This window comes from Dermacentor variabilis, chromosome 3, assembly GCF_050947875.1.
Source record: "Dermacentor variabilis isolate Ectoservices chromosome 3, ASM5094787v1, whole genome shotgun sequence".
Classification (NCBI taxonomy): domain Eukaryota; kingdom Metazoa; phylum Arthropoda; class Arachnida; order Ixodida; family Ixodidae; genus Dermacentor; species Dermacentor variabilis.
The window spans coordinates 125,774,965-125,893,897 of record NC_134570.1 but is presented as its reverse complement, the minus strand read 5'-3'; the positions used below and the strand labels follow the sequence as shown (position 1 = coordinate 125,893,897).

General features: G+C 45.1%; 1 protein-coding gene and 1 non-coding gene across 4 annotated transcripts; both read right to left on the bottom strand.

Moving 5' to 3' along the window:
* Positions 1-50,861: 50,861 nt before the first annotated feature.
* LOC142574160 (evasin-1-like) lies at positions 50,862-107,137 on the bottom strand. 3 transcript variants are annotated; one of them, XM_075683315.1, is made up of 6 exons: positions 106,892-107,137; positions 99,407-99,475; positions 90,776-90,802; positions 79,213-79,277; positions 69,725-69,793; positions 50,862-51,013 (listed from the first exon to the last, which is right to left on the bottom strand). In XM_075683315.1, exons 2-6 carry the CDS (start codon positions 99,459-99,461, stop codon positions 50,984-50,986), a joined length of 246 nt encoding a protein of 81 aa, XP_075539430.1. In that variant the 5' UTR covers positions 99,462-99,475; positions 106,892-107,137; the 3' UTR covers positions 50,862-50,983. The 3 variants fall into 3 exon arrangements, with proteins under 3 accessions (XP_075539430.1, XP_075539428.1, XP_075539429.1); XM_075683313.1 differs by lacking the exon at positions 50,862-51,013 and adding an exon at positions 58,627-58,781 and having other exon boundaries at positions 106,892-107,057; XM_075683314.1 differs by lacking the exons at positions 50,862-51,013; positions 90,776-90,802 and adding an exon at positions 58,627-58,781 and having other exon boundaries at positions 106,892-107,133.
* On the bottom strand, positions 66,981-67,053 carry TRNAL-CAA (transfer RNA leucine (anticodon CAA)). Its single transcript has one exon. It is a non-coding gene; the product is annotated as a tRNA-Leu (tRNA).
* Positions 107,138-118,933: the final 11,796 nt, after the last annotated feature.

The window sequence follows — 118,933 nt, the reverse complement described above, 5'->3', positions numbered from 1 at the left end:
CGTGGCCGCGCTCACCCGCGCCGTACGCAGCCACCGCCACAGTTGAAGCCCCTCCTCCCGGTGTATTGCGGTGAATAGCAGACAGTGGGCGCTTCCAACTTGCCTGCTTCGCTTGCACGCGCGAGATCATGCCACCAACCTCGCCGCACCATCGTAAGGTTTCACTCGCACACACTGGATACGGGGTACGGCCACGATATCATCGCCATTTTACTTTATAAGGAACATCAAGGTGACGCCGGCGGTGACAACGACAGTAGAAATGCGCGTGGAGTGTCCATATAGTTGCTGTCGCCAAAAAACTGGCCCTCCCTGTAGTATTCTACACTGTAGTTGTTTTTTAGTGGTCTTGCTTGTAATACCGAAGGACTAGTGCAACAGAAAAGTGGAAGTCTATTTTCTTTTCTTTTTTATATGCATAGACTGCAGTCCGAAACATAATAAACAAAAAAATATAAACAGGGTCAGGACTTCCGCAAGATTGGTAGTAGATATTCAACTTCGTTGGTATCGCGGAGATGCAGCCGAGTGGTAATCGAAATGAAGGAGAAGGAGCCGATGCCGCGCGACCATCAAACGATGCATACGGTCGCTAGTGGGCCACATGACGTTCCGAGCTTCACCAAGCAAATGTGTCCTAGTCTTCATGAAACATCATCAAGAAAGACCAGTTGGTAGACTGGTCTTTGGTGGACTAAAGTTGTTCGGCGAGCACATAGGGGGGATTACAGCGACAGTTGAACATTGTAAAGTATTGCTAGTAATTTCTTCTTGTGCTGCAGTTCAATATGTTTTGTAGGGAGCGCATCAAATATTATTTTGTTGATGCCAATGACTCGATTGGCTGTCTCTTCTTGCTGAGGGCTACCTCGAGCCCTGCAATGAAGCCAAGTCACCTCAACTTCTACAGCGTGCTATGGGCAAATCATAATCCAAAGCAGAATTACAATAATCCCTGTGGCACTTTCTCGTAGTTGTGTCATGGTTTGTACGCTATTCGCAGCGCGCTTTTGCAAATTTCTTAGTTATATCGAACCCTACAAACATACTCCCTTCTGCCACACCTCATTATAACGCAGCCACAAATGCGTTAGCTAGTGAATATTGGATAACGCTTGATTTCCCCTTATGCTCCCTTGTCACGAAGCTTATGCTCCCTATAGGAGCATAAGCTTCGTGACAACATATATACCAGGATCTTTTGAAACCGATAGTTTTATTTTCACTTTCGCCAGATTTCATGGTTGGCTACTGTCACTGGTTGATGGTCCGACTGCTATGCTAAGACTCCGAATAAAAGAAGGCCTGTTTTCGTGCAACTGACTTTCAGGAAGCGGCGCGGGTAGTGGGCACTGTTGCGTGGGAGATTTTGTGCATTCGTTTAATTGTATATTTGTTTTAATTGCGATATCAATTACATGGACGCTCGACGCGCGTTTTTGCGGTCTTATTCGTCATAATGTTTCGTATAAAGTCCAAGGGTGATACCACCGTCGCCGCACGCCGTACACTGTATGTGTTTGTGAAAGCGTACGAGGGGAGCCGACGATCACTGCTCAATCTCGCCTGCGCGAGAAGGAAGCACGTCTTCCATCGTGTGCGAAACACTAAACGTTCGAGGCTGCGGTGGAAGGGGACGGAGGGGGGCGGCGTTCTACTCTGGCAGCAACCGCGTAGACGCGGGCTGTGCGCGGCCGCACGGCCGCATCTTTAGAGCGATCTTCGTTGGGGCCAGAGTCTATGTGCATCAGAGGCTCCTAGCGATGTGCACCCTGTGTGTTCTCGGCGCTCAGCTTGCGTTGAAAAGATATACAACAAGAAGGCCAATTGCAGAACACGGGCGCAAGCTAGGGGAAGCAAGTAAAGAAAACTAAGCCAATACGAAGTCACAGCCGAGCCAAACATTGGTTACGCATTTAGTAGACAATTCTCAAAACTTTCTGTGGCTTTTTCTGAGATGATTCAAATCACCTAGGCACCATGATATAACCAGAAGGCTGGTTAACCGTTCTGAAATCAATATTTCTAGCTGCATTTGCACTTTGAACAATATCCGTCCGAACAGCCTAATTTTGTTTATTTTCCATATGCAGATTTTTTTATTTTAACACATTTGATTTTATTAACGGAACACATGATGTTTTCAGCAAGGCCAATACGACCGCATGTGATAAATTATTTCTGTACATCAAATGGCCAAAACACGAGAGCCGGAAAAGGTATGAAACTAGGCATAGAAACCAAGCCGAGCAACAAAGCAACACAAATTTTGAGAATTATCTAATAATGGATAAACATCGTTTGCATAAGCATAAAAATAACCTCCGCCTTTCCTTTTTTCGACGCTCCGTCCATGTATATGCATGCTCTGAGCCCTCCTCCGACACGGCGTGCAAGACGGCACCAGCACCAGTGGAAAGTCCAAGGAAGAAGCAAACAAATGTGCCATTTAACAAAGGTGTCTTTATTTGTTGTCGTACAGTGACCTGTCGTCGTGGCGTCAACGCGTCCTTTGTGGTATTTCTAAGCGGTGAGAGCCAACTGGCCGTCTTGCCCACTAGACTTTCTGCCATCAGGAGCAACCTTATCCTGTTGGCAAGGCGCGAATGGTCTATCCAGTTTACTTCCGACCTACAATATTCTTTTAGCCTGTGCAATATTTGCGCCCTCCACAGCTATACCGTGGAGGTACTTTTTTCTACACTGCAACAATAAGTGAACTTGTTTTCGTAGTATATTCTCTAATAATGTTGTATTCTTCCTGTCGTTGTCGTACGTAATCTGCACTCAGTCCTCGTGCACCCTCTCGTGAAATGCTTTCAGTTTTTGCCTGATTACGCCCGCCATTGTGAGGCAAATAAAAGCAACTGGAACTCATTTTCTCAAAAAGCGCTGAATCATACGCTGACATTATCCTGAACAAGATCAACAATTAAGCACCGTAGTACACAATCTTATGATGTCCCTATTCACAAGCTTACTTTCGACTTTTTTTTTCTTGGGGGGGGGGGGGGCGGGCGATGTGCTCTTGTACTGCAGAAACGTCCCTCGGACGTCTCTGATGTGCCTTTCTTCTCAAGCACCCAACGCAAACGGTGATGACTTGCCGCGTAATTGCGGCCACGTCGATTCATTTGGGTTCGCATATACTATTTTGTGCATCAGACTTCGCCACATTCATTTTTAGAACTATGCCAAAGCTCGAAAACGCCGCGCAACTGACTGGGCCCCTTTCCTCTGTTTATTTGGGCGAATTGTGTTCATCGCTGTGGTTACCAAATAGGCCCAACGGTATGCTACCACTCAAGCCTTTTTTGCGACCCGAGCAACTGAACTTGCAGGCTTTCTTCAACACGGCGTCGACGTGGTTGCTCAGTGGCTATGGCGTTGTGCGGCGGAACCCGAGGTCGCGATATTAAATCCCGGCCGCGGGGGCCGCATTTCGATGGGGTCGAAATGCGAAAACACCCGTGTACTTAGAATTAGGTGCAGGTTAAAGAATCTCAGGTAGTCAACATTTCCGGAGTCCTTCACTACGACCTGCCTCATAACCAGAAAGTGGTTTTCGCGCGTAAAACCTAATAATTATTTTTTTATCAAGGCTACCACCTAGCTTCAATACGCCTATCCTCAAGTACATTTCGCGAACTTCGCTCACCGCTTTCTCTCGAGTTTCATCTCTTACAGTACTCGCTCGTGCTAGACACAACACAAACACGCAAAAACCTAATGAAGTATCATTTACACTCTTGTTGACATGATGTCGATGTACATTTCCGCTGATCACCGGGATAGGAGCATGGTCCTGTCTTTAGTGACATTATCGATCTACAGCCTCGCTCAACAACACCTTCGTTATTCATTACTTTTTGGTCGACAGGAGCATAATGTATTTCCTCTGAATATAATTTCGGCTTTAGTTGTGACCTTGCAGGCCCGCTTATTCTGTTGCGCTGAGGGCGACCGTTGTCGTCAGGCTGCCGCCTCATTCTGAGCTTCGCCGTCACCAGAGAGCACAGAAAGCTGTCTTCACAAACAAACTGTAATGATTCGAACCCTTGTATTCGCAGCATTCTGCATTTGAGATCTGGGCACGCTAACCATTACGCTACAGGCTCCCCCCCCTCACCCCCCCACTTTCTGTCTGCCTTCCCACTTCTCCTTTTCCTTGCAGACGCAGACAGAATGGACGCAGAAACAAAAGAAATAAAGATTACTTGAGCCGCGAGCTGGCACATGGCCGTAACTTTGGCAGTCTACTCTCATTGGAACACATGTCGGCTTGCGGCTGCGTTTAGATCGCCGCCTTAGCTTTGTTGTAAATATGCTTCCACCAACTCTTTCGGTTAAAACTGCAACGCCGGGCAAAAATGACACCTACCGTTATATTTTTTTCTTCTTTTCTAAGTTTAAACCATAAACGCTTATTGCTAAACTTAAACCGGCAACAGCTTCATCGTCAGCGACTTGGACGCTAATTTACACGAAAAGTGATTTTTATAAGAAATAGCATAAGGATGCTTTATTTCGAGGTCATGTCGCTGCCAATACAGGCCGATACCAGATATAGAGGTAAGGGCATCACACCGTGGATACAGCCGACAGGTTACTGAATAATGAAAGCAGAAAATACGACTATATTTAGGTTCTCGCCATCTATTATACACAGAACACAAGGCACCCACCTCTATGACATATTTCTTTTCGACAACAGCGACACATACCGGTGGTGTGATATACTATTTAAATTGGCTTTAATTTTATTTTTCGTAGCAGAACCGCAAGCGCAGGAAGCGCTGCGCGTATACCGCACCCATGCACTGTAGCCGCTCTCCTTTCCGTCAAGCAACATGGCCGCTGCCGCGCTCGAGTAGGCGGCTGCTAGGATTGGCATTCGAGAAGTGTAAGTGTATAACCTCCTTTAACAAAAACAACATGGTTGCTAATATAGTGTTGGCTTGGATATGTTCGGCACGAGGCCCAAGACAGGCCCAGCCCAGTCTTCTAACAGGTTCTTCTGTTTGCGTTCGCGTCTCAGTCTTGGTAGGACGCGCGCCGTAACATGCGGCAAAGGGGCTTGCCTTGAGCTTATGTAAGACGAAAAACACTGTTATTAGCTGTCTGTTCTCTAACTTGTGCAGTAAACCCATGTTTATAGTTGTCCCGCAATAGCAAGAGTCACGAGTACGGCAACCGTAACCGAAGCGTCACGGTATGGTGGAAATTTGTCGTGACAGCGCAGTTGTAAACCACAGACCCTGCCACTAAAGAATACGGGACGAGGTATGGCCAATGAATAAGTAACTGGCAAGATTGGTTTTCAATAAGCGTTTATTACCATGAATGCAGGTGATTATACTACCGCAAAGGAGGGATGCTGGGTGGTGACTCCAATCATTTACTCGCCGCACCACACATCTACAGTAAAATTCAACCGGTTTCACCAATTCTCGCTTATATTCTCTCGACCTTAAACTGCGACTTCCTCCTTTCCCAATGTGCTAAGACGTGCTTCCACCGACCTTTGCTCCTCCTTTTTCTCAATAAATGAAGGCATTCATTCATACATTCGGAAATTGCTGCAGAAAATTGCTGCAGTAGCAACTTGAAGCGCTTTTCTTTCTGTGATGATGAACGAACTAGCCCGTCACACAATCCTTGCACGCATATAAAGTCTTCCTGACCGCAGCTAGCCTTTTGTCATGCTGTCATTAATAGTGTGGCCTCATGAGCATGTTTCTTTTGGCCAGTCCGCTTTCGATTTTTATTCGCGCTGTTTTTTCCGAATGCAAGCAGTCTAAAATTTAATTGTAAATATATAAGTGAACGTGTCAGGCTGTAAGCTTGCATGCTCGCAGAAGCGATGCATGACGCAATCATGGTGCAAAATTTGTGTGTCGCTGGTATCAAGACAATGCGCTGCCGCCGAGGGAACGAAGATGACGATAGTGAACAGCTTGGTATGTGCTCACAGAGCAGTGCCGATGGTAACGGTGTCATCGTCACGAAATCTGCGGTGACGATATTGACGGCTGAGACATTTTTCTTTTTTTTTTCTAGCGAAGCCGTTAAGGGGAAGCTTTAGCTAGAGCCCAACTCCAACTCTTCCCATTCAAATACATGTAAAACGCAGAAACGCGAGATAACGTGAGATAACTCCAGCACCAATTTTGATGTAATTTGTTGCATTTGAGAGAGAAAAGTAAATTGTAGTGACGGTTGGAAGCGGAAATTCTATGTAGGGCCTGAATTTCGGTAAAAGAATTTTCAAAAATACAAAAGTGCAAAATAATGCAGAAAAAGTGCCAAAAAGCACAAAGTTTACAAATTAATACCTCTGCATAAGAACAGATATTACGTTTCTGTAAACGGCATCCATTAGATCATCCAGAGCAAATCCGATATGGTAATTTATCTTACGTAAATTGATACTAGTGTACAATCGTTCTGCAATAGCTGTGTTTCCATATTAAAAAATTTTTTAGAGTCATGTGTAATTGTCAATTTTGGCCGCTTTAATTGTACTGTTACATGTATGCACCGAATAGTCATACAATTTTTCATTGCCAAATTTACAGAGTTGTAAACTTGATAGTTTCGATTTCTGAAAATTCGCGAACTTGGTCAATGTTTATGAAGAATGAAGACCTAACTCAAAAATTCTAACCTAACAGTCCCTAGACTTTGAGTTTTTCTTTTAGATGCAACAAACCTCGTCAAATTTCGTGCAGTAGTGGACGAGAAAATCGAATTCTCCTTTTACATGTATTTAGATAGTGGCACTCTAAAGCTTCCTCATAAGGGCTATATTCCGCACTATCGTGTCCGCGTGTAGAACAAAACCCCGGAGAAAGTGCAATGCCGGGGCGACCCGTGGCAAAAGTTACGCAGGCGTTAAGCACTACACGTACATCAGCCTCGCTGATGTACGTGTAGTGCTATCACTATCACTACACTATCACTAGTGTAGTGCTACCACTATCTTCGCTATCAGCCGATAACGAAGATAGTGGCATGGCGGGCCGACCAGCAGCAGAGGTGCAGTTCGCCGTTTAAGGACTCACATACACAGCATCACCGGTCATACTTCTTCACAGTGTGGAAGGGAACTTCGTTTTCATTTATTTTGCATTGATTTCGCTTTTAGAAAGAGATAATGCTATAAATGGAATGCCATTCGCTATTGTCTAATAAATTTAAATACGGGTTTAAATAAACTCTGTATCTCATTCACTTTCAATTGTAGTTGTATGCTGGGAAATGCTCGCTCGCTCGCTCGCTCACACACACACATACACACGTACCCACGCGTGCACGTTCGTACACACTAACGGTTATATTTTGCGCTTCTTCAATGTGCCCTCTGCTTAGAGAGAGTGAAACCATTTGCTCCTGTGGTATGACATAACCGCCCATCCCCGATCAAAACACTGCTTTAACGCGCCAGAAATGTTCCGTCTAAATGCCATAAATGCATATGTTGTTACAGAGGACTACCCTCTTGATCCAGACAGTTGAAACTTCTTGATACTCGGCCATTATACAAAATGAAATAGTTTAAAATCCTCCTCATTTATTTACGCATTTGCATTGGCCTGAAGTTCCACAGGATGGCAAAGGTGCAATGTCAGGAATTTCTGAGTATGTCCGTGCTACAATGCACGGTATTATTCTTTTTCGAACGATACAGAAGGACGTGCAAACGCTTGTTGTTATGTTGTCTAATGAACAAAATATGATAATAAAAGCGATGTCTTAACGGATGAGCGATCCATTGCTACGTTTTAGGAAGTACAAATATAGAATGTATATTTGAAGAGCCCTCCTGAAAAAACGAAAACCGAAACGAAATCTTCAGTTTTGTGCTTCGGCCATCCTGTGGGAGACTGTCGAACTCATTCCTACATAGCGGTAAAAAAAAAGGAGTCATGCAGCACGGGATCGAACCGCTGTCAGGATGAGGAGGAACGATAGGTGCAAACGATTAAGTGACTCGACCACGGCATACAACTTTTCCGTATGTGACGTGCTCGGGTTTATTATAGATACCACGTGAACATGCACGACTGTCTTTCAAAAATAGCTTTGTGTAAATAGGCATCAATCGAAAGCCGAGCCTCCGGACTACATACGCTGCAGCGGCTAATACGATATACGCCGTAGTTTTACTACAGCTACCACTGTCTCGAAAATCGAGTACAAAGTTTCGTCATTTCCATAGGCTTCCATTGCTTATTCTTTAACCTCTCTGGGAACAATGTTTTTCCTTGCCACAGTGTGATGACTGCGTTTGGCTCATGTGGATTGTCTTCCAGAACATGTCTGTCACCTGCCTTTTTCAATAATCGGCCTGCAGATCTTGTTATTCGCAAATAACCAGCTGGTTCCTCTGAAAACGCACTCGCTTCGTGCCGGGGCCACTTGGGGTGCTAGTTGGTACGTGTCCAGAAAAAACTGGGTATGTCCACTTTCACAAGATGGAATGGAGGCGGATTTTTCATTATTAAACTGCCAATGTTGCTTAAACCGGGTCCTAATTTCTTGATCGACATATTTCTCTTAATTTTTGACAATGGGAACGTACAAACAAACGTCGCAATAAATAAAATTACCAGGGCATCATTTATTTCTTCTGCACCAGTTAAAAAGACCATGACAATGTCAATGCTTACACTTTGAAAGTGACGAAATTTTACTTGCACCTCTCTTTACGGGCAGTGGGGTGCCACTGCATAGTCGCCACGCGTTTAGGAGGCCACAAATTGAAGGGCATCAGCACATGTCGCACCCGCGAATAGTAGTACCCACGCCTACACCCATTTATAGGCGACAAGAAACGTAGCCTCAAGCCAGCGCGCCGCGTAGTGGTATATGCCTATTGTCGTTTGTCCCAATGCAGTGCTGTCGACTGTACGAAAATTTCCTTTCATCTAGAGATATCACGCATTGTTTAGGGATGTGGGCAGATGTGTCGTAATGTAGAGAAATTCTGCGCCAAGATATTGAAACGTTAGAACTGCTGGCACAGTGGTGCATTTTGACTTTTGTCACTTCCAAGTTACATTCGCACTAGCATGCGAACTATTATTTTAGATTGCACCGCAGTTCAGTGGATGCATGTCGCCCAGTAAACAACAGTGCGTGGTTACCGTAAGTCATTTGACAAAGTACTGCCACTGCGATGTTGCCAGTCGTACCGCTATAAAGGGGTTATCGAAGTCCGTGCACTCGGACTAACATTTATTTGTAACCTTCAAAACAATGTAAGGTGGGACACCAAACAATGCAACAAGGGCGAATCTGGGCGTAACCGGCCTCATATAGCCATCGCCGAGCACGACACTGCAGTCCTGCATGCCGCTAAGCGGCAAACTATGCACGAATATGCTAGGACTAACAGGGAACTGCCCTTATGCAGAACAACCGTGGACCCAGTCCCGGTTGCCATGTGCTTGAGCTGTGGAGGAACGATAGCAACTGGCCGCGTAACTTCCTGCTTCGCTCCTAGTGACGCGTAAGTGCGTAAGTATGGTGGTGCTATGTCCATACATGGCACTACAAAAGATTGCACACCTTTGACACGTGTGTCGTGTAGTGGCACATCGTTGTGGTACTCTCACCCGCTCTAAGGGGGTCCGCTGTCGATGTTCTTTACAATTCGAGTAAGGTTCGGTGTATTCTTGGCACTTCAGTCTTGCTGCAAAGCAACTATGCAGAAGAACAAAGCACATGCGTGCTGACGTCTTCTTCTGAGAGTATAGCTTCAAGTAAAAAGGTGTGTTGTCAGCATAAAAACTTGCACTGCGGCATCATTTCAGCTTGAGTCCCATGACTTCGTTATTTGAGTATTTCAATATGCGCTTAAAATTATTGTAATTGACCTTTAAAAATTAAAATAAATTTGTACAAGAAAATTTGCAGTCAATTTCCGTGGCTGATAGGAAATATTATATCGGCAAACTTCAACGACCACATTATGAAAATGTCTAAAGAAATCTAGGAAATGTTTATATGGGAATCAAGGAAAAGCTCATTTTCGGGGTTAGAACCTTGGAACGGTAGCGGTGTGATTGTGAAATGATGGGATTCCAACGTGCTATTGTTATTCCCAAATTGCCAGATTACTCAATGTCAGCAAGCTACCACCTGTACCGTATTCAGATATGAAAATAACTTTCAACGCCAATGTGAGGCACTCTTCAACCGCGGCGACACCGTCAACTCCGCCACCGCGGTTGAGAACAACGTGTCGTTAGTTTGCCAGCATAAATGGATAGAAGTTAACGCCATCAGCTTCCTCGCATGTATCGAACAAAGGTTTTGTTTCCAGATAGCACACGGCGAAGAAATGAGCACCCGTGGTAAAATTGCGATAGGAACGAAAGGCGCGTATTCGAGTCGGTCAACTATTAAGAATGGTCTTAGTCCATTATTTCTTCGTGCACGCACATCGGTGTCATAAGGTTCAAATGCGTTCTCAGATATCATGCTTACAAACCAACACTGTGGTGGAAGCAAACAAAGGACCTATTATAGAAATACTACGTGCAGATGAAGAAAACGAAAGCGCATTCTTTTTCCTACTCTAACCAAATCCGTCGCCACCATGTGCCGGCCGCAACTAATTCGCATGGGCTCTCCCGTTCTTCCAAAACCCGCCGGCAAGTACTGCGACAGACACCGCGCATAACGCATAGCACGCTGTATTACTTCAGAAAATATGGTTGCTGTTGCAGAGGGTGGTTAATTTTTTATCTCTCCAGTCGGCGATGTGCCCTTGCACAGGCATCACTCGACAAGTGTCCAGTTCTTTCAAGGCATCCAAGTGCGTCTTGTTGGTCGTGGTATCTTCGGGGTGACTGTTACCAGGTCATGTTATCGGGAATTCCATGCTAAAGACCCTTCCGGGTGAGGTACGTCACAGTTCCTTATTTTCTCAAGCTTCATGAACCGTGTCCAGGAAAGCAATGCTTAAAAATCGCAGACCAAAAGCTTTAAAAGCATGAAAGCTACCAAAGCAATTTTTTTCAGAGCTCAACTAGCCACTTGCGTTGGGATGTACGCTGCTTAGGCCCACATCATGGCACACGGAGACAGCTTTGAATGTTATATCCTGAATGATGCATTTTTAGCGTCCAAGGCTAGACATACTACAATATCGCGGTGCTCCTCGGTTGCTCATCGACAGTGTTAAGACTTAACTCACCTAATTTTTCGATCGCGGAGAGAGCTTGGGCAGTTCCTCTATCCACACCGACATTCGATATTGCGGCTCTATTGAAGATGAAATCTTGGTAACCACACGCTAAAAAGCTTCTCAATTAAAAAAAAAAAACTTGCTGAGACCTTTAAAGAAAACGTGAAAACTTGCTGCTCGTCATGAGTAGTGCGTTCGCTTTGCGCCCTTCAGCGCAGCTCGGAGTGCCACGTTGGCGTCGGACGATAGATGGCAATGTTATGGCAAAATGTGCAGCGCTGTCGGTAAAACGGTCTGTAGCTACAACATCGCCCGTCCAGTTCAAGCACAAAGCCAAATCTTGCTATCGCTGTCACGGCGGCCTCTTTCCTTTAAAATTCCCAGAGATAAACTGTACGACGCCCGCCTATTCATACGTAACATTTACAATAAATAATTTTAGCTAAAAATTTCTCACGCAATACTCGCATAAGGTGGATTAGGGCTCCTCTTAACTGGCCAACCACGTGTAGCCGGTGAAATGCGACGCGATACAATAAAATCCTGATTTAAGGTAATATAAACCACGCGAAGAGGTTGTCTGTTGAAGTAAGACATACGCAAAGCAACTTTTACTCTGGAACTGTCGACAATTATGCTTCAAAAAAATTCGCGGCTAGGATGGTGGGTTAGTTTCTGGCTGTTCTTGGAGATATGATACAGAACAGGCTGCCGCACTCTCGCCGCGTTCATTACCACCACACTAAATTCGTCTGCAAATCCCACTTACACGTTTACTGTAAAACTGCCTAATATTCTACGCGCCCCTGAGAACCTGAGCAGAATTATAGGAATGCGCTTGACAGACGAAGTTTGTTGAGGCCACGTACATCATGGCTGCCATTCTCGTACTTCGCGGGGTACATATGATGGCATGAGCAGAAATTGAAGTTACTTACCGAGTACTCAAGTTCACTTGTCGCCAAACTATAGCCTCGCTGTGGCCTTTTATACCCTAAGGTACTACCTGTGTCTGTCGCCTAAAAGGTTACTTTTATATTTCATAGGATAGCATCTTATTGTTTTTTTCTCGGAAGACACAAATGACGAAAGTACTCTACGTAAGCCACGGTACTGCCTTGTGCCGAGAAACGACACTAATTAATCAAATATCAAACTTTCTTGTCGGGTTCACTACCACTACCAGCGTATCATCTGTGCTTGTGTGTGGCCTGAAAAGCTCCTATGGGCCTTGTGCTGCTACGACTTAGCGCTTCACTGGTAGCCTATCCGAGCAGCCTATGGAAGCTTCACACTGCGCACTATGGTTGCGATTTCGGATCCAGCGAAGGTGCCGTTGGTTATCAACATGAACATGCGACGCATGAGCAGCTTCCACAAAATAAAATACGAGGGAAGGCGAACAACCAACATTCTTAGAATATGCACAAATATCTAGTCGGACACAGCTTAAGTCTGCCGAGACGCCTCGCCCATGCCCTCACAATCGCCAGTCACTGTTGCTCCGCGACGCTGCAAATAGGTCGTACATCAAACTTTCCCTGTTTCCTTAATGCCCGGTAACCACAAAATGGAGAACGAGCAGTAGGCACTGCTCTGAGGAAGATGACGATCACTAATTTGGCCAAACCGGTGGGCCTTGATCGCCTGAGCTGTGACCTTTCACTGCAAACCTGTGACCTTTCACTGTGTGACTCTCTCGGAGCTTCATTAATTACTCCAGAACACCTCGCGACAAAGTTCTATTCGCGCAATTTTACACGTTTTCACCAGCATGTTATAGTGAATTAGTGAAATCCTAATCCTTTATGGAACAGTAATAAAACGCTTGCAACGCAAATACCCAATGTGCGCCACACAGCTTCTCAAAAAGCAAAATCCACAATTTGTCACAGTATTTTGAAATATTGCACATACTGTTACATTTTACAATGAACGTTTATCTGCATGAATCTGCCGTTCCTGCTTCGTCAAGCTCTCCTTCATCCACTACGCCTTCATCAGGTACGACCGAGGCATGTCAGGCTACTACGTCGACGCCGAGAAAGTTCAGAAGAAACAGCAGTGGCAATGCCCCCAGAAGTGGCGCTCAGAAAATCTTGCTGAAAGGGAAGCTACGAAAACAAAGGCAAACGAATATTGTGATCACGAACATCTGTGAGCGGGTAAGGGAACTAACCGGTAGAGGTCACGCAAATTTTTTGATGTAAGGCGCACTGTTAAAACAAATCGTCGGAGGACTACGGACGTTTTCACGGAAGCAGCTTGGAGGTGAACGCTATAAGAGGCGCCTACATACTTACAACAGCTTCACACTGACTGCACTAAGAATGTGCGTCCACCAGTTCTTCCGCCACAGCGAGATCGGAAACCTTGTATATGATCGCCGCGGAATTAGCATCCGCGAACCCTGATGATCTGCCTACGCTTCAGCCGTGGATCATTCGCCGCCTCCTCCTGTACCTCAGCTTCAAGAACGAAAAACGTAGGAGGAACTCCTGGCTCATCAAGCGCGAGTTCTTGTGGCGGTCGGAGCACAAGTATCCTTACAAGACTTTTCGGTACAGGGAAAAAGGCCTCAAGATATTCTATATTCATGAAAAGTGGGTCGCTGCTGTACGCACAGCGCGCATAGTCGGGGCCACGGAGTGGTCGGGGCTGATAAGGCAGTGAAGTCGCCACGCGACAGGTACTTGCGCGGGTTAGCAACGAAGCTCAACCAGCCATCAGGAAAAGGACAGTGGCTGATCGTGACCATTGTAGGCAGTAAAGGTGAATTTGTTTGTGGTTGCCTGGATGTGTTCCTTGGAAAAAAACAGGTGACTACCACGAGGAAATGGCCGGCAACGGTTTCGAGACGTGGTTCAGCTAGGTCGTCTATAGGCGACCGCCGCGAAGCGTCATTGTCATGACAATACGTCCTACCACTCCAGGCGCGTAGAAGGCATTCCGATGCTGTCACTCCAGAAGGCAGAGATGCAAGACTGGGTGGCCTCGAAAGGGATTCAGTGCAATGCCGCCATGATCAAGAAGCAACTGCTTGACAGTGTCGCCACTAAATTTCTCAAGTACTGGGTTGATGCGTCTGCTGAAGGTGCTGGCTTTGTTGTCATCCGGCTCCCTGCATATCACTGTGATAACCCTATATAACTCATTTGGGTACATGATAAGAATGGAAGGAACAGGAGCGATTAACACCATATTCAAGACCAAGGATGTGCACAGCCTCCTCCTTGGGGTAGTGGCGAAAGTCTCACCAGAGAACCGGGCCTAGGGTGTGTAGCTTTCAAGGTATTTACATAAATACCTTGAAAAATATTTACCGATATTCCACAGCTACTTTAAGACTACACAAGCAAATTAGAAAGATACCTATAAAGAAATGAGTAAGACAGGGAGACACAATAACAGCGTGGAGACCCAGCAATAACGTGGGCCGATCTCGTATATCGTGAAACAAAGAAAGCGAAAATCACTGATACAATGTGATGCGTAGTTACTGCAGTGACATGGCGCGGGTCCGTCAGTCTCGCCGTCTTGCCGAAAAGCCACACGGTTGCTGCGCTTCCAAACGCGGCGCAGAATTTCAGCATTGCCATCAGTGGAAGGGTGACGCCAAAGGACACAAAACTAATCCGATGGGGGAAGTATATTGTCACGTAGTGGTGACGTTGAAGAACACAGTAGCGCCACTGTGAACGACAAAACTAAATTTTATTGGGCGAACCTGTGCCCACAAAACAGGCTACACTTATAGCACAACGATAGCGGCGAACACAGTCGGCGATCGTCGAAAATCTGATCTGCGGGTCAAGCGCGTCGGCTTTTATACAGCAGTCGTCGAATGTTCCAGTCTAATCGTTCGGACCCGCGTGCCTTCCACAAAGTTCTACACCATTCGCGTCACGCGATGAAATCAGATAATACAAGGTTCGGCGACAACAGACAGCGGATAGAAGCATCGATAACTTTCCAGAAACTTCGGATACATGCAGGCGCGCCGCGCGCTGTGCGATAACATTTGTTCGGCGGCGAAACGTGGTCGCCCGATAGAGATAAGTACACGTGTCAATATGAACAGTTGCTTGCGCGTGCGGGGACATGACATTGTGCGCATCATGTGTCGCTCTGCGCAGCAATAAAGGGGAGCGTTTCGGAAACGTGCCGTCTGATGTTTATTCCAACAGGCAGGTTCGATCTCGGGCCAATTTGAATGCGCATATTGCTAAAGTCAGACTGTGTTCGTTGCTGCATGATTTATATATTGCGCCTGAGATCATAGCATAGGCTGCCTCAAACTATACAACCCTTGCTGTGATCGTAGATCCCAACGATCATTTATTGTTTCAGAGACATTGAAATAAACCACTCTTATATCACGCACGTTTACGATGACAGAAGATGCTCTACGCGTTTTCCACAAGGACGCTACGTACGGTATATAGAACAAGAATTTACAAAACATATATAAGACTGCCCAAAGCAAACATGTGTACGAGTGTTACCCGGGAGAGAATTCGATTTTATTCCGGAGATATAACGAAAACAATTTTAAATGAGGTGACTGCCTCATCAAATGTCATTACCCTAAGCAGCTCTCAGCTCGCTTCGCTGCCCTCCGCACGGGCGCTTTCCGTCGCTGTATGTGTGCTTTTCTAGGAGCCATTGTCCATTTTCCGGGCCAGGTAATTAGAGTTCAGGATCACCACTCGGCCTCCAGAGTCTGTAGTGGAGTACGTTCACTTATGTCAATTACTGATAGGGGATCCTGGTCATGAGAAAGAAATATACAGATAAATAAAATGGGTTGGAGCGCATTCGGCAGACATTGTCAGATGCTCATTGGAAGCTGACTATCACTATTGAAAAAAAAGGTGTACAACCAATGCATTCTACAGGTGCTGACATGCGGCCACAAATTCGGAGACTGACAAAGAAGCTCGAAAACAAGCCAAGGAACGCGCAAATAGCGATGAAACGAAGAATGTTAGGCATAACCTCCGGAGACAGGAAGAGAGTCGTGTGAATCAGAGGGCAAACAACGCTAGCTGATATTCTAAATGACACTAAGAGAAAGAAATGGAGGTGGGCGGGTGATGTAAGGCGTAGGCTAGATAACCGGTGGTCCATTGGGGTTAGCTAATGGTTGCCAAGGCTAGGGAAGCGCAGTCGGGGATGGCAGGAGACTATGTATGCTGATGAAACAAAGACATTCACAGGCGCTAGTTTGAATCGGTTGGCGCAGGGCAGGGGTAATTGGAGTTCGAACAACCTTCGTCCTGCAGCGGACATAAAATAGGCTGATGACAGTTAAGATGAATGTCTTTGTAACCTTTTAGGTTAAAAATAAAGGTCGCAGGTGGAGAAAGGTTCATGACAAGTTTTCTTAAATATTAAAGAATTGTGCGATACTTCTTCAAATGTTAACGAGGCAACGAATGAAGTCTCTTGATTGCTTAAAGCAAACATTTTTCTACGAAGCATACTGTACTTTTGTGCCGCTGGTTAGTGGTACAAGGTCTTGTCGAATACTCATGCTCACAGCGCGGTACTGCACGCAGGTAACAAGTTGGCTTATGAATATCCCTCTGTACAACCCCCGCAGACACGCCGGCTCTATTTTGTGCGCTATTCGACCATGAAATAACAAACATTCCACTATTCCCTCATAGCAACTACTATGCCTTTATCCACCCACATGTTACGCCGCATTTCTTCTTTCCTTTCTTTAGTTAAATCGGCGTATTCCGGAGACAGCTAAGTAACAAAGGGGGCTGATCTGGGATCTGGTGAAAAGAAGAAACTGCGAATCACTGATACATTGTGATGCGTGGTTATGGCAGTGCCAGGGCGCGGGTCCGTCAGTCTCGCCGCCTTGCCGAAAAGCCACCTGGTTGCTATGCTGCCAAACGCGGTGCAGACATTGAGCACTGCCATCTGTGGCAGGGCGACGCCAAAGGACATAAAACTAATCCGATGGAAGTACATGAACAGTTGCTTGCACGTAGCCTGGACATGAAATTATGTGCATCATGTGTCTCTCTACGCAGCAATAAAGAGAAACATTTCGCGAACAATTCGTGCGGTGTTTATTCCAACATGCAGGTTCGTTCTCGGGCGAATTTGTATGTCGAGATTGCAATAGTCAGACTGTTGTCATAGCTGTATTGCTGAACATTGCGCCTGAGATCATAGCATAGCCTGCCTCATACTATTCACCCCTTGCTATGACCATTGAAGCGAACGATCATTTAACGTTTCAGAGACATCCAAATAAACCACTCTCATATGACGCACGTTCACGATGACAGAAAATGCTGTACGCGTTTTGCACAACGACGCTACGCATGGTATACAGAGCAAAATAAAACAAAACATATATAACACTGCCGAAAGCAAACATAGATACGATTGTTACCCGGGAGCGAATTCGATTTTATTCGGGAGATACAAAGAAAACAATTTTAAATGAAATGACTTCCTCATCAAATGCCATTAGCCTTAACTGCTCTCAGCTCGCTTCCCTGACCTGACCGCGGGCGTTTTCCGTTGTTGGATCTGTGCTTTTCTTGGAGCCATTGTCACGTATGTCACTTTCAAAGGTCACTTCGGCGCTCTCTTGTTTCAAAACACCATCTGCTTCTGGTTGATATAGCGTGTGCGTGTTGACAATGCGTGTGCGGCGCTCTTTGCGCCGCACACGCATTGAAAACCACACTATACCAGGTGTCTTTTAATTCACTGTGTACTACAAACAAGCCACACTATGTGGAAGCCACACGCCCACTGCATGTAAAAGGCGTGCTAGCATTAGGATTGCTACTGACCTCATCCGCAGATGGACATGTCCACGGTTTTTAGTCTGTTGACGTCATGAGCGAGAAGGCGTTGGCGTCAACCGTACGTGTGACGCAGGCACAGAAAATTCTTAGAAAATCGCACGCGATTTTTTTCCACAATTTGTTTTTCCGCTTTGTAGAGCGCTGCCGTGTTCGTAAAAGGTGACCGCCACGACATTTATTACCATGCGCAGGCACTTCATGACCCTGACACATGGGTAAAACTAAACGACTGCTTTTACGATTATTTCGTAGTATATCGTCCATAATGAACAGAATAAACGCAGATTAAAGCTCCGTGTCTAGCATTCCAGCATCCACACGTTTCTCAGCAGCAAGGAGGAATTAAGGCTTTTTTTACGCTTATGGGAATAGCAACACCAACGGAAATACGATAGCATTTCTTCGGCTACACGAGGACAAAATCTCGTCGACCGTCACCGACAAAGCATATGGGTGCCAGGAGGCATTTGATCGTGACGTCGGAAGTTGGAAAGAGGCATCGGCGTCATTGCAAGGCTAAGCAAGCTAGGAAAAAAGGAGGAGGGAAAGATGGAAGAGATGTTCTGGAATTAGAAAAGGTGGGGTACAAAGGAAACGCTGCAGTGCGTACAGGAGCAAAAAGTTTGTTTGTTTGCTTGTTTGTTGTCTGCCAAAGTGAAGGTAGAAGCAAGTTTTACTAGGACTTCTCTCACGGTTTTCGTACTAAGTACTTGAGATCTTAGCTGATTAGCAGTTAACCTTCCACGGAACCCCAGGCGCAGACGCCACGCAAGAGGTTGGCCGAGGTTCCATCTGTGGACAAGTGCAACGGCAGCAATCGATGTAGAGTTTGCGAGCAGGCTGACAGGGATTTTGCGGGCCATCAATCTCCCTGGTCAGTTCTGGGTGCTAGAAGAACGCAGCTGTGTCAGTACGCCATCAGCCTCTCATGATTCGCCTTTGCAGTATAAGCAGTGCAGCCTTCCGTCTTTCGTTGCTGGGCTCAGCATTCTGTCCAAACTACTAGCGTTTGCGCTGTGCAGCTGCGTAAATACAGTCGCGTGAACTGAACGCACAGTAAACACTCATCCGAGAAGCTTCAGCGCTATACTATATCGTTCTAGCGAATTCAACGTGGCTTCTTTCTGCTCGAAGTGCATACTTCACGGCGAAGTTGTTAATCTCTAGTTGGCCCGAATTTTTCGTTTCCATGTGCGCAGTTTACCTACACGAAAGAAAAGGCAGCCGAGAAGCTTTGTGTTTGAGTTTCCGCGTAACAGAAATTTGCTATCCTTAGCTTCGAATTACAATCTGAAGCTATTGTGCCTGCAGGTTTCGAGTAAGTGGTATTTCAGGACTTCATGAAGCATTTGACTTTGAGGAATTCCATTAGTTTCATGGTGCACTCGCGCTAGGCGGAGGTCCTGCAAAACTGAGGATTTATGATGTGCTAACGGCTCCACCAGCCATTCGGATAATCCGAAGCTATCAAATCTGCAACTTCTGTGCAAGTGGCACTTTACGTACTTTATAGCGCAGCTCTTAGGCACCAGTTTTTGCGGCGAGCATTGACGTTTCTCTGCTCAACCAACCGAACGCGCACAGCGGAGAACTACCGAGTAAACGCGGAACGCTGCGGTGAATGAAAGACGGCGAGGGCGAAGGGTGCGCGAGGAGGAAGACGGAGTAGGAGGGTGTAGCGAAAGCGGAAGAATAAAAGCGTAGTGCCACGCGAGACAGGCTGTGCAGGTACGATGGGTGCGACATGGCGCCAGAGTAGCACGCATATGTTCTTCCTTCAACGATGATGACACCGGTACCATACTTGGAAACAGAGCACTGCATGAGCGGAGGTCTGCCTGCGGCTGCTGCTGTGAATGGCGCCCACGCGTCCTCCACGCGCTGCCTCTCGCGATCTCCCGATAAGAGAGGCAGACGTACCGTACTTCGCTTCATTTACAACTTGCCGCACCAGACAGATTGTCCGCGCCAGGCAACGTATCGTGCGATAAAAGGAAGTATACAGCTGCGCCTAAGTTTTGCATTAGGGAGTATCGCTGTCATCCGTGAATTGTTTCTGACGCATATTAGTTTTAAACATTCATTTAGTTCAATAGCGCACAACTGTTTAGCGGAGGGCCTAAAAGAAGGATGCATGTTGCATTTCCGCACACCTGGGTGCATGTACCACATACGCCACTAGTGGGGGTGATGTGCTTAAGGTAGGCAACAGCTTCTCTGGGCATCCACTTTGATGGGCCTCTTAAAAAAGAAACTTGCCGTATTGCCGCAGCATGTTAACACATGCTACGGCAATAGTGTCCTGAATATAGCTTTTTTTGTAAGCAATGCAGGGAAATCTTCGGCGTTGCTCGTTTAAATAGATGGTAATAAAGTTCTGAAACAATTGTTGATCTTGCTCATGGGGTACGAAAAAAAGGGGTACAATATATTCTTAAGAATTGGTATTGCATTAGAGTTTCCAGGTGAGTATCGCTTACGGTCTGCACTGCTCCATTTCATGCTCTGACGTATTAGAGAGAATTGCGTCGATATCACATCTGACAGTGATCGAGCTCAAGAAATTCCGCAATAGTTTTTGTGTGGCTGCGAAGGTTGGCGTACAGTGGCGGATAAAGTATCAAAAGGTAATCAAAGGAGCACGCGCCACGCTACCGTAGCGGGAGTCCCAAATTTTAGATCTCGACCGTAATAACGAATAAATTATAGGCAATTATCGGAAGTACACTATATTATTAGATAATCTAATGGTTTTTTTTTCGGTACAAATAAATATACGCAAATATATGCCAGTCCACCCAAGCGACTAGTGCGCGCGGCTGGGAAGTCGTGGTTCATGAACGCATAGTCTTTCACGCACTACGTGTATCTGTAAGCCATCTAACCGCCTTACACCCTTACACGGGGGCAGCGCGCGCACGTCCAATAACGGGTGAACACGAAGGCCACGACGCCGACAGCGTGAACGTGCCTCTGCCGTCTGTATAATTAGCATCAAAAAGAAATGTGGCCCCACGTATGACCCTGCTTTCCGTAGACTCGGTCCACTGTGCTTAATCCTTGGGTAGATCTTAGTAATTGGGCACTTGCTCGAGTCACCTCCGCCCATTTTGTTTGGCAATCTCTTCCAACTTCGGTGCTTCATTGCACTCGGTACACTTATCGTCTTCGTCTCAATTTGCGACGTGTCGCTTTCACATTCGTTTTCGGGTGTGCACTGATCGTGGTTGTTAAACAAACTGAAGCTGATCACGTGTTGAGCCCACTTTTTTCAGGCTTCACTTTCTGCCAGTGCTGCTCCATCCTCTTTAGTTTCTTCCTACATGACATGGATGAAGAAAAAACGCGGGAGAGGTCCTAACATCACTTGTTGCGAAGCCTCCTCAGAGCGGTGCCCGCACAGCCCCATACTTATGGCGCTGCTCTTATGCATTGGAGTAAGGGACAAAGCTATAGCACCAATCCACGAAGTAACAATGGTGCCAAAGGACAGTATAATTAGCGACGGGGGCGATCGTATGTTGTGCCAATAGCTATGGCGGTTTGAGTGTATTGCTACGATAAGATCTCACTGCCACACAGGTTGCGTGACTACTTAGCAGAATATCCTTTTGGAGACCACTCACATATTACAAAAGCACAAATGTTTTTTCACTAGTCTTGAGTTGTTGGAAGTGCTGCGGCCGAGTTCACCTTTTTAGGTTCATAAACGAGATGAATTATCTCTCCTTGCACAAGATAACGTTACAAGACAAAGATATGTCTTAGTTGTGTGTCACACCACGTAAGCAGGTTTCCATTGTTTGTCCTCTAGTTTTAGAACATTTCAAGTGTTGCGTACATTAGGGCCCGATATTAAGTATCCTATAAGGACACCTCTATGATTTGGCCGATTTCAGGGCATATGCGGCGTCGTCATCACGGTATAGGTTTTTCTCACAATCACAAAGCCAGTAATTTCTGAAACTTTGAGCTGTGCTAATGCGCCAGTGCGTTAAGGCTGCTAAGGCTGTGGTAAAATAACGGCGACAGTTATAGGGTGTCTACCTCGGCGAAGACTACAGAAACATCGAGCGATTTTCTTGCGTAGAGCCTCACTGTGCGCATTTGAGTGCACAGAACAGTTGGACGCTGATGTTCTTACTCGCTGCAATGACCTTCAGATCGTCTGCAGAAAAATGAGAAATAATACTTAGCACTTTAGGTTACATTATTGAAGCTTTAATCTAGAAAAAAATGATGGTATACAAGTTAATCAATTTTGTTAAGAGTTCTCCTGCACGATACCACCGTGTCCCACATTTCTTCTGCCAAAACTGAAAAACGTACAAATTCCACGTAGCTGGACAGCATGGAGGAAACGCTGTTTGCAGTTGCTTGGAGCAAGTCCGTTGCCGCAGTTTCTTTGTCACTCTTCCGCTGCAACATTTGTAGCTTTTAATATAAATATTACGAGCCTACAGTTATTTCTACCCGAACGAAAGTTTCATTATGGAATAATCGCTAAGACACAAGCTTGCCTTGAGCCTCACGAATATGGTAACATCCACGCTTATAATGTGGCACCAATTCATAGCAAAGCGGACCAATGCCAGGATGCGCTCTGCTTTTTATCGAAATGAAACATGAACTTAACCCCTGTTATAATTTGACTACACAGGGATGACTGTAATATGAGGTATTATTTATTGAAGAGTTCTTTGGAATCACAATAGGCTCAGTTTATCGATCACAAAGTTCTAATGTCCCTTGTTTCCTTCACGCATTAGAAATTATGTTAAAAGACATATGCAACAAAAATAAGGAGATCACTGCATGAAGCGACGTCAATCGAAACCTACTCGATCACTATAATATTGCATATCGGAAGCTATGTGAATCATACGGGTTTGTAAACTGTATAATGCTGCTACACGTGTAACAAACAGTTCTGCAACGCTTACTGATCTTGATCTGTGCAATTTCAAATCTACAGATATTTCCTCCGGTGTAGTACATACGGATTAATCGGATCATTTTCCAGTGTTTTTACTCGTAAGTACAAAGCGCCAACCGCCTGAACCGTACCGTCAAACAGCTACACTTGTGGATAACAGTTTACTTCGAGAAAAGTTACCTGAGATACGTGAACACGTCACGAAAAGCGTACATGCATACAAAATGTACAAGAGCTTGAATAATGTGACATCACGCTGTATAACTCTATATCACGACTAGGTAGAAAAAATACAACAAGCAGCCAATAAACCCTTGGATGACGCAAAGTACCTTAGGGCTATCCCATATCAACGCATATTGGTGGAAATAGAAAAAGCTAATAAAGAAAACGTTTGCTACAGAACTCAATACAAGTACTTCAAGAACAAATTATTACCACACCACGTTGCAAGAAGGCTTATTATATACGAACTATAATTTCAGCCCGAACGTGGTCTTTAAAAATATGTAAAATAATTTGGTCAACAAAGTTAGCACTCAGCAATTCAGGCTTCCTGAAATTAATCTGTATGGTGAAATAAGACGACAATTCGTCAATAATTTAATGATTTAACGTGTCATTGCTATGAACCCGATTCCACAACGGCCCCTGCACTGGAGTACAGCAAACTCGTTCAAAGTTTTAGATGTTGTTGCATAACATGTAGCATCTGCAATTCTTTGAATGCCGATCTATGCAGCCTCAGAATCTGACAGTATATGATTAGGCACAGAAAAACCTAATCTATATCTGATGGGCCCTTGCTTAACGTAAGTGGTTACACTTGATTTTTAGGCTGGGACATGTCCCAATCTACAGGCGTGAGCTAGGGTCTCTTCCATTTTACCAGGGGCAACCACAATCTGTTAAAATCTACCGTCCCATCTCAAGACACTATATCATCAACACAGTATTAGAGAAGCTAATAATCAAGCAAATAACTATGTTCTTGGTAAAAAACAATATATGCACACCGCATCAACACCTATGTGGCGCAAACAAGTCGACCAGACACGCAATTACTTATGTAACAAACTAGTTTACCACTGTCATAATAGCAATGAAATAGTAATTAGCCTATTCCTGGACATTAAAAAGTTTTCGGTACTATCCATCATCAAATTCTGTTAAAAAAAAACTTGCACTGTTTTGGATCTTGAGCTGGCAGTCTAGATTTCAGAATTATCTAGAGGATACCAGAGGGTGCCATTATACAGTGTCTAGTATGACTTCCTACTTATTGCACAGAGCGTTCAGTTTTGGGTACGATACTATTTTTCTTGTAGAACAACGACCTTCCCCAAGGATATATAAGGATGACTCAATAACGTATGATGATACCATAGCTTGAGTATCAGGAAAGGATATCAGTCACTTCGAAAATTCGGCTCCATAGAGAACAAGAAAAAAATAATCTTGTTTATAAGAGCGAATTAACACTAACTAATCGAAACTAAATTACGTCAGGTTTTCATCGTGTAAATTTGAAATAGAAGCAATACCTTTGAAGATAGCGACGACAACAACTGCAGTACCTCAAGAATATAAATATATCCGTATAACGCTACGTGCACCCCTTCATTAAACCGCACACATAGAAAATGTCTGCAGCTGGCTCATTCATGCATGCATGCATCATGCATTATGCATGCATGCATGTATCGGGCGCCTCATCATTTTCCCCATGTGCAATGTGACCGATATAACTTAGTATTTTTCATAGTCATTTAACCTAATGCATAGATACATGGGGCTTACTTGTTCGTGCTAGCTAGATCTGGTAATCAAGCTACAGAAAAGAGCGCTCCGAAATATGTCATTGTCTGGTCATACGAAACACGCAGAGCCGGTATTAAAAACAATAAAAATGCGTCATTTCTCATTGTTAGGGAATTCAAGATGGCGTGGTCAGTTGATGGATACTTTCGGACACAATCCCATTTCCAAGTACCTTTCATAATGCCACGCCGACACACGAGGACACGTTTGAGCCGAAATGTCAACGTACCCCCTGTAAGCAACTTTGTACGGAAGGCGAAGGTTAGCCCCATTGGAACGAAAATATGGAATAACCTTCCGAAAACAATCCAAGAGAGTCCAAGATTTTCCCTTGTATTAAACTAGCAGTTCAAAACGAGTATGTTTCAATAATGTAATACCTGATTTGCCTGTTTAGGGTATTAGACTTGATATAGCAAGTCTATTAATACCATGCTAAGAATGTTGCTACAATTTGTATTCAGAACTTGCGTTATCCGTTAACCTGAGTTGCAATGGTGTTTTGTATGTAATTACATGGGCCCAGGACGAGCAGTATTGCTGAAGGCCCAGGCAATTTTCCGCAACTGTTGCACCGAAGCATCAAAACAAACTGCTGGTGAAAATCAGATAATTTTTTTGTATTACGTCTTATTACAGAGTTAATAATAATAGATATTCGACTGCTGATTCATTTTATTCGGATCGAATATGCTAATGCGAAAATTTTATACCACGGTTAAAAATATACTACCCAGCTTCTTGTTGCTGAATACGTGGTCCAAGAAATATTTTTTCCGTGCCTGAAAAACAATCGAGCGAAATAAGACGAAATATTGCAGCGCAACTGGTCGCGCTGCACATTTTTTTACTATTTTGTACTTTTTTGAATCAGCTAGCCCAAAGCTTCCAACTTAGCTTATGCTGTCTTATTCTAATGCTGTGGATTTATGCAGGAGCAATACTTCACCACGATACCCAGAAAAAGTTAATTAGGAGCATTTACAAGTGCTTCCACGACTACTGATTTACATACTTTTACATTTACATATTTACATTGAGTGGTCCTTGTGGGCCTTGCCGAGGCATGTCACTCACCAAGCCGTTCTTCTGCTAGGTGCAGGGCTTGCTTCTCTGGGTCGCCGGAACGTCTGTTGATCGCCTACCCTATGGTGAAATACCGGCACCGATTCATCAACCTGACGAACATTTCGAGGCACCAACATGGCACGAAGTCAAGCTAATGGAAAATACCACCCCTCTCCAGCATGCTCCAACGCCCCCTGGTTTCATGACGTCATCTAGCGTTGCCCGTATAAAACAATCTGCGCACCAATTTACCTTATGTGGGCCTTGCCGAGGCATGTCACTCACCAAGCCGTTCTTCTGCTTTGTGCAGGTTAGTCCTTGCTATTGTACGTTTCGTAGTGACTGTCCTTTCTTGCTTATACTGCCGTGCCCACAACAGTGTTCTAAAATATGTCGCGAGTGTTTTCATGTTTTAAAGCTTTTGTTGTGTGGGGATGTTGAAACTAATCCTGGACCCACTAACGCCGATTTATTGCATAAAGTTCTTGAGTTTTGCTGCGAGAAGAATTAGCCAACTTGAAAACAAAGACAGAAAACATGATAGTTGAAACAAGAGAACTGTTTCAGCGGCTTCAAGTTCAAATATCGGAACTTAAATCTGATGCGGCAAGCTTCGGCTGCCTTGAAAACACAGTAAAACCGTTTCAAGAGTCTGTGAATACTCACGGTAGCAAGCTCATCGATATTGAAGATAGAAGCAGGCGTTCGAACATAGTTATTCGTGGTATCGCTGAAGAGGCAAATGAGACTGAATCTGATCTAAAGCGCAAAGTAATTACAGAAACGCTCGAGCATAAGCTAGGTGTTAAGTGTGTTTCCATTGGCCGTATTCACAGACTTGGTAAGGCTGGCCCTAAAAGACTGGTCATAATGTTTCTTCAGGATTATAATGAGAAAGTAAGAATATTTAAAATGTTTCTAAACTGAAGGGAACCAACATTTTTGTTCAAAACGACTATTCACAGGTCACTTTGAAGAAGCGCAAGCTATTATGGGAAAGTGCCAAACATGACAAATCGCTCGGAAAGAAGGTTTGACTTCAGCATGATAAGCTACGCATTAACAATGATATGTTCATCTGGAATGACAAAACAAACCAACGCGAGATAGCCTCTAATTCCCGTACTGGTCAACATTCTGATTGACTAGTCAAAGATAAACTTATCAGATTAGTGAACATTAACGCACGTAGCATCGTGAATAAGACAATTCAACAGAAATCAATTCTTTTGTCGCACTCGCCACACGTTGCAGTTATCACGGAAACCTGGCTTCATAGCGAAATCAGCGACAAGGACGTAATCCCGCCTGTCTACAAATTAATTCGTAGAGACAGGACAACTAGGGGTGGTGGGGTAGCTGTTATTGTAAAGTCGTCCGTGGAGGCCATTCTGTTATCAGAGTCAAGCAACACCGAAAGTCTGTTCAAAAACTGAATATTTATGGTCACGTTTTTATTTTATGTGCGGTGTACAGACCACCTGACTCTTCCCCCGAATATTTATTTACTATAAGTGAACAGATGGCACAGTTCAATAGAAATAAGCTTTTAGTGGTTGGGGATTTTAACTTGCCGGGCATTGACTGCGATCGTATTATGCCAAGTGCCGGTTCTGTTACCGACGCAAATGTGCTTTTTGATATGATGCTTGACCACAACCTTGTACAAGTAGTTCGTGAACCTACCAGATTTGGTAATGGTCCTGGTTCACTCCTTGACCTCGTCTTTCTTGAACGCTCCTTTTCCGATTATTCTGTATCTATCGAACCTGGGTTGTCTGACCATGCTCTTATTGTTGTATCATTCCCCTTGAATGTTACCCACGCGCATAGTACGCATGCGCTTACAATTGTGAAAAATTTTGCGCAGGCTGATGATGTGCGGATAAGATTATCTGGATTCTTGCCTTTCTGAATTTTGCCAGAATGACATTCTGCTGCTTTGGGAAAAGTTTAAAGCAATGTGTTTATTCTGCATTGATCAATTTATACCTAACAAACTTAAAAAGCCAGCTAAACATACACCATGGATAAATAGACGCACCATTCAATTGAAACGTAAAGCCAAACGCCTAAGAAAGAAAGGCCAGCTACTGACAATTTAACCAGTGTTCGTGTCGCCCTTTCAGAGGCCATTGCAGAAGCAAAAAATTTTTCTTTCAGCAACACTTTACCAAATTTTATTAAGGACGATCCCCAGAAGTTCTGGAACTTTATTAAGGAACGGAATAAATCCATAACGAACATTATCCATGATAGCATTCCAATAACTGATCCCAAGGCTGTTGCTGACCTTTTAAATGACCACTTCCACAGTGTCTTCTCACCACCAACTGAACCCTCTTTCGAAACTTCACCGTCCTGCTCTTCTGACGTTAACATTTCTCATGAAGGTGTACTTAACATGCTCCTCCGGTTAAAAGTAAAATCATCTGTTGGTCCAGACGGCATTCCCAACGCCTTCCTTCGGCGCTATGCGGAACATTTAAGTAAATTTCTTGTAGTAATCTTTCAGGCCTCTCTACATTCCGCGGTACTTCCGCACGATTGGAAAGTAGCACGTGTTGTCCCTATATTAAAGAAGGGTGACCCAAGCTCAGTCCTAAATTACCGTCCGATTTCCATATTATCCTCTTCTTGTAAATGAATTCAACACATTGTTGCTGACTACAGTAATGATTTCTTAAACAAGCGTAACATCTTATCTCCTTTCCAACATGGCTTCAGGAAGGGGCTCTCGAGAGTCACCCAATTAAAGGGAAGCTGAAACACTTTTCGAAAAAAATGAGTTCTCTGCGGCATTCTACAGTTTTGAGTCCCCTGAACACGAATAACTCGTTTAAAAAGGGCGGAAACAAGCGCAAGCGGCTGTTTTTTCATGAAAACGCGCACCAGCGCCTCAGGGTATCGCGCCAACGCCGCTGTTGCCCGTGATTGGTCGGAGCCGCTGCGACGTCAATGGCGGCGGTCGCCGGTCGGCGGCGCCGTTAGCACGCTGTTCTGTTCTGGCGTCATAGCTGAGTTGTAAGCATTATGGAACGTTCTCGCTGTCTCGGACAGCTTGTATTTTCGCCGTACATGTTCGAACCGACAGCCGATACGGAAAACGATGGCGGCAACGGTGGCAACGACGATGTTGAGTGTGCCAAAAGCGAGAGTGATGTGTGCACCTTCTCGCGCGTTGGAAATCTTAGCTGTTACGTATGCTTTTTTTTTCGTGTAGCTGCACGTTCCAACGACGGGAGAAAAAATGCGCTAAAGTGTCACTGGGAACTTGCTGCTGGAAGAATGCCGAAGCACTAACTTCTCATTAGATTGTAAACACGGGTGCAATTCCGCGATGTCAAGCACCTTGCCGCTGCTTGTCTAAAGTCCCGTGGTTTTCTGAGCGTTGATACACGATCGCGAACATAAGTGCCGCGTTTCAAAGCGCGCACATGCAGTGCTGCGAGGTACAGTCATGGAAGTTGCTTATCATACACATCCAGATCGAGATGGTCAGGGGGATTATATGTGCAATATTCAGAATATGGTTCGACGACTTTGCGATTGTGGCTCGATCAAGAATCGGTATGTGCGCTCCATGCTAGTGTTGACATAAAGATGTTAGGCAGTTTTAGCACCGCCGTGTGGTAAACATGATAACTGCAACCGTACGTCGAATGTCACTAGGCAAGCCTATACTCCATTTCATACCTCACGTGCAACGCTGTGGAAGCTACGCACGAAGTCCGGTTACCAAAATTTATTAGTGCGCGCGTTTCCGTCTATGGTTCGCAGCGTGCCAGCGGCATTTGCTCGCGTGAGCATGCACGTGAAGCTGCCGCGACGGACTGCAATTAAACAATGCCGAAAAGAAAATTGATTTAAAAGAACGTGTTAGCAGCCGTATAAGTACACGGATTGTTTCTATGGGTAAATTCTTTTTTTTTTCATTCAGAACTGAGCTTATATATGAAAAGTTTTCTCAAAAATCGGGTCAAGAAACACCGAACTTTTTCTAAGTGCAAACGCAGCCACTGCAAGAAGTATCTCAAGCCTCCACAGCATTGCACTTGATGTATGAAGCGGAGTATAGCAACGCTAGCAACAACGCGTTTCCGCATTTGTCGTAAGGCTATCCGGCTATCGCGGAAATGGTCCGAGCACAGCACAGTTGATTTCGTCGGCACGAACTTATCTCTCCTCACCGCACTGCGCTGCAAGCTTCTTGTCCTTCGGGAACCTGTGAAACACCACATCGTCTCACCCGCGTGTGTTCGCGCAGCCGAATGCTGCACAGAACGAGGGCATGTTGGGCGCCCTTGGCTGTAGGCACTCACGCAGCACAGAAGGAAAGAACAGTTAACGAAAATCTCAAAACAAACGTGAGCGGCGGCGGCGGCGGCAAATATCTGGTAGCGTCGTTGAGTAAAGCGCAGGACGGAAAGAGGCACGCCAGCGCATGCCAGCACGCCGGTCCGGCAGCTCGGTCCCCGCCAGTGACGTCACTCTCGCCGGTTCTCTCCTCTGGCAACCACCTCACCCGGCGCTCCGGGAAGCGATGGGGGCGTGTCCGCGGGGGTGATTTAGAAAGCGATTTCCGCCCCTTATATTAACAAAACGAAGAAAAAAATTTCGGAACCATAAATTATTGGGTCTGTTCTTCCCAATCCCAGCAATTCATGGAAATTGAAAACCGTTTCAGCTTCCCTTTAAGCACAGTCATTCACTCGTTTGCTTCTGTCCTTGACAAGGCTGGCCAAGTGGATGTGATATTTTTGCATTTTCAAAAAGCATTTGATGCAGTTCCTCACGACAAATTAATTTGTAAATTAGAATTCCTTGGTCTTCCTGCCTTTATCCTGTCCTGGCTTTCAGCTTACTTGACGCGTCGCAAACAGTACGTAGTGATTGATGGGCAGCAGTCTGATTCTCTTTCGGTAATCTCTGGCGTGCCTCAAGGCAGCGTCCTTGGCCCACTACTATTTCTTATTTATTGTAACGACATAGTTGATGTAATAGAGGCCCCTGTCAATGTTCGTCTGTTCGCAGATGACTGTATCATTTTTAACGATATTAATGCAGTTCATGACCAACTATCTCTTCATTTAGCCTTAAACAACATTCTTGAGTGGAGCAACAAGTGGGGAATGAAACTTAACTCAGATAAATCTGTGCTTCTGCGTATAACAAACAAAAAACTACCCCTAAAATATTCTTATTCTTTTGGCCAAGATCCCTTGGCCGAAGTGAGCGAGTACAAGTATCTTGTAATTACAATTACTAACAACCTAAATTGGAATAGCCATATTGCTGCTACCACCTCCGCTGCTTTCAGAAAGCTATGTCTACTTCGCCATCAGCTTAAACATGCATCCCATGAAGTAAAATCCTTAGCCTACACCACATTTATTCGACCCAAATTGGAATACTCGTGCGTTATTTGGGACCCGTTTACCAAAATCAACATTTACGCCCTTGAAAGGATAGAGAGAAGAGCCATACGTTTTATTTTTTCCAAATACGGCCGAGAAGAGTCTGTTTATGAATTACTGTGGACAAGTGGCTTTCACACCCTTCAAACGAGGCGAAAAATAATACGCCTGCAGTTCCTCTACTCCTTGATAAACCGTAAATTTTCTCGTCATTCCAACCCCCGCGCTATCTCCCCTTACGTTGCCAGGACAAACCTCTTTAAATTTTCATTCTTTCCTCGAACCATAGAAGAATGGAACCTCATCCCATTCCGTCATCTGAACTCACCTGAATAAATTCGAACTCATATTATTAGTATTTCCTAACTAACATTGCGGTTTCGTGTTATATTGTTTCATTTCTTGAATTTCATATGTTTGCAATTCTGCCTTTTATAGATGTACTTTTATTTGTTACCATGCCCGTCCTGCTTGGGCCACACGGCCTGCAGTATGCTGTAAATAATAATAAATAATATTGCGGAGGAAGGAAATTGAGAATTTAGCTATTCACTGCTTCAGCTTATTCTGCGAGAAAACCTATAAGCGCGTCCACGAATCACTTCATCTCAGTTTCCTTATCTTTGTTAATCAGGATGCCGACGGAAAGCCGCAATTAATTACCGTAGGGTATAGATGACGCTCTATAGTGAAGTGGTCGCACGCCATATCATCACCTATGTACCCGCCGCGCTAGCTTGACGGCTATGGTATTGCTCGAGGTCGCGGGTTCGATCCCCGCCGCGGGAGCATAATTTCGACGGGAGCGAAATACAAAAACTGCCGTGCACTTTGATTTCGGAGCACGTTAAGGAACACCAGGGTGTCAAAGTTAATCCCGAGTATGCCCCTACGTCGTGCCTGACAATCCAATTCTTTTGGCACGTGGAGCACTATAATTCTGCCAACAAATCTGCCTCGATGCGATGCGCCATCTGAAGCGATGACAATGGTCAGCCATCTTACTGGTTACAAGCAATGTCGCACAACTACGCCTCAAGCAAACAAGGCTCTCTGTATCTTGTGTACTACGCAGAGAAAGAGCAGTATTGCACGCAAGGCAACATTTCCTATCAGCTCACAACTCTCGTATTGCACTACAGGCTGAAGAACTCACACATTCGCGGTCACCATTACCGCAATTTAACGTTAATTGAAACAAGCAACATCGAAAGCTTAGCCTACATCGATTCGCACAATGCGTGGGATCCGCATAATCTTTTAGAGAATTATTTTATATATTCAAAAATGGCCCTCATTAATGCAATATTTCTATTAGCAGCGAGCGAAAGTAGCGGTCGTGTCCACGGTAGAAATGATTTAAACGGTTTCAATTGCATCACCATTACATCACTGCCAACTTTCGTGGGTTCGTAGTCGTAAAAATGGGATGAAGGCGACCGGGAAATCAGGAGGTTGATGAAAGGCAAGAAGGCAGAAGTTTTAACCAGACCTGAGGTAAATAAAATGGTTTTTCAGCAGTGTAGTCAGGAGGGCATGCTATGGTTTCAACGTGTAATAAATGTGCTCCAAAATATAAACAGAGGCCGACAAAAATGCGGGCATTTGGCGAAAGCTGAAAGCGCTGGAGATCTCAGGACCAGCATTAGCCTAAATATAAATTATGACCTAAAAATAAGAACCGATATCGTTGACAGGTTGGACAAATTTTAACACAAATAAATTGGCTGTTAGCAGTTCAGCTGATACTTGTTGGTGTGAAATAAGGCGGGAATGTCGAAAAGTGTTGAAGAGAGGTCAAGTACGTAGGTGCTGTGGCCTACGCCAATGCCCGGCAGCTGTCAGATGACTGCACGTATAAGCGAGATGCGTGGTCGTCAGTAGTGGCCGTGTTATTCGGGTCTGACATATTGGACGAGGACTCCATGACGTAAAATAGAGTGCACTCTACAGTGTCATTCTTCGACGGCTGCTGCCAATCCTCGGGCAACGATATTGGGAACAAATTGTCTCACGTACCAACAGCCACCTTCCACGAGCTGTCAACATTAGTTCCCCTGCATAATTTTTGTTTTTATTAAGTTAGGCTGCTAACAATTAGGTCGAGGAATGAAATCCCAGCTAAGGCAGTGGTATTTCGATGGGGGAGAAATGCGAAAACACCAGTGTACTTAGGTATAGGTGCACGATATGGAAGTCCAAGTGGTTCAAATAATTCCGGAATCCTCCACTCGGCGTTACTCATAATGACGTAAAACCACATAATTTATTATGGAACATTGGTTAAGGATGTCCTTGGCAGTCGCACAACTCTTAAATACAAGTAAGTGTCAGTAGTTGTGCTCGAGATCTATGAGTATGTGCGTAGCCTTTATGCCTTCAATACCTGCTATTGCGGTGATAATATGAAGGCGGAACGGCACCATAGCAGACAATATGGAGAACAGACAAATCCCGCGTATATTACTGCACAATAATTTTAAATAGAGGTCATCCTTCATGCACGAGGATAACCCGGACAGGAGACTGTATCTTCTTTGGGAACTAAGTGCAAGTACTATGTAAGTCCTACCCGAGAGTGTACCTGGTGGAGTGGCTAGTAAATGTGACGTAATATTGCGAGCAGCTTCCCTGCAAGAAATTGCCGAAGCCAAGCAACGCGCCCAGCTTGCTAGGCTTTCGACGACGCCTCCGGGGCGCACGATCCTAGAGAAGCTAGGCTTTGCTCAAGGAGACATAGAAAAAGACTTTGCGGACATCCCACGGGACATCCGCGCTAAGATCACGGTCCGCCCTATACCCCGAAACGTACACCCCGAAAACAACAGGGGCAGACGACACGCGAGAGGACAATTCCTTCTTAACCAAGCCTTGGCGAACCGTGAACGCTCAGCTTTTGTGCACGCGGCGGCATACACGGGAAACAAAGCTTTTGCAGTGGAGGTTGTGGACGGCCGCGGATCCGCAAGATATGCAGCCACAGTAATTGCAAGGAAGCATGAACAGGCCGAACAGGTTGCGATCGCTGTTGCGCTCACCGACGACAATCTTTCCCATATCTACAGCGACTCCATAGGCGCTATCAGAGCTTTCCAAAAGGTCACGGTCTGCGCACAGGCTTTCAGAATTGTTGCAAAGAAAGAGATTAGGAACCACTTCATATACTGGTTCCCGGCACACTTAGGACCAAAGATCGGCGACGTGCCCAACCTTAACGAGGCGGCACACGAGGCTGCGCGCACGCTTACAGACCGCGCGGCTTCACCCAACCACTCGGAGAATAAGGACGCGCTCACTACATACAATGAAATCACTAAACACTACTAACTACAACGCAGACAGTATAGCACGCCACACCACACGCTTACTCGAGCTCAAGCGGTTACACTCAGAATGCTACAAACAGACACATACCTCCACGCAAAACAGATTACACCATTACATGCCTGAGCTCTACGAGAAGTCTTATTGCACCAATTGCAATACATCGCTTAACGTATATCATTTACTCTGGCCGTGCTCGCAAGCTCACATAAACTCCGAACCGGACAAGCGCAAGTTTGAAAAAGCAATCCGGAGCGAAGAACTCTATCCCCAACTCTGGGCTGTCCAGCAGGTCCACGACGCCGCCAAGAAACTCAACCTCCCGGTTCTGTCGTGGGAGACGCCCGCTCCATGAGAGCCCAAAGCTCTCGTGGCCTGCAGGACATGAATAAAGTTGAATTCCCTCCTTCCTTCCTTCCGCCATAACATCCTAATGGAAGACGATACATATACAGTTTGCCTATTCTTGTGTCGTTACTTTTGCGTCAAGGTGCAAAACCAACATATCTAGCACATGTATTAATACTTAAGCACATCTCGATTTGGAGCTGCTGCTGTAGCCCATGATAGCGGATAGCAAAGGCGCAAGGAAAATAGAGGGGGCACTTTAACGAAATCGATTGGCCAAAATCAAAAGCCTTCAATGACGGCGTCTCTCGTACACCATGTGTGATGTCCGGACGTTAAGGATATCCGCCGACTGAAGAAAGGCTACCACGGAGTGCTTTCTGATGGTTACCCAGCTTGTTTGCTCCGCAGCATTAAAAAAAGAAGGAAAAGTAAAAAATAACCGCATCAATAGCCCAGGCTCAATCATCGCACGTAGCGACTAAACACGCTCAGGATATTAATTCATTTCCCGGCGACAAGCGGCTATGCTTTATCAAGAACAGACATAACGCCGGCGGGATAAGCATTGTGGTAAAGTTCAATGCGCAGGAATAACTTTTAATTATTTTTTTCTTTTCTTTACGTCATCACGCGTCACCGCGGGAAGTTTAAAAAGTTAAAGGTCAGTACGCCACGTGGTGGCACTCAAGCGAACTAAACCCTCGTGTCCAGAAAAGCTCGACACGCGTTATGTTAAACAACTTTGATTGCTGGAACGGACTGTAACACAGCCAATGCAGACCCCGCTCGCTTGCGGCATCGCTTTCCCATGTGCATTATCAAGGTATATCTGGTAAAAAAACTCCCACGTAACCCTATGGGAGCGCCTGCTATGGAGTGAGCAATGAATACACCACGCCACTGGGGCAAGTAAATGGGGTTCATAACCGGCCCCGAACGGATGCCTCGGCTTGTTTGTGCGCACGCCGACTTTCACACAAAGTTTGACGGCAATTGCCGGTATGTAAACACTGTCGTCACAAGGTACGATTTCCTGCTTTCTTCATTTTTTTTCTACCGATGGTAACGTATATGCCTTGCGAGTACGCCTTCTTTATGTGGTGAGAGGAGGTGGTGCTTGTGAAAGCGACAATGGAGAGTTTGAGAAAAGCGTTTGGAACCAAACGTAAGCGCAATTTCGCAGGTATAAGTATAGCGTTGTCATCACTACGAAATAATGTAGCATCCGTATGTGATTAGATTCCTGCGGTTTAGTTACATTAAGTTACCGTAGGTTATATGGTGAGCTTAACCTACATAGCCTTTATGTTCACTAAGGAATGGCTTTGTCGCACATGGTGACACCCATGGCTCTAACTTGACTGTCAATTCTCGTGACGCTTACGGTCTCACTCGCGTTGATTATCAGTGAATCTTAAGGTGAGCTATCGCTTCCTTTAAGATGTCCTCGAGAGCTACTTATGAGGGCATAGGGCCAAGTTCTGATATTGTTTGGTCATTGCGTTGTCCGTAGGCATAATGAGACGCGTGCGCACATAAACAACAGGATGGTTGGTGATTTGTTGTCTTGATTTCAACATATTTGGCTTCTTCAACATGTTTGGTTTTTCAACATCATCTTAACGCTTGCGTTCATGTATATTAGACTAAATGTTTTGAAGGGTCGCGCACCGCAAAATACCGCTAACACACTCGCGTTCAAAGCGTTAAAACGCGTGAGCTCACAAGAGCTATTCTAAACATCTGTAATGCCTTCCTCAAATCAAATCATATCAAAAAGGGCTCACTGTAAAGAAAACAAAGAACAAATATTTATAAAGATATTTGGAGCGCTAGCCAATATGGCTATAGCTCTCGGCACCATGTCTACCTAAGCCACGTTTATGAACAGACCTGTAATGCATAGGTTATACGTAGCCCGAATGAACATTCCAGAAATGTCACTTTACAATCCCATTGAAAATAGAAATTACCAGTCAATACTAATACCAATCAAAGCCGCTACAAATGCAGTATTCCGAGATGTAAGTGATAGAGAGAATACAAATGTCTAACATTTAGAAAAAAAGGTCAGACACAGAAAGGAAACTATCTGACGGGTAAAGTATTAGTGACATGTTCTAAATACGACACGGAGGACATACCTGGCATTCACATTACTAGTTTAATTGCTACACGACTGATTTTTTTAAAAATCTGATGTGCGCGTTTATAGTTGCGCGCAACCTTTATTTCGAGTGGAATGGGCTACAAAATTTTAGGACCATATTCAATTAACCTTTCCCCGTGTGTTTCCGCAGGCAAGGAGATTAAAACTGCAATTCACTGTGTGTCAACCGTTACGAGTTCTTAAACAGAACAAACTTAACGGCAACAGATTAGTACTATTGAGGATAGCACATACCAACAGCGCACTTTTGTAGGTCCACTCAGAAATGAACGGTATTATCGGAAGATTTACAAATGGTTTTATGCTTGGACAATCAGCAGGCGACAACGGTACAATTGTCAATGCGTGTTTCTGCAATCGTACAAACAATGCTATATACGTTATGTATCTGAAGCCACATGTTTCGTCCCAATAACTTGACTGTGAGAGCAATTAAGAAAACATAAAGAACGAAGTACGTTATACTTGCAGTAACCCCTGGCTTTATTACTCTTCAACATGCAACACCTAGGTTTTCTGATACAACGTTAACATTTTCTTTTAAATACAACTTTATCTAATGCGACACCGACGTATTTAAACGTGAAAACGCGCGCAGTGGGGTCGTTATGAACCGGCAAGTTCACAGAACTGTAATCTACAACCATGTGGTAAACGCCGGTTACTCGGTCGTAATTTGCGCTCTGAGGTATCTTGATGTAGTTAGTTTGAAGTAGTAATGCGGTGTCGTCTGCATACAATATAGTTTAGGGAAACAAACATCTCATGGGAAGTCACTCATGTACAATGATATTATTATACTTCCTTGAAGCCTCCCTCAAGTCTTCTTTTTTCTAATCAGACGTCATCAATTGCCAATCAGACAATCAACAATTACGACACATTGCTTCCGGTCGGTAAAATACCTTTAGAAAAGCTGAGGTGCCTTGTTAGGAAAACCATAGCATTTAAACTTTGCTAGTAATACATAATTCGAGACCTCTTAAAATGCCTTTTCTGTGTCCGCGAAAATGCCAATGGCAGTTTCGTTGTCATGAACGACTGAGCTAAGTGGGCCAGTGTAATGGCAGTTATGGATGCTGACCTTCTGATAGCATTACCGTGCTGTTTAGGACATGTGATTTGCTTACCATTAAGAAATTGGCTCACACGATACGTAAGTTTTTTTTCAGAAGTAAATTGAGAATGGGGGGGGGGGGGACAAGTACTATGATTAGTCGATAACTACTTCAGTTGTATTGGTTCCCACAAATGTACACAGAGACTACTCTCGCCAATTTAGGCACGTGAGGTTAAAAAGCATTGCATGGGGCGTTATTTCTCACCCGGCGCAATGGCCATTGAAGCAGATTGTTGTGGTTGTTCAGTATCTTTGATGTCATGCCCGAGCGCTTCATTATTTATTTATTCAAAATACTTTACCGGGCCACAGAATGGGCATTTGGTAAAGGAAGCTTGAAAGAAATTTAGATAGTATAATGATCGCACAATTATACAGAATACAAAGCGCTTTGTTTATAATAATGCAAGGACGAGTCAAGATTTACAAAAACTCTAAAATCATCAGATCAAAAACAGAAAAAAAGGCAGAAAGGAAGCAACGAAGTTATTTGAAGTGAGATATGAATGTGTAGGTCGGTACTGAATTTTTCTTTGTTAGCTTCAGTTACCAGGATATTGGGAAGGTCGATCAGCAAGCGGATGACACGTGGAAGCGCAGATGAGTCAAAAGCGTCTCTTTTGCAATAGATAGGCGTGAAGGAAAGATGATTACGCGATCTTCGTAAGGTGAATGGAGAAACTTGCAGAGCTCTTTGAGATGGCCTTGGTCCGTGAACGTACTTGTTAAACAGCAATAAAAGTGCTAGATCAGGACGAGTGTTCAAAGAAGGAATTTAATAAATAGTTTTTAATTTGCGTTATACTTTCCTTGAAGTTGTAATTTTGTGAGATGAATCGAGCGGCTCTATTCTGAACTGATTCTAGCATAGCAGTTAAATAAATGTTATGAGGGGACCATATTGAAGAAACAAATAAAATTTAGGGGGAACAAATGTAAGATACGCTAGTTTGCGGACGTTAGTCGGCGTCTACTGGAGGTTTCGGCGTAAATATCCGAAGTATCGGGAGGCATTTCCGCAGATGTTGTTATGTGTAGTCCAGGAAAGGTTTGGTGTCAGGGTTACGCCTACATATTTCAATCAAGTAACTACGAAAAGAAGTAAGTAATTAAGAAAAGAAGTCAGTGAGAACAGCGAGTGTGAAGATTTCTCAAATAATTTCCTGATATTCGACGCTTGTAAACTGGAAGTTAATGTCTGTATTGTAGGCCTAGGACAGAAAGAATCCGATGGAAATTGAATAGAAGGATCGTAACCGATATTAGAATAAAAGATATTGAGAAAATTAACCGAGCTTTCTGTTTGGCTTTGAGAGTTAATGTTTTAATTTGTCACCTATACCTGTAACTACCCGTACCAGCTTCCATACTTGCTTGACATCAGAGCCTTCTTGGACAATCCCAATACTTTTCGTTGCCTTTCCTTATAACCTAACCTAGCATTTTTGTAATACCGCCATTGCAAGGGCAAATTAAAGTGCCCTTTAAGAAAATGGACTTGAGGACGCTGAGTGTCACTTAGGCGGTACCCTGCTACACGAGAAGGAAAAGCGTTTTTCAAGTTGGAGGCGGTGGCGATCTCGAGTCTGAAGGCGATACATGCATTTGTTAACATAAAATGCGTGCGCAAAAACATTCTTTTTATTTTTAGAAAGAACTTTTATAATCAACTCAAGTGCAAGTGATGTAGGCTACCGTAAATTCAATAACAAGATTAATTATCACGACCTAAGACAAGTCAACGCTTGAACAGTAGCAGTCTGAACGACGCGTTTCGTCATACAGCCTGGCCATTACCCGGCGTGGCCATAAACATCCCGAGAGCGAGTTTTGATGTTTTGTCTCTTTTTTCAGTGTGGCACATTTTATTACCTTGTCACATTACTAATTTAAAGAGAAAGTTACTCCTGACTATGTTTTCAATATTACAATACTTACTTTTTATTCGTAGCCAACGAGGCTACACACTTCATCACCGCGAAGTATGTTCGCCGAACACACACGCTGATCAGTGCGCTCTGCAGTAAGTGTCACTAAGCGTTCCCGTATGGAAGCCTACGAATGACACTAGTATAGAACTCGCTCAGATTGCACTCAATTTTCTTGTGTGACCGAGCTATAAAGTACTTTAACAAGATTTTATATTAAGGGTTGGTTTTAGTTTGTTTTGTCTTCATAATAGGTAATCTTTTTCCTGTAAAATTTCCAGAATAACACGCGCTATCAATGGACGCATAGCTACCTAATCATTGCGAAATGGATTAACTGGCGTTGCTTGGGCAACTAGTTCCATGGTACGCCTAATACAGTTTACACATGAATGTAGATATTACCGCAGTATAAACCTTCAGAATCTCTACATTGCAGTATCTTGCGCATGGTATCTATTTCTTCCCCAAATTTCACTCGAATGATCATGACAAGAAGGTCGTGGATAAGTAGGTGATCGAAACAAAGCAGTTTATTCGTGGTCCCTAATGAGAATAACCAACACTCCGGCGGAGGTTGCTTGAGAGCATTTAAAAAACAACGAATAACGATCCATTCGTTGAGAAGTTTGGAAAGCGCGGAAGCGTACGAAAGAACTGGCTTATGGCTACAAGGTTACCTTGTAGCCATAGGTCAACGAAAAACTAGGTCAACGGAAGATGTTGAAGTAGAGCAGTTTCAGGGGCCCCTGTCTGGCCGTGGTAATAGTTCCTCTGCCGTCCCACAGGACTATCGGTATGTACTACTGACTTTGCCATCAGGCGACGGTATGAAGGAGTGTTTGTTCTTACGCTGTGACGTAGCCGGGACACTATACTGCCTCGAAAATTTCCGTGACCCGCTGCAAGAACTCGGTACTCCGAAAGACGTGACTTGTATAAGGCCCATCAGAATGACGCATGTGTGGCTCATCAAGCTACGAACTCCAGAGGTGAAGGAAGTGCTGGTTAAAGCGCGTGGTCTTGAGGTAAAAGGGCGGTTTTCCGCCGTCATTGACCCTGTACAGCAAGACATCACGCTCAATGTGCCCTGGGTTCCATTCCACGTTACCAGGAAAGCAGTGAAAAGACCTTTCAACAGCTATGGCGAAGTGAAAGAAGTAAGATAAAAGGATGGGAACGTGGTGTGTTGCTAAGTATATTGCGACGTTAGATGTTCTTCAATTAGTTTCTTTAGGGTGCTGAGGGTGCCTCTGCACAAAACGTTCAGTGATTATCCGTATACGAACTCCGAGAGCAAAATTGTACGTTTTGAGTAAGAGGGTGTTGATTTTGTTCTCATCCCTTTTGAGGAGTTAGAGGTAAGGGATGGCATAGGTAATCTTATTGAGGACAAAGACGTGGACTAAGCGGAGGAGTTCCACCTCTCTTAATGCGCCGTGCTTATTGGATATTCTGCCTGTGAATCATATAATATGGTTCACTGTTATATGAAGTGTTTTGATTGTATATGTTGAGTTAATTTCATTGTATGTGCAGTCCTAGCACCCTGAGCCTGTAGACTTTAGGTATGGGTGCCGCGTTCATTGTTATTTGCATATCGAAGATACGTTTTTCGTAACCGCGATAGTCGTACAGGAATAGTCCGGACTTGGCACGGAAGCATACACGATTCATGAGTTCCGCACAGGCTACCATCTTATCGGTGACAGTCTGCAGGGTCTCCTGAATGTGACCGTCGGAGCTTCCCGTCATCCAAAAGGTGAAGTGGTCGGCCCAGAGCGAAAACTTCAGATCTGGGATGGATTTCAGGGCTCTAGCCAGGGGCATCATGGCGATATTGAAAAGGCGAGTGGATAACACTGATTCTTGAGGTGTTCCAAAACTCCCCAAGGAGTGAGAGGGAGAATGTTCAGAACCAATGGTAATAGTGGCCGTGAGGTCGGAAAGGAAGGTGGCGATGTAATTATGGATTTTTTCGCCAGCTCCTATAACGCTGAGTTCCCTCAGGATGGCCAGGGGACTGATGTTATATAAAGTTACATGAAGGTTGATGCCTATAACTGCCTCAGTGTCTACGTCAGCGTTAAGTGTAACGCTCTAATGCTTCAGGTGAAGCATGACACCTTGGGTGAACAAGAATTCGTGGAAGCCTACCATATTTTAGAGGTATACGTTGTGATCATAGATGTATATCGTGAGGCGGTTAAGGGTTACGTGTTGGAGTGCTTTGCCTGAGCATGAACTCAGGAATCTCGAGCATAAATTGGCTGTGTTATTAACTTGCCAGGTTTAGGTTTGAAGACTACCTTGGCATCCTTCTAAGTGGCAGGTAGGCTACTGGTGTTAAGGCACTAGTTAACGTACTTATTGAAGGCGGTTTTATGATTCTTAATGTTTCGGACAAACCTGTTATTCATGAGGTCCGGGCCCGGTACGGATGTGGTGCGAGATCGACAAGCGCGTGTATAACTTCAGTCTCCATTATGGGAGTCTTCATGGCGTCGTTTTGTGTGCTGGTATATTTAGGCGCTTTGTTTCTATGCATGTGGGGTAGTTGTTTGTCGCGAAGATTCTGAAATAGGCGGCTTAAGTTATCCTTGTTTGAGTGTAGGAGTTTGTTGATATGATGATGATGAGTGGTGTGCGATGGGGTGGGATCCAATTAGTGCCGAAGTAGTCGCCACGTTCTGCTACTGCCGGTCATGCTTTCGCATTTCTGGCCCCGCTGTTGACAGGCGAGCTATATGGCACACTCATGAATTTGGAATGTGGTCCGGCAATTCCAAGTCTAATTCTGCCATTGTGTCGCCTGTTTTTCCACCATTGGAATAGACTGCTTACTCCCAAATCTGAAGAAGTTTGGCGTCAACGGTGATGAGGGCAGGTTCAAGGGTAAATTGGCGGCATGTATTTGTGTGTCATTTTTAAGTTGTTATGCCCATTCCGAAATGCCCTTAATCTCGGCGGGCGACGAGGATTGACAGGCCTCTCGTAACGTGTCCCACTTAGTAAGGCTCAAGGGCTTGAGAGCGAGGAATTTGTGCCAAATGTGGATGTGGGTTTGAAGAAGACAGGTGTCACTGCCTAGGTTAATTTCCAGATTAGTCCAAGTGACCTATCGTATGCGATGGGTGATGGTGAGGTCAGGGGATGTGTCTTTGGATACGTAATCATCATCATCAGCAGCAGCAGCAGCCTATTTTATGCCCACTGCAGGAAGAAGGCCTCTTCCTGTGACCTCTAATTACCCTTGTCCTGCGCCAATCGATTTCAGCTAGCACCCGCAAATTTTGTTTCATCGTAGTCTTCTGCCATCGCTTCCCTTCTGTTAGTACCCATTCTGTCACCCTAATGGTCCATCGGTTATCTAATCTGCCCATTACATGACCTGCCCAGCGCCATTTTTATGTACACAATTACCTAATCTGGTGGGCATATTTATAGTGTTGTGGAGTGCGAGGCGATCGTCTTGAATGTGGAACTATAAGGCCCTATCCTGGGGTGTGGATACAAAGTGGCCCCATACCTGATTTGGTGCATCGAAGGCGCCAAGTACTAGAAGAGGCTCATGTTTTGCAGCGTCAATGGAACGTGCAACGAGAGCATTGAAGCAATGATGTCTCATCTGGCGCCGTCTGTAGATGTTCAGTAAGTATGAAGCTGACTCTCGAATTTCGGAAGGAAGAATTTCTTAAAAGCTGTGTTCGACGTCGATGCCGTCGAACCGGTAATGAGTCGCAGTCAGTGTTTTTGTATGAGCATAGCAGCGTCTGGTTAACTTGCGGATTTACTTTCGTGTGGTTATACCCTGGGAAGCGTACGGGTCCATGGGTCTCCTGTAAGGCAATGACCACAAGGTGATTAGGGTAGGAGGTCAGATATTATTGAAGATTCGTTTTTTTTTGGAACTCCCTGCAGTTCTATTGCCACACCACAAAGTTGGAGCGATTAGGGCTGGCAGCAATCATGGCGGTGGGGCGTCTAGAGTTGTGCAAAGGTTGAGTACGCCTATGTTTGGGTTTATCACGGTGACGGCAGCCATTCATCGTGTGGAATGTGGGCTTGGACAAAACCAAGAAATTTATCAAGTTCTTCATTATTTGCTCTCTGGCCGTTCTCGAGAGCAGCGATTCTGCTCTCTGAGTGAGTAATCGTGTTCTCCTTGACAGTGAGACTGGTATACATTTCATTTCCGAGAGCATTGATCCTGTCGTTATGAGTTACTATCGAGGGATTATCCAGGGATTATTCCTGGCGTGGTGTGGCAGGGCTTTTCATTTGCTTGCGGGTGAGAGAGGGGGGTCTCGATAGATTGTGTTCTATTGGCCATGACAGGAGGTGGGGGTGACGTGCGCCGAGTGTTCGGAGGAGTTAGGAGGTGGGTTAGCGAAATAGTAGGTCTGGGTAAGGGATGTTGTGGATCTGTGGCAGGCGATATGCTGCATTGAAGCTCGAGCTTTAGCCTGTTAATTTCCGCCGTTAGAGTGGAATTTTGAGCTAGAAGGAGGTTTTCTTAGCTACTGTTCTCAAATGAGGAAGCTGCCTCTGCCCAGCATACCTAGGCTAGGTTGTGCGCTGTACTGGTGGTAGTTAGGTTCGTGCGCAGGACGGGCCAAGCATCTTTCCTGTGAAACGAGCTTGGTCCCCGCTTCTTGCTTTTGCTCCAACTCCGTTGCTGGCTAGGGTGTTGTGTTCGATAGAGGCTGGGTGTCTAAGATGAGGAGCGTTGCATAGGCTTGGGAGGTGTCCGGCATTTAGGACGAGTCTTGGTTTGAAACGTCCATTGAAGGGTCCTTGATGCCACACTTGTCGCAGATGGTGATGGTAGTCTAGGTACAGATGTCCGCTTTGGCGGCATTTGGGGCAAGCCTTCACCTTCTGACGGAAGGGAAGGAAGCGAAGCATACAGCCTTCGTAGGTAATGTAAAAATGGACGCTGGTGTCCAAGAAAATCTCCAAGGTGGTTTTGGTGGTGCCCATTCAACGCGCAGCTCCGACGGTGATGGTTGGATTGTATCTTTTGAGGGTGATAATGATTTCGTCTTTGGGGCAGATTTCGTCTTTGGGAGGCGAAAGGTACCACGCCAGTAGTTAGTAGGGTTGACGACATGGGTGACCATGTCGTAGAGGGTTCCGTCTAATTTTAGGGTCCTAATGTCGTAGTTCCCTTCGAACCATGCTTGATGCACTCACGAGCGCTATGTGATTTGTACGGTTGACCCTGATCTGGTCGAGGCTACTGATGGGCAGTCCAGCTGCCTTGAGAAAGATTTGTCATGGGACACAAGGCTGTAGCGAGACGCAGTTGAGACCCCCACGTGTCCGTAAATTACCTAGTAGTGCGAACAGGGCAGTCGTAGCGGCCGCCTCTCCCACATAGATGCTTTCTTTAAAACTGGCGCGCAGTTGTAAGCCGCTGAGACGTGGCGGGAGGCAAAAAGGCCAGCGTTCACTCCACGGCATGGGCGCGCCGCTTACCACATCGCGGTGGAATCCTCGCTCATGCTAGGCCGGCAATGAAGCCTCGCGTGGAAGCTATTCAGCTGGGGGGACGAAACGGTAGCGCCCTCGCCAATGGGGGTGGTTATGCCCAGAAATGGTGTCGCACAGATGCTTGCTCTACTCACAGATGGTGTGACGTGATCAAGCTTTCAAGAGGCCCGGGGGCGGCCATTAGATGGAAGGCCCGTGAAGCCAATGGAACCCACGTCGGCTCGGGCGCTCCTCTCGAGCGTCTCCTCGGGTCATTGGATTATTTTGCATAGTACGTGGAGCCCTTGTGCCGAACATTCTCAAGGGCATTGACATAATAGGTTTCAGTGTCACAGATGCCACTCTGAATGTTCCCGCCTACGGCGGTGACTTTACGCGTGTGTGTGTCTCTAAAGAAGTCGGCCAAGCAGTGAAAGATGTCGTAGAGTTCTGTAAAATGTCTGGTGCTAAATTCAATTTGGAAAGTACGCAGGTGCACAGTAAGGCGTTTGGAACTGAAAACCAACCACCTTTCTAGATGTGAAGTAGACGTCTGAAACCACCAGCTACCTCGGTGTGTGTTTCGATACGGCCAACATAGGGTGTACAAAATCCTATTTAGAGTTGTGGTCTCACGACAGAACTACCACACTGCCACGGTAGCACTGGCCCCTTTACTGAAAGAGCAGATTTGTGAAATTGTGATGAATTTTCAGCTGTATGGTATGCAGTGCATGTGATGCCGCATTTGCCGGCAATCGTGAATCGAGTAGATAGATTTTTCGCAAGATTTATCATGGACAGCTGTTCGAGCACACTAGGTGCAGCAATTTATTTTTAAACAAGCGAAGGCAAGCGAACGTAGAAGTAAAACGTGAAGTTCATAGGCGCCTTCTTTACGAACCAACTCAATCATATTATACTTCATTCTGTAAAACAATTAGGCGCGAGTTGTAGGGTGAGCCGAGTGATAGTGTCCAAGGTGTACTATGGGGGGGGGGGGGGGGGCGGGTGCGCACCCTAAAATTCTACAGGGAGGTCAAGCAGCGGTTTTCTCAAGAGTACTCCAAATATTTTAAAGCGGAACTATCGTTACTGAAGCACTATAGATATGCTATTCCTGCAACTACTATAGTGGTCTCGACCTGGAGTCCAGCAGGCATCTGACATATTCAAGCGTCTTCGAAAATATCCTGTAATAACAGCGGTTAAGGAATTTTCTTAAGTTACATGCATAAAGTTTACCCATCAAGATATGGCTAAGTATAATGAGGATATTTTAGTGCCATCGTCAACGGGCAGTGCGCTATGCGCCTATCGAGAATCATAGCATCATATCTTTCAGTTTTGTGCAAATGCAGCACACTTTTGACACTACATACGAATTATGTTTGACGTAGAGGTATACCCAAACTGGGAATAAGTCAACTTTCTGACAATAGAACACCTCAAAAATTATAGCAGTGTTGCAACCCTGTGAATAATGGATTTGCGTGCAATTTGGAGATCACCAACTGGCTACATCCTAGCTCTCGAAAATGCTAAACTGGCTTGGACCCACTTGTATGATCCTTCTACATATGCAAGTTCGCTGCTTGACGGCGAATCTGAGTCCAGAAACCGATGGCAGGCGTGGCAGGAGAGCCTGCAGCAAAAAATTGTCTCTGTGTCAATATGAGATTCCCTGTCTCTCTGTGTTAGGGAACCTGGGAAAAATGTTTCAGTGCGTGGTACTCAAAATATGTGGGAAAAAAGATAAGGATACGCAGAATTCATAAAATAGAAGTTGCTGTCTCTAAAGAAAGCGCAGTGGGTAAGATAATCGCGTCCTGAGCATGGGGTCATAGGTTTAAAACTCACGAACGCCAAATTTTTTCCTTTCAAATTATTTCTGTTTCAGCAACCACCGCAAGGGGGCCAACACAGGGGACCGGTTCCACATGAGCTCCCGATTCAACATGAACTTCCTGCGGACTGCCACCTGGAAGCGCTAGAACAGAACGTCTGCATCATTCGACGCAGCTCGACAAGCGGCATTCAAAGGGACCATCCGCAACGCTGTGAGTTCATTTTTCACAGATTTATCCATTTCGACAGCAGCAAGGCCGCGGCAGGCCAGATAAGCCTACGGAGGATTGCCAAGCTTTGCTCCCCAAGGCCACCCGCCTCGCGCCTCGACCACGAGCCTCCTGCTCGTGCCCGAGCTTCGAGACGGAGCTTTTGGCCTCGTGAACCACCTGACCGCCTCGTACCGGCTCTTACAAGGCGAGGTACACTTAATTTCTTACTCCAGATGGAGTATCAAGTGGAGGGGGAGAATATCTCCCCAGAAGAGGATGCTGAAGATAAAGGCTGGCAGTCTGCGGCGGCCAGAAGAGTTGGCGCCAAAACGCGCACGGCTAACACTAATGCGCCATCGCCCTAGTTGGGAGCGCGTCGTCGCAAATCAGGCGGTCCTGCGCTAAAATCCAAAGTGATACGAGTAGGACGAATGCCCTCGCTTCCTCGAGACATCAAGATTGTGGTCACGCCGCGAGGTGGACTCAATATCTCCAAGATTGGCGTTGTTACGGTGGCTGACGCAATACTCGCCACCACTGGCATGAGTCAGGAAGATCTATGAAAATATACTCTATGCCCAAATGTGCAGCAAAATATTATAGTGGCCAGTACTCCCAAAAGCGAGAACGCTAACTGCTATGTCCGGATGAAGCAGATGCTCATCTCAGGCAAGGTATGGGCTGAGTGCCTACATTAAGGCCCTACATGAAGGGGGTGATCCGCAACATCCCTCTTCGAGACAGCCCTGAGGTCATCGATGCCAATAATCCACTCGCCTTAGCAGCGAAGAGAATAGCCGGAACCGGCACGGTTCGACGGGCATCGTGTACCGAACTTTGTAAGGTATGGACCGTCACTCATGCAGTGCTCGCTCTTGCGCAAGCAAATCGACATGTGCTATATGTGCCGCCACCTCAGTCATCGCGCCGACGTGTGTCTCAATCCCGGTGACACTATTTGCCGTGGCTGTGGTGCCCCTAGTCCCAATGAGCAGCATCAGTGTGTACCCCCAAGTGTAAACTCTGTGGTCGCTACCATCTCACGGTTAATAAGGACTGTACTCAAAGGTTTCCTTTTCTCAAACGGAAGAGAAAGTATGCTGTCTTCGAGAGAAACGGCATAATCTTGTGGCGGCAGCAATACCTCCGTGCCATCCGGAAACTTCGCACCTAAAAGGGGTATGTACGATGATCGACCCTTTTTGCAAGATTTATATTGTATGGGCAAATACCTTATTTTTATCACCGCGCAACCTGCACCTTTAATTGATCCGTAAAAAAATATCTGAGAGGCAAAAGAGGCGAATTACGTTTCGCTGTAATTGTTAGCATAAAGAAATCTAAGCACCATTCCACTCTAAGAAGAAGGATAACAAGCGAAACTGTTTATGTGGGCCCCTTAATGGCGAACTGCACTGCCACCGCGGGTCGGCCCGGCATTGCACTACCATCGGAGTCGGCCCACGTATGGGAAGCGCTTAACGCCAGGTTCACCTCGGCCGCGGGTCTGGGGGTCTGGCCGGTATTGCCCTCTCTTCGGGATTGGCCCACGTATGGTGAGTGCTTAACGCCTGCTTCGCCTCCCCCGCGGGGGGAGTTTTTTGCTTACAACGACGGGAAAATTTGCTAGGATGGTAGACGTATGCAGCTTCGTTCTAAAAGTGGTAGCGCCCAAACTTTCGCTGCTCACAGCAAAGCTGTGTGCACAAACGCCGAACGTTGTTGCTTGATATTTCAGTGCGTTAGCGTTGAAAGTGGCAGCGCTTTTTTTGTGGTCGCATTTTGTTAGCACCACATTTTGGTGCCCGCTGTGCAGTTCACGCCAATCGCCTGGCCAGCGCTTGTACATTTTGCTGAATAATTTGTTTCGCTTATAGCGTATCACGAATATGCAGTACCCTGCATGTTGCTTAAGCGTAATAACTGAGCAGTCCCAATTCATCAGTCGTTTGCCCATCTTGCGATATTGCAATCTGTGTATTCCTGTCGACATGCTTCAATTCTTTTTGTTGTCAGTTTCTTTTGTGCAGCCACATATACCACCTCGACGAAACTTGGGTTAACGTCGGACATACCAAGAAAAAGGTCTGGGTGGATGTGAAGGTCATAACCCGCGAGGATGCTTTTCGGGAACGTCTGAAAACAAGCCTTTGCGCACCCAGCGGCAAAGGTGGCAGGCTGATATTATTGCACGCCGCTAGCGAGAGTGGCTCCGTAAAGCCATGGGAGATGGCGAATACCACAAAGCACTGGATGGGCCACCATTCGAGAAGTGATTCTCTGAGCAGCTTCCCCAAACGTCAAATCACGGAGCCGTATACTAATGGACAATGCACCCTACCGTGGGCCCACCTCGAGAAAGTACTTAAAGCATCAACATGAAAGGTTGTCATTCATTCTTGGCAAACCGAGAAAGGCTTTGCGTTTTCTCAGCGTCAAATAAACCAAAGCTGCTGAAGCTCGTACTTCAACATAAGAAAATATTTCGGCCCATCGCGTCGGTGTATTTGCTAAGGCTGCCGGTCCCGAGGGCGTGAGCCTTCCTCCATATCCTTGCAAGTTGTATCAAATTGAATTAATTTGAAGCCAGGTGAAATGTTATGTAGCGGTTAACAATAAATACCGCATTCACCCTTGCAGCTGTCGAAAAGTTGCTGCTGGACAGCATCAATTTTCTAACGGAAGAGAACTGGCATAGGGTGTGTTCTGATACTCAGTACATCGAAGAGGAATTCTGGCAGCGTGACGGCATAATTGATGCAAGCCTCAACAGGCTTGAGATTTCACTCGTATCAGATACGAGCAGCAAGAGCGATGCGATTGATAGTGGGATGAGCGGAATAGAAGAGCCGTTGTGAATGCGGGCGCTGTCGCAGAAGCCTCGGCAAAATTTTCTTTTGTGCTTGTGTTTCTGCCTCAAGCTTTTACTAATCACGCGGCACATGGAATAAATGACTGTGAGGTCTTACGCGCCAAAATGCAGTATGATCCGAAGGAACAGCGTAGAGCTCCACCGTGGAACAATGTGTGCCATTTTAGGTTTTTTCCTTTTAATTTCGAAAGCTCCCCCTTAAGCTTAATCAAGCTCGCGTGAAAAATACGTGAACATATGCGTTCTTTGACATGCGCCAATATTTAATGTACCGGCGCTTTTACATTTGGCCCACATTGGAATTTGGCCGCAGTGATCGAACCCGCAAGCTCACACTTAGCAGCGCATGGGTGCTAAGCAGTCGTTGTGGGTGCAGGACATGTGTATTGGTTGTGCGAATAGTCACGAATAGTTCTGGAGTGCTGCAATCATCTGGAAAGAAAGTTTTCAATAATAAAGACGCTGATTGTGCTCCTTGCATCGCATGGCATGCCGCAGCGTGACATGCCGTCCATTGGATATATAGAATGCGCGGCAAAGTTCACTGTCGGAGGCATTTTTCAAAGGTTACAGAACTAGTGTATTTTGAATAAGGGTTCAACTGAAATTTAGTTCATACGTAGATACAGCAGTTATTTCTTAGAAGGCATGGTTCCTCGCGAAACAATTAATTTTTAAATATTCATATACAAAATCTATATATCAGCTTTTAAAAAGATCATACGATTTACCTATGATTAATGTTTACAGTACCTTATCACTGCTAATATATATCTACCATATGCATGCACGTAAGCAGTCATCGAAAATGCCCATTTGCGGATAGCGCGAGCGCAACCGATAACCGAAATCTCGAATGAAATGTTCGGACTACTTGCTGCCATAATACATTTGCATAGGCTCCGCCCACATAATCTTCGCTGCACCGCCACATAAAGTTTTCGCCAGACATAGGCGCAGTTAGAGGGTTGGCGAGAGCTTGCGCAAACAACGAACGTGCGGATAACACAGGCTTCTGAGAGCAAGAACGAGGATGATTAGACATCGAGGCAACGCCCTCGCTCCTCATGCAATACACGGCAAACTATTGCGACAGCAGGTGTGCCACAGCAGATCTTCTGAAGCAGGGGTTCCCTTTCGCCCGGCAAGCTACGTCGAGGCGTGCTCGTGCTGTGGCATCGCAGCTAAAGGGAATTTAGGAGCCGTTTCGTTTCTACCAACGCGGTAGACCATCTTCTCGCTCAATAAGGGATTTGACGTTTTCGCCTCAAAAGAACTGTTGACAACGGACACCCTTGCCTGGCGGACTTGTTCAGCTCTATTAAACCGAAAGCCGTATATGCCCCATCAAGTGGAAAATTCTGCAAGTGTCCGGCGTTAACATCGCATGCCAAGAAAACCCACGTAACAAGTGCTCACGTCACGTTCCCGCCTCTTGACGTATGCTGAGGCTCGCACTGCAAAATCCCACGGTGAACAGCCACGGTATCGTGGCCCACTATCAAATATGGATGAAGGTGGATTAAATTGCACGAAGGTTGATTGAAGTGGGTTATGGTGGACTGAAATGGATTGAGCTGGAGTTTTTTTTAAGGAGATTACTAAGACAAGCTCCATTTGCTTTTGCACTCAGATCACGTAAGTATTCTTAAGTCACTGCGAATTTATTTGCTCTGTTCGCCCATCGACTACCAGTCGCGTCGACGCAGGTCTGTAGCAGACATATATTTAAGAAACTGGTCCCCATTGTTGCAGGCCTTAAGCAAGGTGAAGAGAAAGTCATGTGCTACTCTGTTGAAAGTCTTGCTGAGATCCACTTGCAAAACATCTACCTTAGATCCATCAACAGAGATAACCTTGCCCAATATCCGCATGGCCCGCTGATTATCGGTGGCTCAACGTCATTTGAAGCCGTATGATTGATGGTTTCCGATGACTGTTCAGAGGCTAAAGACAAGCAGCAATAATCTTAGCTCGAATTTTCTAATCGGTCGTTGAAAAACTAATTGGGCAGAAATCGCTCACTGTGGACACTTGCCTTAATTGCTGTTTAGGCAATAAAATAGTGAAACCTCGCCGCAGAGATAGCGGCAGCAATCGTCGCTTTCAAATGGCATAGCATACGTCGCGTAGCATTAGAATTACTTCCGGTGAAAATTTCTTGTAAAAATCAGTGCTGAGCCTATCAACTCCTAGTGGTTTTGTTAGTTTTTCCTAACCGAATGCCAAGCCTATTTACCTCTCTGATAGGCATTCATCCGTTGGCTGTTTTGTCTCGACATTTGTGGAATTTAACAATGAAGTATATTTTTGCAAGTGTTCACGGCTGCATGTGTTATTTCATATTTGAAGAGGTCCTTATATGGTTGAGTAGAAGCACCCTCGATGTAGATTTGTGGTGAGAGAACGGTGCTGCCGCATTGAAGTGCTTCTAATCTGTTACTTCTGCTCGCGTTCTTTATTTTGTGCTCAAAATTTTCAGTGATTCCATATCTCTGTGCAGTCATTCTTCCTAGACCTTGTCATGGCACCTTTGTACTCCTTCCTAAGGATTTACAGCAGCTGCCGTTTTTACTCTTTGATACATTCTGTAAAGACACCAGGGTGACAGTTTGCAGCCTAAATTAGGTTTTTCGATGGTCGCTTCCTGTGGCACGTTTAGCTCTTCTTTACCGCTCTTTTTCCCTCTTCTTTTGTAAGTAGAAACATCTGACGTTGTTTCAGCTCTTCCCATAATATCGCGTCTACGTTCCCTCCATTCGTTCTTTCCTTGACAATGTTTCTAATCGCGCCTCGCAAATCTTTGTCATCCGGCGGGCTCACATTGAGCTTCCACAATTGTCACTCTTTGAGCCTATGTTTTTCAATTATGGTTGTGAGAAATGCATGATCTTAGAATGCGACTGGCGCCACCTTAAACGCAGGTTGTACGATAAGAGATGGGTGGAAACGTAAAACCGATCAAGCTTAGTCTAACAATCGCTTTGCGAATGTTTATAAACCCGATTGTCCCCTGGAGCAAGGTCAGTAAAACTGCAAATTCTACCTTCCCGAAAGCTTCAGGGGCTCTGCTAGGCTGGTGTCTTGAAATTGTTTCTATAGAATCATTGGAAGCCCATAAAAACCATCAAATATTTGGAACATATGGAATGGCACGGGGAGTCCAGATATTGTCTCAGGCTTCAAAAGACTTCATTTCGCTGGGCTGCGTCATTCAGAGCATGAATAGAAATAAAAGTAGCTATAACGTAAAGCTACTCCAAAGTTTTGTAGTCCAATTCTGCAATCAGCCCTCAACGATTGTTAAAATATTACAAGCTGCCACCGACTGTGCCTGTGTGTCACTCGATGCTACAAAAAATATCTGATATGATATGTGCACACCGAATATGCACGATTACACCAAACAAAATAAAAATAACTTTCTATTTCGCCGCCTTTTTCGTCATTGGCTTTGCTATTTTTTTAGCATTTTCTGGCTGCGTGAAAATTCACCGCGTGAAAGTGAAGGCGTTAAAGAAGCATTATATTAAGATGCCAAACAAAATGAAAATTTATCTGAATAGATTGAGAGTGCCGCGTTCCGAAAGGAATAGAAGGTGGCTGCCCGCTGATTGCTGTGGTACTGGCTACTGGGAGCCGCCAGGGAGCTTGAATTGGTCATTATCATCAGCCTGATTACCCCCACTGCAGAGCAAAGGCCTCTCCCATACTTCTGTAACTACCCCGGTAATGTACTAATCGTGGCCATGTTGTCCCTGCAAACTTCTTAATCTCATCCGCTCAGCTAACTTTCTGCCGCCTCCTGCTACGCTTCCCTTCCCTTGGAATCCAGTCCGTAACCCTTATTGACCATCGGTTATCTTCCCTCCTCATTACATGTCCTGTCCATGCCCCCATTTCTTTTTCTTGATTTCAACTGAGATGTCATTAACTCGCGTTTGTTCCGTCACCCAATCTGCTTGAATTTATATGCGTATAATAAACGAGTTTCGTTTCGAGTGTAACGTTATGTAGACCTTTCGGCATGTATATGACATTGCTCTGCTAACTCAACTTAGGTGAGTTTTTAGTGGCATTCAACTCGGCATGTATACGACATTGCTCTGCTAACTCAACTTAGGTGAGTTTTTAGTGGCACTCAACTTTAGTGGCATCTTTAACTTTAGGTTGCACGCCGCCGCATGTTTCGACCAGCCACGGCAAACTAAAGAAGGGGAAGCGGACCAATCGCAGACACCGCCACCAGCATGCTCATCCGGTTGTCTATTTCCACTCTGACTGGCTCGGCTCAATCGATACTCTGTCCACTTGAGCGTGCTACTCTGCTCTTCGTAGCCAATTAGATAAGAAAAAACTGCTCGATTTATGCAATTCCTTTCGCTTTCATAGTAAAATAAACTCACATCCTATAAGCAAGAAGCACATTTAATTGGGCTGTTCAGACAACGCTGCAGGTCGTGCTCAACGCTTGCCTCCCTGTTTACATAAATTCGATGTCAGGAGATTGGAATTAAAACAGATTGGAATTGCTTGCGGTCAATCATGCATACCTCATGCGACCCTCATGCACAAGAAAAAAATGTGATCTTTTTCCCGGAACAGTGTTGGAGTAGCCATGTTAACGCAGTTTCTCTTTATGGCCGCGTTCCTGCACGAAGAGCTCCGTCCATCTGTATTTCGGAACGGCAACAGCCTCTTGCGTGATCCCTGCCTTTCTGTGCTCTGCCTTTCAGTACCGCTGATGCCTGCATTTCAGTACCGCTGCAGATGTGGCTGACATTCATCTGACTGCGGACATCTTGGCTGAGGGCCTCCCGGAATCTGCGGTCGTGACCCTCTGCGACTCATGTTCGATGCCCCTAGCTCGTCAGTGACCGGAAACCGTCGACTTTGGCATCGCTGTGCTGTCGGAAAAAGCTTCGCGCCCTCGTTTCGAGTGGCTTGGGGGTGTCGCTGCAGTGTCTCCCCTCTCACTTCGGCGACCAGGACAACGAGGAGGCTGACGCCATATGAAGAAGGCAGCACATTACGTTACTGTACCTGTTAGCACCGCTGTAAATGCCATCGGCTATGCAAGGCACACGTTGTTGCGGCACTTTACGGTGATCCACCCGGATCGGTGCGTCGCCAGCAGTCGACCCCCCAGTTACCTTTCTGATCGCCGCATCACCAAACAGGAATGGTGACTCCTGCTGCGCCTCCTGATTGGCTGCTTTGGGTGGCATCGCGGAGGTACATCAACGGCAAATGTGCATCGCCGGCCAGCTCAGCGTGCGGCGAGCGCAACACAATCAATCTTCTTTGCATCTGCTACACTTTCTCGAGAGAGGGCGCCTCTCTACGCATCGCAGCCGCTGTTCCCGGCGGGTACCACGGCTCCGCCTACAGGTGCCATCTTTGGTTCGTGGAGGACACGGGGCTGTCGTGTACCTTGTGAATACAACATCTGGCTATCGCTGACAGCAAAGGGCTCGGGGACCGCTTTGACCTTCTCTTTCTGTTTTCTTCTTTGTACACCTTTACCTTTCTTAAGGCGTGAGTCGTACTCCTATAAGTGTTGCAAAAAATAGCGCCTCTTCCAAACCATCACTCTCCCTCGCTATCTCGTTTTTGCTTTTGGCACCGTGCTGCTCATCTCTCCGATCTTCCCTAACATGTCATGACGCTCGTCCGGAAAAAGCCCAGGCCGCCTCAAAGCCATAGTGCTGCGTCCTCTGGCTATAACTGCAAGTATTAAGTGCTGTGATGTCTACTTCATTCCTGTGTCCGCATCTTAGGTGCCCATCAATCTAACTGAAATACCGTACACCTCTGGCGCCCCTGCTTCCATAATTATGTCCCTGGCTTCAGACGCACTGCCGTCCTGACGCGCTTTGTTCGCAGGTACACAGCTTCTGCTGCCATCACCGAGACCACGTCTTCTGGTGCCACTGGCTTCTCCGGGGATTTTGGGCATTCTAGTTCTGCTTCCGCGTAGATAACCTCAGGCGCTCCCGGCGACTCCACGGGCACTGAATGGCACGAAGGTTCGAACCCTGTGCTCCACTCTTCCGCCTCCCCAGGATTTTCATCTGTTACTTTAGACACAGCAGGCGAAGCTACTGCCGCAGGCTTCGCTGTAGATTCGGCTTTCTGAGTTACCTGGCTGGTGCATAAGGTTCATGCGCCCATAAAGAAAGGTTAATGTTACGAGGTTACAAGCTGCTTCAATGTTTTCTCACGCGACGTCGTGTGCTTTCTGAAACACGCGACAATTGGACAAATGGGAGTGAGAAAACATTGAAACTACTCCCACAGCAGTAAAAGAGACGTGATCTTACAGCCGACGACTCAAAATGCGCTCGTGATTGTTAAGTTTACGAACGCTGCAAAAGAGCAGACAGCAAGAGGTTTCCCTCTTTTGCGGAAGTACCACCAGTAGAAGAGCTTTTTCACCTTCTTGCTTGGAACACACCCAAGGTTCCGCGCGATATGGCCCCCGGATATGGCCCACAAAAGCGTTTTATTAATGTGGTTATAGACCACGCACCATTTCCCTTTGGAATTTCGCTGTTAATATAAAACGCTTTTCAAACCTAGGAAGTTTCCTTCCGATCGCGGCAATGAATTCGCAGCCGAAAATTTTAAACTCCTTGGAGAGCTCACTAACATTCACCAGTTATATACGTCATCAAAACACCTTGAAATTAATGTCGCGACCAACCGCACCAATGAAGCGGTTGTGACCAGTCTTTGCGGCAAAATTGAGAAGAAGCCCCAAAGGCCATGGACACAACTTCTGCCTGATTTGGTTCCAGAATACAGCAGAAGACGACATGATGTAACTGGATACCCGCCTATGTTTATAATGTTCGTAATCGAATCTTTAATACACCTCATTTACAACCCATGAGAAAGCCTTCCGCAAGCCAGAGAAAGCACTGTTCGCCCTTCGATGCTTACCAGAAAAAACCAAAGTTATCTACGACAGAAAATTTGCGCCAGCGAGTCACGTGTGAGTAAGAAAGCAAGTCCTGTACGAGGCAATATAGCGTTGTAACCGAGGAAAGCTAAGCGCCAATATGGAAGCTCCTCATCACACCACCCGGAAACTTTCTGCCGTCAACTACGAGATCAACTGCACCATATGTCACATGTCAGCCGACAGATGCGCATTTTACATGTAAGCAGCCGAAGGAGATATTATTCACGCCGTAAGCTCTCTCTGCGCGCAGTGGGAGGGGGAAGATGTGATCATCCATTAGTAGACTGGGGTAGAAAGGGAGGGAAATGACGATTAGAAAGATAATATTCGTGTCGCGATGTTGCCTTCCTTTCTACAAACGTTCGTAAAATTTACAGCTTACTACCACTAATAAGTGAGCAACTATTTAGTAATGCCGATAAATAAGTGCGTTGTTATTGCAACATTTGCAAAATCATTATAAAAAATCCTATGACCCATTACAATTGCTTTATATGACAGTTGCCGGGACATCCTGTCAGAAGAAAAAATAAAAATAAAACACAGAGCATTTTAGCGAAAGAGCATTGCAGATGCAGTACTAAAAAACTTAGAAAAATATGAGATATTAAGAAGTAAGCCTGCCATCGCACATATTGATAGAGAGAAAGCACGAATGAATGCGGTTTCAGTGCGGACCATGGAATGAACCAAGAAAAGGTGTAAATTGTTCCACCTAGGAAGCTAATATAAAGAGAAAAATTACCATTTTATGTGCCTCCAGCTTGAGTAGTACTTGACTAGCCTCATTTTACAGCGATTATCAACTACTTCTTTTTCTGTTACGGTCAGTCTTGGCCAAATATTCATGACGGAAATCCTATCTTATATTCTCGTCATGATAGTAAACATGCCAACAGTTAAGAAATTGATTAACCGGGTAAATTTACTTAGGAGCTGTGTCCTAATCCCGCGAGCACATCTGGGAAAAACGCTGTGACATCAACTCTTTACTCACGATTTGTAATAACAGACATCGTGTAAAAACCATTCAAATAAAAATAGAATACAAGAGCACGCGTCGTGTAAAGGGGAAAATGTGAATTTTCAATAGAAGTTTAATTGCTGCCTTTTTGTTCTATAGCAGGTTTCATACATTTCAGTTGCAACGCAGGTCCCGTTCTGGCATACTCCGAGCGGGCATGCGTATCGAAGAATTGGCGTCATCCGCTGGAATACTTCTTTTCCAATTGCCTGAAAAAATGCCAGCATAAGGGGACTGAGTATTCGAAATTTCGAATCAGGATCGAAGAGCAATTGCTATGCGATTCCTATTAGGTTCGAAAATTCAGTCTTAAACATTATCAAAATTCGTTTCTATTCGAATATAAGGGAGAACGCTTCTACAGTCTTGACGGAGAGGGACCGATGCAAGGTAGGCCTTTTCGAAATGATACTGCATAATAGCTGCAGCTGTTTACACGAGGCCCAACTTCCTAAGTGAAGCTACGGGACAGATAAATTCTGCGAAACCTAAGGCAGTCATTCCATACAAATACTTCGCTTCGCTTTCAGGCATATTATACACGAATTTCTTGAAACCATGTAGACGAAGCAATGCATTAGGTTCAGCAGTCTCGCCTTATTGGCCTGTGCAAAAGCTTTATTCACTGTTATGCAGGGTGTCCCCCGTAACTTTAGCCAAGCATTAAAAATATGCGAGTGCCGCGTAGCCGGACAAAACCGAGGTAATGTTTGTCGTCGCTTGGAGATACTCATATTATTTTTTCATTTCATTCTACCTCGTTACACATGTATCTACTTTACTAAATTTGATAACCAAAACATCGTGTTGTCCTGACAATATCCCGAAAGTATTCCTACGACGATGTGCTTTACCTCTTGCTAAATTTTTGGTTAATATTTTTCGCACTTCTTCCCTGACATCACAACTACCCAGTGATTGGAGGACAGCCCGAATCGTACCCATCTTTAAAAAGGGAAACCGCCTGACACTACAAAATTACCGTCCCATTTCACTAACTTCGCAATGCTGTAAAATTATTGAACACATCATAGCTATTAGTATAACAAACTTCTTTGAGTAACGCTGCATATGAACCAAATATCGGCACGGATTTCGGAAAGGACTATCAACCGTAACTCAGTTCGTCACATTATTTCATTCTCTGGCATTGACCCTCGATAGACACGGTAGGATAGACATGCTTTTCTTAGATATTTGCGAAGCCTTCGATAAAGTTTCCCATAGTAAACCCATTTTCAAACTTGGAGCAATAGGCATTCCACAATTATTTATTGACTGGATTTCAGACTATTTGAGTAATCGCAAACAATACGTGATGTAGCGGGGCAACACTCGCGCTGTCTTCTGGTCACATCCGGCGTACCTCAGGGCAGCGTGTTAGGCCCTTTGCTCTTTATATCGTATATTAATGATATTGTTGATGTTGTTCGCCCTGGTGTAGAAATAAGTATAACTGTTTGCTGATGATTGTTTTTTGTTTAAAGAACTTAATTCCACTAACGATTACAACGATCTCAACACTAGTCTGGACAATACACATGAATAGCGTATAAAATGGGGAATGACCCTTGACACGAGCAAATGTGACTCCCTTCCAGTAACTCGCCTAAAAAAAATCCGCTGTCATATACCTACATATTAGGGTCTTCACCATTACAAGAAGTAAATTGCTATAAATATCTCGGTGTAAAGCTTACTTTCAACCTGTCTTAGAATCGTCATATTGATAATGTTTCTTCATGCCTTCCACAAGCTTTGTGTTCTTATGCATAAACTTAAAACTGCCCCCACTAATGTTAAGCTGCTCTGCTATACTGCTCTTGTGCGGCCAAGACTGAAATATGCGTGCATTATATGGAATCCTCATACTAAGCACAACACTAGTTGTCTTGAACGGGGTCGGAAAAAGGCCGTCCGGTTTATATTTAACAAATTTGCAGCGTTGGATTCACCTTCTGAATTAATACAAGCAAATGGCATCCCCGCATTACAGGAACGAAGGCAAAAGTTTAGATTAGAATTTCTTTCCCAACTTTTGGAAAACAGTCTAGCGCTCGGCGCATCAACATATTTGTCACCGTTAACTAGCAAGCCCACCCCACACCACAATGAAAACGCCCTAACCCTATATTTTGCTCACACAGGCCTATTTAAGTGTTCTTATTTCCCGAGAACTGTTAGTGAATGGAACTGCCTTATCAAAACAAGTGGTCAAACTGTGAAATAACGTTTCTGAGCCTGAATTATTGTTGCTTTTTCTTTGCTGTTTCTTTTGTATTTCTCGTATTTGTATCGACCACCCTGCTTGGACCATCAGTCCGCAGTATTGTATAAATAAATAAAAACATATATACTCCTAATTATTTAATCAATTTATCGAATATTACAATAAGATGTTGAAAGAATGAACGGGAAAAATGTGCAGCAACATGAAAAACTCCCGTTACAGCTTTCTGTTGGTCAGTACGTGCTACATAAAAGTGCTTTTCCGAGCGTCAAAAAAGCCAACAGTTGCCGCGCGACAAGCCGCTGAAGTCACTTTGCGTGTATTCGTGATGTCCATTCACGCTTGACAAAACACTTTTGTGTAAAACGTATAGCACGTTTGTTGATCTACAATTTTCTCATTGACATTTTTATCTAAATATAATATTTGAGAAGTGTAATTAATTAGGATGTTATATCTAATTAGGCAGAACTAAAAAAAATTATTTCAGTTTTTCTAGCGAAGGCCAACACCATTACATTTGCTCTGTCCAGCTACGTGGCATCTGCATATTTTTTTAAATTTGGCTAAAGTTACATGGGACACCCTGTGTACATGCATCACACGTCCTTCCTGCAAAGAAATTGAAAAAACATGCATTCTATGATGCGCTGCTTCCTTGTTACAATACTGCAATGGTCATGGGACACTGGGTACCTACGATCTGTTGTTTTCATTTACCAACTCCTTTGTTACGCAGACGCCCAGTTCCGAACGTCCTTACATACATGAATCAAATTACGCATCTGTCTTTTCACTACTCTACGCCAAATTATTTCTGTTGCCTTCTTTAGAAAACTGAAAATATTAAATTCAATATTCGCACTGGTTGCTCTTTTTCTCTACAATACTAATAATATATTCCATTCGTAAATTTAGTGATTCGAAGAACCTACTTCTACACAAGATATTCTATCCAACGGAATACAATGGCGCTTATTGGCTTGAGCAAGTGTACATATTTATTGAATCTACAAAGTGAGATTCAAGAATCTTTCCTTTCAGTTATAAGTCAAGCAATACATTCGGAGAACGTTTCCAATCTTGCAATTAAACGTGCATATTTTTAGAAGGTTCTTCTACTTTCGCCCGTCTACTCATACTTATCTTTCTATTTACCGCAATGGTTTTCATTAGAAGTGATGTGCACATTAATGGACTCCGCTGTACTGTTGAAGCTCTCTGTCCAATATGGTTGGAGCAATAAGTTGCGCTCTTGGTTTTTTGCTAGAGCACTCGAAACAATGTTCGTAACATTAGCGCCAATACAACATTCTTTCCTGTTATATGCTTACTTCATGTACGCTCTCGTTATGGGGCACAAAAACAAGCATGAACCGACGAACTTACCACAAATAATGTGAGTGGCATTTGTTGTGGCGTTAGCGTAGGAGTGGCAGAATTAAACATAATTGCCACAAATGAGTTCCTTCTATTGAGAATAAGAAACTGCCAACGTCAATCTGCAGTGTTGTGCACTGTGCCTCACAAAGATAGTTTAGCCCCCGTCGTGACCTGTCCCACCGACGCCACAGCTTTTGTCTGAAACCAAGAAAGTCTAAAAAATATTTCTCTAAACCTGATCGCGTCGAATCAAGGCCACGCTCGCTTGTTGTGCTGGGCAATCGCGAGAAGAGAAGGCTCTTCGCCGTCGCTGTCCGAGGCTCGCGTGTCGTCTGCTGCACGGTGACCCTCCCGCTCATGAAGGCGTCCTGATACTGCCGGGAGCCTGAACAATACCCATTTGGCAGTAGGTATAAAAAGTGCAACAGGCTGAGCGAGTGCTCTCCTGGATGAAACCGCGGAGGGATAACTTAGTTCTCGTTGACTAGGGCAAAAATGTTTGACGAACGCTGATTTAAGCCTGTGCACGGGGACGGTGTCGTTCTGCTCGTTCATGTCGAGAATGAAGGTGTCAGGCGCGTAGTGAAACATGCCGTAAGGACTATCATATAAGGTTGCAAGGATTTTTGTACAACGTCTCGGCGAACAACAACTTTAGTCCACTTTTGCGATTTCCGCGAAACGTCTGACAAGCTTTGTATTTGCGTGCGGGGAGCAGTTAGCGTAGGGTATTGAGAAAAAATTGGCAGCTCAAAGATATGGTCTGCTGAGTTTGGGCTTCAAAGTGGGGTGGCAAAATCGAAGAACCTTCCTGCAAAAGGGAAGCGCTAAGCAATGATTAGTTCTGTGAGTGTGCACTGCAAATCTTGCTTGAGCGTAGCCCCAAGTCTCAGAAAGGCAAAAGAAGGGAACGTGGTGCTCTTCTTGCTGTTTGGTTGGGCCTTGAGATATAATTTTAGGGAACGTTGTAATCGCTCTACCCTGACTTTAGCAATGGGGTTATGGTAGACCGTCGTGCGAATTCGCGACGAGTCGCGAAGCATCGAGAGGTTGGAGAAAAGTAACGACTCGAACTGAGCGCTGCGATTGGTGGCGACGTTAGAATGGACACAGCACCGATACACCCAGACTGCAACGACACGCTTTAGGTGCGATTGATAGCATCGCTTCGGCTGTCAGGTACCATGGATGCTTCGGGCCCAGGTGAAATGGGTACGTTTTGCCGTTGGATGGAGGCCGCGGTCCAAGGATATCCACCCGAATTATGTCGAAACGCTAGCTGTGAAGCAGAATGTTGATAAGGTCGTGCGTCATTACGGTGGACATTGGACTGCTGGCAGGCTAGGCAGCTGCCCATTTAAGCACGAATGTCCTTCTTATTTACCGGCCACGCGAAATGCTGAATATGATGCTGCATAGCACAAATTTTAATGTGTGACGTGTCGTGTAGCAAGTTGAAGACGACGAAGTTCAACGGCGTAACCATAGCCCGCTAGGCACCCAAGAAGATAATGAGATGTAATAGTGGCTAGCGTTCCCCTGTCAGTTCTGTTAGCCGCTTCTAAGTTCACCCGCCCATTCTGGTCTGTGGCCTCCGATATAACCAACGTTCACCGCCCCCCTCCCCTAATCACATAAGGGCTTTCTCAAAACTGTAATAAAGTTTCTTTGATTGGTGCTGAAGATTTCAAACAGGCGTGCATGAGGGGTGTCAAAGTGACCTGCAGTCACTTTGACACCCCTCACTCTAACATATATAAAACTTTTCTCGAGTGATGGCGCCCACGAGCCTCCTTGAAATAATAAAATATCACACGCGTGTAGCAATATCTATGATCACTCGCGGTGCGTAAACATTCCAACTGTGATGCTCTTTGGATAGCACACAGTGATGCAAACACTTTTCTGAGCTAAACAGTCAGTAAGCGTCCAACTACGTCTGTCTAATCCTTTGGGTTGGCTCAGACAAACGCCGACAGATTTTCTCCGGTCGCGGGACGCGCACTATTCACGTGCGACGCCCGCAACACCTGTGTCATTACTCCTGTTCATTTGAGCATGTTGGGAGGCACCTGATAGGTGCTTATACGCTGCTTCTGCTGCACAGCAGCTGTTGCTTCGCGTGCGTTGTCGCCCCAACACGTCGCTCCTGCGAATCCTCAAGACACCATTCCAGGAGCTTAGACGCAGGCCAAACCTTCCCATCGCGAATGCAAACGGAGGCCAGCGAAGAAACTGCATATCTCCGAGAACTCGGGAACGGGTGCTGAGGTTCCATGCTGTCGGGTTCAGGGCTCTAACTCAAGGATTTTGACCATACCGTGCCACCCTGCGCTCGTAGCGCTCCTGATTCAGCAGTCGCTCTTCTGGGGATGCTATCTTGGTTCTTGTAATTTGTACGGGTGTTCATTTTGTGGCCACACCTCACATTTGCCCTCCGTTCATAAGCCATCACTGGAGGGATTCTTGAAGGTGGGCTCGCTCCGTTGCCCCTGTGACGCATTCTGTTGCTTCAACAAGTTCATTTGAAGCCAGAATGACAGCTTTGCTTTGGACCCTCGCAAATTATTTTTTTGCAGCTGTTACGCACTGCCAGAAAGACTACTGCGCAAAACATCGTGCAGGTATTGGGCTATCTAGTATCTTTTGATGTTCCGCAAATTTTTATAAGATAGATGAACACGTTCATGCAAGGCAGTAAATTGTGTGCATGACGGGAGGCCGTGTATGGTGACGGCCACCAGAACACTTCGACCCCAATAGTATGGAGGCCACCGTTAGAGTAAAACGGTTGCATTACTGTACTCCGCTGAAAGAATATTTTAACCTGGTATTGCATGACCGAGGCTTTCCCATGAGGCAGTAAAGTCATGCGCATCGTCTACGTAACCCTGGCTGTTCCGAGGAGCCTTCATACGCTGTCTTACCTCCTGAATGGAAGCCCGCCGCCTTTGGTAAGTCTTCAGAGGCAACGCACAGAGGAGTGATTTCCAACGGTTGCCAACCCGTCTTACTGAAGGATTGTAAGTGCCTTTTCTGAGGGCGTCCTACCGGGTCTCCATCAGAAGGAAACGCACTTTTATTCGCCTTGAAGCCGTAGCACTACCATTTGCGACAAGCAAGAGGCAATCACTCTAAGCTGATTAGCTAGCTGAGTTATCTGAATCTTCATTTACCGTGACAAATGTCGGCACTGCGTCCCGTAAACGATTTAATGTGCATTGATATCTGTTCACGATTACAACAGGGAGTCAAAAGGCGCTTGCTGATTAGTTTGCAAGTATTGCCAGTTGGAATAGTGGGTGGCGCACGAAGAACCAGAAATACGATTAAAACATACTAAGCAGCGCACTTACATCTGACGCGAACACGTACACATAGAAAGGACATAGACAGGCGCCGAACTGCACCTACTGCTTTATTGTTCAAAGACCTGTCTTTTGTTGTGCCCCTTAAGAAGCGCACGTGCTCTGATGGCAGTGAGGCGTGACGAGAGCCAGAGCAAAACACGCATAAAAAGTGAGGTTCTCCATACGCCCTGACTGCCAATAATTCAATTTATTTTTGCCTACATTGTGCTGTAGATATTGTCGCCCTATGTGAAACATGGTTCTCGAGCAAAGTGCGTGATCAAGAGATCTTTCAATGCGCAAATGCATTTAATTTCCACAAGTCTGACACAGAATCAATAGTAGGTGGGGGCATTTTAGTCGCTGGTAAGTGCACTTGTCCCCCATATTGTCACACTCACGTGCACTTTGAAACTAGTGTGCGAATGTGTCCGCTCAGGCGAGAAAAATGTTATTTTATGTGCCTGTTACTGCGCGCCTAATTCCTCATGAAAGTTTTGCGATGCGTTACAAGAAGCTTTACAGAACGTCAAAATTAGGCACCCTTCCCTTCGTATAATTCTTCTTGGCGATTTCAATTTCCGAGATAATTCCTGGGACAGAAGCAGTGGCCCTTCCACGTCACATGCTTCCGAGGCAGCGCGCGTTGTAAGCTCGCGCAGCGACTTTAAGGCAGCTTGTGAAGCAACCAATGCGATCTGTTCGGCTTACTTTTAACAACTGAGCCTGACAAGATTTCTCACATAACGCATCTGCCCGAGCATAGCAATCACTACATTATTTCGTTTACATGTAACCTTAAATATGGACTAAACGAGAAGGAAGAGGGTTAGCTGAGGGGCTCGATTTTTACTAGTCATATCAGAAGAAGCCAACAAACACTGACACCAAGGGCAACATAGGGGAAATTACTTGTGCCTAATAAATGAAAGAAAGAAACAAAGAAATAATGGAAATCAAAGTGGATGAAAAAACAACTTGCCGCAAATGGGAACCGAACCCACAACCTTCGCATTTCGCGTGCGATGCTCTACCAATTGAGCTACCGCGGCGCCGTTTTCCCATCCACTTTCTTGGGTATTTGTGTGTCCTAGTAGAACCCTGGGAGTGTTAGCCAGCGCCACCACTCACAGACCTTGGCGGCGGACGTGGCACGTCCTTTTTGCCGCAAGCGTCACGAGAACGTGATCTTTTTGGTGAAGGCAACTGGTCAATAAACCCACATATGCTACCTGAAGGCATCAATGTTGCCGGATTCGAGACCCTCGTTATGTAATAAACGAGAAGAAAGAGGGTTAACCGAGGGGCTCGATTTTTATTAGTCATATTAGAAGAAGCCAACAAACACTCACACCAAGGATAACATAGGGGAAACTACTTGTGCTTAATAAATGAAATAAAGAAACGATGAATTAATTGAAATTAAAGTGCATGAAAAAACAACTTGCCGCAGGTGGGAACTGAACCCACAGCCTTCGCATTTTGCGTGCGATGCTCTACCAATTGAGCCACCGCGGCGCCTTTTCCGATCCACTTTCTTGGATTTTTGTGGGTATTTGTGGTGGCTCTGGCTAATACTCCCAGGGTTCTACTTCGCCAAGGTGCTGTGTTTGTTGTTCTTTCCGTTCCCTTTTGTGTACATCTGTGGTGGAAGGCCCTCGCAAGAAATGAGAGAGATTGTATAGGATCACGTCATATTATGATAGCAATGAAACGTGGGCAGCGCACCGCAACATCATGTTAGAGTATAACCAGCCCCTTAGGGTAGCCAATGTTATTGTTTAATGTGTACATTCCCATCCTTCATAAGATCCAGGCCACAAAAGTTTCGGAGTATGGTTAATGGGCCAAAGACGCCGTGCATTGAGTTATGCGATGAGGAAGGTGATATACAAAGAAATTAGTCGTGTGTTGTTCCGCAAAACCATTGTGATGCCTCTTTTTGGAATGACGTATCATGCATTGCCTTCAGGTTACAGTGGCTTCTATTACTCTTATGGATTTAATCTTGCATCAGCTCGGCTTCAGCAAATATTACTATTGTGAAACCCAGATTCTTATTTTTACCAACAACCTAGTTAATGCCCTTGATCGAGACTGTTTCATAGATTGCGTTTTTCTTGACTTTCAGAAACTATTTCACACCGTGTGTCACTGCCTTCTACAATTGAAAATCCTTGGCATTAACCCTAACGTACTTCAGTGGATAGATATTTTTTTTTTACTATATGGAAGGCAGTCCGCACGGCAAAGAGATGTGACTCTGCTAATGTCCCTTTCATCTCCGGTGTACCACAAGGGACCATTCTCGGGCCTTTACTCTTCCTAATTTCTATTAGCGACATTCCTAGTCATGCTTTCTTACAAACTAAAATTTTTTCTGACGATTGCATAATATACCGGCCGATAACTAAACTGGACGACTCACTGCTGATCCAAGCTGACCTTGACCACGTGCGAGCATGGTGCGCGTCGCCTTGCAGTCTTTTTGCGCTCTCCTTCTACTATTTAAGGTAAGTGCAGGCTTTTTCACGGTGTACATATGTGTTCGTGTCTTTTTTTTGTATTTCAATGCTTTCAATGTATTTAAATATGGGAATTATGTCACCTGGTCGAGCATGGCAATAATGGCGCCTAGTGTGTTCGGCAAAGTGCGAAAAATGAAGCGATAAGTTGTCAGCAAGCAGCTGCTCGAGGCCGTGGACTGGATCATTCCAACGGAACATCTGAGCCAGCAGCTCGTAATACGTGCCATCCCTCCTGATCAAGCTTATTTAATAGTACATTATGCAGTGGCTGCATGCGATTGTCACTAACAAAAACATATGCCTCCGTTCCTATATTTTTCTCCTTCAATATGTACAGAAGACAGATGCAATGTCCCGACAGGACTCCAACTAAGAACCAGCAGATTGCTTACTAATTCACTTTTCAGCCAGTCCAGTTTTCCACTTGCTTAAGCTATTACTAAGAATAGCGCAGTGCCTGCAGAGTGCGGTGCGTCACCAGCTACTACGCATGGAAGGCGGGCTATAACAGCCCGAGCCATGTTCTACAGCCAATTCATAAAGAAGGGTTCAGCTGATATAGTGTAAAAAATAGAAGATTTAGGACGCGAAAAGCGCGGTAGAAAAGAGGAGGAAGAATTATTTATCACAACCACTGTGGGCTAATGGTCTAAGCCAAGCGATATAGTTTTGTTGTGTCCAACTAGCTGGCATGTCTCATTTGTGTAATTGGGTAACGTAGTTTGTATAACGCTACCAACAACTGCGCGGCGGAGGCGATGAATTGACCTCGGCGTTAGAACAATGCATTAACGACGCCGTAATGAAGACCGTGGCATGCCAAAGAACGAATGATGGCTACGGCTGATCTGCAATGGAATGACATTGACGTCATGATGATGGAGCAGACAATGGCGCCAACTGTGACGACGATGAATCACTATGACGCCTACGTGCAAGGGCTATATTAAGACAAGACTTCCATGTGGCGATTCTTGGCTTTTCCAATTTGTGCCCGCCTACATTTTCGTGCTGCGTACAGTTACTTCTCGGGTTCTCAATGTAATCACGCTGCGCTCCTAGACATGATATCCCATTTAGGAAAACCGAGGCAAGTAGAGAAAGTTACTCATTTAAACGTAGCGTCTCTGGCGTTCGCTACTGAACAGCGCCACCTCAATAAACTAAGACAACTGGAACTACAGTTGTCTTTAATGAAATTTTGAAAGCAGATTCACCTCGTTCATTTTCACACTTTTGAGTCAATATGTACCTCACGCAACATTCTTATACCGATAAAGTCAATGTATCACGTTACAAAAGAGGCTACACATATTGTATGTATACCCGCGTAATCATTCGTTTATTTAGATTGAGGGCGCCTCGGGTGCCCCATATCTTACAGAAAGAAGCTTTCATGGGCTTTCAAGAAGCTTTCAGAAGCTTTCTTTTTAACTGAAAGTAGTGACATGATTATTTCTAAGTTGCTCTGTGTTTAAATGAGCAGGAGGCGAGACATAAACATATGCACGTTATTTTAGTGCATGTCTGTCAAAAAAAAAACATAATTTTCCTTAATAAATACCAAAAAGCAAAACGTTTATAAAATGCGCCGTCCCTTTGGAAAAGAGCTCCCTAAATTATTATGAGAGAGCCATTTTGAGAAGTTGCCTAGTACTTACATAGCAGGGTGTGCCGTTGTCTATAGTGTCGATACCATTGTGACAGTGCTGGCTGCATACAACCGGAATCTGTGCAAATAAATGATGGTGGTTATAAATAATCTGACATGCAATACAAAATGTTTCTCGATTCTCGGCTATTCCTTTGCGGGTTTCATGCTCTTTATGGTATCGATAATGATTATCTCAGTAATTAGATATTCCAGTACGGCTGAAGTGTTTGCTGTCTTTGCTAACATGGAGAGCTAGCCTAACATCTTGTTTCATTAAAATGAAAACTCAAATGGTTTCTTACGCAACCTTTTGGTAAGTCGGATAATTTTTTTTATACGCATGCGACAGGTGCGCCTTTTTAGTTGCATTACCTGAACAGGCGAACAAATCTTGCACGACAAAAAGCAGCCTCCTAATTACTAAACAAATAAAAAACATTGTGCAAACATACTCCACATCGTATCTATGTGAAGCGAAGCTTTCATCAAACAGTTAATCAAGCTTTATAACATGGCACATTAATGTCATGCGCCTTTCTCGTAAAGGGAACTTGTCAATGTGCACTTTACCCTCCCACCCATGCTACTATAATAGGACACGCGTGCCAATAATCTCAAAGAGCTAGTTGACGTTGGCACAGCAGAAGTGTGCTTGTGATTGCGGCCCTAATGGTTGCAACATTGTGTTGGACGAAGGAGCGGCTCCATTTCAGCATCGGGCATGTAATGAACTTTTCTTAACCTATAAGCAAGACAGCAACAGCAGCCAACAGCCACCGTCAGGAAAGTACGCCAAGGTTCCCAAAGAAAGCCTCGCTTTGAAAATATTCTTTTGTTATGCAGTTTAGGACACAAGCGTAAATTGTGTCCTAACGCAATTTCCAACACAAGCGGAAATAAAAAGCTGTTAAGGGCGGCAGAACTTTTGAGATATCCGTCTGTATGTGTGCTGCGAATACACTGTCACTGCAAGTAGTTCCCCAAAAAACCCGCGTCAAGCAATTCGTGATGATCCTAATCGGAAGGGCAACACAGTTTTACCAGATACTGTGAAGACATATCTCGAAAATAGGCTAGTTTTAGTACGGTAAGGAACATTAATACCACTTTTTGGCTTCGCTTTCACAGATGAAATATTTGTCTTCAAGTGAGTAACTGAAAATTTCATTGGTAAACACTAAAATAAACTAAACTGTGGAGTTTCACGTGCCAAAACCACTTTCTGATTGTGAGGCACGCAGTAGAGGAGGACTCCGGAAATTTCCACCAGGTGGGGTTCTTTGACGTGCTCAGCAGCCCAATACCGTAGTTACTTAGCAACCACGGCGGGTGATTAGTAAACACTGTTTTAGCTATTTGGAAAATACGAGCTTTCGCGCCTGTAATTTCTGCCTCTTGACGTAAGACAAAAAACAAGCCCGATTTTCACTCTATTATCCATGTTAATATCACACATTTCCTTAAACTAAAAAAAAACGCATTTTCTTTGCCCTAATAGAGTTAATAGAACTATATTAGAGTCTTGAGGCTGTCGTTCACTCGAAGAACTCGCGATATCGAACTGCGTAAGATTAGCAGCAGCGAGATGCAGGAGGCGCGCGTATTAGAATATATATGCACAACTTCCTTAAAACCTATAAACGAACATCACAGTGTCAAATAAGACGACACAAAATTGTCTTCGCATTCGATGAAGTTTCTCCCTTTGGTGCTGTAAGCAAGGTTATGGTTCACAATGCTACGTTATTTTCATTGCTTTGTGCAATGAAAATTCTACATTGCACAAATTGTTTAGATGAACACAAGTGGAAACTGAAGCAAAAAAGGCTGTAACTCAATGTGTGATGCGAGCGTAGTGCAATTTGCAGATACCATTGCAGCAGTGTGCGAAGAACCTGCGCCACTGTCCGTCTTCTTTCCACAAGTAAAATGCAACATTACCACAAGACACAAACATCATGTTTGTACGCAAGCTTCCGCCTGAACATTCCCATGTATCGTTTCATTCCCGGACTTCACCTGAGTGCGCACTATTTAAAGAGACCCTGAAACAACTTCCTAAGCAATTATAGGATGGACCCACTACTGCTGTAGGCCAATTCACGAATCTCCAGTGGCAAATATTTTCGCAGTCCTTGAAGTATAAGCGAAGTTATCGCACTACCGAGCGGATTTCTATTTTCTTATTTCTCCATTAGCAAGCTGAAACCAGCACAACAGGATTGCAGTGACAAGGGTACCTCACCCAAAACTTATCCTTATCTTCTTTCCCGGGTTGCTGCAAGGTGCGGTTCATTCAGTCATAACAGAACATTACACACCCAAGAATATATACGAAACTAACAAAGTTAGCGATACACGACAGTTGCGTGACGTTGGTTCAGTCGCTATCTGAGCTGATTTATTTGTGCATAGACATTTAAACCTTATATGAATGTATATGCGAAGTGGCTGAAATAAGCCATGTCCCCTAACCAGACAAGACTAACTCTGTTCGGTGTAATACAAAAATAACTTCCTACGTAAAACCTTAACATATAATGTCGGCTCTTATATATCTGTGAATAACATGGATGTGTTAATAGAATGGTTAATTACATAAATTTTATTTCAAACATTCACATATTTCCTTTGCTTTCTTTAATTTACCCATTCGCTAGGCGCCACTGCGCATTAGCAAACTCTTGGCCAATCCTCCAGAATAGGTATGTCCTTCTTGGACATCTAAGGCTCAGAGTCCTTCAATGTGACTGGATGCTTGTCGCACATTTGCGTGCATACAGCTGTCACGACCAAATTGTACGCATCACCATCACCTGTACAGTATTTTACTAACGCTTTACATAAGGTTCTCTTCACACGGATTCTAGCATATGCTTTCTATCCCCACGTTTTTATTGTTTTTTTCTTCGTAATTTTTTGGGCTGAGGTGGCTTTTGGTGCACGGCTCTGTGCGAGGCAGCAGACAAGCCACGGTAGACCAGTACACTTACTGGACTACTGGGGGAATGTTTGTGTCGTTGACAACAATCCATCAGACGTGGATGCCGACCTCTGAGAGCGCGTGGCTGAGAGAACAGCCAAGATATCTTTTGATGCCCACCCACATGCATTGCCCCGCTTGTATGCTGGCTGCTCCAGACTTTCAGATTGAAATGACCGGAGGTTGTCGGCGGTTCTGATTTCCACATGTGGCCTCGCATTGTTGTGGAAGGTAACCGTGTTGACCACATCAAGGATGTCTCGCCGTCTTCGCCTGATGGCTGCCAATAGGCGTGGCAGTGTGGAACAAGGGCGGTCAGCCCTTGATGGTTGCACTTTGTGGCATGAAATCCAGCAAGAGCGGTCATCGGCGATCCCAAAAGGCCGTTAAGATCACTTACCCGATCGATGGCACTGATGGGAATTTTATTGTCGCAGGCGAACCCCGACGTATCCACACGATGTTCTGCTGCTTCGATTCCGGCGTGAAATACAGTATCCACGTTTCATCGCCAGTAACAATGCGGTACAAGAAACATTGACCCTCCACGGCATATTTTTGCAAGAATATTCAGTGAAGCAATCATTCGCTTTCCCTGCATCATGTCGTCCAAGTGTTTAGGCGCACGCCGACATGAAACGTTCCGGTACCCTAAGGCCCCGTGAATGATGTCGTAAACACTTCCATAACAAATGCCAAGTTTGTGGGAAACACCCGTGAAATGCACGCACCGATTAACTTTCAGCATGGAATCTACGCCGGAAATGTCGTCAGTCAGTGACGCACGCGGCCTATCCGAACGCGCGTTGTCACGCAAGTTCTCACGGCCCTTTGCGAAACTCAAAACACCACCACTTCGCACTTCTTAAAGCGACACGCGTTTCCCGATACGTGAGCTACACTTCCCTGTGGATTTTCATGGTTGTACCTCCCTTACTTCATATAAAAAAATCACGTTTCGTTGCTCGTACGCCGTGGACATGCAAAGCAAAACCATCATCTTCAACAATTTACAGTAGTCCTGTGCCGTGAAGCTACCGGCAGATAAGGCCGGGCCGGTCGAAGAAAAGGCCACCGCTGGGAATGGTTATGTTGACTTCACATTTACAGCCGTAATTTGGCTAAACAAAATCGGAGCTAAACTTTTTGATTGACCCTCGTACTGTATTGGTGCTTTTGAGATCGCAGGCACTTTATTTCGGAATGATTTACCTTAAAAGTAGCAATAATCGATAGTGATAATGCCCTTGCGATCACTAATTCCTTCAATGCCTATTTGCCACTTACATCCGCTGACGTCACAACAGTTAACGACATTACCAAGGAGGGAACAAGTGATGCTTGCCTCCCTGCATCATGCAGTACAATGATATTTGGCTCTCACGTTCACGGCGGCCTCTTCTAGATATCAGGAACATTCTTTTTGTCCTACTATTTTCAAAAAAGTGTTTGAGGGCTACTTTACCTCCCGTACAATGCATAGAACATTACAAAGGTTTGTCATATAGTCTAGTGCTTCCAACGATCGCAATTCCGCCTGAACTCCCAGTCAACCGAACCAATACAATTACCAAATTTGTTCCTGCGGAACATAGTTTGTTCATATAAAAATAATAAACACCTGGCTTCAGCTTTTCCAGGTTGCTAACCGTTAGGCTGCCCATGTGTACCGCAGACTCATGAAAGGTGCTCCCCTATATTGAGCACGCTTTTGAAACAGCGTACACTGTCTGCATGTTTCGTCATCCTCGAAAAAGAGGTTGTCCGTTCTAACAAATGATCACAGGGGATACCTTACTCTGCTCGTACCCTCCTATCTTGCACTGAGAATTCGGCGCAAACAAGAATGTTTCTTAAGACCAGTAAGCTACGTTTACGTATAATGAGCGAGTGACAGGTTTTGTTTCTACAGCCATTTAGCTTTCATGTAGTCATTCTTTTTGTGTGTCAAGTGGCATTATGCTAGGCAAAGATATAACGCCAATCGCTAGAATTTCTGTCATAGTTATACCAGTTCCTTAGCACGCCACAAAATAAAAACAGAGCAATACATTATCCTACGAGCACAGTACTCCCTAATGCAATATTTCTAGCGCAGCTCTATACGTGTTTTCCTTTCGCCATACATTAAGTTGTCGCACCAATCACTGCATCGAATGGCAAAGCCGCAGTTCATGGCGCTATATCAAGATTTATGCAACCGTAATCTTTACCCGGAAACGCTTCCAGGGAACGCTGCGCGCGATGGCGGGATTACCGGGGGTTTTTTTTTGCTTTGTTTTGTTTTTTTCTCTGGACGGCCAGCACCACTGCTGCCGCGGTGACGATGGGGATGATGATTTCATTACATCTATTTTGCAACGAAGCAGTCTCAAATAGTCACCTAGCCTGCTTGATTTAAACAGAGGGGCTATACAAGTTCTTTACCTAGCATTTTCGTATGCATCTCCTTGATCTTATTTTTCCCTTTAATGTCTGCCTTGTACGGCTAGCTATGACTGTAAGAGATCCCGTCGTATGAATGTGTCCTGGTGTTTTTCAAGAATGCTCTAAACGCCTCTTGCTTATCTAGCTAGACTGTTGACTGGTTGATGGTTCCGTCCACTTTAGACCCAAAAGCTTCTGGAAGGTGCACATTACCTACCATTCTCATTGGGTGAACCTCTCCACATTCTATTAGGATGTGCGGAATGGCCTCTGGATTTTTGGCGCAGCATAAACATGCCTGAATATTCTGAAGTTCTGAATATTCGCTCCGGTGTATTTTTGTCCTTAGACAACCGGCTCGAGCCACAAATAGCTAGGCACTGCTCTTTGTGTTAACGCACAGGTTTTCCCTTTTGATTTATTTCGTCTCATTCTTGTGAATCTCCATATTCATTTTTGCTTCTATTCTTCGCATCCAATTAACTCTCTATATTTCTCTCACTTTCTTTCTGATCCCTCCTGGTAATCTATTTACAGTTTAAATTACCCTGTACTTGGTTTCCAACTTTCTTGAACCGTTGTTCCATTCTATCTCCACGCTTTTAAACTAATGCGCGTACTTGAGCGCCCTCTGGTGGCGCTTCAATGTAGCTTCCTCCGCTTTCATTCTCGCACTCTCTTCGCTATCACAATCTTCTGCTTTTCCATTCATCCTTTCGCCATACACTCCCATTCCGCTTTCCTCCTAGCGCTCTCTTCGCTATCTCCTTCTTTCATTTCCCGTTGCGCTCCGCGTTCGAGCGGTTGCGCATACGAGGCACGTCGATGCTCAATGCAGGAACGAGCGCTAAGGGCCTGCGTTCTCAAAATTATGCACAAGCTCCACTGGAGTTGAAACAGTATGCATAATCATTGTGCCATTTGCTCACCTGCACGTATCACGTTTTCAAGATCAATATCAAACTTGATCTGACAATATAGACCCTTGTCAACCCTTATCGCTCCCTATGAATCTTATCACGATTGATCAGAACCTCGTCAACCCTTATCGGTCGTTATCAGCCTTATCGGTCAGGATCCGGCCTTATCAACTCTCCTCATCTCCTATCAACCTTATCCGATCATCATCCAACCTGATCAATTGTTATCAAATTTATCGGAATTGCTCCGACAAAGTTCATCAGTGTAGAACCATTATCAACCATGATGAGACTCATATAACCCCTCATCACTCTCTCTTTATCTTCTGATTGACTGCTTATCTGCCTGTATTGAAACCCATTGGTGCTCAAAGATCTGGGGCATTTCGGTCCGTGAAAGAACTCCCAAACAGAAGGCGCATCCCGCGAACATGGAAACGCATCGGGTATGTGGTGTGTTTGGCGTTATAATATGGCAAAACGAGGCTTATATTAGGCAAGCGAGTCCACATGTGGAAATCAGAACCGCCGACAACCTCCGGTCATTTCAATCTGAAAGTCTGGAGCAACCAGCATACAAGCGCGGCAATGCATGTGGGTGGGCACCAAAAGCCATCTTGGCTGTTGTCTCAGCCACGCGCTCTCAGAGGTCGGCATCCACGTCTGGTGGATCGTTGTCAACGACACAAACGTTCCCACAGTAGTCCAGTAAGTGTATGTACTTGGTCTACCGTGGCTTGTCTGCTGCCTCGCACAGAGCCGTGCACCAAAAGCCACCTCAGCCCAAAAATTTACGAAAAGAAACAATAAAAACGTGGGGATAGAAAGCATATGCTAGAATCCGTGTGAAGAGAACCTTATGTAAAGCGTTAGTAAAATACTGTACAGGTAATGGTGATGCGTACAATTTGGTCGTGACAGCTGTATGCACGGAAATGTACGACACGCATCCCGTCACATTAAAGGATTCTGAGCCTTAGATGTCCAAGAAGGACATACCTATTCTGGAGGATTGGCCAAGAATTTGCTAATGCGCAGTGGCGCCTAGCGAATGGGTAAATTAAAGAAAGCAAAGGAAATGTGTGAATGTTTGAAATAAAATTTATATAATTAACCATTCTATTAGCACACCCATTTATTCACAGATATATGACAGCCGACATTATATGGTAAGGTTTTACGTAGGAAGTTATTTTGAGGAGGACAAATGTGAGATGCCTCGTTGCGTGCGAAATGCTTAGGCGGCCGCTGCTCGCCGCGGTGACCGGTTTTCTTCTGTACCATCAGATTAAAGGGTTTTGCTGCCGACATAGCCTTCGGGCGAGAGCGTGCAGCAGTGCGTTTTTGCACGGTAATGGGACACGAAGACCATATTGCCTGGGAGATTTTCCAGAACCTTCGGAAGAAGGGGGCGCCATCAAGAGTTTCAAGGATCTAGTAGTCTACCAGATGAACCCCACCTTGCTGGTGAAGTTGCACAACAAGGCTAACAAGGACAGTTTAGTGAAAATGCGTTGACTTTAATCCAAGGGTCATTTCTCCACTGTCAATGACCCCATCCAACTAGACGTCACTGTAGATGTTCACTCAGTGGAATTCAATGTCCAAAATGACAGCTTTCGGCAAGAGTAGAGCAAATTTGGCGACGTACTCGAGATTTCCAACGAGAATGGGTGCGTCGCTTGCTTTGAAGATGCGACGTTCATGACGAGAGTGGTGCGAATGAGGCTTAACGCAGGTAAAGACCTTGACGACCTACCACATCTTTTGAAGTTTCGAAATGGCATACTTTTTTGTGTCCCGCCATTATGTTTTAGGTACCGTGAGTCAGGACACCTACGACGGCCACCGCGGCGCGCCGCAAGCATCCCAGAACGAGCACTCCAATGTTGACGGAGGCCAGTACCAAACGCAACATAAACGCCTGGAGTGTCAGTGGCGTAGACTTCCACGCGCCGAGGGTAAAAAATATTGCCCCGAAGTCCGGTCGGCGTCAGGGACGCAACAAGTAAACAACCCGAATACTCATTGCAGGGTAGAGTCATGGTAAGGCTTTTACTGTTGGTTTGCGCTTAGACTCAGTATTATTAGTGTACTTGCACCATTATGGATAGGTAAGCTCAATATACGATGTCTAGGGGCAAGTCGCAAGCAATATCAGGTCAAATGCATGATGTAAGAAGCACACCTAGAGCTGCTCGTGGTCCAGGAGACTAAGGTTAGCCGAGAGTAAGAATGCTGCTGCAGATAAATGTGTCATCAGAACCCTGTCTCACTGCGAGCACTGAATGACGCTATACATCACGGGGCAGTGGTTTCGGCGCGTATTGAGGTGCAGCTTAAAGAAGGGAATTGCGCTAAAAAAAGACACGGATGAGTAAGGACATGGACGGGCGCAATTCATGTCCTTACTTGTCCTTGCGCCCGTCCTTGTCCTTACTCGTCCGTGTCTTTTTTTAGCGCAATTCCCTTCTTTAAGTATGTACGACCGACTCGCCCAACAACGTGCTCTCTTGAGGTGCAGAAAACACGGAACGTGCAATATCGAGCTCAAAAGTATTTAGCAGACGACAAAAGGTGGCAAATAACTTATCAGATATAAAGGAAGATCAACGTAAGGTAGTCGTTTGTCAAAGGAGATCATCCGCACGTTTTTTAAAATGTTTTCTGCAAATGTCGGTGCGCAAACGTGCGTCGCTAACGATGAGCATTATGTAACGCTGTCTTAGATCAATGTAAAAATACTTGCGTGTTACCTCATTTTTGTTGCTACTCATATTGTTTATATTGTTACCCATGTGATCCGAAATCCTTACTGCATTTACTAAATTATTTTATTTTATTTTTTCTTTAAGTCATATGGTTAGAAGTATAGGTCTTATCGAGCTGTTCAGATGGAAATAGTAATGATGTCCTTTCAAAGAAAGCTTAATCATTTGCCGACACTGTTCATCAGTAAAAGAATTGAATAAAGAATAATGTAGGAAAAGATAGAAAATCCAATGCAAGAAGCGCTATACTTTGCATTACATCTGAGAGCGAATGACATATGACTACACAACCATTGACACTTAAGATCAGACAACATGGCATTTGATTTCAATGTCTAACAATATTTTACAAACTTATTACATAGGTCTTTACTTTCCGAGATTGTATACTCACTCTGATTCCACTTTCATTTATAGCCACTTTAAACGGACATCCTACTGATTCTTCCTCATAGGAATCTGAAAGAAGAAAATATCGGTATAGAGAAACCAATATTAGAAACTGCTCAAATATTATTATCTTTTCTGTAGAAACACCTGTAAACTTCCTACAATACTATCAATCAATATTGTGGAAAATTATCAAATGGTGTCTGAGAATATAAGCTTCCTGACTCCAGGATATACCCTTGGGAGTATGCGAGAAGACATTTATTTTTCCGCTGAGAAGAATTTTTGCGTTATATTTCAGCAATGTGATGACTTTACTTTTAATAAAACAGGCAAAAGAAAACATTCCAAATATTTACTCTTGGCAGCAGCATCGATAAACTATCGAATACTACAACGCAATAATGTAAATGTTTATGTAGAGGCTCAAAACGTCATGTCTCTGAGATATATCCTTTGAAAAATACATTCGTGTTTAGGCAGAGAAGTCATTTTTCAACAGACACATCAGTCTCCACGCCGTGATTAAGATGTAAAAGTACTTTTTTGTTCATGCGGGTGGTATCGACCAACAATATGATTTTTCAATACCGTTTATTAGAAAGAGCGTTTTACTCCTCAAAATCCAACTTAGATTCAAAAGCTACACTAAGCAGGACTTTTGAGGTTTTACGTTTGTACTAGTGCGTCTAAAGCGTTATATTGCATCAGAGTGCTTGCAGATGACTCAATTTCGGCAGAGTTGCTACAAAACCGTTTATTGTATGCTGAAGTACTTTAATTTTCCTGAGGACACAATGCCGAGAATGTGTGCACGAATCTAAATATCATACCATCGCTATGTACGTCCCAAAAAACTTGTTCAGAAAAAAACATTTGAAGGTATATTTCAATCTCAGACACTGACACATACAATACGGCGAAAATGCATGAGGTACTTCTAACACTTTTCTAAACACTAGGCATCTGTCTGCTTGCGGGTCTTATTGTATTTAATCTCCGACATCACCTGTTGCTTCCACAGAGACCTTAGTCACGCGGCCACTGCGGGGCTACCACTTAGTCGACATCGCTTGACAACATCCAGCAATTTTCACTACCATATCCGTACAAACTCATTAGTGGCCTTCAACGTCGAGCGGTAAAATGCGCCGTGGGCGGAGACACGGCGCAGAAAGAGAGATAGAGAGAAAAAGTTTATTTTTTGTGAGCTGGAGAAACTTCCTCTTAGATGGAGCCCTTTGTTCAGGCCTCCTTTGGCTCGCTCCACTCCGCTTGCCGTCTGGATCAGCCGTCGCTGCTCTTGCGGGTCTAAGCTTGTCAGCGGAGTCTCCCAGGAGGATGGTAAAGGCGACGGAATAGGGGAGTAACCCGGACGGTGTGAGCACTCCCAGGCTTTAATGATATACCGTGGTCTTTGCTGCACAGATGGGACAGTGTTGTAAAGTGACGTCAGCCGAAATAAGACTGTCTTGCAACTGCTGACGGCGCGTGCGTATATGGTTTGATATATTTCCCTTGTTCTCTCTCTCCCCCTGTCTCCGTTTCGTATATAAACGCTCTGAGACGGAAGCAATAAGTATTCATCTTCCAACCTTCGAACTGCGCGCTGTCGTATTCATTAAGACACGCCACGTGTGTCGTAACTATGTAACAGTGGCGACAAGGAGGGGATAGAATCCTCAAGGTGAAAAATGAATTACGCCAGACAGTTAAGTAGGAAACAGTGGCCGCAGGAATACTAACCATGGCTCATCGTCAAGTGCGCAAATACGATGACCAGTCTCACAACTGCAAGGCCTACATCGCGAAGGCAGAAGCTTATTTTGAGGCAACTGGCGTCCGCGAATCGGGAAATAAGAGGGCTTTGCTGGTAGCAGCATTAAGAACACGCGCCGTGAAATGCTCTCAGGACAGGTTGCACCTAGGAAGCCAAACTCGCAGACGTAAGAGGAAGCAGTCAAAGTTTTGGATGACTACTTCAACCCCAAGCGTCATGAAATAACGGAGAGCGACCGGTTCTTCAATCGCTGACAGTTGGAAGGTGAGTCCATTCAAGAGTTCAACTTTGAAGTTCGCGGGATTGCGGATGGCTGTAATTTCGACAGCATGCTAGACCGGATGCTTCGCGACAGGATCGTCCGTGGAGTGAGGTCAAGCGCTGTTCAGAAGCAGTTATTAGCAAAAACGAATTTGATGTTTAGGGAGGCCGAAGCAATTGCCATATCAGTAGAAGCAGTGGAAAAAGATACAAAGATGTCTGCCGGCCTTGAACCCATGCTCAAGGTCAATGCGCGTCAAGCTGATGAACCGGTGTCAGCATGTGGGCGTTGCGAAAGTAAGGAACACAACAGAAATGCCTGCGGCTAGGCGAAAGCGAAGTGTTACCGCTGTGGTAGATACGGCTATCTGTAGAAGATGTGCCAAGGCGACGTGCAGAAAGGACGCCCAAAAACACGTTCACAATGCAGGCAAGGAGAAGCGTTTGCAGTAACAGCGCATGTCCCTAAGGAAAATAGAGACGATGCGTACATTCGGACATTAACCACATCCTCCAATGGTCAGGTACCACGTCCTATTCTTCGTACTTTCACATGGTGTGGTATTGACTTACCTATGATTGTGGACACCGGCTCACCCGTCTGTGTTGTGTCCAAAGAACGTTTTGAGCAAAACCGTGAACAGTGGCCGCAAATAGAACCCGCATGCATTACGCTGTCCTGTTATCTTGAAGAACTCCCAGGATTAGAGAAATTGAGTGTCACTGTCCTACAACGACAAGGAGGTCAAGAGTTCCTTGATGTTCCTGAACTGTTCCGGTACGAGCCACTGCGGACGAGAGTTCATTTCCAAGTTCAAGGATGCAGGATCGATGGCGTTGAACGTATCGGTGCAACAAGGCTCTGGCCCAGGAATCAGCCGTACCTCCGCCACGCATGCCGTCCTGTCAGAGTTCAAAGACCTCTTCAGCCCAAAGCTAGGCCTAATCGATGGACACCCTGTCCAGCTGAAGCTCAAGGAAGGCGCCATTCGAAAATTTTGTAAGGCACATTACCTTCCATTTGCTTTACGCGACATAGCCTCGAAAGAGATTGATAGGCTCGTAACGCTTGGGGCACTGTCACCAGTAACGCACGCCTAGTGGGCTACTCCCATTGTGCCTGTAATAAAGAAAAACGGCGCGGTTAGAATCTCTGTTGATTGTAAGGTGACCTTGAATCCCGTCTGTGAAGTGGAGCAGTGCCCGTTGCCAGCCATTGATGACATTTTCGCATGCCTCAATGGTGGGGAATGCTTCACCACGCTGGATTTAAGAGACGCGTATAACCAGGTTCCCATCGATGAGGACTCAAGGAAGATGTGCGTAATCAATACATATCGTGGCTTGTTTTGCTACAGGCGACTACTATTCTGCATAGATTCCACGCCTGCCATCTTCCAGCGGAAAACGGAAACAGTTCTGCAGGGCCTGAACGGCGTTCAGGCTTACCTTGACGATGATTTGGTATCAGAAAAACTTGGTAGCACCGACAGGTTACAAGTACAGCAGCATTTTCGTGAGCGTCGATTGAAGCTTAGACTTGAAGACTTGAAGAAATGTTGCTTTTGCCAAGAGGCAGTGACATATCTGGGTCATAAAAGTGATCGTGAAGGTCGGCATCCAATATGAAGCATGTTGAATCAATCGCGCGAACAATCGGCTGTGCTGGCTCACTATGATCTAGAGAGACCCCTCAAGCTAGACTGTAACTCTTCACAGGACGTAATAAGTGCCGTGCTTTTTCATACAAGTGGAAAGATAAACAAACCTGTCGGGTTCCGTCCTAGAACGCTAACAAAGGCTGAGAAGAATTATTGCCAGCTTGACAGGGAAACCCTTGCTCTTGTGTTTGAAGTGTCCAAATTCTGTGATTACCTCCTAGGCCAACAGTTCGTATAAGTCACAGACCACCACTCGTAGGCCTGCTAAAGGCGGATCGACCAACTCCAGCATCTTTACCCTCTACTGCCTAGACGGACGCGAGTTCTTACCCCAGACGTGCAGCTACAACAGCCACCATAGTCGTCAACAAAGAACATCGGAGCAGCATTTCGCTCATGCGAAACAATCCCCTCCAAGCCGAGCAAGCGGCCATAGCCCTTGCGCTCTCCCGAACAAAGGTTGAAGTCATAGTGACTGACTCCCAACAGGCGTGCCGCAACTTTGCTAGCGGCAGAATTCATAAATCTACGCTCAAGATCATTAATCAAAAGCCGCCAACGAGATCAGTCATGATTATATGAGCGTCAGTTCATCACGGCATTCCAGGCAACGAGGTCGCCAACCACGTGGCTCGAAATTTGACCCACCGAGCCGACGCCGAGGAATCTGAACCCGAGCGCATGTACCCTCTAGTCTCGTACCAAGACATCGCACAACACTACAAGCTAACCCGCAGAACATATGCACCCCCACACAAGTCACTACCTAGAAAGCAGGAGCGATTCCTCCGAGCTCTACAGGTTAATACATTCCCCCACCCAACCAAAAATCACCTCATAGCCCCTACACAATTCTCTCCGCAATGCCGCTTCTGCGCAGAGCCCGGGTCCCTCAGGCACATAGTAGGGGGTTGCAGAGTGGCACCGTTAAATCCTCCGAACCCTTACCCCACCAACGAGCTTTGGGAGAGAGCCTTGGCCAGCTCCGACCTCGAGGATCAGCAACGGCTGATTGCGAGGGCCCAGGACGCGGCCCGAGCTCAAGGTATTCTACAATGAGGACGCCTCTCAAAGCTGCATTCACCCAACAAAAAAATTTATTCTCTCTCTCTCTGCGCTTCTGCGAGGAAAGCTACTTGCTAATCATATTAAAGTACTCTGATCCTATAACAGAGACAACAGCAGTTTCAGATATCGCGCAGATCCTTTGGGCTGTGTTGCAGATGTCACACTTCTTTTCAAACAGGGAAAGGCGCACACGCATACCCTCCGGAACCATACCTGACTTGGCCGTACAGCAAGCTGGAGGGATAGATAGCCGGAAGAACAGAACCTTTCAATACAGCGAAGTGGTCACTTCGACACGGATGATGCGGGGAGAGAGCGTGCTACAGAACTTCGTCTGCTCCGCAGCCAACAGTCGCACGACACTGCTGCAGAAAGTCGATTGCCAAGGAAAACGTCGTGTGGGGAACCAGCAAGTATAGCAAATTCTGCCTTGAAGGCCTTGCCAGCGGCACAAACAGACATGGTACATACACTGACTGAACACAAAGGCATGCGGCTCCCTGCCCGAAAGTAGTAGATTTGCCCCAATGAAACATACCATTACGGCCATGTCGTTCCTTGAAAACTAAATTCATCACAGAAACAGTTGCTCTGGTGTCCATCAGAGCCATTGTGGGAACATCGTCTAAAAGCACATGAACCTTGTTTTGAAGCATGGAATCTGGTGGAGGCATACTTGTGTGCAATGCGGTACATCCGGCGACCTCACCTCTATCTGCCGCGAAGGCTAGTTTCCCGGTGGCGGAGATGCAAGCCGCTGCCCCAGCCGTAGAGATGGTGACCGTCGCTGGCGCGTAGTAGGCGGCGTCAGGCTTCGCACTGAGGCGGGAAAGTCACTATGGACGTTCTGCCGGTACACGGGCTGCTGGGCAGTTGAACCCGAATGCTAGTAGGTGTGATGGGGCCGTTGGATTCTCCTTGAGGATGTGGCGGATCGCGCGGAAAATGTCGTACGTGGCGGACTTTGCCTACGGCTGAACTGAGCGATGTGTACACGAGCACCACACTGGTACCACATGAGGCGTTCACGTGGCATACCCAAATTCGTCGTGTTGTGTCGCAACATCGCGCGCAACATCGCTTATATGGGGTTTATACTTTACTCAGCATAAAACAGAGCTTCCTCATGCGTTTTCAGTAAGTTCAAGATAACGCGCCCAAATGACCTCTTGCAGCATGCAGCTGAATGCCTGCGGCAAAGTGCTGGTGCTAGCACTGGTGCTAGCACGAGCACTGGTGATTGCAACTAGCACTGGTGCAACTAGCACTGGTGCTGCACGTAACTTCAGTGGTCGCAGATTACCCATGTGCGAGACACCCTCAAGCGCGCGGCTTATTTATAACGAAAGTATGCCGCCAGCAAAATGACGCCTTCTGTTATGTGGCTCCTTATTTCAACAATGTTCCGTACACAGTAGACCGCCAAACTTAGTAAATTCAAACACACGAAACGCACGCTAAGCCCGCTCCGCGTAGGTTCGGAATCATGGGCTGGCGAACGAACCATTTTAAGCGTGCTCTCGCCTGACGTCTTATTGAACATACCATGATTATGGCAGCGTTTGCGATTTTCAAAGCTCTTACGGACAGTAGCAAGTTATAAAATCACATGCACTTATCGACGACTGGCTTTTTCGATTGACATCGAGAGACACAGCGCATTTGCCTAGTCCGTTGTCAATCGCGTCTGCTAAGCGCCGCGACGACCTCCTGGCGATAGCATGTCATATACGCAGAATCGGCACCTAAGATAGAATTCACTTACCATGGAGGATTTGTTGCTATATCCAATGAATGACGAACGACTGTCGTGTTTTCGCGGCGACGCGAGATGGATGACACACGACCTCCCTTAGATAGCCTTCGTTGCAGCTCGCTGGACGGATCACCTCTTTCCGGTGCTGTGCTGTTCCGCGATGTTCAGCGCGCGCGCGGTGGAGCAACTCCGAGTGAAACAGTAGAGCACTCGCTACGCGTTTCTTTGAACTGTGGCTGCCTGCTCTCTTAGAAGCAAAACGGTGTGTTCTTTGCGCAGCGTGCGTGAGTGATACATTGTCATATTCGGGGCTAGCCTCCCACAGTTGAAGCAGGAGGTTACGCTACGTTTTGTTGTTTATTGCCGCAAGAGTAGAATGGGCATACTACTCTCTCTCTCTCTCTCTGGAGGGCGGAGTGAAAAGCACATTTCACTGTCTCCTTGGTGATGGAGTGAACAATGCATTTCACTCCACTCGATATTTTGCGAGAGTAAAATAACGCTTTGAAGAGTCAATCCGCCGCTTCACGTCTGCGATACCCTCCCTAGTTTTTTAGAGCGCTGTCCTTACCATTGAGGAAGTGATTAACACATTCAGCAATACATTTGAGAATAACGCCCACATTGTCTTCTTCCGCCCTGTGGGAATCCACCGACTTGCACAACTTCAACATCTCTTCAATGTAAGTTCTACCAGCCTCCCCACTGACATAAGCCCTGCTCCACACGTTCCGCGTTCTTTGTTGGGTCCCCAAAGAATTTCTTAATTTCCTCCACAAAGACTTCCCAGATAGTCAGTGTCTTCATGGTTCTCAAACTATTATACGCAGTAAAATCAAGGAACAACCGCTGGTTCGACAGCTGGCTAGCGGCGCTCCAACGGTTAGATCGGCTCAGCTGCTGATAGTGCCGGAGACGCTCATCTACATTGTCGCCGTGTTTCCCTGTGATAGTCCGCGGCTTCTTGTAGTGCTAAGGAGTAGAGCCAAGCCCCCAAATGGACGGCTCCGGCGAAGCTTGTACTGTGGTGCTACCATCGATGACACACGCGGCCCCTGAGGTAGCAATAAGTAGAAGTTCACTTACCCCGCCCCTCCACCACAATTGTGACGAGTGATCGCGTTAATTTAGAAGATGAAGAATTTAAAGGTATCGCTCAGCGAAAGCAGCTGACTGCCGCGCACGCGAGCAAGGCGAGCTTCGTTCTCCTCTTTATCCAAACCCCGTCGCACGTTTGAATATCAAAAATGTAATTTGTTTGGGCAGTTTCTTTTCTGGGTTTTTATGGCAGAACAAACGCCCGCAGAAGCAGCCCAGACACTTCCATGCTCATTACAGGCTCGCCGTGTCACCTTCTGTTCATCATAAACGCACAAGAACTAAAACATTTGCAAAGCACTCAGGGAATATTTACAAAATCTTTTTGTTTAAAAACTATCTGGACTATCTATACTATCGTTTTTCCTCAGATTATATGTGCCAGCCGGACTCTTGACTGGTTAACATCCATGCTTTAATTTTATCTCTCTCTCTCTGTATGTTGTGTGCTTCAACACTACTTAAAAAAATGAATCACCAATTAGCCCAAAAGCAAATATTTAGCAGTAAGGGAGCAACATTTTTTAAATGTGTGTCCGAGTAATACAGCACAATATCTTCTGGAGAGTAATACATGATTTTTGGTTCTACTCATTCTATTATATGCAGGAATTACATACTCAATACTGCCCAATGGGATACCATTGGAAATCTGTGCCACCAGTCTTGCGCTAACAAGAGTACCGCCGTTCGGAGTAGTCACAAGCAAGGTTTCGTCTTTATGACTTGCACCTCTTCAATAAATTCCTGAACTCATGCTCTAATAATAAAGTCCCCTCGGTGTCGGCACTCCTGCACAGGTCAGGTGTCTTCTGCTGCCTCTGAAGGAACATGGCTTCGAGGAGAGACACTGAAAATGAAATTTAGCTCGAGATCTTAGACGTACCAGTTTAACTTCGATGAACTTCCTAGATGCATGCATCCTTCACCATCATATTCATCATCATCAGCCTATTTATGTCCACTGCAGCACGAAGGCCTGTCGCTAGGATCTCCTTTACCCCTGTCTTGCGCCAACCGATAACAACTTGCGCCTGCAAGTTTTCTAATCTCATCACCCCAATTAGTTTCCTGCTGTCCTCGACAGTGCTTCCCTACCAATGGCACCCATTCTGTAAATCTAATGGTCCGCCAGTTATCCTTTGGGCACAATACATGGCCTGCCCAGCTCCATTTTTTTCTCTTAATGCTTATTAGGATACCGGTTATTCCCGTTTGCTCTCTGATCCACACCGCTCTCTTCTTGTCTCTTGAAATTACGCCTAATATTTTTCGTTACATTGCACTTTGCGTGGTCATTAACTTGTTCTCAATTTGTCTTGTCAAATTCTAAATTTCTGCCGTATACACTGGTATATTGCAGTAATTATAAACCTTCACTTTCTATGATAGTGATGAGCTCCCAGCTAGGATGTGACAGTGCCTGCCGTATGCAATCCAACAAATTTTTATTCTGTAAATTTCCATCACGTGATCAGGGTCCTCTATTTGTATATGACCTAGATAAACGTACTGCTGCACAGAATCTAGAGGCTCATTTGCGATCCAGAACTCTTGCTCCATTGCCACGCTATTGAGCATTATCTTTGTCTTCTGCACGCCAGTCTTACAATTGCTCTGTTAAGGACCTCAGTAATTTCTTGTAATTCATCCCCATTGCTGCTGAACTTGATAAAGTCATCTACAAACCACAGATTGCGGAGGTATTCGCCGTTTATCCTCACTCCTAAGCCTTCCCAGTTTAATAGCTGGAATACTTCTTCCAAACGTGCAGTGAATATCATTGGAGAAATTGTGTCTCCTTACCGGACCCATTTCTCGATTCATAACTTTGTTTTCCTTGCGGAGAATCAAGCTAGCCTTGGAGTGCTTGCAGATATTTCCAAATATATTCGCGTATGCCTGGTGCACTCTTTCATTAAGTAATGCCTCTATGAAAGCTGATATCTCTACTGTATCAAATGCCTTTTCATAAACTATGAAAGCCATATAGAGGGGTTGATTGTACTCTCCAAATTTCTCGTTTACCTGATTGATTATATGGATGTGATCCATTGTATATTAGTGCCTCCTAAAACCAGCCTGTTCTCTTGGTTGACCGCAGTTACCTAAAGGCCTCAGTCTATTGCAAAATATCTTGGTGAATATTTTTTGAAATACTGGAAGTAACCTAATGAGCCTATAATGTATTTTTTTTATTCTTTAACCTCTCTCTTCTTGTGTATTAGTATAATATGGACATTCTTCCAGTTCTTTGGAACACTTGAAATCGTGAGGCATTGCGCATAAGGGGCAGCAATTCTTTCAAGCATATTTCCTCCATCTTTTATTAAGTTTGCTGTTATGCCATCTTCTCTAACCGCTTTTTTTTCGGGTCAGTTCTTCTAATTCCATTGTTAATTTACGAAGGAGCCTCTGCTTCCTGTTCATTACTACTTCTAATGAAGGTATCGTGGGGGCTCTGGGTACTCTACCGTTCAGTATAACATCGTTAAAGTGATGCTAAATGTGCAATCTAGTTGAACTCGAGCTCTCTGTATTCCAGACGGAGCAAGTATTTTGCTTCGAGCAACAAAATCAAGTTAATTTCCCATCGGAGCACCTAACCTATCAATATAAAGGTATTTCAGGAAATGAGACAAGGATTTACTTTGGCAAATAGGACTTGTGGCGAGTGATTTTTTACATTAAACGCACGTCTTTTGCGGCAATAAATAATCACCATTATCACTCTTTTTATTGTCACTTTTGAACCTTCCAGCGCTTCCTTTTCTTATGTCTCTTCATTCCATGATGAGCGATTCTCACATAACTCTCCCTTGCGCCTATGCTGCTTGATGTCACTTTTTTTTTGCCTGCAAGGCTCGCTTTTAACATCATTCTTTTGAAAGATCGACCATACTTCCCATTCCTTCGCTTCCATTCTCGCACACTGGTAAAGCACCGCTTACTTCCCAAACACGCTAACGTCATCTTAGGTACACTTTGTTTACGTACTTTCAAATGAAATAAAACTTCGGAATTACGTTTCATTCCTTCTTTATATCGCAGATCATACAATACTAACCATTCCTTATTCTCAAATTTGGGTCCCGTAAGTTAGTACAGCTTGGTTGTAGCAGTTGTATAGCCTTGATTGCACTGACATTCAGTAAACTGACATTCATATCAAAGACATGCCTACGATATGCCCTACAACGCGCTTTATTCGTCTGTACTTTACATCTTATGATGTTTTCCTCTTTTACAAGTTCACTCTGCATAATGGTACGCCCTAATTCTAGTGCCATTTTTGTACAGATCCATATTTCTTAATAATGTGACATGGATACAATACAATTTGGGTAATTCAGGTCTTTAATAAATATTTATCATTTTGTGTTTAGAGCGTCGCAATGCTATCCATAGAACAAGAATGGACGTCGCGCGTGCACATCATTCACTGCATACTAGCCACCACGGGCATCTTCACTCTCTCTGTCTTACCTTTCCTCTTTCTCCTACCTACAGTAGTAGGCCGAAAACAGCTTCCCCGGCCGACATATTTCTTTCTAGCGTTAAAAAAAATTATCTGTCGCTCTTTTCAGGTGGGCTGCACATATTTTGTAATGCAAGCCACAGGAGCTGGACATTTGTTAATCCATACTCCTAATAGGTTCTAGTACGGAACCTTGGACATTTCTTGCAATGATGAACTGAATAGTCACTGAGAAATTTTCCATTCGGGGGTGGCACTTTTCATAAGGAATATATCTGATAGACTGCGGCATCCAAAGATTGCACTTATAAATGGTTTTCTTTGGTATGGATTTACGTTCTTGTGAGCTGCGAAGACGCCCTACGGGCATATATAGTTGCAGACATAACCTAGTGCATTTACATGGCTACATTTGTGTCATGTAGGCGTTCATTATCGAAAAAGAAATTCAACTTCAAAACTTACCATCCGATGAGTCTACATCCAGCAGTTCTGCAACATCAATAAATATGCGCAATATTTGAGGTGAGAGAAGTAGGCTTATACCTATACGACACCGCAGTCGTGCAAGATTCTTGGAAAGAGGAGCCCTTCAGTGTGTTAAAGGGAGTGCGAACGTGCCAATACTTTCTAGTAAAGTTGGTTTGATGCGTCAGAGGAGGCAGATCAGGCAGATTTTGCCGGTAGAATTTGTGTGGTAATGTTGCGACTGCAGCCACTACACCGTCTAGAAATTACCACACTAGACCATCTAGAACCGTTGCTCAAAACAAACGTTTTTCGTAGCGAAGACATTCTTTTCTCTTCGCATGCTCTTTGAATGTATCTATTGAGTAAAAAACGCGGCAGAGCGGAAAGCGTATCGGGGGCTCATTTTATTTTTTTTTTATTTTCTAGCCATTGTGAACCGACATCCGTAGTTGAACGGTGGCCCTCGTGCATCAGCCGGCTGTTTAGTGAGTGCTACTAATTGGCCTTTTGGAAGAAAGTGCTTTGATTTGTTGCATCCGTATGTGATGGTATTAAACAGCATGAGTAAACTTTCTAATCGTTCAAGTGGACTGCAGACGTTCCCCTATTAGTTTTACCCGAAAACCCTTAAAACGGCTTCATTTACTTTGCTGCCTTCCTATTCAGGCTAGTATTTCCTTAACGAACGAGCTAAAGGTCTAACTGATTACCATGAAATGGCTGGCAAACCATGCGCAAATGACACTAGTCACTGCAAAGTCTCATACCCCAGCTAGATGACACCAGGTGAGAACTAAGATAGCAACGCTTAACTCATCCTTCTGACGCCGCGATGACTAGCGTGCCCTCTTCTTCCCACCAAACTGCATGCCATCGTCCCTGTCTGTTTCGAAAGACATGATTTTATATACCAAGCCTATACAGGCAGTCATTTCCAGGCGACCATTTGAGCTCACGCTTTATCTCGGCACAGCCGACGGTGCAGATAACCCATTTGACGTCCAAATTCTTCGGGCGGTGTCCCGACCATAGTTTTCACACATTGCCTTCTCCTCCTAAACCACTTCGTGGCAAATCACTATACCTCGGAGATCTAATTAACCGAAATAGTAATCTGTCATGCAAACGATTGTTGCTGTCTGGCTCTCACCACACTGTCTTGAGCGCTGTTAGAAAAAGAAACAGCAAGGTCGGCTGGACCCAATGCGTTGCCACACGTTTCGTGGTATTTGCGCAACCTTCAAAGAAGGATTAGACGCTAGACGGAAATCCTGAAGACGGTAACCACTTCGGTCATTTAGGTCACATCATTCTGCGAAACGTGCATGGGCAAAGTGGCAACAGGTGCGCGCTGAAAAAAGTGGGGTCCAGAACATAACCATGCCCATCCACGCCATTACATATCACTCCCATTGGCGTAACCGGCCCTTGAGGAATGCATCGCACCTATTTACGTGCACTGTGCGACATTAAGTGCCTAGTCACTATGGCCACGAAGCCTTAAGGCGGTATATGTTTCCGCAAGTCTTCAATAATATGGGTTGGCGAGATTGAAGGTGACGATTGTTTTCACTTTGCCAGCTTTGCAGCCTTCAAAATCATTGGCCTTGTATACTGATCTTTGCACGGTGCAATAGAAGACATGTTGGAAATAGTGTAAAGCTTTATCGTGAGGCATCATTTGCACGGTTGTAACTTTAGAAGCTTGAGTGGTTGTTGCTCTTATGACCACCTTCGAATATGCGCAAGTACGCCCAAAGTTTGAGTGCGTGTTGTAATTAACAATGAACGACAATCTTGTGGGCATCATTAAGGAGTGTGCAATGGAAGTCGGTGGTAACTCCGTTAGGCAGGATACCAGCAAACTATCGCAGGAGACCAAAGATCTGATCAAGAAACGCCAATGTATGAAAGCATCTAGCCCTACAGCTAGAATAGAACTGGCAGAACTTTCGAAGTTAATCAACAAGCGTAAGACAGCTGACATAAGGAAGTATAGTATGGATAGAATTGAACATGCTTTCAGGAGCGGAGGAAGCCTAAAAACAGTGAAGAAGAAACTAGGAATTGGCAAGAATCAGATGTATGTGTTAAGAGACAAAGCCGGCAATATCATTACTAATATGGATGAGATAGTTCAAGTGGCTGAGGAGTCCTATAGAGATTTATACAGTACCAGTGGCACCCACGACGATAATGGAAAAGAAAATAGTCTAGAGGAATTCGAAATCCTGAAGGTAACGCCGGAAGAAGTAAAGAAAGCCTTCGGAGATATGCAAAGGGGGAAGGCAGCTGGGGAGGATCAGGTAACAGCAGATTTGTTGAAGGATGGTGGACAGATTGTTCTAGAGAAACTGGCCACCCTGCACACGCAATGCCTCATGACCTCGAGCGTACCGGAATCTTGGAAGAACGCTAACAAAATCCTAATCCATAAGAAAGGGGACGCCAAAGACTTGAAAAATTATAGACCGATCAGGCTACTGTCCGTTGCCTACAAAGTATTTACTAAGGTAATTTCAAATAGAATTAGGAACACCTTAGACTTCTGTCAACCAAAGGACCAGGCAGGATTCCGTAAAGGCTATTCAACAATACACCATATTCACACTATCAATCAAGTGACAGAGAAATGTGCAGAATATAAGCAACCGTTGTATATAGCTTTCATTTATTACGAGAAAGCGTTTGATTCAGTCAAAACCTCAGCAGTCATGGAGGCATTACGGAATCGGAGTGTAGATGAGCCATATGTAAAAATACTGGAAGATATCTATAGCGGCTCCACAGCCACCGTAGTCCTCCATAAAGCAAGCAACAAAATCCCAATAAAGAAAGGCGTCAGGCAGGGAGATACGATATCTCCAATGCTATTCACAGCGTGTTTACAGGAGGTATTCAGAGACCTAGATTGGGAAGAATTGGGGATAAAAGTTAATGGAGAATACCTTAGTAACTTGCGATTCGCTGATGATATTGCCTTGCTTAGTAACTCAGGGGACCAATTGCAATGCATGCTCACTGACCTGGAGAGGCAAAGCAGAAGAATGGGTCTCAAAATTAATATGCAGAAAACGAAAGTAATGCTTAACAGTCTCGGGAGAGAACAGCAATTTACAATTGGCAGCGAGGCACTGGCAGTCGTAAGGGAATACATCTACTTAGGGCAGGTAGTGACGGCGGATCCGGATCATGAGACGGAAATAATCAGAAGAATAAGAATGGGCTGGAGTGCGTTTGGCAGGCATTCCCAAATCATGAACAGCAGGTTGCCGTTATCCCTCAAGAGAAAAGTATATAATAGCTGTGTCTTACCAGTACTCACCTACGGGGCAGAAACCTGGAGGCGTACGAAAAGGGTTCTACTCAAATTGAGGACGACACAACGAGCTATGGAAAGAAGAATGATAGGTGTAACGTTAAGGGATAGGAAAAGAGCAGATTGGGTGAGGGAACAAACGCGAGTTAATGACGTCTTAGTTGAAATCAAGAAAAAGAAATGGGCATGGGCAGGACATGTAATGAGGAGGGAAGATAACCGATGGTCATTAAGGGTTACGGACTGGATCCCAAGGGAAGGGAAGCGTCGCAGGGGGCGGCAGAAAGTCAGGTGGGCGGATGAGATTAAGAAGTTTGCAGGGACGGCATGGCCACAATTAGTACATGACCGGGGTTGTTGGAGAAGTATGGGAGAGGCCTTTGCCCTGCAGTGGGCGTAACCAGGCTGATGATGATGATGATGTAATTAACATAAGACGTGGCACCGGTCTCATGACTCGTCCAGAAATTACTACAGAAAAAAATTAGCCAGAGCTGAACTATTCTAAAAGCGACAAAGCGAGTGCATTGGCGCAGGCAATGTGTGCTGCCCATATTGAGTAAATATAACTGTAGCTTGCGTAAAACGTATTTAATCAGATCTTCTATATATCAACACCCTTCTGACTTCGATGCTCATGTTCCTCACTGCTCGCAGTGAACTCGCTTTGTTACAAATTTTTCACTTTTAATTTCAATCCAGTCCAGATCATAATGATTTATACCGGTATGATCAGGTTAATAAACTAATCACGCTTTATTGCATATATTGCCGCCTAGCATTTTGCTGATAATTACTTCATAATATTTCTGCTCGTTCGGTACTTCAACTTCTATTTTCTATCAATTATGCCTTTAAGAAAACTGGCTCCATGTCTTCCCTTCTTTTTTTCGTGAATACCATCAACGTTTCCTGTTTATCTCGACTGCTGACGATTTGACGCTCAAATATCCTTTAGGCACCAGTGCTTCTGGAATGTGTACTTCCCGACGGTCCTGGTTGAGTCAGCATGTTCACCTTCCATTACGAGGAGTTCAGTGGGTTCTCGAGATATGCTATAACAGACACATGCCACAACATGTTGCGAATAATTTCGCTTTTATGTTTTTCTCTTCAGGAAGCGAGCTGCTGCCTCAAATAACAAGGCACCGCCCTTTGTGGTATAGTGCAGATTTTCCCCGTTTTTTCTTTCTTACCTTATTGTAGATATTCATCAACATTTGTTTTCATTCTTTTCAGATAACGTAACGTTAGTTCCCCTCTCTCTTTCATATGACTCCGGTTGGTCTATGTGGACTTTCTATAACCCTGTACTTCGTTCCCGACTTTGTTGATCGGTTCCTGCGTTCCGTGTCAGCGCTTTTGAGGCACAAATATTATACTCTTTACCCACACAATAATACAATAATTTTCAACCATCTTCCTAATAATTTCTCAAATCTAATTTTGTCATGCACTTTTCTCACTTCAAGCTATGTGCAACCTATGTGACCCTGCACTGCCTCTTTTGTGGTCTCACCCAAGAACAGTAAGGCCAATCGGCCATCAACCTTTAAGTAAGCGCAACCCTGGGGAGACCTCTGATCAAAACACCTATTGGACTTTCTGAATGTTCGCGCTGGCGGCATTATTGTTTTGCACATTTCTTCGATTAACTCTTAACTGTAGCCCCAAAGCGTTGCATGTGTCCCAGTTTAAGAAAATTTAAAACTGGTATGACGAGAGTTTCACTGGCAAAACTCTTAAAATAATAAATTTTAAATTGCTGTTTACAATGGTGCCTCCATTGGGCCATCATTTCTGGAAAAACAACTGGTCCGTCTGTTCTCTCTTCTCTCGTCCATCGCGCATCTGCTCCGAGACTGGACTGGGCAAACGAGAGATAGCCGTGGTAAGCAAGGAGCTGTCTAACAACGACTACCCATAACAACTGCTGAAGACTCAAGAACGGTGGTATTCAGTTGCTAACTATGCAAGTGTTCTAGAAAAAAAGGAGAGCGGGCGGCTATCCCCTATGCGCGAAGATTCATTGTAAGGCGCTGGCTAGAGTTTTTGGTACATACGCGTGTAAAAATCGCACACGTGCCAATAAACAAAGACAGAAACTCGTACGCTTGAAATACCCGTTTAAAATCAAGGTTGCCTGGTGTAATCTAAAAGATTCCGCGCGAAATTTGTGACGCATTCTACATAGGTGAAACTGGAATGTGAAAAGAAGGAAACAGCTGTACCAGAACGATGTCAGGAAAGGCAATGCAAGTTCGAACGCCTTGGCGGATTATCATATGAGTGATTACTAACCACAAAATCGAGGGGGATGAAGCGTGCACAACCGTGACAAATAAGCGCCTATATTCAAGAATACTGTTGGAATCTTCGCTTATTCAAATGACTAGAAACGCGATTAACTGGAGACGGGGTAATCATGCCGGGACATAGATGCGCACTGTGCGCCAACTAACACATAAATAATCGTCCCTTTTGGGAGCATCTTCATTATGAAGAAGAGACTCGTAGCGGTCTCGAAACGTCATTGTATGTTTTATTTTATTTTGGACCTTAGCCGAGTGCCGGTGTACCTGACAATGTGCCACCCGTGCCTCACCAATTTTCAATGTCCTTTTATATCATGCCTGGTGCATGGAGGGTTAAAATAAAGTTAAAATCAATTATCCGGGTTCACGTGCCAAAACAACTTTCTGATAATGAGGCACGCCGTAGTGGAGGACTCCGGAAGCTTAGACCACCTGCGGTTACTAAACGTGCTGTTAACTTAATCTATGTAGAAGGGTTGTTTTCGAATTTCGCCCCCATCGAACTGCGGCCGCCATGGCCGAGATTCGATCCCGCGGTTTTGTGCTTCGCAGCCCAACATCATGGCGAGTAAAAATCCTCGGCGAGTTACATAAAGGGTGCCCCACGTAACTTCAACCATACATTAAAATTACGCAAATGCCACATTGATGGACAGAACCAAGCTAATGTTCTGTGCTGTAATTTGCAGATACACTTATTATTTTTTTTCATTCCGCCTAATTAAATAATCAGTATTTGTTATTTAATGCGCACGGATAGAAAGGTGGGCGAGTTGGTGCGGTAACATCATCTTGGATTGTAGCGCGAAGTGACACGCACAGAGACAGGAAATAAACAGGGGATAGCTCATTCAATTCTTAGGTCTGCCATTACTAAGTCATGTCCACACAATATGCCACAAAGTTTTTCGCAACAGCTAGAAAGGTTTCGAAAGGCTAGTTATCCTGTGCATTTATTATCACTAACCTGCGAAAAAATTTAAAATGTGTAAAAAGCCCCGGTAAGAAACAAGAAAAACAGAAAAAGGAAAAAAGGTTTGCCGTGGTACCCTATGTACATAGATTATCCCATAGTTTACGGAACGTGGCCAATATATAAGACGTCAATAGTTTTCTAGGCCTCCCGAAAATAGTCTAACATGTGCCCTATGATAAATAGGAAACTTGAACAGGGTGGCAAAAAAATAAAAGATGATTGCGGCGTTAGACATGTGTCCCCTTTAGTGCCTTGTAACACTGGTATAGTTTATCAGATTCCACTCAAGTGCGGGAAAACTTACATTCGACAGAGTGGTAGGTGCACTAATACTAGACTAAAAGAAGAGAAACATTCACTAAACAACCCTAATGCATCACATCGAGCGTCACATTGTTTTAGTTGTGGTTGTAAGCCTTTCTTTGAAGACACAAAAATTCTTTCCAGACACAAATGCCAAACGACACGGGAAATAATCGAGGCATTACACATCAAAAGATTAGGAGACACTTGTGTTAGCCATTCATCTTTTTCTCTGTTAGAATGCGAATTTCAGTATCTTCACAATACGTGTACTAACCTGAAGAAGTTCTTTTGTGTGTTGTTTCGTTTTTTGATTTCCATACTTCCTGATATGTTCAACTGATGTTTTTTGTTCCTTGTCACGTTCGTATGCTGCGGTTTTTGCATTCATTTATATATATATATATAACGTTTATATTGCACGTACTGAGCAAAGGAAAGTGGTAGCGGGAGTTTTTCATGCTGCTGTACAGTTTTTTCATGGACACCGTTAATCTAATTATCAAATTTCTGTTGATAAATAATTTTCACTGATTATCTAAGTAGGCGCAATGAAAGGTAATCTGAGTATTTCCAAGCGACGGCAAATGACAGCACTTTGGCGCTTTCCAGCTAGGTGGCATTTAATTTTCTGTAACTAATGTTTGGCTCAAGTCACATTAGACACCTTTGACAACGAACCGGCATTTAGTTTGCGTATATATATGTATATATATATATATATATATATATATATATATATATATATTAAGACGAAATAGAAGCCAACGTGCGCTTTCTATTTCGCCCCCGTCAAAATGCGGCTGTCGCGGTCGGGATCAAATCCACGACGTCTAGCAATACCAGAGCCGCAAAGCTAACGCGGCTGCCACAGAAGTGTTGACTTGGTGGTCGACCGCTTCCGTAGTGGCTCCTGGACCCGGCGGTTCGCTTTAATTAATGCGGCTCTGCTTCTGCGCGCCCTGCGGAAGTTTCCCGCTTGGCATATTTCCATGACGTTTATTTCTCAGAAATAGAAGCAACGTACTGTACTGTACCTTCAAATTAAGCTTATTCTTTGTCCCCGCAACCGTTGTCTCTTCTTCTCCCTCTTCCTCTGCTCCTCTTCTCCTCTCAACAGTTCTACCTGCATCCCCTTTGAACTCACACGTTAGCAGAAAGGGAAACGCTGCAGTTTCTGCAATGCTTCTGATGGGAGTCGCCGATAATTACGCCTGTCAAGCGGCTAATGTGACCACGGCCACGGAGCTCCAGAGAGTATTGTGTACATTCAACGCGGTGAGGTGAAAATGAGTTTCTCCCGTCGCCTTTCCTCTTTTGCTCACGCCTGTCATCTACATACATGCTCTGAACCACTCCTCAACGCGGTGTGCGCGACAGCAGCAGCCGCAGCAGCCACAGCAGCCCACAGTAGCAGCAGCCATAGTGGAAACGTCGAAGGAAGAGGCAATGAAAGCCTTGTTTCAAAACAACTTTCCGCAGGTGGGGAACGATCTTACGTCTTTGTAGTATGCGTACGATGGTGTAACCAAGTCGGCTACCGCGGCGCCGTGTCCTATATATACAAATATATATATATACAAATATATATATATATATATATATATATATATATATATATATATATATATATATATATATATATAAAGAAAGAGAGAGAGATCATTGTAATCCAGAAAAAAGCAACTGTCATGGATCATAGTGGGACTTACCGGAAGCCACCAAAACTGCGAAACTTATCGCAGCGGCGTAGATGGCAGTTTTCATGGCCTGAATAAAACCTGTGAAAGGAAGTCGTATCAATTGCGATATGTCCTTTTCTCAATCATATTGTGTTCTAACAGTATGTATTCCACGTGCAAACACGTGTTCTTTTTTCGCAGAAAGTGCTTGCTGTTTCCATATTGTATAACCGAGCTCTATACCTAGCGTTTAAAAAGAAAGTGCACCGTGTCAATCATGTTGAAATAGCTGCCGACATTAGCGTCTACAGCTGCGGCACCATAGACAATGCAGTGAATAAAAGGTACGTGTATGCATTGAACACGCAAGCAGCTAGGTAAAAAACCATCAAACCCGTCATTGAAGGCAAGAAGCCGCAGTTTCGCCCGAAACGCGAAGCCTCGATTGGCATAGCAAATGATTAGAGATCTACACCAAGATAGTAGTTTTATCGGCCGTATAAACCTCTAAACATTCACTTCCTAGGGAAATTAACAAGTATGGTGTCCCGCGTCCACAGGCAAACGAATGCGTCTCACTCGATGACAGCCGAAACTCGCAGTCAAAACGTGACGTGAGGAAGCGCGCCAGCATCAGCGAGCTAATTGATCATTGCGCTGCATCTCGCTTGTACGCAAACAACGCGCATGAAAATTTCAGCCCTTGGCACACTCTGTCCCCATCGCAAATCGCTTCCAAGGTAGGAACCACGTGGCCACGCTCACCCGCGCCATACGCAGCCGCCGCCAATGGCTGGACTGGTCTTTGGTGGACCAAGGTGTTTTGGCGGGCACATAGTGCGGGTTGCAGCGACAGCTGGCCTTTGTAAAGTGTTGCTGGTGATTTCTGCGTGTGATGCAGTTCAATATATCTTGCAGGCAGCGCATCAAATATTATTTTGTTGATGCCGTTGACTCCATTGGCTGCCTATTGTTGCTGAGGACTACCTCGGGCGCTGCTAAAAAGCCAAGTCGCTTCAACTTCTATAGCGGGCTATGTACAGGTCACAATCAAACCAGAATTACCATAATCCCTGTGGCGTGTTCTCGTACTTCTGTCATTGTTTGTACGCTATTCGTAGCGTGCTTTAAAAAATTTGCTAGTTATAAGGAGCGCTACGCGCATACTTACTTCTGCCACACCTCATTATAATGCAGCGACAACTGCGTTAGCTCGTGAATTTTGCATAACGTTTGGTTTCCCTTTACTCCATTAGATGAGCATAAGCTTCTTGACAAGATAAATACCAGGTGTCTTAATACCAATAGTTTTATTTGCCATTTTCGCCAGCTTTCATGTTTGGCTACGGTCACTGGTTGATGGTCCGAGTGCTATGCTAATGCTCCGAATAAAAGGGGGGCCTGTTTTCGCGCAACTGAGTTTCAGGGAGCAGCGAGGGTATGTGGGCACTGTGGGGCTAGAGCTTTTCTGCGTTCATTTAATTTGTTTTATTTATTGCGATAGCAATTACATGGGCACTCGACGCGAATTTCTGCTGTCTCGGGCATCATGATGTTTCGTATAAAGTCCAAGGGCGATAACACCGTAGCTACGCACCGTACGCTGTATGCGCGAGTGAAAGCGTACGAAGGGAGCCTAGGATCGAGGTTCAATCTCGCCTGCGCGACAGGAAGGAGAGTGAGAAGGAAGCACACCGCCTTCCATCGCGCGCGAAGTCCGGAATGGTCGAGGCAGCGGTGGAAGAGGACGGAGGGGGTGGTGTTCTACTCCGGCTGTAACGGCGTATGTGCCGGCTGTGCGCGGTCGCACGGCCGTTTCTTGAGAGCGATCTGCGTTGAGGCCAGAGTCTAGGTGCGTCGGCGGCTCCCAGCATTGTGCACACTGTGTGTTCTCAGCGCTCAATTTGCGTTGAAGAGATATACAGCACCATAGTCAATTGCACATCACGCGCACAAGCTAGGAATACCAAGGAAACAAAACTAAGGAAATACCAAGTGAAAGCCGAGCCAAACAATGGTTACCCATTAGTAGACGACTCTCAAAATTTCTGTAGCTTTTTCTGACGTGATTCAAATGGCCTATACGCGCCATGATTTAACGAGAATGCCGGTTAACGGCTCTGAACTCAATATTTCTAGCTGCATTTGCCGTTTGAAGAATTTCCATCCGAACAGGCTAATTTTGTTTATTTCGGATATGCTGATTGTTTAGTGAAACAGATTTGTTTGATTGACGGCACACATATGTTGTTTTCAGAAACAGCAATACCAACGCATGTGATAAAATATTTCTGTACATAAAATAGCCAAAACACGAGAGCCGGACAAAGGATGAAACTAGGGATAGAAACCAAGCAGAGCAGAAAGCAACATAAATTTTCAGAATTATCTACTTCTGCATCAGCATTGCTTGGCTCGTCTGTGACTTCGTTTATGCACACTTTTGTTTACTCGCTTTTCCTAGCGTATGCGCGTCTACCAACGGCTTTCCGGTGGGAAATATTGCTTCGGCTTTAGTAGAGAATAGTCAACTTTTCTCTCTTTGTCCGGCATTGTAATGCAAGCGTACTAATTGAGCTGGAATACCGGGCACGAGCGGTCAAAAGGGATGATGATAGTGTTCTAAAGAAGTAAATGACGCTTAATTCTGCAGTAGAAGCGGAACGCCGCCTTCCGCAATGCCGCGTGAGACGTTGCGCGAGGGAAAAGTGTAGGCTGCCTGGATATCCTCCTCGCTCGCAACTTCATCATAGAGAAAGCTATGATTTCGTACAAAGTGGAGAGAACCGCGGCATCTTCTACGGCGTTGGGCGCGCGAATGGCGGACACCGCAGTAGAAGCCTTTGGTAAACGCCTTAGCGACGCGTTGACGGCGCTCGTGTGTATCCACCATTAGCGTGCCCAACCAATAGCCTAACGCCGTAGTAGACGCACCGGTTGTCTTAAGTCTATATGGAGCGGTGGGCAAGGAGAACATCGAGGCACTCTAGGAGAGTGCATCGCCTTGTAGCCCTGGCTGCGTCAGCCTGGCTGTCGCGCTCGCAAGTCTGTGCTATGTGCGCGTCTTGTGCACGCAAGCTGCTGCCTGCGTTCTGACTGTGCCTGCGACGGCCTAACGAAAACGTGTCATGCATCTCAACGCGCTCGCTTACCAACGAGGTGTTTATAACTCTCAGGCCGCTCAGCAGCGTTCAATTGGATCTTGGGCCGCTTCAAAATCTCAAGTTGGCCCACACCAATCTTTCAGGTTAGCCCACCTCCGAATTTCAGTTGGCCAATCCGCAGAGTGAAACGTGGCCATCCCCAAATTTGAATTGGCCAGTCCACAAATTTCAAGTTAGCGTGCCACACGCTCCGGCTCACCCTCAGATTTCAAAAAGAAGAAAAGGGCTAGCAGATGGAATAGCACACTCTGGTATAAAGGTTATAAAGATGGATAAGGTGCCTCAGAAAGGCTGGCCAACGTTTTGATAGGAGGACCTATCTTCGTCTTACCTATCTTCGTTTTTATCTCAAAAATCGAGCACAAATTTTCGTCGTTTCCATAGGCTTCCATTGCTGAATCTTTAACCTCTCTGGGAACAAAATTCTTGCTTGTCACAGCGTGATCACTGCAGTTGGCTCGTGTGGATAGTCTTCCAGAACATGTCTGTCACATGCCTTTTTCAATAATCGACCTGCAGCTTTTGTCATTCGCGAAAAACCCGCTCGTTCCACTGAAAATGGGCTAGCTTCGTGCAGTGGCCTCTTGGGGCGCTAGTTGGTACGCGTCCAGAAAAAGCGGGTTATGTCCATTTTCACAAGATGAAATGGAGGCGGATTTTTCACTATTCAACTGTCAATGTGCTCAAAGCAGGTCTTACTTTCTTGATGGACATGTTCCTCTTAATTTTTGACTATCGGAGCGTACAAACAAAAGTCACAATAAATAAAATTTACAGCGCATTCCTTTTATTTCTTCTCTCTCTTTAAAAAGTTTAAGAGAATGGCAATGCATACACTTTGAATGTGACGAACTTTTACCAGCACCTTCCTTTACGGGCAGCGGAGTGGCACTGCATAGCGTGTTAAAGCGTTCAAGGGTGCCACAAATTTGAGGGCATCAGGACATGTCGCACCCTCGTATAGTAGCACCCGCGGCTAGACCAATTTAGAGGCGACGAGGAACGTAGCCTCGATCCAGCACGCCATACCACTCTCCTGCTCGTACTGATATGTGTGGATTGCCGTTTGTCCCAGTGCAGTGCTGCTAACTGTAGGGAAATTTCCCTGGATCTAGAGATTTTACGCATTGTTTAGGGAAATGGACAGATGTGTCCTAATCTAAAGAAATTTCGCGCAAAGATATTTAAACAGTAAAACTTCTGGCACGGTTACGCGTTTTGACTTCAGTCGCCTCCAAGTTACATTCGCACTCTACGTTCGCATTCTAACTATTACTTTTGATCGCACCCCACTGCTGTGGATACATCTCGCCCAGTAAACAACCGTGCGTGGTTGCCCTAAATCATGTAACAAAGTACTGGTGCGGCGATTTTGCCAATCGTACCGCTACAAGGGGGTTATAGAAGTCCGTGCACTCTGAATAATATATTTATTTGAAACCTTCAAAGCCATGTAAGGTGGGACACCAAACAATGCAACAAGGGCGAATCTGGGCGTAACCGGACACATATAGCCATCGCCGAGTGCGACCCAGCCGTCCTGCATGCCGCTAAGTAGCAAACTATGCACGCGTATGCTAAGATTAACAGGGAGCTGCCCATGTGCAGCGCAACCGTGGACACAGTCCCAGTTGTCTTGTGCTTGAGCTTTGCAGGAACGAGAGTAATTGGCCGCGTAGCTTGGTGTTTCGCTGGAAGTGACGCGTAAGTGCGTAAGTATGGTGGCGCTATGTCCGCACATGGCATTACAAAAGATTTCACAACTTTGACACGTGTTTTGTTAAGCGGCGCATTATTGGGGTACTCTTACGTGCCTTAAGAGGTCCGCTGCCGATGTTCTTTACAATTCCAGTAAGGTTCGTTGTAATCTTGGCACTTCGGTCTTGCTGCAGAACAACTATGAAGAAGGACAAAACCCATACGCGCTTTCGTCTTTTTCTGAGAATATGGCTTCCAGCAAGAGACTGCATTGTTGGCATAACAACTTGCACTGCAGCATGATTTCAGTTATAATCCCGTGACTTCATTACTTGAATATTTCGAAACGCGGTTAAAATTAGTTTAATTTACACGTAATGATAAAATAAGTTTATGCTACAATATTTGTAGTGAATTTGCGTTTCTGATAGGAAATTTTTTCAGTAAAAATTACGTTGTCAAATTCAGCAACCATATTTTGGAAATCTCTATAGAAATCTAGAAAAAATGCTTATTGTGAATCAGGGGAAAACTGATTTTCGGGGTTGGCAGCATTGACCCTGTAGCCGCTTGGAATGCTAGCGGTGTGATTGCGAAATAATATTATTCTAACGTGTCCCCTGTGTTATTCCTAAGATGCCAGATACTAAAGGTCAACAGGTTACCACCTGTGCCGTATTCGTCTATAAAAATAACTTTCAAAGTGAATGTGAAGCGCCCCTTCAACCGCGGCGACACCGTGAACTCTGCCACCGCGGTAGAGGACAATGCGCCGTTGGTTTGTCAGCATAAATGGGTAAAAGTTAACGCCGTCATCTTCGTTGCATGTATCGACGGAAGGTTTCGTTTTCAGTGAGCGCGCCGCGAAGAAATGTGCCCATGTGGTCAAATTGCGATAGGAATGAAATGCGCATATTCTAAATGCTCAGCTGTTTGGAGTGGACTAAGTCAATCTATTCGTGCACAGACATAGATGTTCTAAGGTTCAAATGTGTTCTAAGATAATCATGCTTAGTGACGAACACGTGTGTTGAAGTTAGCAAGAGATGTATTATTGAAACAGTACATGCACATGAAGAAAATGAACGTGAATTCTTTTTCGTTCTCTAACCAAAGCCATGCCCATCATGTGCCCGGCGCCCCTATTTCACATGGGCTCTGCCGTATTTTTAAAACTCGCCTGCAAGTTCCCTGGCAGACGCCGCCTATACGCACGTAACACATAGCACATTGTATTACTTCAGAAGTTATGGTTGCTCTTGCAGAGCGTAGTTCGTTTTTCATCTCTCTCGAGTTGGCGAGGTGCCCTTGCAATTGCATCACTGTAGAAGTGCGCAATTCTTCGAAGGCGTCAAATGCATCTGGTTGGTCATGGCGTATTCGCGGCCACGTTAACAAGGTCCGTTTATCAGGTATTCTATGATAAATACCCTGCCGGTCGAGGTTACATTTTTTTTATTTTGTGAAGCTTGATGCACGGATGCCAGGTCAACAATGCTTAAAAATAGTAGCGCAAAAGTTATAGGAGCATGAAAGCTACCAAATGTGTTTTTTTTTCGGAGCTCAGCTAGCTACTTGGATTGGGATGCACGCTGATGAGCCACACGTCATGGCACACGGAGGCAGCTCCAATTGTTATAGCCTGAATTATAAATTACTAGTGTACAATGCTAGAAATAAAATAATAACGCACTACTCATCGGTTACGTACCGACAATGTTCAGAATTGACTCACCTGCTATTTCGATAGCGGAGAGAGCTGGGGCAGTGCCTCTGGGCACATAGCCACTCGATGTTGCGGCTCTACTGAAATCTTGCTAACGGCACACTAAGAATATTCCTAATTAAAAAAAACGTGCTGAGACCTTTAAGGAAAACGTGAACGATTCCCATTAGTCATCAACAGTTTATTCGCTTTGCGCCCTTCAGCGGAATTCAACGTACCACCATGGCGTCGGACAACAGACTGCACTGTGATCGTGAAATGTCCGGCGCTGTCGATAAAACGGTCTGTAGTTACAGCATCGCCCGACGAGGTCAATCACAACGGTAAATCTTGCTATCGCTGGCACTGGGATCTCTTTCCAATAAATGCCCAGGAATTTACTATACGACGCCAGAGTATTCGTAACTAACAGTTACTACAAATTATTTAAGCTAACAATTTCCGGTGTAATGCTCGCACAATCTCAAATAGGGCTCCTCCTCGCTGGTCAACCACGTGTACCCGATGGAATGCGACGAGGGACAGTAAAATACTAATCTGAAGTAATACAAACCACGCGATGAGGTTGTCTATTAAAGTGAAACATACGCAAAAGAAGTTTTATTTTGGATGTCTCGACCAATACGTTTCAAAATAATTCACATGCAACATGGTGGCTCAGTTGCTGGCTGTTCTTCGAGATTTGATACAGAACAACATGCGCGCCGCAGGCCGGCTTCATCACCTCCACACTAGATTCGTCTGGAACTCCCACTGGCATCTTTACTGTAAAACTGCTTAACATATTTTGCGGCCCTCAGGACCTGAGCCGAAGTATAGGAATGCGCTTGATAAACGAAGTTCGTTGAGACCACGTTCACCATGGCTGCCATTTTCGTACTTCGCGGGGTACATATGATGGCATGAGCAGAAAGTGAAGTTACTTACCGAGTACTCAAGTTGACTTGTCGCAAGACTATGAGCTCGCAGTGGCCTATAATACCCTCACAGACTGCCCATGTCGGTCGTCTAAAAGGTTGCTTTTATATGTTCAAGAATGCCATTTGAATTCTTTTTTTTTTTGGGAGACATAAATGACGACAGTATTCTGTATAAGCAAGGGTTCGTGCCTTGTGTAGAGAAGCGACGCCTCACAATCAAATATCAAACTTCCTTGTAGGGTTTCCAGCTGCCGATAACCAATTTATTGCTTGTGCGTGGCCTTAAGATCTCCTGTATGCCTTTTGTGGCAAGGCCTTAGCGCTTCACTTGTAACCTATCGCAGTAGCATGTGGAAGCTTCACACTACGCACAATTATTGGTTCCGATTTTGGATCCATCGAAGCTGCCGTTCGTAATTGACAAAAACATGCGACGCATGAGCAGCTTCCACAAAATAAAATGCGGTGGGAAGGTGAACAACCAACATTCTTAGAACATGCACAAATAAACAGGGTGTCCCAGCTAACTTGGAACAAGATTTTGAAAAATCCTAAGCCTTCTGCAGAACAGAAATCGCGTGGATGTTATTAGCGTTTACCTAAACTTACAGTACCATTTTCTTGCTCAACTGTGTTTGAGTAATTAGCTGAGATAAATTAATTAAACTTTTAAATATAACTTTAAGCGTTCAAGCATCAGTAAGAAAGTTGTGGAACTTCACAAATATTGCCCAACCGAGGTACTTCCAACGAGATAGACTTAGCGTACCGCTCATTCCCTTCACTTACGAGAAAAGACTTCAACCTTTGCTCGCTTCTGACATTACCGGCAGCGGCTGGCGGCGGCGCTCTGAGAAGGCGCTTCGTCAGCAGCCGCTCGAGCCTGTCGCCGAAGAACGCGCCGTCATCAGCCGTTTATCCAGATATGCCGAGAAAAGTAGTTTTTTTTTCCAGCACTCAAGTCAATACCGAATACAAAATGAAGCTAAACATTTCGACAGAATTGCCTGTCTGGTTGGGAAATTGGTTAGGACTTGAGACTGACTCCAACCAAATAACTGAATTTTATTAGCCCGACGTTTCGGAGCCCATTCGGCTCCTTCTTCAGGGGGTTGTTCTTCGGGGGGTGGCGGTGTGCCACTTTTAAAGCGTCTTTTGCAAAGCGTCTTTGCAAAAGACGCTTTAAAAGTGGCACACCGCCACCCCCCGAAGAACAACCCCCTGAAGAAGGAGCCGAATGGGCTCCGAAACGTCGGGCTAATAAAATTCAGTTATTTGGTTGGAGTCAGCCTCAAGTCCGAATACAAAATGTACACAAAACATACATCATAAATCTGTAACCTGCACGACTGCGCAAGAATAAGCATCGTTTGTTACGAGGCCGCTTTTTTTCCAAGCTGTGCCAGCGGCTAAATGCATGTGAGCTCGACTGTCTATTACTGTCGCGCCGCGGAACCGTTTCGAAGAATGCGTTTGCAGTGCCTAAAGCATGCCGTACTCAAGCGAGAAAACCAGAGTAACATAGTAAAGGACAAGAGCGGACACTCGAGCCGTTTCGCGGCCGAGCTATGGAGCTTCGCTGATTCCGCTAGGTGGCAGAGCCTATCAAGAACAATACGGCTGTGGCTGCGGCTGCGGCTAGCAGGTTGACAGGCGACACGATCACTGAGCACGACCCAACATGTGCGAAGCCTTGCCAAACCGCTCCGCCGGGCTCTTTCTGTAAAATGCTTCTGAGCATCGTTGCTGGGTTCTTCTGCCAGCGTCTGCTTCGTCGCTGTTTCATGGTAAGGCCACAGCAAGTTCTTTTGCGCATTGTTAACGATTTATTCTCTTCGCATTTCGTTATGTCACTGCTAGCCGCATGAACGAGTGACGGCGGCCTCGCAGCCATGAACAGCTGCTACCCATTTGCTACGCTGACTTTCATTTCGTGTTCTTGTTTTTATGCGCAGCAATGAGCGGTGATGCTAGCGATAACAACGATGCGGCAGCGTCCGAGCTGCGATGCACGTTCGATACAATGATGAAGTTAGAAAATAAAATGGTACGTTAAGAAATGTGGCCTATGAACACATGCCGTTCAGGGCAGAGAGTTTAGGATACGAGCGGCGATTGCTGAAAAAGTATGGTGCTCTACTTCTGCAAAAGAAATGTAGTTACTTCTAAAGCGGTACACGTGCAATATTTGCAGTATGGCAATAATGCGCTCGAGCGTTGTTAGCTGTTCTGCATTGAGCTGAAAATACGTGTTTTCATGTTTTAATTGTGTATAGAGTCGTTACCGTGGAAAGTTCCTTGTTTTTTAGCTTTTATAACAGTGCTTACTTAACAAAAAAATAAAATAATAAACGCACTGCATGAACGAACGCAGCATCTCCATTGTAAAGCTTTGCAGGCTCTAATATTGCTTATACGAAGGAACGTAGCGTCTACGTTCGATAGCTTTGAAGCCTCCAGTATTTCCTACCTTCTGTCTGTCATTCTACGTATTGCAGGAATCTCCACAATTTCCTCAAAATACACTGCACAGCCAACGGACATCATGCATACTCAAGGGCAAAGTTCCAAGTATCAGAAGACGATTGCAAGGCTTCGAAGACAGCAGGCGAAGACCACCAACACAAAGTGCTTAATTGCAGCTCTTTAATGACGGACACACTGGCTTACATATTCGAGATGAAGATGTTGGTACGTACTAAATTATTCTTGCAGCCATTTTATTTCGGCACGCTACCATTCAAGAAAGTACAAGAAAAAAACGTCATATTTTTTTCCGTGCTAAAACAATGCCATTTTAAGCAAATTATTTGCTGTCGTGTATGTGCAGTTTCCGTTTGCATTATCTGGATAGTTGCAACACGTCTTCTATGTGTTTTGCTTGCGCAAAGGTATTGCCATGACGCCATTAATTTCAGACAATTCTCCATTATACCGGTGTCACACGACCGCTTTTGATCACGAACAAGTCCGATCCCGATTGAAATTCGAGACCAATATTGGCGCCATCACGCAGCTTGCGCAGAAGGACCAATCGTGACTGAGAAATTCAAATCGTATTGGGCTTGATTGCGTTTAAAAGTGCACCGTGTCACACCCGTATTACTTGCATTTCGCAGTTTCTTCCCGTTTTCATGCATGCCTCTTACAATCTTGCTGCAATAAATTGTTGTCTGCTATTTTAGTGTTCTTGACTGTGCAGCAAGTTCACTTATATTTAAGGAACACGGCACATTTATATACAATACACCTTTTGGCGTTAGGTACTAGACGTGCAATACCATAAGCGATAGAGTTCTACTTCTTCAACAGTTGGCATGATGGTTGCACTAAGTTACAGCTTGAAGTAGCAAATATGAATTTAAATGCAACTAACATAAGTGAAACACCTTTGCGCGCTGGTCGTCACAACATATAAACAGCGGCACAAGCGCCTGCATAATATCAGGCGATTTAAGCAAAGGTATGGGTCACAAAAAATATACAAAAACGAAACTGAAATTCGAGCCTCCGAGATTCGGCAGCGTGCGGGACCATCTTCAAGGCTGGTGCGTTTCGCCGATTTCGCTAGGTGCGCTGAGAGCCGAAGTCGGCTGCAGGCGCCTATGGGAGTTTCTGCTCTTTAGGTTTACAATATTACTCTATGAGCAAACGGCGAACATGGTCTCAGCCTTGGGAGCGGCACAGGGCGACAAGAGGAAAGCTGCCAAAGTACACTGAAATTGGCAATGTGGAGGAAGACCAAGCGCGAACACAATTAAGAGGAGTTACTTGACGCTGAAACAGGTAGCTTCACGCAGACGCGGCAAAGAGGGGACCATCAGTGAAGAGGCTGACGGAGGCATTTTGGCTTTCATGACTTCAAACCCTCATTCCAGCGTGCGTGACGTGAGTGGTGAGGTAACCCATCGTGTTTTCTCAGTGGCTATGGTGTTCGGCTGCTCAGCACGAGGTCGCGGGATGAAATCCCGGCCACGGCGGCTGCATTTTGATGGGAGCGAAATGCGCAAACACCCGTGTACTTAGATTTCGGTGCACGTTAAAGAACCCCAGGTGGTAGGAATTTCCGGAGTCCTCCATTACGGCGTGCCTCATAACCAGAAAGTGGTTTTGGCACGTAAAACCCCATAATTTAATATAATTTTTGAGTGGTGAGATCGGCATTTCAAAGTCTTCAATGTCAAGAATTCTTAGGAAGGCTGAAATGCATCCGTATTACCTCCAAATGCATCAAAAGCTGCAACAGAGAGCCATTAAATGGCGGCTTGATTTCTCAAATGGGATCCTTGTTAACAGTGATGAAATAGCTTATTATGTTGACAAAGTGCTCTGGACCGACGAGGCAAACGTTTCCAAAAATTCTCAAGTCAACATCCATAATGCGCATTACCGGATCAATAGGAACCCGCATTGTGTGGCGCAGACCAGACAACAGTACCAATGGTAATTCAGTTTCTGGCGCGGTATCTTTGACGGAAGAATAACTGGCCCCATATTTTTTTACCACATGCTCACGGCTCAGCGGTACCTGAACATCTTAGAAGGTCCAGTCAAAGATTTTTGCTACGATCTTCCTCTTGCATTTTTAAAGTGAACTTGGTATGAGCACGACAGTGCACCAGCTCCCAGTAGCAGCCTTTGCCGGAGCCTGGCTTGATGAAGCCTCGACACGCCAGTGTGTCGGGCGGCATGGACCAGTTTCATGGCCTGCAAGGTCACTGGACTTGACACCTCTTGACTTCTTCTTGTAGGGACATGTGAAAGACCGAGTGTATCGCAAACCTGCAGCTACACCAGAAGCGCTAAAGGCAGACATGGCTGAGGCATGCAGCGAGCTACTGTCTTGCGTCATCAAAAAAGCTACATCGGGCGTGCTGAAAAGGTGCCAGTACTGCAATATGGCAGTGGGCGACTTGTTTGAACAGATTCTTTAGGCAGACATCAAAGCGAATAAATCTCTTCAAGCGTTATCCATGAGAAGAGTCATCTGTGTGAAACTCTTCCACGACGTGGGAATGGCAGGCAAGTAATATCACTTTACAACTTCTTTGCCGACAAGGAATGGACAGAAAGCTAAAAAGCAGGCTTCGATGTCAGTTTACAATTCTTCCTTTTGTGACAGCCAGCGTAATTCACACGACGTTATCAAGCTTGTTATAATGCGTGTTTGCTTGTTGGGGTCTCGCTCCCAAATTCGAACTCATGAGCTTGTCATTTTTCCTAGGCATGCATTCTGCTAGCGTGAGAGTGCAATTATCGCAGAAGAAACGGGAGCCGCGCTGTATTTCAACTGCCGCCCGAACTCACTGGAATTTATCTCGGAACCAAGCACAACGCGAAGCTCTGTCGTGAGCAGCACGAAAGGCGGGATGCGAGCGATGGTTTTTACAAAGCACGCTTGAGAGCGCTGTAATCGTTGCGAATTCGGGTGCACAGAGCGTGCTGTCATGTGGTATTTTTTAAACTGCGCGGGCTTTCGTTTTTTTTTCGAATAAAAACGACCAGGCTAAGCCTATCTCGTTGGAAGTGCCTGGGTTGGGAAATATTTGTGGAGCTCCACAACTTTCCTATTGACGCCTGAACCTTTCAAGCTATATTTAAAAAGGTACTTAAGTTATCTCGCCTAATTAGTCAAAAAAGAGGGGAAATGGTACTGTAAGTTTAGATAAGCACTAACAAACTTCACGCGATTTATGTTCTGAAGAACGGATAGGTTTTTTCAAAATCTTGGTCCAAGTTAGCTGAGACGCCCTGTATATTCGCATACAACTTAAGTCTGCAGTGAAGCCCCGCCCATGCCTTCATAACCGCCAGCCACTGTTCCTCCGCGAGGCTGCAAATAGGTGGTACCTCAAACTTTCCAGGTTGCCTAAATTGGGCGGTAACCACAAAATTAAGCTTGTACTGGAGAAGAACGAGCAGTAGGCACTGCTTCGAGGAAGACGACGGCGACGAATTCGGTTGAAACCGTGTACCTGGATCGCTTGAGCTGTGTGACCGCTCGCTGCGAGGTATGTGACTCTCTGAGAGCTTCTTTAATCACTCCAGAACACCTCACGGCAAAGTTATAACCTCGTAATTTCACAAGTTTTCACCAGTCTAATATAGTGGAACGGTTAAAGCCGAATTCTTTCAAGAGCAGAAATCAAACACTTGGAACGCAAAACCTCAGTGAGAGCCACGCAGCTTCCAAAGAAGAAAAATCCACAATTTGTCACGGTTTTTTACAAGATTGCGAATCCTGTTACGTCTTGTAACGAAGGTTTATATGCAATAATTATTGTTATCCTTTACGGCGTTATTAAAAAATTCATCTGCGCAAAACGAATCGGAGCTTAGGCATACCCCGGTTTGCAGCATGAACGTCTCTTCTGCGGAAGCATTTTTCGCTGAGCACTATTATGCACCTGCCGTTCCTGCTTCATCATGCTCGCCTTCATCCACTATGCTGTCATCCGACACGCCACAGGTGCGTCAGGCTACTCCGACGACACCGAGACAGTTCAGAAGAAACAGCAGTGGGAATGCCCTGTGCATTGGCACTCAGCAACTCTTGCTGAATGTGAAGGTACGATAGAAGGCAACCGAATGTTGCGGTCACGTAGGTCTACGAGTGGGTGAGCCAACTAACCAGTGTGAGGTTACGCAAAGTTCTTGATTTAAGGCGCACTGCCAAAACACCTGGACGCAGGGGTACGGAGGTTTTCACGGAAGCAGCCTACAGGTGAACGCTGTAAGAGGCGCCTACATACGACCGCTTCGCACTGACTGCACTAAGAGAGACCGCTCACTACTTTATCCGATACAACGAGATCGCAACAACGTAGAAGATCGCCGCACAATTAGAATCCGCGAATCTGATGGTCTGCCGAAGTTCAGCCGTGGACCATCAGCCACCTCCTTCTCGACGTCAGCTTCAAGAGCGAGAAACGTAGGAGGAACTACTTTCTCATCGAGCGCGAAGTTTTGTCGCGGATGAAGCACAAGTATCCTTACGAACTTGCTCAGTACAGGGAAGAAGGGCGCAATATATTTCATATTCGTGAAACGTGGGTCACTGCTATCCACACAGTGTGCACCGTCTGGGCTGATACGAGAATCATCTCGACACGCGATGCGTACTTGCCTGGGTTACAACGGGGCTAGAAAAGGACAGTGGCTGATCGTGACTGATGTAGGCAGCGAAGACGATTTTGTTGATGGTTGCCTGGATGTGTTCATTGAGAAAAAAAAGCAGCTGACTACCACGAGTAAATGAACCGCAACCGTCTCGAGATATGGTTCAGCTCGGTGGTCTACAGGCTGCCTTCGCAAAGCGTGATTTTCCTCGACAATGCGTCCTACCACTCTAGGCGCGTGGAGGAAATCCCGACGCTGTCACTCCGGAAGACAGAGACCGAAGACTGCGTGGCCTCCAAAGTTGTCAAGTGTCATGGCGTCACGACTAAGAAGCAGCTGTTTGACAGCGTTGCCACTAAATTTCTCAAGTGCCGGGTTGATGCGCCTGCTGAAGGCGCTGGCTATGTTGTCCTCAGGCTCCCTCCATATCAGTGCGACAACCTCATAGAAATCATTTGGGCGCATAAGAATGGAGCGGCAGCGATGAACACAACAGTTAGACCAAGTTTGTGCACTACCTTCTCCTTGCTGAAGTGGCGAAAGTCCCACGAGAGAACTTGCCTAAGGCTGTGCAGCTTTGAAGGGCCCCAAAACACACTTCTAAACACACTTCTGACAAGATGGAGTCCATCATCATCAACCGGGGAATTGATAACAGCACGACTGAATCGAAGCTCCCTGGTACACAGCCATTGGAGTGAGCTGGCATACTATACGATGGCTGATGCATGCTTCCCAAATGTTCTCACTTCTGCTGCCTGCTCCTGCTACACTGTGCCTCTTGTCACATCTCACCTCTACTACATGGTGGCTGACTCAGAGTTCTTCTAGTGTAGAATACCGAGAAAGTTTATGGGTGACAGGACCTTAGTCAGGCAGACAATGTACTGCCTTTAGCCTTGCAATCGAAAACCTTCAATGTGTCTAAAGGAATGCTGAATAAAAAAAAGTAGAACCCTTTCGTAAGCCTCCAGGTTTCTGCCCCGTAGGTGAGTACTGGCAATACACAGTTGTTACACACTTCTCTCTTGAGGGATAATTGTAATCTGCTGTTCATGATCTGAGAATGCCTGCGAAATGCACCCCAGCCCATTCTTATCATTCTTCTGATTATTTAAGTCTGATGATCCGGATCCGCGATCACTATCTGCCCAGGTAGATGCATTCGCTTACTAATTCCATGGCCTAGCTACCTATCGTAAATTACTGTTCTCTTTATAGACTGTTAAGCATTATTTTAGTTTTCTGTCGATTAACGTAACAATATATCCGTTCTGCATCGTTGTAACTACACGAAAAACTAATATCAGAATTTGATTGTTTTTTTTCTTTTCATATACGGATTTTTTTTTGCATTGATAATAATAATAATAATATTTGGGGTTTTACGTGCCAAAACCACTTTCTGATTATGAGGCACGCCGTAGTGGAGGACTCCGGAAATTTTGACCACCTGGGGTTCTTTAACGTGCACCTAAATCTAAGCACACGGGTGTTTTCGCATTTCGCCCCCATCGAAATGCGGCCGCCGTGGTCGGGATTCGATCCCGCGACCTCGTGCTCAGCAGCCCAACACCATAGCCACTGAGCAACCACGGCGGGTTTTGCATAGATGATGCATGCCACACTGTCTGCGGTACTGCTTTGAAGCCCCGTGCCACATTCCAGTAAAGGCATGTCTTCACTGCTCTGTTTTTTTATTTGCGAGTATTAGGAGAAGAGTGGTTTACTTTCAAGTACATTACAAATAATGCGAGGCGTAATATTTTACGCGATACTTTCCCAGAATTGGTGACATGAAGCAAGGCTACAATTCAAGCAACTTCACTCCAACAGCGAGAAAATTTATTAACTACCTGTTTCTATATGTCAGCGTACGTTGCGCTTTGAGACAACGAGGGGTGTGAATCCTAAATTTAGGTTTAGTTCTTTCTATAAAAAACATAAGGGCTAGCCAGCACGCTTAACAAATGCCTTATGTTCATTGTCGCCTCTTCGGAATGTGTTGGTTTTGCTATGGCTGTCCAAAAAAAAGAAAAGATACGTGAGTGTGCAACAAAGATCACTCAGCAACGTTAGCTGTTATCTACGATGAAGTGTTGTGATTCTTGAAGTTACCACCTAGTGCAAGGTTTTTCTTTTTTGCTGTATTTTATTGTATCTTATGTGTTTGGATTATGTTATATGAACCTGACAGATACGAGGGCACAATGCATCAAGTATTGATTTTATTGCTTCGTTAGCAGCAGTCCAATTTATGAAATTTATGAATTTATGAGTGCAGCGATGGCGTAAACGTACAGCATCCGCCTCGCGTGCAAGACGACCGTGGTTCGAATCCCGGTGCAGCGTAATTTTTCCATCGTGCTAAAAAAAATCCACTTGTTGATAAAATTGCATAAACAGGCCTGGAGCGCGGCCTGATCCCGGTGACCAGAACTGGTAGCACACTCGCTCACCGGAGCACGATTGACCACCTTGGTGCAGTACTTGGCCACAACCTCTTATATGAATACAACGATCAAACCCCGGCCCTCAGTCCACAGCAGCTGCGAAGCAACTGACCACGGCGATAGTCGGACATGTGACGCAGCAGAGGGTGCTAACAGTCCCTAAGTCCGCACAGGCCATCATTGTAATGTGAACCTGGCAACGCTTAACGCTAGAACGTTATCTAGTCAGGCGAGGCTAGCAGTGCTATTGGAGGAGCTAGAGGGAAGTAATTGGGATATAATAGGGCTCAGTGAAGTTGGGAGGACAAAAGAAGCATATACAGGGCGAAAAAGGCGGCATGTCCTGTGCAACCAGGCCTTAGAGGAGAGACGAGAACTAGGAGTCGGATTCCTGAATAATAAGGATATAGCTGGTAAGCTAGAGGAATTTTATGGCATTAACCAGAGGGTGGCAGGTCTTGCTGTCAAACTTAATAAGAGGTACAAATTGAAGACCGTGCAGGTCTACGCCCCCACATCCAGTGATGAGGACCAGGAAGTCGAAAGCTTCTATGAAGACGTGGAATCGGCGATGGATAAAGTCAAAACAAAATACTCTATACTGATGGGCGACTTCAATGTCAGGGTAAGCAAAAAGCGGGCTGGAGACAAGTCAGTGGGCGAATATGGCATAGGCTCTAGGAATAGCAGGGGAGAATTATTAGTAGAGTTTGCAGAACAGAATAATACGCGGATAATAAATACCTTCGTCCCCAAGCGGTATAGACGAAAGTGGACGTGAATGAGCCCGAATGCCGAGACTACAAATGAAATAGGCTTTATGCTCTGCGCTTACCCTGGCATTCATACAAGATGTGGACGTGCTCGGCAAGGTGCACTGCAGTGACCACAGAATGGTAAGAACTCGAATTAGCCTAGACTTGAGGAGGAAACAGAAGAGCCTAGTACATAAGAAGTCGATCAATGAGTTAGCGGTAAGAGGGAAAATAGAGGAATTCCGGATCAAGCTACAGAACAGGTATTCGGCTTTAACTCAGGAAGAGGAACTTAGTGTTGAAGCAATGAACGACAGTCTTATGGGCATCATTAAGGAGTGCGCAATAGAAGTCAATAGTAACTCCGTTAGACAGGATACCAGTAAACTATCGCAGGAGAAGAAAGATCTGATCAAGAAACGCCGATGCCGAGTGTTATATGTAATATGCATTTTTAAAAGTGCGGGCTAGGAAAAAAGAGTGAACATATTTAGCAGCGTGATGCAGGAAAATATGAAGATTGGAATCCAGACGACTGTCCTTTCGTTATTACACAGAGGGGCATATATCGTAATTATACTAAATAAATAGCAGTGATTTTTTTCTTTCTTTGCACGGACAGGCGGACATGCGCGGAATATATAAAGAAATTGATTATCTTGATAAACTCATTTTGATTATCTTAAGATGGACGCGTAAGCTGAGAACTTCGTCAGGTTGTTTATTGCTCTGCTACCGCTGTGTAAGTACTATTGGGCTCTTGGGGAACAAAAAGGAAATAGTTAGGCAAGTGTTGAACGTTTATGAAACCTTATGGCGAAAGACTGATTGCGCAATTGCCACACGTTTTGTCATTTTTGACATACGTTTATCAAGAATGGTGGCAACTGTGCATCGGAGCGCACGACATAACTTACTGAAATGGCCGCACCCACTAGAAGTGGGCCAGTGCCGTCAGCGCCCTCGCGGAGGGAGGGGCAGTGCGGGAACGTTGGCATGATTACCGACGCCGGAGCCAGTTGGGGAAAGAAGACGACAACGAACCTAACTACGAATCCCAAGCAACTACTCAATGATGAGCAACGGAGACGTCAGGACGAGAAAGCATACTCGAAATGCGGTCTCTTATGAAGGCGCAGTTAGGACACCGGAGTGAGCTTGCGTGGGCAAGGAATGCGCGGAAAACGCTTGCAACCAGAAAATCGCGTCAGTAGAAACACAGAGAAGCTTCAGAAGGGGAACTCGTAGGAATGTAGGGCGAAAGCATCGGCAGGCAGATGATGCGAAAAAATCAGCACTACACCAGCATTTATTTCATTTACCGAACACAAGATGGTCAAATAAACCGGCATTTACGTGAGGCTCAAAAGAAGATCTTATTGTGTCCTTTTGAGCATTAGGCGAGAGCCGGGTTATCTGACCATTTATCATCCTCGCCTGACAAGTTTTTGTCGAACTTTGGACTATAAGCATAAGAATGTCGTAAAAACGAGTTTACTGGCGCATCGTCATACCGCTCATTTATTTCGTTGGACTTGATTATGTAACCTAAAATTCAGAAGCCTTGGTATCAAGAGCACAGTATAGGTTTTGAAAGTAACTATTCTAAAAAATGCTTCAAGTACATGAAAATTCCCCATTGCGGACTTTCTGCCCTAAAGTTTTTGTTCAGCGTTGGGCGCGCGTGCGTTGGCGCGTACGTGCTCTCGTGTCACTAAAGCG

Coding starts and splice junctions, on each gene's coding strand:
- LOC142574160 (XM_075683313.1), bottom strand. CDS start 99,461: ATGAAAACTGCCATCTACGCCGCTGCGATAAGTTTCGCAGTTTTGGTG. Junction 79,278..90,775: donor GGATGTAGACTCATCGGATG/GTAAGTTTTGAA, acceptor TTCTTCTTTCAG/ATTCCTATGAGGAAGAATCA. Junction 69,794..79,212: donor TAAATGAAAGTGGAATCAGA/GTGAGTATACAA, acceptor TTATTTGCACAG/ATTCCGGTTGTATGCAGCCA.